Below are 144,179 nucleotides of genomic sequence, written 5' to 3' on the forward strand. Positions count from 1 at the left end.
TCCTGCGTCCTTCCTTCATAGGAATTTGCCAACTAGGTGTTAAGGTAATAAAAAGAATCTCCACATTTCCAAGATTAGCCTTTTGTGGAGCTGCTCCACTTCAAGGCAGTCTAATTAACACCTACTCTTCACCTTCACCCACGCGTTCCTCAGTCTCAACATGGTTAATCACTAGCAGGAGGTCACAGAGCAGATCCAGGCCTCCCAATCCGTAATCCCAATTTAAACTTCTGAATATCTCTTTGCGACAGGAGATTTAAAGTATAAAGACTTTATTTGTAGTTTTAGAAAAATATATAGCTCTGCAAATTCATGCTCCCCGCCCCCATCCTTCTAGGTTCCAACACAATAAAAAGATACTTCTAATTAAATCTTTATCTAATGTTTTTGTTAATTTATGTAGCATGTATTTATGCGATAGGAGAGCTGCTCTTTTATGGAGTATAAATACGTATTATCTTTTCCCCTACACGTCTTTATTTTAAAGGTCTTTAAAAAATAAAATATCACAGACTTGGCAATGCTATTCACACAAAACAATCAACTGGGGAAATTTTTAAAATACTGACACTTGAGACAGACCTCAGACCAATTAAGTCAGAATCTCTTGGGGTGGTCCCCAGGCACTGGAGGGTTTCTGAGGTTCTCCAGATGATGCTAACGAACAGCCTGAGGGAAGTAGGATGGAAAAGACAGGACTAGTTCTCTCCCCTTTTGTTTATTATACCGCTCCCCACGGATTAATCTCTGAGTCCCAACTCCAGCCAAGGCACTGGTTGGGATTTTATTTTTTTTATTTTTTATTTTTTTTATAAATTTATTTATTTATTTTATTGGCTGTGTTGGGTCTTCGTTGCTGCACACGGGCTTTCTCTAGTTGCAGAGAGTGGGGGCTGCTCTTCCTTGTGGTGCGCGGGCTTCTCATTGCAGTGGCCTCTCGTTGCAGAGCACGGGCTCCAGGCGTGTGGGCTTCAGTAGTTGCGGCACATGGGCTCAGTAGTTGTGGCTCACGGGCTCTAGAGCACAGGCTCAATAGTTGTGGTGCACAGGCTTAGTTGCTCCGCCGCATGTGGTATCTTCCTGGGGCAGGGATCGAACCCGTGTCCCCTGCATTGGCAGGCGGATTCTTACCCACTGCGCCACCTAGGAAGTCCTGGTTGGGATTTTAGAACAGCCACACTATCTTTTTCCAGGAAGGAGCCTGGTGAGTTTGCACTGACTTTCCAGGCACAGCCCGGCAGCACTTCCTATGACGCAACTGTTCCTTTCGACCCTCCTGATGACGTGGCCCGGTCCTGTGTCCCCGCTGCACGGGGCTCCTCTTTTAAACTTGTGCGAAGAATGCTCCCATCCTGTGGTCATGATAGACATTGTTCTGTCTGCTAGCCCGCCAGGTCCTGGCTTCCGCGACAGGGCAAGAACCACCTGGGAATCTCATCAACATGCGGGGGCAGGGCCCTAATATTCTGCATTTCTAATAGTCTAATGATGCTGATGCTCCGTCAACCACACGTAGGAAGCAAGGACATGGATGGTCTCTTCCATCACTATCGTCTAAGGAAGAACACATTTCTGTTGTTTCAAGGCCTTTTTTCTTTTGTGGGACATAGTTTGTTTGCTATTTCTGGGGTATGTGATGTTGAGTCTTCGGGTAGAAATGTATCCCACAATTAAAGCATTGCTGCTATGGAAAAGCACAATGCATTTTATGAAAATCCACTTTTATATTCAGTTCACAGGAAGCACTATGGTGAAAAGAAAGAGCATTTCTGTATAAATTAACTGATAGCTGCAATTTGGAGCAGTATATGCTAAGTATCAAATGAGGGGGTCGACCCAAGTTGGTAAATACACATCCACCACAAATAGGTCCCACTACCTCACCTCTGGAGCCCTTGGCAGATATCAACAACCATTCACAACATTCTTTCTCTTTGGGCACGTATTTAGCCTTAGAATCCAACACAGCAACCTAACCCGATACCCAATATTTGCATCCCTGACATGGTTATGTTGAGAGTTTAGAGCAAGAAACAATCAACTCCAAGAGGAGCATTTCCCAAAGGGAGTGGATTTTGATTCAGCCAGGCCAGACAATTCAACAGCATCTCTTTGTGACACCAAACTGACAGTGGTAATAAACTAGTATGTTTAAATGGTCACACACTTAAGATAACATTATATATTCATTTTATCTGTAATTACATGATTATAGTTTGTGTTTTATCAATACTGCTCATGAAGTCCTTGATTTTCATCTTCCTGATTTGCTATCAATAATAACCAGACAGGAGTTCCCTGGTGGTGCAGCGGTTGAGACTCCAAGCTCCCAGTGCTGGGGGCTTGGGTTTGGTCCCTGGTCGGGGAGCTGGATCCTGCATGCTGCAACTGGGAGCTCACATGCCGCAAATAAGGAGCCTGCCTCCTGCAACTAGCAAGCAGTGCACCTAATTAATCAATTAATTAACTAATTTAAAATAACAATAGCCAGACAACAGCAATAATTTCAAATGGTACTCAAAAATAGCTTTGCTAGAAAACCCATATATGACATTTAGGGTGATTAGCAGCTCTGACTGCTGACTTAAAGAATTGGATCTGGAATCCAATGCCACTTTTGTTTCACACTCTATTTGCTACCATGCAAAGAATATGGTCTCTCCCTGATTAGGTTTCCTGTTCCCTTGTCAATTTTTTTTAAGCTTTTTATTGGAATATAATTGCTTTACACTTTTGTACCAGCTTTTGAGGTACACCAAAGTGAGTCAGCTGTATTTATACATATATCCCCATATCCCCTCCCTCCCGTGGCTCCCTCCTTCCCTCCTTGTCCTGGCCCTCTAAGGCATCACCCATCATCGAGTTGATCTCCCTGTGTTATACAGCAACTTCCCACCAGCTATCTATTTTACAGTTGGTAGTGTATATATGTCTATGCTACTCTCTCACTTCGTCCCAGCTTCCCCTTCGCCACCCACCCCCCCAACCCCGTGCAATTTATTTTTAAATATGTATATATTGATTGATTGATTGATTGGCTGTGTTGTGTCTTCGTTGTTGTGCTCGGGCTTTCTCTAGTTGCGGCGAGTGGGGGGCTACTCTTCGTTGTGGTGCGCAGCTTTTCAATGTGGTGGCTTCTCTTTTGCAGAGCATGGGCTCTAGGCGTGCAGGCTTCAGTAGTTGTGGCACATTGGTTCAGTAGTTGTGGCTCTCGGGTTCTAGAGCTCAGGCTCAGTAGTTGTGGCGCAGGGGCTTAGTTGCTCCACGGCACGTGGGATCTTCCCGGCCCAGGGATCGAACCCTGTGAATCTGCGTTCGCAGGTGGATTCTAAACCACTGCGCAACCAGGGAAGCCCTTCCTTGTCAATTGGCAAATATCTGGAGAGTGTGTGGCTTAAATCAGAACTTCCAAAATGTTTGGATTTTATGAACTGGTAATATTTTCCAAAAAATGTTTTGGAGACTAATATAAGATTGTTTAATTTGCTAAGCAAAGATATAAAAACAATGACCATCCACTAACACTATTGTTTTATTTTTTAAAAGCACATATTAGTACCAAAAAATAAAGTTGGAAGGAACAAATCTCAGATTAAAAAGCAGTTTTTTCAGGTGAATAAATTTAGCTTTAGAGAAAAAAATCACTACATTATCCTCCTCATTTCACATGGTCTGATAATAGACAACAGACCACATACTGTCCTTTGGGTCCTCAGGCCTTAAGTAACTGGAACTCTGGGCAGCAGGTAATGTTTTCCTCACCAGCGTCTGGAACTAGGGTCTTTCGTTGCTCAGGGAATGAACTGGATCTTTTTGAACCAGGCTTGAAAATCAGTACCTGCTGAAACCAGCCCTGCGCATATCACGTGTGTGCTCTGTGTGGGGACACCCAGCTGTCCCTGGAAGGCCAGCTCCTGTATCCATCTGTCCCATGTCAGCTTCTTTCCCTCATCTGCTTGTCCATGTTGACAGGTTCTATCACGTCTAAGTATGGCAATCCTCTCTCCTATCGATTGAGGAAGTGCCAGGTTATGGACAAAATGAGGTTTTCCTTTCTTCATTTATTCCAGAATGTGAATCTCTGATTTCTATCAAGTTGCCACAGACTGTTTTATTGTGTGTATTGCATTTATGAGCCCATTTATGAGGCAGCCCACACAGTGTAAGTACTTATAAGAGGAACAGGTTTCCAAGTCTCTGTCAGGTTTTAATTCTGCCATTACTTTTAAGAAGTTATATTGGCTTTGAAGAGAAGGTGAAGCAATTATGTTTTCTCCCAGTCTTAAACTGGCCTCAGTGGCCGTAAAGATGAAATCAAAGAAAAGATTTGGGGAATTAGAGATATGTTAACTTTTGAAATCTTTGCTAGCAGGCAAGCTGTGAACACAGTGGCAGGGTCCTTCCTGATGAGTCCCAACCATGGGATGATTCACATGCAGGCAAACTCAATGCCACAGAAACCAGAATTCAAGCAAGGGAGATGCAGGCATCAGGCCAAGATTGTAACTTCACGGTTGGAAATATGATCACTGAAATCAAGAGTAGGGTTTAGAAATAGCACAGGCTGCAGGCTATTTGAGTCTGGTGATCATGCCAAAATTAGGAACACAACACATCAGAATTGGATCATTATTTGAGGATCAGGAACATAAAAGGCTGTAGGTAGATGGATGCTAAGTGAAGCCACTTGATTCAGGCTTTCTGGGAAAGAAGGCCTAAGAGACCTTCAATAGATCTTTTGGAAATCTGCTCCTCTGTTGGCTTTAGCCTAACAAAATAACTCTCATTTGCTCAGTCTATTCATTGCCTGTCTGTGGGAACCACCCTGAAAGAATGATGAAAGCCTCTGAGGCTAATTCTACACACCAAACTGGTTCAACCATATTGACTGAAGCAATACTTCAAACAAGTCTGTAAATTAAGCCATTGTGTTGTTGATAGATATAGCCCAAACCTGCACTTCGTGTTTAAACTCTCTCAGTAGTAAAATGACTGATGTGTGCAGCAGTATAGTAGACTTGTTCCTGTTACCTCTGGTTTTCTTTATTTTTCATGTTATTTTTAAAAATTTTTATTTTATATTGTACCGTAGTTGATTAACAATGTTGTGTTAGTTTCAGGTGTACAAGAAAGTGATTCAGTTATACATATACATTCAAATTCAAATTTCAAATTCTTTTCCCATTTAGCTTATTACAGAATATTGAGCAGCGTTCCCTGTGCTATACAGTAGGTCCTTGTTGATTATCTATTTTAAATATAGCAGTATGTACAGGTCAATCCCAAACTCCCAATCTGTCCCTCCACCCACCATACCCCCTCCCCCGTAACCATAAGTTCATTCTCTAAGTCTGTGAGCCTGTCTTTGTTTTGCAAAGAAGTTCACTTGTATCATGTTTTTTAGCTTCTGCATATAAGCGATATCATATATTTGTCTTTGTCTCACTTCACTTAGTATGATCATCTCTAGGTCTATCCATGTTGCTGCAAATGGTATTATTTTACTCTTTTCAATGGCTGAGTAATATTGCATTGTATTGTATATATGTACCACATCTTCTTTATCCATTCATCTGTCGATGGACATTTAGCTTGCTTCCATGTCCTGGCTATTGTAAACAGCGCTGCAATGAACACTGGGGTGCATGTATCCTTTCGAACCATGTTTTTCTCCAGGTATATGCCCAGGAGTGGGATTCCTCAGTCATATGGTAACTCTATTTTTAGTTTCTTAAGGACCCTCCATATTGTTCTTCATAGTGGCTGCACCAGTTTACATTCCCACCAACAGTGTAGGAGGGTTCCCTTTTCTCCACACCCTCTCTGAAGCCCAAGAGCAGAGAACAGTGTTAAGAGCCCACATTATCTATACATTTGCTCAGGGGTCATTCAAAAGGCTAAACCAGAAACAACCCCCAAAATAAAAAGAGGCAAGGTGATGAATCCTGACAAGATTATCATTGGCACAGGGGGTGGGGACAGGAATTGTTCAGAGAGAGTAATTATTTGTCGAAAAGTTTTAAAAGGGAATGGTAACAAAAAGACAAAAGATAAATGCTGGTGTGGATGTACAGAAAAGAGAATAGTTGTGCACTGTTAGTGGGATTGTAAATTGGTACAGCCACCATGGAAAACAGTGTGGAGGTTCCTCAAAAAATCATAAATAGAACTACTGTATGATCCAGCAATTCCACTTCTGGGAATATATCCACAGGAAATGAAAGCACTAACTGGAAAAAATATCTGCATCCCCATGTTCATAGAAGCATTATTTGCAATAGCCAAGACATGGAAGCAACCTAAGTGTGCATCAATGGATGAATGGATAAAGAAGTTGTGAGATATATATATATATAATATATATTATATTATTCACCCATACAAAAACACGAGGAAATCCTACCATTTGTGACAGCATGGATGGACCTTGAAGGCATTATTCTAAGTGAAATAAGTAAGACAAAGAAGGAATAAGATCTCACTTATATGTGGAATCTAATAAAAAACAAACAAACAAACAAACACACCAAACTCATTGAAAAAGAGATCAGATTTGTGGTTACCAGAGGCAGAGGGGAGGGCGAGGGGGAATTGAAGGAAGTTGGTCAAAAGATACAAACTTCCAGTTATAAATAAGTAAGAGGGATATGGTGTACAACATGATAACTATAGTTAATACTGTTACGTGATATATAGGACAGTTAAGAGAGTAGATCCTAAGAGTTCTCATCTCAAGCAGTTTTTTTTTGCCTTTTATTTTTTGTCGTATCTATAAGAGATGATGGATGTTAGTTAAACCCAGTATGGTAATTATTTCACAATATTTGTAAATCAAACGATCATGCCATACACCTTAAACTTAAACAGTGATGTATGTCAATTATTTCTCAGTAAAATTGTGGGGAAAAGGGAAATAATGATTGAGATACAGAGCATCAATTCCAGTCTCCTCAGACTCTTGGTAGGATTTACCACCTTAATACTTTATGGGTGAATTTACATCCTGGCTAAGATATCTCCACATGGATACTCCGTTGCCTCCTGAATATCAACGTCCATAAAACTGAACGTCTCTTATCCACAACCATGGTCCTGTTCTCTCTACATCCTACATCTAGATTCTGGCGTGATTACGAAGATTCAGTGCAATGACCTATTTGCATGCAGCATCTAGAACAGTGTCAGGCACAGCGCTCAGTCACTGGCATTACCAAGTCTCTGGTCATCCACCTAGGAACCCAGTAGCATCAATCAACCACTGCCTTTCCTTCGTTTCCCACATGTAATCAGTCCCCATATTCTGCCAATTGTATAGTCAATCATTCCTAATTGATCTCCCCGCCTCTAATCCCTCTTCTCTTCATTAGATTAGATTATAAGGTTTTATACCTCTCTGTATCCCACGTACTAGTACAAAGTAATTTATTCTGCTCAGAGCTTTCAGCTATCAAATAGCCATTTCCTCCAAAGCCTCAGAAAGAGAATGTATACACACAAAATATGTCTCCTCTAGATGACAGAAATTTTAAATGTAATGGGAAATCTCAACAAATAAATATCTGAGGTACGTTTAGCTTCAAACACTTACAAGGCTCCAAAGCTATCCCAGCTGTGGTACCACCTGTTTCTAGATCATGCCCCCTCATTTTGGCAAGGAGCACCCAACTGGAAAAAATCTTCCCCAGCACACCCCTGTCCTGCTGGGCCACCGATTGGATTAAAACTATGGTTCTTGCCCAGGCAGCTTCCAGGACAAACCCCACTTCACTCTAGCTAATTCGTTCACAGCTACAAACCCAATCTGCCGAGACCAGCTCAGCGACTCGAGGTGAGTGACAGGTGCTGCAAGCTTAAAGAAAACACAGACACAGATTTAGGAGAAAGATGGGACCGAGGGACTCAAGACCTCTAGGATCAAGAGCCTTGCTGATTGATCCCACGTTGCTTTTATTGAGTTCTTGGCATAGCCTAAGGGTCTAACACTCCCAGTTTAGTCCCACAAACAAGGTTATCTTTGAAATAAACAAACAAAGGCCTCACTTGACTGGGGCAATGATCTTTGTTTGCCTCCTGGGTCCGATTGGAGCAGGGTGTGGATCTGAGCTGGGTGTGGATTTGAGCTGGGCGTGGAGAGCAAAGCAGCCCTGGGGGCAGGAGACCTCTCTCAGAAGGATTAAGGGTCTGTGCCCCACCCCTGCTGGCCCCTCTGCGACTGTGCCTGTCTTAGGTTGTTCCTCCCCTGAGGAATCTAACCCGTCTCTGGCTAACCAGCCATCCTCCAGGGCCAAACAGGGTGATATGAGGTGTGCAAGTGAGAAAGGGGCTGCGCCCCCAGAGAGGGTCAATATTCTGTTTTCATGGTAGCCTATGCCCCCATGGTCTCCACGCCCAGCACCCTTAGTTCCTCCACTGCTCAAGCAGGACATTCTGCATCCAGTCACTCAGCCCACATACTTTAATTACTTTTAGTAACATTTACAAGGTTTCAGAAAGACTTCTGAATGTCTTCCCACACCAATCCCCATGGCAATGTTCTCTGATTTTAGAGGAGCCCCAGGTCATGCACCTAAACTAAGTATGTGAATTTTCCACTCATTCTGATTATTATAAATTCTCTTCTCAAGAGAGACTATGTTAGAGTTAGCCCTCAATTCAAATCCTGGTTCCACATTAGTAACTGCGTGACCCTGCCATCTCGGATTTCTCATCTGCAGAATGAGAAAAAAATTTACTTAATAGTGTGGTTGAGATGAGTCACTAAGATAATGTATTTGTATATAGCAGCTAGTATGGCACCTGGCACAATGAAGTTACTTAGTAAATATGTTTATCTTCTTTATTAATATTTATTTTTGGCTCTCTCATCTTGTGCCTTGAATTATTTTGATGATCTTGGAAAAAAGCCTGGAGTCCTGCCAGCCATGACTTTAACTTGTACTGAGCACTGTCATAAAGTTTCTTTGTTTTATACCTTGGCCCATAATTCTTATAAATGGGTAGGACCAAGGTATTCAGTTGGGTAGATTTCTCAAGTTTCTGGGTGGGACTCAATTCAAGAAAAGAGTGAATGCTCAAAGCCTTTAGCCTCTTGTTTCTGTGAATAAGAGTCTTGTTACCACTGGAAGTTTTTGTTAACATGTAATGCCAAACAGGAAATTCTTCCTTTGAATATATCATTAACTCATAATATATCATTAACTCATAGTATATCACAACTTAAATATATCATTAACCTCATAGCACTTCTAGGTGCTATGAGGATACAAATTATGTGCAAGTCATGGCCTCTGCTCTCAAAATACGTGAAATAATTCTAGAACAATGAAGGAATATATAAGATATAGCTAAACTGTGTGTTTCAGAGTCTTGTTGCTTAGAAAAGTTCAGAAGAGACAAGGAAAGTTTCCCTAATGATAGGGGAAAGTTTCACTTTAGGGAAAAAAAAAGACTTCTGATTCGAGAATGTCCACGATGAATGTAAAATCAAACACTAAATTCACTGTATTTATTTCAAGTTGGATAGTTTCATTTTTCTTCTCAAGAACCCCACCCTCAGCCTTGCACACTGGACAAGAGCCCATCTCTGCAGTTCACCTGCATGCCACCATCCTCATACACATTTTCGTTCCCCACCTTTACCTGCGCTCCACCTTCTTTTCTTCTCAATTTTCTCCTGTGTCCTATTCCTTATAAACAAGCTCTATGTTAGAAATTCGATCATGCCAAGGAATAGAATGACAAATTATTGATGTGTTAGCACCAGATGGCATCTTAGACATCATAGATTACCCTCTCCTTCATCTGCTGCAGCTGAGGACTTTCCATCTTCTACTATCGTTCAGTTATTCACTATTTCACTTCAAAAATATCTAAGCCACCTTATCATACATAAAGTTCCCAGTAACTGTATTTACTGCTAAATCTCCCTTATCCTTAAGAATCTTATCCCCTGCCTCTTCTCTACGTAATCAGTTTAGACAAAACTGTCTTTTGTAATCCTAGCCTCTTCATTCTTAGCCCGTGTTCCTCTTCAGTAACCACCCCCATCCTAGTTCCTCAAAAATTTCTCATTTCCCTTATCAATGGTTATCATTAGAGTCTTCAGTCACCCTGAGGTTTAATGGCCCATAACAGTACAATGGTTCTCATTCATGAGGTAGTTACACTTTAATTGGGGTCAAAGTCTCATATTACAAATAAGGGTCTAGCCTATTTTGGACATTAGGAGGATTTGGGGAGCTGCAAGACTTTGGTAGGGACCTGAAGAGGCATTTTATAGTTAACACCTGTTTTACCTACCTTCAAGTAATATACATAATATCCTTCAATAAAAGCTATTGTTGAATATTGACCTTACAGGGTAAAATGAAAAGGAATCCCCTACATTCAAAAGTGTTCCAGCTAAAACTGTATTGCCTCCCAGTTCCAAAGCCACAGTTTGTTGTCTGCTCTAAAAAAAAATGGAGCTGGAATGTGGATACATTTCTTCTTTACAATGAGCACGATGTCAAGCTTTGTCAATAGAGAGAGCTGGAGAGACACTGCAAGAGAAACAGGGCTTCTACTGGTTCTGGTATTTTTCCATTTTCTTCTTGCTCCTATCTCATGGCAGCAAGCTTCATGTTCAGGGTTCATCCAGTGGCACTCACCCCCACCAGGTTTCTGTGGCACATGTGCAGACAGCTTCTCATCAAGTTTTTGTGGCAGCTTGATTGACAGCTTCCCAGTGAGTCTCACAGGTATCACAGAAGCCAGTTTCCCAGCCATGGCCCACCTGCACTTTGGAGGAGTGGTTCCTGCTTGTCCAGTATCTATTGATCAGTCCTAATCTGGGCAAATGGATTGCAAAATTCTCTGCAGTCCAGGGGTCTACAGCCACACCTTTTCCAACGAGGCCTTAATCTCAGCCTTGGGGAAGAGGGACATTTTCCACATTTGTTCCCTTCTTGGGTACCTTCCCTGAGCCTTAGGGTCTTCTTTTTATCTTTACCCTTTATAGATCACTATCTGTTACAGTTAATAATACTTTATATAAAACTTTCCCTGTTTAAATTACTCTGTGATGTCTGTTTCCTGATTGGCTTCTCACTGATATAAAAGGGGGAAAGAAAGATCTTCGTTCCTGAGGGATAAACCTTCAAAGCATTTGTTTAATAACCCAAAGAATGCAAAGAACCAGAGAGATATTCTGACTTTCTGCCAGAGTAATCTATTGCAAATATACCCAATATCTTGATTAAAATAAATGATATATTTCAAAAAAGGCAGTGAACATTCAAATCTTAGAGAAAAAAAAAGATTCTCATATTAAACCTGCAATAAAATAAAGCAAAATAAACAAACAAAATGAAAAATTCAAATGTAAATACACAAGGGCCTTAATCAATTGTCAAGTTTCAGTATTGCTATGCCCAAATGATTGTCTTCTGTATATAGTTTAAAAAATTATCTGGGGGGAGGGGGACTTCCCTGGTGGCTCAGTGGTTAAGAAACCATCTGCCAGTGCAGCAGACATGGGATTGATCCTTTCTCCAGGAAGATCCCACATGCTGCGGAGCAAATAAGCCTATGTGCCACAACTACTGAGCCTGTGCTCTAGAGCCTGTGAGCCACACCTATTGAGCCCACATGCCACAACTATTGAAGCTCGCATGCCTAGAGCCCATACTCCACAGCAAGAGAAGCCACTGCAATGAGAACCCCACACACCACAATGAAGAGTAGCCCGCACTCACCGCAACTAGAGAAAGCCCATGCACAGCAACAAGGACCCAATGCAGCCAATAAATAAATAAATAAATTTATAAAAATTATCTGGGGGATCAGGGAAGAGGAAGCCTGACTAATTGGACTTTTACATTTGTTTTCTGCAAAAATATTAGCACAAAATATGCTACAAATGGGACCTGCTGGAAGTATAAGGTCTGCAGTCATGATACTTTGCATATGGTGTTCAGAGTTTCACTCTTTGACTCATAGAGAATGAGAATCATAATACCTGTCTCATGGAGTTATTATAAAGATCAGTACCTAGGACAGTGCTTGCCACATAGCAACTTCTCCAAAAGTCTATTTTTTGTGGTTATTGCTGTTATTTGTGACTTCTTTTTTACTATATTGAATATTATAGCAAGAAGATTTCAGTTGCTAGTAACAGAAAATCCAACTCAAATTAGCTTAAACAATAAAAAAAAAGTGCTTTAGGGACTACATAATTGGAAAGTCAAGAGGTGAAGGGAAAGTGAGCTCTGTATTCCAAAGCAGAGTCCTGGAATTCACTCAGATTAGTTTGGCTTGGGTCACATGCTCACCCCAATAGCAAAGTTTAGAGAAATGTAATGTGCTGACTGGCTTAAGCCAATCCTAGCTAACCTGTGAAACAGGGGATGGAGTTTTCCCAAACTACACATGGGGGATAAGGAAAAAGCAATATGGATGTTGCACAGAGAATTTTAAAAGATCTTGCTTAACTAATTTAATTTCCCTCTGTCTAGTGTTCCTGTAAAGCTCGTATAAATTCACATTGTGATTTTATAGAGACAGTGAATACAAATATAACAAAGAATAAACAACCACAGAAATCTCACATAGTCTCATCATGTGCTCAGTGTTTTAAGTGCTTCAGATACACTCATTCATTCAATCCTCAAAACTATGCTAAGATTTAGACAAGGAGCTATCCGATAATGGAGTTAGGATTTAGAAACTAGACAATAAAGCTCCAGCAACTGTGTGCCTAACTCTTCTGCTAGACCGTCTCTCAACAAAGTGGTAATTTTTAATTCCTCTAGTGTGCTACAGAAACGTTGTGGGGCTTGCTTCTGTGGTGCCCTCTGCCCAGAGCTGATCATCACAGAGCAATTGATGAATGAAAGACTAATGAGTAAATGAATGACACGAGGAGATGTTCTAGAAAGATTTTTTTCCCATTCAAACAATATTTTAAAACCTGAAACCCAATGACAAGAGACAAAGCATATGGGGCATTCACCAATAGAGTAATCTGAAGTTCTCCGGTCACATTCCACTCAACTTCCACACCTTAAAAGCATCCTCAAATTGTAAAGCCAGAGATGATCAAGTACTTTGGATCTAGGACCTCTAATTCCAAAGACTGGAAAGCTGTCAGCACCATCAATCAGCTGCTTGATATTGAGAAAATCGATGAGTCTCGTCTCAGTTTCTTCCCCTTTGAAGTCAAGGAATACAACAAGTTTATCTAAAGAACAGCATGTACACACACACACACACACACACACACACACAGTTACTCTTACACTTCTAGCACTAGCTCAATTTACCCCCCTCAAACAATAGCTTGTGATTTTGCTTGGAACCCATGTTTATTGAATCTTTCCTCATGGCTCTGGCATCCCTCCAAATATGACCAAATTAAAAAGGAACTTAACTGGTAAACCAAAGAATAAATAACACACAAGAAATCTTGAAATCTCTCTGCAAGATTCAGCTAGTTAATCCTCCCAACATCCCTCTGGAGTCAAGCTAAATTGTTTTCAAAGGTCAGAACTTTGAAAGCTTGACTTATTTTATTAAAGCCCTGGAAAAACCCAGAGTCAATGAGTTATCCTTCCTGTCTCTACCTCTTTTCTCTTCCCCTCTCACTGCCATTGTGTCTTAGAGGTTATAGATGGGCTAACATGTTTTTTATCTCCTCATTTATATAGAATTACAAGTTGGAACTATGAATGCTGCTAAGGTTAGAAACTATATCAGGACTAAATTACTGTACTGTGTGCTCGCATAGAAAATTATTGATGACCTTAAGCACCTCACAGCAATTTCAATTTCATAAATTTATAAACCCAAAATAAATATGTTTCAGGTAATGCAAAATTGTTTTCCATCATTTATAAGTTCTGGACCTTTGTGAAGCATCCAAGTAATTTCTGTTTTCTCTATTCCAATATCTAAACCACTTTCTGGGTTTCTCAGCTTAGAAGGAAAGTGCCTATGAGACATTCTTTTGGTTGGTGATTCTCATTAACCTCAGACAAGAGAAATCCCAGTACATAGATCAAAGTGAAAGGGCCATTTGGCAATAAACTAAATGTATTGCTACCTTGGCCACTAAAAGAGAATGTAGAATGTATAATGCCTGGAACAAACCTTTCTATGGTGAGGTACCTTCATCCCCTGATGAAATTCTGTCAACTTACAGAGATTTTTATGGAGACTTAGATAGTTCACCTTGTATCCTATAGAAAGTATCATGGATTTTTTTTATGAGACTTACTAAGCAATCCATAACAGATTAAAAAGGAAAAATATTGAAGGCTAAGTAAATCTGCAGAAACAAAATGTGCACTGTCATCTTCCTTAACTAATGGCATTGAATCTACTCCAAGGCTGCCCCTTTTTTCTATATTGACACTTGAGAAAAGGCAGCAAGTCTAACACCTCCTCCACTTCTGCACGTGAGCCCTACTTCTGCCCCACCCTCCTTTTCCTTTCCCATCCTCTTGCTGTCTCCAATTATACCATTCTTATATGCCCATCCTAAGACCAAACTGGTAGATGTTGGGTAAGGATTGGAGGTGGCATATGCTCAGTTCATTAACTTCTTGGCAGGCCAGAAGCTTTCACAATTGGACATAAGAAGGAATAAAAAATGATAGAGAAAACATCTAAATTTCTTTTCACTGCCTCTAAAATATCACACTCTCAGTGAATGAAGGAATCTGTATTCGATAAAGTACACTATAATGGACATCTCAGCTGCACTATAGTGAAGTTAAGAGAACAGACTTTGGAGACAGATGTCTGGGTTTCCACTTACTAGCTACATGCACCTGGATAGATTAGTTAACTTTCTTTATGCCTCAGTTTTTGTATCTATAAAAGAGCACCTTCCTCATAGGGTACTTCAAAGGATTAAATGAGGTGACACACGTAAAGCACTTAGAATTGTGCCAGGACCACAGGAAATGCTATATAGGTATTAGTCATTATTATCTCATCTGAGAGTTTAATAACTTTTCAATATTCACAAGCAGCAGTCATTTATCTTATGCTTGATTTTCCCCAGAACATGAAACTCATTTATCTCCCAAGGTAACTTACTATCGTTCTTACTATTGTAATGTTGATCTTTCTACAGTAAACCACAAATTGTTTTCCTTTTAGCTCCTACTTACTGGTCTGAGGTCTACCTTGGAGCTCTATAGAAGAATTTAATTGATATATAAATACTGTTATTTCCTTCTCATTTTCTTTAAGTTAAACATCTTCCAATCCTGCAATCATACATATGTAATATGGATGAGTATTTTTAATAACTAGTTTGTCTACGGTCTTTTTAAAGTGTGGTACTTGGAAAGGTGCATCTGAAAGCAGAGCTAGTGCTTCCCTCATTCTAGAGGGAATTCAAAGGTTCCATTCATTTTGGAATTTTTGTAGCATCCCTGTATTACCATCTTAGGTGAAACTCTCAAGCCATTTTTGCATGACTGCTACAAATTGCATCTCATCATCCCTTTCTGGCCTTATGCAATTTTCTCCTGTTTTTTGTTTGTTTTTAGGATGATGGATGGTTATAGGGTGATGAAGGCTATAAGTGAGAGTAGTAACTAGACAACTTTATAATTACTCCTGTTACATTTCATGTGGCATCAGCCTACAACATGAGTTTCTCAAGATATTTTCAGATTTTAGTTTCATCAACCTTCATTTCATCATACATTACGAAGGTCCTCTTTCTTTTGACAGACAAAAATATGCAGCCATCATAAAATGAGGATAACAGAGAACTGGGGAAGCCAGAGTCCTATTTTTATTCCTAGTCTCAAAAATAACAGGCCTAACATACTTCTTAACTGCTCAGGCTATCTATGTACCTCGCAGCTTTGTTTTGTCATAATAGTTACCCAAAACACTAAAATATCTATCATCAAGACTGTAAATAATCCTCTAGAATGTTAAAATCCAAATTAAGATTTTAAACAATTTTTATTTATAAAGCTATGGAAATGAGCAAAAAGCCACAAGTTTAGCCTACAAGAAATCAGAGTGAATTTACTGAGAATATGCAAAAAGGTACAAAAGTGATTTTTAACCCTTGATCTTTTGCTTCCTCAGTTCCTGGATGTCTAGGCATCTCCTCACGAGTCGCTCTAGCTCTGAGAACTGCCTCTCTGCCCACACAGCACCTCGTTCGTATCTCTGCTCTCATCTTTCGCAATGGGCGGAGGAAAATGTTGTTTGCCTGTCTGTCTCTTCCTTAAGATCACGAGCTCCTCAAAGGCAAGAAAAAGCATTTTAATAATTCCTACACCCAGCACAGAACCTAACACATAATAGATAATACATGTTCATTGAACAAGCACGCTAACTACATGTCCCTACTGATACGAGGTCAATCATTAATGTAGGTTACAGCTTAAGTAGAAGAATTGTAAGAAGTGAGGACACTTCCCCTTTCCTATCTCCTCCCTACTTCCACCAAATCCCTTTCTCCTGTTCAGTATGACCAGAAATTCAATTAAATAAGGACACTTTGGGACTTCCTAGGTGGCGCAATGGTTAAGAATCTGCCTGCCAATGTTCGATTCCTGCTCCAGGAAGATCCCACATGCTGCAGAGCAACTAAGCTGGTGCACTACAACTATTGAGCCTGTGCTCTAGAACCAGTGAGCCACAACTATTGAGCCCATGTGCTGCAACTACTGAAGCCTGCATACCTAGAGCCCATGCTCCGCAATAAGAGAAGCCACCACAATGAGGAGGCTGCACACCACAATGAAGAGTAGCCCCCACTCGCTGCAGCTAGAGAAAGCCTGTGTGGAGCAACCAAGACCCAAAGTAGCTAATAAATAAATAAATAAATAAATTTTATAAATAAATAAATAAATACCCTTTAATTCTCCAAGTCTCTAAGAAAATGTAAGTATTCCCACTGGAGCCATACTTTGGCATAAATCTAAGTTAAGTTGCAAAGTAGTGATACCAACTACTCCCCCCAGTGCAGTTTATAGAGAGTGAGGTGGTAGTGAAAGAAGAATATCCATCTTCCCTGAAAATCCCAGCCCTGCTGTTGTCATGGGACAATGAAATCCCAGAGCATCAGCCCAGCAAGCAGAGGCTAGAAAATTCTGCTCCTCCCACAAATACCATGCATGGGACATGGATTTATACTGCAGGTGTCCCTGTAATAGTCTGAACAGAGTTTCCCAATTAAACACCTACCCCATGCAGCCCAGCTGCCTAACTAACTTCTTGGCCAGAGTTACAGGCACCTGGGTCCCCTCCTGAAGGAGGAAGCCTGTCTCTGAATCCCAGTCAGCAATGAAGAAGTTTCGTGCCCTTCACCGTCTCCAGGGAAGACTCTGCTTTCCAGGAATTCTTCTTTGGGAGGCCTTTCCCCCAGACCTGCCTAGAGAAGCTTGTTGCCCCATGGTGGTGATCTCTTCATTCTTTGATTAGCAAACGCTTGGCCATTTACCTCTGCCTGAGTGGGAACCTGACACATGCCTCCCATCCTCTAATTTGGGTTTGGAGCTCCCCACCCCATGAATCTTCTCCTGTCTTAAGTATTCTGTCCTAACCCTTGCCAACCTCACCTCTCGGTACCAATTTGCCCCTTCCTCCCCTGCAGGAATCTCTGCATTTCCATCTGCTCCGGTCACATGGTTTATGACTCTGAGAGGAAAAAAGGAGGGGGAGGGAATAGGAAAAGGAACCACTAGAGACAACAAAGATAAAACTTCCATCTGCCTCACGTGTTTTGCCGAGAGCCAGAACCAGTCTGTGGCACAGGTTCTAAATTCCACGCACGCAGCCAAAATTTCTGCCAAAAGCGTTTCTAACTGTAGCTTCTCTGTCTTGGCCTCAAGACCTTCTTACAAACAGTGCCCCACCAGGCTGAGACCAATTACCCAGTTTTCCTGGGGCTTGGGCTTATGCCAAGCTCACATGCCAAAGTAAATAGAAGAGGGAAGGGGCACAAAATGAAGAGATCAAAGGGGTATTTCCCAGTTAAGAATCAGCACTGCTTTAAAAATAAAGTAAAAAATAAAAATTTTTAAAAAAACGTTTTTAAAATCCAATTTAAAAATGTAAATTCTTGACAAAAAAAGTTTTCCTTACACCAGTGGTTATCTCACTTTTTTGTTTTGTTTTGCTGTATTTACAGTATTAGATAGGTTTTATTTTCCCATCACACACAAAAAAGTTTAATGTTTGATATCAGTAAACTAATTATAAAATGTAAAGTGCTAGAGGAAATTAATACTTCATTATATGTTAGAATAGTAAATGGAATGTTTTTAATCATAAGCTTAAGATTAATTCAGAATTATTTCCTTTTTATAGAATAATTTCTTTAGGAGTAGAAATATCTCGGGCTTATTTAACATCTAACTTAAGAAAGGGTGGTCTTTTAAAGTGGAAAAGAAACTAGATCAAGAATCCAAAGTCCTAAATTCTAGTTCTCTTACTGACTGTGAAGCTTTGGGTAAGGTCTCAGACTCCTCATCTGCAAAATGCAGGAGTCAAACAAGGAGACTTCCCAATCCCTACAGTCCCTTTCCTGTTCAATAACTTGCTACACTGAGAAAACTACACTCAAATTCAAAAGAGAGATTTTAATCTGAGTGCTGCCTCTAACTGTCTTGGTGACTTTGAGCTTTTACCCTCTTCTGTTTCCTCATCTGTAATAAAAAGGAAATGGAGCAGATGGTGTCTAAGGACATTTCCAGCTCTAAAACTTTATAACAAAGAAAAATGTCTGGGGTGTATATGCCACCTTCTATTTGCATGTAGAACTTGATGTTTTGCTCCAAGTAGCCTGAGAAGAATATATGCGTTTCTAAAGCTCCTCCCCAGTGGCACACAGGTTTATCCACACGAAGAGCAAATCTTGGTTCTAGGGAGAAAAGCTCTTAAGAGCCTTCTTTGCTTCACCTCTCTTCTAAGTACATGAGGTCAGGCTCTGGAATCCAGCATAAACTTTATTATTACTAGGCTTCATCCTAGTAACCTCTGTCGGCCATATAGTAAAGAAAACTATACTCGAATCTAGTCTTCACCTGCTGTTTATAAATATACTGCTTAGGTCCAAACGTCACTTCTTAAAACTTAAAAAAGCCACTTATCAAATAAGCATACTTTAAAAAAATTTTTCACATGAAAATGTGCTTAATCCAAATGTATTTTGGGGTTTACAATTTCTGGATTTTTGTTAATATGTCCTAGCTCTTCAAGTAAAGTATCTCTTCTTCAAAAGGAAGTCAAAGCTACAGTCACGGTGGTTTACAGAACATTTTCTGGTAGTCTTTGCTTCATTTCAATATCTTGCCACGATTGGCTGTTGATAGTTACAAAAAAGGAAGTCTTCAAGTCAGGGGATTTCTCAGTGGAAGTTCCCAGTTTAACACAAGGGAGATGTCAGGACGGTTTGGGCGGCTCTGCTAGAACCTGCAGATAAAACTTCCAGACTCTGTAACTGCCTACTTCTTCAAAGAGCAACAAAGAGCAGTAGTCTATGAAGGAAGCCTTATAATCTGGAGAAGAGGTAATCAAAACTTTAGTAGTTCCTACGGATTCTCAGACTAGCAAGGTGGCCTGGATGTCTTAACCTGAAGTGTTGCAGATTTGCTCTACAAGTGCTTCTGTTAAGTGAGTAATTTATGACATGATTCAATAATGCCTTTTATTCATTGCCATAGTTGGAAATTTGGCCTTTTAAAAATGGGGTCCCTAGCCAAGACTAACGGAAAAATTTTAAAACTGTGACCTTTTTGCGTTCTTCTCAACTTTTAAGATAGAATTTATGTCTCTATTTGAAATGATTTTTTTAAGTTTTTATCTGGAATATAGCCTTTTCCAAAGAATGGTTTTATAACATAAGACTTAAAAGATATGTATTTGGCATAAATTAAGTTGCACACACCTTACTAGGTTGAAAAGTAAGTACTGTATATATTCATACTTTTTTGGTTAAATTTTTAAAGGTCAGTTCTGGCCTGATCCAGTGTGTTCATTCAAAGAGTAATTCACATTTACTATTTTTCCATCTTCTAAGAAACATACATTTATGAATATTTCTTTACAGTAAAGTATTAACCTTATAGAAAACTTTGCATTTCCTATCTTTGAACATTTAAATTTACACAATAATAGCAATCCCGTCTTATTCTATTACTAATCAGCCTTTATTCTCACAAAAAGTGAATATTAAAAATTGTGTGGTATGTTCTTAAAGATTAGCTTCAAGGGTCATCACTATTGTTATATTCATAGCTGCCATTTATTGAGTGTCTGCTAGAGGGAAATGGTCACAGGATCTTCCAGCTAGTAAGTGGTAGAGCCAGGGCTTAACCATGAATCCACATCAGTTCTTTTTCCGTGGCTCTCTGTTCCCACTGCCCTGCCTTCTTACAATATTGAAAAAGTATTTTGAGATCTCTTATCCAAACTGCAAACAGATGGGGGGACAAAGGATGATACTTGGCCAAGGTCACAGAGAAGTCAAATCATTCATAGAAGCTTAGAATTCATTCCTAGGTCTTCCTTGCCCTCACTTGCCCTCCCCCATCCCCCCACTCCCCCCACCCCTGCCCCAGTCTCCTCACTCCCTTCAGGACTCACTTCCACCTGGGCACAGGTGCACACATTAGTCTGCTTCCATGCAGGAGGAGGACCCTGGGGCTGTATACCAGGTCTAACCTGACCGAAGTTCCTGCTAGCAGCCAGCTAGGCCCTAAAGCAATGTCCAATTATTTTCTCTTAAACACTTGTGACAATGAAAGAGATGGCCAAATGGAAGATTTAAAATAAATCTGTTAAATTCCTCCCCAAAAGTGTTGGTTGGAATTTCATAAAACTTATGCACTGATTTGAAGAAGATAATCATCCTTACAAGAGAGAACCTTCCTGTCTGCAAATATTCTTTCTCTCCGTGTATTAAGGCCTCAGGAAACATAGGTTGTTTGTTTATTATAAAATGTATTCCAATATATTTTATCTTCTTCATGTGTGTAATAGGGATGCTTTCTTAATAGGGACGTTCTCTCTAGTATATTTTCTAACTAATTACTGCTGACATTTAGGAAAGGTCTTGATATCTTAATTTTATCTTGCGTCCAGTCATTGTATTGATATTTTATTTATTCTAAATTATTTTAGGTAATTCACATGCAATATCTAGATAGGAAAAATATAATTTTGTCTTCCTTTATTCTTCTGGTGGTGACATTGGCCAGAACTTCTAGACCAGTGTTTAATAACAGAGGAGATAGCAGCCAACCTCATCATGTTCTGAACTCAGTGGGAATTTCCCTAGTGGTTAACATTAAGAATGACGTAGGCTGTTGGTTTGAGATAAACACGTTAATCATAAAAACCAAATAACTACCAAATATGCTTCTAACCCTAGTTTGCTAAAAGTGTATCAAGACTTCATGTTAAATTATATTCATCGCCTTTTTGATATCATTAGAGACAACTGTATGGTTTTTCTACGGATACTTTAAACTATACAGTGCCCTGTTATACAATACAGTAATTACATTTTTTAAAATTACATATTATTAAAAATCATCCCTCAGCGATAAAAGTAGATTTATAATTATAAAGTATATATTGCTATTGCTCTGGTTAAGATAATAAATTGGCTGATCAAAAGAAACCAAACCCAACCTACACATTTCCTCAATTTCTCTTCAATCACATGCTTCAACGCCTCTCCTCTTTTATTTTGGCTTCACAATTCAGTTCACAACTCAAATGAACAGAAAAGAATGAAAACAATGTGGCATAGCCAAGGAACCCTATCAAGGCAGAGCAACCAATACTCAAACAAAGCAGCTGTTCCTAACCATTGTGCAGAAAACTTTCTCCCTAATTTAACACTGCTAGCTGCAGGCCACAATTCAGTTACAACCAACAGTGGTGTGCAAAATGTGTGTCCAAATTGATTTATCTTATACCAATTTATATTAAGAAAATACATACTGAGAAATAAATGTCTGTAATTTATTGAGAATTTTTGCATTCCTATTCATAAGTGAAATTAATCTGTATTTTTATTTTCTGATAAAAATACCAAAATTTCCACGTTCTTAAAAAGTTTCATGGGACTTATTGGCTCCTTGAAATGTTTAAAGAACAAATCTTAGCACTCTTGGTCCTTGGCACCCACTTCCGGAAGTAATTCTTTAAAAGATTTTCAATGTGTTCTATTATTATTGATCTATTCAGGTTCTATGGCATTTTTCACACAGTTTGGGATATTTGTGTTGTTTGTAAATAAAATTGTATCAAATTTTTCAAATGTATTAGTACACATGGTATTGTACTTTTTACCATTTCCATAACTATATGGATAATGCTTTTCATTACTAATTTTGACCATTTATATTTTCTCTTTTTTTCTGGTTGGACATGTCAAAGGTTTAATCTCTTGGATGTATCACTTTTTTTTTTTTAAGTCTTTATTGAATTTATTACAATATTGCTTCTGTTTTATGTTTGTGGTTTTTTGGCCATGAAGCATGTGGGATCTTAGCTCCCTGGCTAGGGATCAAACCTGCACCCCCTGCATTGCTGGAAGACAAAGTTTTAACCACTGGACCGCCAGCCAGGGAAGTCCCTCACCATGGCTTTTTTTTTTTAGTATTTATTTGGCTGTACCAGGTCTTAGTTGCAGTTTGCAGTCTCCTTAGTTGTGGCATGCATATGGGATCTAGTTCCCTGACCAGGGATCGAACTGGGGCCCCTGCATTGGGAGCGAGAAGTCTTAACCACTGCACCACCAGGGAAGTCCCTGGATGTATCACTTTTATGATTAGCTCTTTCTTAAGTAATTAGTTTTTGCTTTTATCTTTATTACTGTTTTCTACTGCCTTTCCTTCTTTTTAGACTATTTTACTTTTCCTTTCCTCAGTTTTAGAGTTGGATGCTTAGTTCATTTATTTCTATTCTTTCTTATTTTGTAATGAAGTATTTAAGGCTAGAAATTTTCTGAGTACCATTTTAACTGTTCTTACAAGTTTGATATGTCACTTTCACATTATTATTTTATTTATTTATTTTTTTTAATTTTACTGTCTGTGTTGAGTCTTTTTTGCTGTGCGTGGGCTTTGTTTTTAGTTGCGGTGAGTGAGGGCTACTCTTCATTGCAGTGCGCGGGCTCCTCATTGTGGTGGCTTCTCTTGTTGCAGAGCATGGGCTCTAGGCACATGAGCTTCAGTAGTTGCAGCACATGGGCTCAATAGTTGTGGCCCACGGGCTTAGTTGCTCCGTGGCATGTGGGATCTTCCTGGAGCAGGGCTCGAATCTGTGTCCCCTGCATTGGCAGGCGGATTCTCAACTGCTGCGCCACCTAGGAAGCCCCCTATTTTATGTTTTTTTAATTGTAGTTTTATTTCCTCTCTGATCTAAGAGTTATTTAGGACAATACAGGGTGGAGTTGTTTGTTTGTTTGTTTTTAGCTAATAGACTTTATTTTTTAGAAGTTTTCAATTTAGAGGAAAAATGGGTAGACACTACGGAGTGTTCCCATGTACCACCCTGCCTCTCCCTCCACCACCCCTGTTCCCCAACACACATAGTTTCCCTTGTTATTAACATATTAGTGTATGGTACATTTGTGACAATTAAGCAACAGTATTGATACATTTTTTATTAACAGTTTATAGTTTATTCAAATTTCCTTATATTTTCCTTTTTAAAAAATTGAGGTAAAATTCACACAACGAAATTAAACATTATGAAGTGAACAATTCAGTGGTATTTAGTCCACTCACAATGTTGTGCAACCATCACTTCTGTCTAGTTTCAAAACATTTTTATCACCCCAAAAGGAAATCTTGTACCCATTAAGCAGTCACTCTGCATTTCCTGTTCTCCTCAATCCCTGGCAACCACCAATTTGTGCTCTGTCTATATAAATATACCTATTCTGGATATTTCATGTAAGTGAAATCATGTAATGTGACTTTTCTGTTTGCTTTTTTCACTTAGCATAGTATCTTCACGATACATCCATGTTGTAGCACCTATCAGTACTTCATTCCTTTTATAGCCAAATAATATTCTGTTGTCTGTGTATACACCATTTGTTTATCCATTCATCTATTGATGGACAGGATAGTTGGACTGTTTTCATTTTTTGGCTATTGTAAACAATGCTGCTATGACCATGCATTTACATTGTTTGAGTACCTATTTTCAATTCTTTTAAGTACACACCTTGCAGTGGAATTGTGGGGTCATATTGTGGGCTAATTCTATGTTTAAATTTTAAGTAACTGCCAAATTATTTCCCACAATGACTGAACCATTTTATACTTCCACCAGCAATGTATAAAAGTTCCAATTTCTCCATATTCTTGTCAACACTTTTAATTTTCTGTTTTTTAAGTTATTATTATAGTCATCCTAATGGATGTAACATGATACCTCACGGTGGTTTTGATTTGCAGTACCCTAATGACTAATGACGCTCAGTATCCTTTCATGTGTTTGTTGGCCATTTGTATAGTCTTCTCGGAAAAATGTCTTCAAGTCCTTTACCCATTGTTTTAATTGAGTTATCTTTCTGTTGTTAGGCTAATATATAAAAAGTTCTTTATATATGCTGGATACAAGACTCATGAAAGATATGATTTGCAAACATTTTCTCTCATTCTACAGATTGCATTTTGATAATGTCTTTCAACACATAAAAGTTTATTTTTAAAATTTTTTATAAAGTCCAACTTAATTTTTACTTGACTTTATTTTTTTTGTATATGACTTTGGTATCATACCTTAGAATCCATTGCCAAATTCAAGGTCACGATGATTTACCTCTTATCTAAAAGTTTTATAGTTTTAGCTCTTATATTTAGATTACTTTTCCACTTTGAGTTAATTTTTGTATATAGTGTGAGATAGGGGTCCTGTTTTGTTATTTTGAATTATGGATATCGGTTGCTCCAACATCATTTGTTGAAAACACTATACTTTCTCCATTAAATGGTCCTTGTACCCTGCTCAAAATCAATTGGCCATAGATGTAAGCGTTTATTTCTAGACTCTCAATTCTATTCCTGTGGTCTATATGTCTATGTTTATGTTCTTATCACATTGTTTTGATTACTATAGCTTTGTAGTGAGTTTTGAAATTGGGAAGTGTGAGTGCTCCAACTCTGTTTTAATTTTTTCAATATTCTTTGGCTATTCAGGGCTCCTTGCAATTCTATATGAAATCAAGGATTGGCTTTTTCATTTCTGAAAAAATGCCATTGGAATTTTGATACAAATTACATTAAATCTGTAGATCATTTGGGGAGTACTGCCATTTTAACAATTTTTTACTCTTCCAACCCATGAACACAGAATGTCTTTCCATTTGTTTAGGTCTTTTTAAATTTCTTTCAGCAGTGTTTTGCAGTTTTCAGTGTACAAGTCTTTCACCTCTTTGGTTAAATTTATTCCTAGATATTTCTTTTTTCGGATGCTATTATAAATTGTTATAAATTAAATTGTTTCCTTAATTTTTTTTTGAATTGTTCATTGGTGGTATATTGAAACACAGCTGATTTTTGAGTGTTGATCTTGTATCCTGCAACTTTGCTAAATTCATTTATTTGTTCTAGTAGCTTTCTTGTGGATTCTTTGGGATTTTCTGCATGTAAGACAATGTCATTTGCAGATACAGTTTTACTTCTTTCTTTTTAATTTAGATGACTTTTCTTGTTCTTGTTTAGTTGCTCTGGCTAGAACTACCATGACAATGTTGAATAGCAGTAGTGAAAGAAACCACACTTGTCTTGTTCTTGATCTTAGGGGGAAATCTTTCAGTTTTTCACCATTGAGTATGATGTTAGCTGTGGGTTTTTCATAAATTCTCTTTATCATATTGAGGAAGTTTCCTTATATTCCTAGTGTTTTGTCTTTTTTTTTTTTTTTTATCATGAGAAGGTGTTGGATTTTGTTAAATACCTTTTCTGCATCAATGGAGATGATCACATGGAGGTGTTTTTCCTTTATTCTATAATGTGGTGTATTACATTGAATGATTTTTCTTATGTTTAAGCACCCTTGCATTCCAGGGATAAATCACACTTGGTCATGATGTATAATCCTCTTAATATGCTATTTAATTCAGTTTGTAATTATTTTGTGGAGAATTATTGCATCTTCATCCATAAAGAACATTGGTTTTTAGTTTTCTATTCTTGTAGTATCTTTGTCTGGCTTTGATATCACAGTAATGCTGGCCTCATAGAATGAGTTAGAAAGTATTTCCTCCTCCTCTATTTTTTTAAGAGTTTGAGAAGGATTGGTGTTCATTCTTCTCTAAGTGTTTGGTAGAATTCACCAGTGAAGCCATCTGATCCTGAACTTCTCTTTGTTGGAAGTTTTTGATTACTGATTCAATATCTTTGTTATATATCTATTCAGATTTTTTATTTCTTTTATATTCAGTTTTGATATTTTATGTTTCTAGGAATTTCTACATTTCACCTAGATCAGTGGTCCCCAACCTTTTTGGGCACCAGGGACCAGTTTCATGGAACACAATTTTTCCACAGACGGGGCAGGGCAAGGGGTGGAGGATGGTTCAGGCAGTAATGCGAGCGATGGGGAGCAATGGGGAGTGATGAAGAGAGGTAGATGAAGCTTCCCTTGTTCACCTACCGCTCACCTCCTGCTGTGCAGCCCGTGTTCCTAACAGGCCGCAGACTGGTAATGGTCGATGGCCCAGGGATTGAGGACACATGATCTAGATTATCTAATATGTTGGCATACAATTATTCACACTATTCTCTTATTATCCTTGTTATTTCTATTTGGTGTGGTAATGTCGCCATTTTCATTTCTGATTTGAGTTGTTATTCTTTGCCCTTCTTATAAGTCTATCTAAAGTTTTGTCAATGTCATTAAACTTTTCAAAGAACTGACTTTGACTTCACTGATGTTATTGTTTTTCTATTCTTTATTTCATTCATCTTTGCTTCAATATTTATTATTTCCTTCTTTTTGTTAGTTTTGGATTTAGTTTGCTCTTTTTTTCTACTTCCTTGGTCTGTAAAGTTAGGTTATTGATTTAAGATCTTTCTTCTTTTTTAATATAGACATTTACTTCTATTAATTTCCCTCTGAGCACTGCTTTCACTACATCCTATAAGTTTTGGTATGGTTTAATTTTTTTTCATTCATCTCTAAGTCTAATTTCCCATGTGATTTCCTCTCTAACTTATTGGTTGTTTGAGAATGTATTGTTTGACTTCCATATATTTGTGGATTTTCCATTTTTCCTTCTGTTATTGATTTCTAGCTTCATTCCATTTGGTTGGAGAAGATACTTTGCATAATTTCAACCTTTTTAAATATATTGAGAATTTTTTGTAGCCCAGCATTTAATCTATCCTGGAGAAGGTTCTATATCCACTTGAGAAGAATGTGTATTTTGCTGCTGTTGGGTGTAGAGTTTTCTCTCTCTCTCTCTCCATATATATATCTTCACATATCCTTAGATACAGAGTATCAAATCTGTCCACTCCTACTGGGATCCCCCTTTGTACACTCCAAACCAGAGCTCCAAAATATCAATAGATAATAAAAAGAAGTGGTAATGGGGGGCAATGGGGCAACAAGATGTAAAATCATACTTGTAGGTAACACACAGTAGTGGGTTTCTGTCCAATTCACTAGTAAGTGATGAGACAGATAGCTTTCTTACTACCTTCAGGGTCACAGATTTGCTCACCTTCAAACAACAAAGTTCATGTCCATTTCCGCCCTACAATTCTTGCAAATGGTGGGAAATCTTGTCAAATTCTGTCAGTTCAATGCTTGTCAGCAGGGTTATAGCTACTCGGGAAGGCTCAGGCCCAAGGTAGCAAGGCTTGGCAAGTGAGCACCTATTTTCAACTGAATGGTCTGTACGAGACACAATCTCTCAGCCCTATGCTCTGGGTCTGGTCATCAATCCTGCCTTTTGAGGCTATTATGAGTTTTCATATTTTTCTGATTTTTCATTAGGCATTTAATTCAGAGTGTCTGAGACAAGAACAGCTAGTCCAGATGTCATCCTAAATGAGAAGTCAACCAAATTCTATTAATAGTGATATTTCACATCAAAGATTTGACTGAGATCACTGATGCATACCTGACATTCCAAGTTGTAGTAAGTGTTTATACTGGCAGTTTTCCTTGTTTCTAGATTTATGTTCAGAACTCTCAATAAGATATTAAGCAGTTTTGAAAATAGGTCCTGAAATAGTTTTAATAAGCCGGCAGTTCTCATTTTCTTTTTCTTTCCCTTCTTTTTTTTTTTTTTTTTTTTGGCTGCATTGGATCTTTGTTGCTGTGTGCAGGCTTTTCGTGTCGTGGAGAGCAGGAGCTACTCTTCATTTTGGTACACAGGCTTCTCAATGAGGTGGCTTTAGCAGTTGTGGCACATGGGCTTGGTTGCTCCACTTGATGTGTGGGATCTTCCAGGACTAGGGATTGAACCAGTGTCCCCAGCACTGGCAGACAGATTCTTAACTACTGTGCCACCAGGGAAGTCCCTGTGGTTCTCATTTTCATCCCACCCTACCCTCCAGTACTGATTGCTAACCTGAGGTATATAATAACAAAAGGAAAATTAGAGTGAAATTATGTCATTTTTAAAGAATTATTCCTCAAATGAATATCTCAACTCAGTTCCTAACCTTAATAAAACATACCGTATGTCAGTTCTAAAAAATTTATCATAATTTTAAAAAAGGAAAACATTTGACACCATTTTAGCACAGAACTCATCCATTTATCCCAGTATTTATGCATGTTTCAGACATTGGAGAAGTATACAGCCACTTCTCTTCATGATTACAACATCATGGGAGTGGAAAGAGATAAAAATATATAGTTAAGAAATGTGTATGTTTAATTTTTTCTTTCCTTATTTAAAGTGTTTAGCACTTTCTTATTTCAAAATGCTCATGAATTCAGTTTTAGATTCTGAATGTGTTATTAAATTCTACTATTTAAATTAGAAATAGTCAAAGTAGCTCCTTCAATTTGCTCAAAAGCAGTGCTGGATAAGTTAGACTTCATTAAAATTAATTTTTTCTTTTCTGCAAAAGACACTGTAAAGAGAAAGAAAAGACAAGCCACAGACTGGGAGAAAATATTTTCAAAAGATACATCTGATAAAGGACTGTTACATAAAATACACAAAGAACTCTTAAAATTCAACAATAAGGGAAAAAAACCCAATTTTAAAATGGGCCAAGGACCTTAACAGATAATTCACAAAAGAAGATCTACAGATGGCAAATAACCATGTGAAAAGATGCTCCACGTTATATGTCATCGGGGAAATAAAAATTAAAACACAATGAGATACCACTACACTCCTATTAGCGTGGCCAAAATCCAGAATACTGACAACACCAAATGTTGGTGAGGATGTGGAGCCAAAGCAACTCTCATTCATTGCTGGTGGGAATGCAAAATGGTACAGCCACTTTGGAATACACTTCGGCAGCTTGTTACAAATCTAAACATACTCTTGCTCTACAACCCAACAATCATGCTCCTTGGTATTTACCCAAAGTAGCTGAAAGCATGTGCACACAAAAACCAGAGCACTAATATTTATAGCAGCTTTATTCATAATTGCCAAAAGCTGGAAGCAACCAAGATGTCCTTCACTAGGTGAATGGATAAATTGTGGTACATCCAGACAATGGAATATTATTCAGTGCTCAAAAGAAATGATCTATCAAGCCATGAAAAGACATGGAGGAAACTCAAGTGCATATTACTAAGTGAAAGAAGCCAATCTGAAAAGGCTACATACTGTACGGTTCCAACAACATGACATTCTGGAAAAGGCAAAACTATGGAGACAGTAAAAAGATCAGTGGTTGTCAGAGATTAGGGGGAGGGAGAGATGAACAGGTGGAGCATAGAGAATTTTTAGGACAATGAAATTATTCTAGTATAGTATGATACTATAATGATGGATACATGTCATTATGCGTCTGTCCACACCCATCAAATATATAACACCAAGAGTAAACACTGATGTAAACTATGGACTTTGGATGTTAATGATATGTCAATGTAGGTACTTCAATTATGACAAATGTGTCACCCTGGTGGGAAACGTTGATGATGAAAGAGTCTTATGCACGTTTCAGGGTAGGGAGTATGTGGTAAATATCTGTATCTTTCTCTGAAATTTACTGTGAATGTAAAATTACTCTTTAAAAAACTTTTTTTTTGGCTGCATTGGGTCTTCGTCGCTGTGCGTGGACTTTCTCTAGTTGTGGTGAGCAGGGGCTACTCTTCGTTTCGGTGAACGGGCTTCTCATTGCGGTGGCTTCTCTTGTTGCGGAGCATGGGCTCTAGGCACTTGGGCTTTAGTAGCTGCAGCATGCAGGCTCAGTAGTTGTGGCTCTTGGGCTCTAGAGCACAGGCTCAGTAGTTGTTGTACATGGGCTTAGTTGCTCCACGATATGTGGGATCTTCCCAGCCCAGGGATCGAACCCCTGTCCCTTGCATTGGCAGGCAGATTCTTAACCACTGTGTCACCGGGAAAGTCCAAACGCTTAAAAATTATTATTATTATTTTTTTAAAGTGCTGTACTCTCATGTTTAACTCAATTACTTATTACGAGAAAACTATTCAACTGGTCACAATGCTATCTATACACGTTTCTGTTTTTTAAAAAGAAAATATTTTTTAAATTATGTTTTGGGGGCTTCCTAGGGGGCGCAGTGGTTAAGAATCCGCCTGCCAATGCAGAGGTCACGGGTTCGATCCCAGCTCCAGGAAGATCCCACATGCCGCGGAGCAACTAAGCCCGTGTGCCACAAAAAAAAAAAAAAAAAAAAAAAAAAAAATTATGTTTTGGCTTTGACTTTAAAAAATAAGCCCAATATTCAAGATAACTAAGAAGAATACACTGCAATTTGGCAAGTTTTTAAATCCTTGGACTTACTGGCCTAAGGAAAGAAGTATAAATGTCCATGATTCAGAAGAGTAGGAAGAAATTGAGGAAATCAGAACCTGATCCTTCTGCTCTAAGAGAGAAAAGATACTGTCCTAGGAAAAGCAAGATCCTAGACTCCCCGGGGGAGATAGCAGCTTCTAAGTTATGTGGGTCAATACGACTAGGGGGGAAACAAAATGAGCTCAAGACTCCAGAGCTAACCTTGAAATTTTCAGGATGAAGAATGAATCTTGGATGGATTGAAGACCTGTCCAGGTATGGCTGGGCCAAGATCACTAGGACAGGAGTGTTCTCAACTTTGGAAATTTCTTCAAGTCTACAGATATAAAGCTACGTTCTAGAGCAGGCTCTGCCTGACAGCAATATATGGCATTCATGGCCATTTTAATCTTGGCTATGAAATTGCTGTTTCAACACCCTTCGTATGCTTGTGCTTGGTGATAAAGTTTTTTCGAAACAGCATTAACCCTTGTCAGATATATGCAAAAATAGTGAGAGCTTTTAAAATACTGTTTAATTAAATAAATAGTACATCATCGCCATACAAGCTTCTGAAAGTGCAACATGCATTCAGCCAGATACAGTTATGCTCCAGTCCATGTGGAGAGTCCCAGCCTTCAGTGCTCTCAGGAAGCTTCCACATGTGCTATGGTTTTGACTGTTCTTTTCCTGAAAGGAGTCCTAGGGATGACTTTGCTGGTGGGAAGGAGCCAGCATGACATGAGTGACTCCAGACGACACCTTTCATTTGCAGAGCATTCTGAACTTTACCACGACTTTTGCTTACATTATCGATTGATCCTGCAACCATCCATTCCAGTGAAATAGGTAATCATTGTCCTTGTTTGTCAGATTTTAGAAAATTAATGTTCATTAGATTAAGCAACTTGCCTGAGGTAGTAGGTATTCAAGCTAAAACTTTGCTTGAGGTATCTGTCCAAAATTTCTATCTTGGAGAGTATTCAAGCATGGCTAGGAAATGGAATAACGGGGAATCTTATAAGTCGTGGGAAATTCTCTAATACATATCTACTTGCATGTAGTAATCAATCAGCTTTAGCAAGTACTTCTAATGAAAGGTGTTACTAGCTGGGGAAAAACCAAATGGGGCGTGTGTGTGTGTGTGTGTGTGTGTGTGTGTGTGTGTGTGTGGTGTGTGTGTAGTTTTTCTCAGAATGTGGAGCTTAATCACCTTAATCACATTCACATGAGGATCTGTTGAAAACTGCGGATTCCTGGGCTTCACCCCAGCCGCTCTGAATCCCAACAAGCCTCTCAGGTGATTCTTGCGTGATTCTCAGGTGATGCTCATCTCACATAGTGGGTGATGCTAGACCCTGTTATTTGTCGTCTGGCAAAAAGCTAGCCAAGACCCTCAGGTGACCTTTAAATTTGGCATTATAAGCCTTTCCTTGGCTGTGGTTTTCCCTGCGAGGTGGGGCGGGGCTGCGCTGGGCGGGGCTGCGCTGGGCGGGGCTGCCCTGGGCGGGGCTTGGGTGAGCTGGGTGAGAGAGGGCGGGGCGGGGCGGGGCGGGAGTGGGCGAGGCGAGGCGGGGCGGGACGGGAGGGGCCCGGCCTGGCCTGGCGAGGGGGAGGGTGAAAGGTTAACGGCTCCGCGCGCAGGCGCTGCCCTCTGACCTGGAACGGAAAACAACTTCCGGTTGGAGTCGCTCGGCCGGGCGCCGGCGACCCGAGGCGTGGGAGACCGGCGCGGAAACCCTGAACTGTGAGTAAGAAACTTCGTGGGCGAGTCGATATGTCCGAGTCCGTCGGGCACGGCGGCGGAGAACTTGTGTGTGTGAGCGAGAGGGATACGCTGGCCGTGTGGGCGCCGCAGGGAGAGAAGCCGAGGAGCTGCAGAGACAACCAGCTCTCAGAGTGGGGAGGGACTCTGTGCGAGAGAACCCACCTGGGTGCCCATCCCGGAGCGAACCCGGGAGGGGCTTTCCGGGCCCGCGACGTCAGCGCAGCAACGACGGCCCCCGCTGCGACGGCTGCCGGGGAGGGATCCTGTCGACTCCGCGTCGGCTGCTCTCGGCGACTTGACTTTTTGGCCGGCCGCCCGGGGAGGCGGGGCCTGCGATGTCGGGGTGAACAGTGGACCCGCCTGGAGGTCCCCGCCTCCCTTGAGGACGGGGGCTGCCTTCCAGAAGCTAGTACTACCGTTGTTACTCTTTCGAAAACTTCCTAGGTTCTTTGTTTTTTTTTTTTTTTTTCCCCCAAGGTTATTGCACAGTTCCGCGCTCAGCTTTCCTGTGGGGTGTCATCATAGCCTTGTCAATGAGAAGTTGGGTAACTTCCCCGAGGGTCACGGAGAGAATGGATGGCTGAGGCGGAGAGAGCAGAAGCAAACCCTGCCCCCAGTGGGAACCGGGCGTTAGGTGGAATCCCCCGCACGGCGTAAGCTGACTAGCGACGGCTTTGTCGCGAAGTGAAGAAAGAAGGGGGAAGATGCTCAAACCAAAGAGTCTTTGTGTCTCTCGTGCTGTGACAGGCAGAAGTAGAACAGCCTTTGCTATGTGAAGTGTCATTTATCTCATAGGTTCTTTCGACAAGTTGTATCTTAAGAGAGAAACGGTAGTAAAGGAAGTGAAGTGACTTGAAAGTGAAGGAAAATGATGTGATGTCATGTGATTCCCTGCCGCGGTTGGAATACGCATTTCAAACGAGAGGTAGCAGAGAAGCAAGCTCTGTATTCTGCGGAAAAATTATTTTGCCCCTCTCACTGGGGAAGGGAGAACCCTAAAATGATAGTCATGTATGAAGCAGAAAATGAAACTGCTTCACAGCCCTCTCCCCAACCACAGGTCCTCCAACGCCTTCCACCTCTCTTATGAGTGTACGTAAACATGTTATTTCGCTTTCTTATGAAAATGAGATTATATATACATACAGCTCTGTTATATGGTTTTTCAGATAAAAAATATATGGTGGAAGTCTTACCACATGTAGCTCTACTTTATCTTAATGTCAGCATGGTATTCCTTTGCCTGGATGCACCGTATGTAGTTAACCATCTCATAATATGGCCTGTCTATATGTTTTGCCCTTGTTCTTCAAAATTATTTATCTATTTCATTAGGGTAGAAATATATTAATCCTTTGTGAATTATATGGCAAATATTTTTAAGAACTATCAGTCTTTGGTTTAAAATGTCCAGGTTTTGTATCGCTTAAGAAGACGATCCTCACTCAGAAATTATTAAAATATTTTCCTGTATTGTCTATTAAAGTTTTGTATGATTTTATAGTTTTGTGTGCTTTATATTAAAATGCATTAAAATTATTTTTGAACATTGTATAAAATAGGGATTTAGCCATTTTTCCTGAAATCAAATCATTTGCTGAAATCAATTTTTTCCCAACTAACTAGAAATACTACCTTAATATACTTAATTTCCACGTGTACATGAGTCTTTTTTTGGATTCTTCTGTTGCTGTGTTCTATTTGCCTCTTCCTATCCAAATACCAATCTCTTTGGGCACTTTTTAGTAATTCATAAAGCAAGTCCCTCTTCATTTTCCTTTTTAAAAATATCTTCGGTGATCGCATTCTCTCTCAGGTAAATTTTAAAGTAAACTATTTATGTTTCATTAAAACATAATTCTTTGGGGGGGTTTCAGCTACCACTAATATTTTGTGATTAGTATGTAGATAATTTATATATCTGGCCAACTTTCTAAACTTATTAGTTTTAATAAATTGTTTCTCTTGAATTTTCTAGGAAAAGAGTCATCAAAGTATAATCTTATCCCCTCCTTTATACTTCTTTCTTTTTTTGATTTAATGTCTAGCTTCTCCAGAACAGTGATATATAACAGTGAATCTGGCCATCCTCATCATATTTCTTAGTTTGTGGATGTTTTTACTGTGTCATCGTTAAATATGAATTTTACAATAAATTTCATATAACTTTATTTATCAAGGAAGTGTCTTTAATGTTTCTTGCTACTGGGATTATTTTGCAGGGAATGGATTGTGTCTAAAGTTGGGTTTGCTTTTGTTTTTTTGGTCTGTTTGCATTGGCTAGCACTTGGAGAACAGTTTTAAATAATAGATGTTGAGTGTTCATTTGGTGTATATATTTCTTATTGTTAAGGTAGTGTCTTTTCATTACTACTTAACTAAACATTTTTACCAGGAGTGGAAGTTGAGTTTTGTCATATGGCATTTTGGCATCTATCATGGCCTATCATGTGCTTTCTTTCCTTGACCTATTAGAATGGCAGATTGTTTTATTAGATTTCTAGGGTTTTCGTTGTTTTGTTTGTTTTCATTTTTATCGGAGTATAGTTGTTTTACAATGTTGTGTTAGTTTCAGGTGTACAGCAGAATGAATCAGTTATACATATATGTATATCCACTCTTTTTCTTTTCTTTTTTTTTTTAAGATTCTTTTCCCATATAGGCCATTGAAGAGTATTGAGTAGAGTTCCCTGTGCTATACAGCAGGTTCTTATTGGTTATCTGTTTTATGTATAGTAGTGTGTATATGTCAATCCCAGTCTCCCAGTTTATCCTTCCCCACTTACCCACTAGTAACCATAAGTTTGTTTTCTACATCTGTGACTCTACTTCTGTTTTGTAAATAAGTTCATTTGTACCCTTGATTTCTAGTTTTTGAACCAAGCTTGCACTTGCTCATTGTGTAATATTCAAGCATATAGCTTTCTTTTCGGTAACATTTTTATTTAAAATCAGTAATTGAGTTTCATCTGTAGTTATCTTTTTTCTGTGTTATCTTTGCCAGTGTTTGGTATCAAGGCTATGCTGATTTTCTAAAAAGAATTGAGAAGAGTTCCTTCTTTCTCTGCTTTGAGGTAGTCTAAATATAGCTCAAGAACTCTCTATTTGAAGGTCTGAAAAAATTCACTCACAAAACCATCTGAGAGTACAGTGGACCCTTGAATAACACTTGGGGGTTCAGGGTGCCGAGCATCCTAGCAGTTGAAAATCTGCATGTAATTTGTAGTTGGCCCTCTGTGTCTGAGGTTCTGCATCCTCAGATTCAACCAACTGCAGAGAGTGTAGTACTGTAGTATGTATTTAGTGGGAAAAAAATTCGCCTTTAAGTGTATCCATGCGGTTAAAACCCATGTTGTTCAAGGGTCAACGTTGTTCTTAAAACAGCAATAATATTCAGCAAAAAGGTCCAGAACTTTAAAAAACAAACAAAAACTCTTTAGAGTAAATTCTTATAAAAGAAAGGGTGTAGAACACCAATAATATCAAAAATGAAGAATTGCTGTACTGATCCTGCTCATTTTTATCCCCCAGCTTTTTTTTTTCTCCCCCCTGATAAGGGCTCTAGGTAGACTGAGGCTGATAATAAAGTGTTTTACTGTTTTTTCTCTACTCTACTCCAGTTTTTAAAGGAAAGAGTGTTTCTTCTTCATGGGCAAGTTCTTCTATGCCCTGAGAGAAACCCAGAGTGAAACTCAACTGAGAAAGCATCAGTTTCACTTTGTTGTCATCAGCTTCCCAATTTTGCCAGGAAATTTCTTGCTTTAGAGGTAGTAACCAAGCTGACATTCTACTCTAGGCAAATCCCATAGGGGAGTTTCAAAATGAGTGGTTGAGAAAATATGCAAGCTCAGCATGCTTTTACTTATTTAATATGAAGTGAAAATCAGTAGCACAGTCTAGGTATATACACGGCCCATGCACACATATAAGAATAGGGCTGGCTTCTAAGGAACACAGACCATCAAAACCAAACCCCACCGTTTTACTCAGCTAACAGTTTACTGTTAATATGTGGATAGTAGTGTATTATGTAATCTTTGGTGGAGTTATTAACTTTCATAAATGATTATGTCAAATACTTTTTGATTACTTTCAAGGTTCTTTAGATAATGTAACTTAGCAATATACATTTGTGAACTGTGGAGGAGACGTCAAGAGACTCATGTTAATTACAGAGGAATGCAGGCATTATGTCAGTGCTTGGATGTTTGAGTATCTTAATTTATCATCTGTTAATCTAGAACAAATAATTATTGGCATAATTTGGGGGCGTGCCCTAATAAAGATTTTGCATGTTTTTTAAAAGTATACCTATTATCTGCAAGGGAATGGTAACAAATAGCCTGTTGATGTACAGGCTATCTATTCTAACTACAGTTGATTCTTGAACAACACAGGGGTTAAGCATGCCAACCCTCTGCTCAGTTGAAAATCTGTGTATAATTTACAGTCAGCCCTCTGTATCCAGGGTTCCTCCATATCTGTGGTTCCACCATATCGGCAGTTCCACATCCAGGGATTCAACCAACCACAAATTATATAGTACTGTAGTATTTACTCTGGAAAATATCCGTAGATAAGTGGACCTGTGCGATTCAAATCTGTGTTGTTCAAGAGCCAGCCGTATTCTTACGCTTTAGCTGATTAGCAGATCCTACTATTTATCCTTTTGTTTTCTAACACCTTTCTAAGCATGACTATTACTGTTCAGTTTCAACTTGGTTGTGTTTAATTATGTCAAGCCAAGTTTTAGTTTCTATTTTCTATAGGATTTATGTTGTGGCTGCCACTCCTCCCATGCTGACTCTTATGCTTGCTGCTATGGTTTTCAATCATGGGTAGAGGGAAAGAGGAGACTATTACAAGAATAGGTAACAAAGTTTCTTTTTGGTCCAGGACCAAGATTCTGAATCATTTTCAGAAAAGGATAGGAGAGAATATGAATTGAACTCCCTTGTGCCTGGGTGGCTAATTAGTGTACAGAGTCTTTTGAACTAGGTGCAATGTTTGACAACTGTTCAAAAAAGTTGAAGAGGATCATTTTTATCCCCCACCTTTTTTTTTTATACCAGAGCCTTTGCAACTGAAAACAAGCCTTTGGGACCTATGTAATGCATGTTATATTGGGTTGGCCAAAATGTGCCTTTGGTTTTTAAGTTAAAATAAAAGACACATTTTTCATTTTCACCAAGAACTTTATTGAACAAGATATTCACCCCTTTGTTCCACTACCTTCTGCCATTTTTCAGGCAACTTCATAATTCCATCTTGCCAAAACTTTTTACCTTTTTGAAAGAATTCTCCCAGATGCCTTTTGCAGTCTTCCAGGGACTTGAATTTTTTTCCATTAAGAGAATTTTGTAAAGACCGAAATAAATGAAAATCCAAAGGTGCAATATCTGGTGCATACAACAGATGAAGCAGAACTTCCCAGCCAAGCTGTAACAGTTTTTACCTGGTCAGCAAAGAAACATGCAGTCTTGCATTATCCTGATGGAAGATTACGTGTTTTCTGTTGACTAATTCTGGATGCTTTTCGTCGAGTGCTGCTTTCATTTGGTCTAATTGGGAGCAGTACTTGTTGGAATTAATCGTTTGGTTTTTTGGAAGGAGCTCATAATAAAGAACTCCCTTCCAATCACGCCATATACACAACATCACCTTCTTTGGATGAAGGACCAGCCTTTGGTGTGGGTGGTGGTGGTTCATTTCGCTTGCCCCACCATATCTTCTGTTCCACCTTGTTGTGCAGTATCCACTTTTCATTGCCCATCACAATTTGTTTTAAAAACGGAATGTTTTCATTATGTTTAAGTAGAGAATCCCATGTGGAAATACGGTCAAGAAGGTTTTTTTCACTTGACTTATGTGGAACCCAAACATCAAAGCGATTAACATAACGAAGCTGGTACAAATGATTTTCATCGCTTGATTTGGATATTTTGAGTATGTCTGCTATCTCCCAAATGTTATAACGTTGATTGTTCTAAGTTAATGCCTTGATTTGATCACCGTCAAAGTCAAGTGGTCTACTCAATCATGGAGCATCATCCAGTGAGAAATTTCCAGCATGAAACTTCACAAACCACTTTTGACATGTTCAATCAGTCACAGCACCTTCTCCATACATTGCACAAATCTCTGTGTGTTTCAGTTGCTTTTTTACCTTTTTTGAACTAATAAAGCATAATATGCCGAAAATGTTGCTTTTTTCCTTCCATCTTCAATATTAAAATGGCTACACAAAAAAATCACCAGTTTTGGTCTTTTTTTTTTTTAAATGAATGCTGATATGACAGCTGCCACATACAATCTAACAAAATTGTTTCGAATGAAATTAAAGACAACTAAGTTCTACTAGAGCCATCTCATGGGAAAAAACGAATGAACCTTTTGGCCAACCCAATAGTTTTTTAATCCCTAGTCTATAAAAACATTTTTTTAATTGTGGTAAAACACATAATGTGAAATTTACCACCTTAGCCATTGTTGTATTGAACAAGCAAGAAAAACATTCCTTAAGAGACTTACCTTTTTTTAAGAAAAAAGTTCGGTAAGTAAATAATAATGATAATTGTCTCATGGGGGAAATGTGCTGAACAGTAACTTGAGTTTTCTTCCTTTTACCCTCAGAGAGATACTCTCTATGATGGTAATTATCATTACTAAATTATGAGAGTAAACATTGTGAGCACCAGTGATCTGTAATAGCTTTCACTTACCACCAGTACTTTTTCTTTGCAAAAAAGAGGGGTCTATTGAAAATAGGTCATTAACAGTGAAAACAGTGTGTCTTTCAAGTCATTGCAGTAAGGAATTATTGGAAATTGAGTGGACTAAGAAAAATGAGTTCTATTTTGATGGTTACTTAGTCAGTTGAAGTTATAAGAATCCTTGAGATATTTGCAGTAGAATGAGGTATGGAGAATTGTTCTCCTGAACAGCAGAATAAACACAATCAGGTAATTTTGCTGTGGAGAATGACTTACTCTAAGGACAGAAATCAGGGACTCAAGTCCTTTCCAGATAATCTACTATTTTAAATTGCTTGAAGAAAATCAACTATTCTTGTGGGATAAGTGGTTTTACCATTTATAGTTAATAAATATGTGGCTTTTACTATAATGCAATTTCATGGCTTTATATATTTGCTATCCCTAAACTAGAAATGCCTTTCCCTTGATATTGGTTTTTCAGTCTTTTAAAATCCATATTTCCTTTTATAAATATTAAAAAAAGTCCTAAGAGATATTAATATGTGCCCTTCCTTCCCACAAAGTCCTCTCTTACACCTCCTCATATTGAATATAAACTTTCTCTTGCAGTTTTCCCCATCCAAGAATATTCTGTAGAGCCTTACTTTATATGATTTATGAAAACAGATTTTTAGTATTAAATAGCCATTTTAAGCTGATAACTCCGCCTCCCCCATCTCCAGATTCTAACATGGCCCCTACTCAGAAGAGAGGATACCCCTTACATGGGCTGAGCAAGCTAACTGAGCAATGCAGTGTTTATGTTTACCTCAGATGGATAGAACATCACGTGCCTAATTTCCTTTTTGATGTTATTCTATTTAGTTTTGCACTTCAGCCCATAGAATTTGATAGACAATTTGAGGGAAGGAGGTACTGCTGGAGATAAAAAAGGAAATGAGGCAAAGCTGATGGGTGTGGTCTTTGGCTGTAAAGTCCACTTTTAAATCTTAGAAGATAGCACACAAGGTTTCCCCAAGTTCTAACAGCCAGCAAAATGGAGAACCTGGTCTGGGGAGCTTCTGGTTTGATCAGTGGGATTGTTTTACCTTGTTTATCCTCATGCATTTAGCCAACCAGCTTATGAAAAAAAAAATGCAAAATCCAACTTCTGATCTTGCTGGATGTTTGATATTTAAGTTTCTATTATTTCAGCTGCCTGATTGGGACACAGTAACAGTGTAGTGCAGTATGCTATGGGTATATCCATAACCGAAGTTTACAACCTGGAAAGTGAAAATAGAAATGCAAGCTGTCATTTTGGGGAAATTGGCTGCTTATGTTATGGAACTCTTAAAAATGGGAAATGATCGTAAGTAAATGTCAGGAGTGACAGTTCTCTTCCATTTCTTTTCTTCGAGTAAGGAAAACACACATACTTTTTAGTATCTTTAAAGGTTTACCTTAACCATCTAAGACAGAGGATGTTCTTTTATTTATGTACATATACTACATTATTGACTTCTTTTCTACTTTTTGCTTCTGTTGCTTTTTGTGAGTGAAGAGGCAAACATAGAGCTAAGACATAGAAAAGACAGGATGTCTCTCTCACTTATTCAACTCTTCGTTTGCTAAGATGGCAATTTTTCTGAGATAGAATGTGAACTCTTATTATTATTCGTACCCCAGGGGGTTGGGAAAAGCAGGTGACTTTCTTTTCTAGGGCAGAGTGGAAGAGGTAACACTTACTCTAGGTGATTCTTCCCCCATCCTGAAGCTGCTTTAGGTTTTTGTTTTTGTTTTTTTGGAATATAATTGCATTACACTCTTGTACCAGTTTTTGAGGTACACCACGTTCAATCATCTGTTTTTATACACATATCCCCGTATTCCCTCCCTCCCTCGACTCCCCCCTACCCTCCCCGTCCCAGTCCTCTAAGGCATCATCCATCCTCGAGTTGAACTCCCTTTGTTATACAGCAACTTCCCATTGGCTATCTATTTTACGGTTGGTAGTATATATATGTCTATGCTACTCTCTCACTTTGTCTCAGCTTCCCCTTCACCCCCCACCCCCCCAAACCTCAAGTTCTCCAGTCCATTCTCTGCATCTGTGTCCTTGTTCTTGTCTTGTCACTGAGTTCATCAGTACCATTTTTAGATTCAGTATATATGCGTTAGCATACAATATTTGTCTTTCTCTTTCTGACTTACTTCACTCTGTATGACAGACTCTAGGTCTATCCACCTCATTACATATAGCTCCATCTCATTCCTTTTTAGAGCTGAGTAATATTCCATTGTATATATATGCCACATCTTTATCCATTCATTTGCTGATGGGCATTTAGGTTGCTTCCATGTCCTGGCTATTGTAAATAGTGCTGCAATAAACATTATGGTACATATTTCTTTTTGGATTATGGTTTTCTCTGGGTATGTGCCCAGTAGTAGGATTACTGGATCATATGGTAGTTCTGTTTGTAGTTTTTTTAAGGAACCTCCAAACTGTTTTCCATAGTGGCTGTACCAACTTACATACCCAGCAACAGTGCAGGAGAGTTCCCTTTTCTCCACACCCTCTCCAACATTTGTTGTTTCCAGATTTTGTGATGATGGCCATTCTGATCGGTGTGAGGTGATACCTCATTGTGGCTTTGACTTGCATTTCTCTTATGATTAGTGACGTTGAACATATTTTCATGTGTTTGTTGGCCATCTGTATGTCTTCTTTGGAGAATTGTCTATTTAGGTCTTCTGCCCATTTGTGGATTGGGTTATTTGCTTTTTTGGTATTAAGCTGCATGAGCTGCTTGTGTATTTTGGAGGTTAATCCTTTGTCCATTGTTTCATTGGCAACTATTTTTTCCCATTCTGAGGGTTGTCTTCTTGTTTATGGTTTCTTTTACTGTGCAAAAGCTTTTAAGTTTCATGAGGTCCCATTTGTTTATTCTTGATTTTATTTCCGTGATTCTAGGAGGTGGGTCAAAAAGGATCTTGCTTTGATGTATGTCATAGAGTGTTCTGCCTTTGTTTTCCTCTAGGAGTTTTATAGTGTCTGGCCTTCCATTTAGGTCTTTAATCCATTTTGAATTTATTTTTGTGTATGGTGTTAGGAAGTATTCTAATTTCATTCTTTTACATGTAGCTGACCAATTTTCCCAGCACCACTTATTGAAGAGGCTGTCTTTTTTTGATTGTATATTCGTGCCTCCTTTGTCAAAGATAAGGTGCCTATATGTGTATGGGCTTACCTCTGGGTTCTCCATTCTATTCCATTGATCTTCTTTTCTGTTTTTGGCCAATACCATATTGTCTTGATCTCTATGGCCTTGTAGTATAGTTTTAAGTCAGGAAGCCTGATTCCACCAACTCCATTTTTCCTTCTCAAGATTGCTTTGGCTATTCGGGGTCTTTTGCGTTCCATACAAATCATAAGATTTCTTGCTCTAGTTCTGTGAAAAATGCCATTGGTAATTTGATCAGGATTGCATTGAATCTGTAAATTGCTTTGGGTAGTACAGTCATTTTCACTATGTTGATTCTTCCAATCCAGGAACATGGTATGTCCCTCCATCTGTTTGTGTCGTCTTTGATTTCTTTCATCCTGCTTTAGGTTTAAACTGGTCTCTTACCACAAGTGTGAACCCTAGTAAAACACTTACGCAGAAGCAGAGGTGTCTCAGAAGTGAGGGAAACCCAGCAGAGGACCCTTTCCTGCACTAAATCACTCACACATCTCTATTTGCCCACAAAAAGTAGACCTTGTTAAAGATTTATAAATCATTGTAGGGGTGGAGGTGGTGGAAATCTACCTTTAAGCCTGTGATTCTTTTCAAACTTGAAATCCCAATGTATATAACTAACCACAGTTGAGGTGCTCTGGTTGAACTGGGCAATTGGTGGTAGAACATTGTTTGGCTCACATACCCACAGCCTCAGTGGAGCTCCAGAAGTACCACTACTTTCCTTGATTGTTACTTTTTATTCAGCATTGGTTAGATATCATTTGGCATCATAATGCTGATTGTCAAAGACAACAGGCTTAAGATATTTTTATCTGTAAACTAAGGAAAAAAATGTTTGTTTAAAAAGGAGGAGGAGGAGTTAGAGTACCACTTCAGAAAATTTAACATCCAGATGGTAGGAGTCCCAGGAGAGGACACAGAAGGAATGAAATTGCCCAAAAAGCAATTCAGGAAAATTTGCAAGTACTGAAGGATGAACTTCCAGGTAAATTAAGTACAAGATCAGGAATCAAAATGGCTCTGGACTTCAACAAAGACAAAAGAGAGCATAGCAAAACTTAAAAAATTCTGAGGAAAAATTACTTCCAACTAGAACTCTTAACCTGGCAAACTATCAGTTAAATCTGAGGGTAAAGATATTTTCAGTTTTGCAAGGTCTCAAAAAATTTACTTTGTAGACACTTTATCAGGAAGCTGCTGGAGGGTTTACTCCACCAAGTTGGGGAGTAAAACAAGAAGGTTGAAGATTTGGGATACTGAAAATGAGGGATTCAACTAGAGAGCGAGATGGATGAAGGGAATCATCAAATTCAAATTGAAAGAAGGTCTCAAGATGAAGGGGCTTTCCTATAGGCATAGAAGTCAACAAGTCTAGACTTGAGCAAGTCAGAAAGCTCAAGGAGAGATTCTTCTAAGATGAAATTGATAGAATAATTGAAGTGTTTGAATGGATTGAGGAATTTTATTAGTGAGAATAAGAAATAAAACAAGAAGTTTTTTAGGAGAAATGCTTTTCAGTAAAGGAAAAGGAACCGTGGTATATTATGTGGCTCAGCAGAGAATAGCATTACACAGTCATAAGACAGTAAAAGAGGAACACAAATCCAACCAAAAGTAGGGTATAAGTATATTAGGAGAATGGGGAGGATATAAAGGGAGGGGAGATTTTAAAGAGAGCTGAGTCCTTATTTTGCATAGTGGGAAGACAAGTAAAACTGAAAAATCAGTAGTGGCAGTATTAGCATGTTATTCAGAGATACAGAGATAAATACCAAAAAGAATCAACCAAAAGAGCTGAAAATTGTTGCCAAGGTGAAGCAGGAAATGGGGAGGGAGGAGAGGAGAGTAAGGGACTACTGTTTTCCTTAAACCTTATAAAGTTATTTTACTCGTTAAAATATAGATGTGTTATGCTTTGATTAAAAATAATATGAAAACTAAAAGACCTTGGATGTTGGCTAATTCGTTGACCTGAAGCAACTTATTTAACCTTTTGAAATTCAGTTTCCTTATCTGGAAAGAGAAGATTAAAATAAGATTGTTTATGTAAAGCAGCTGGCAGGTAATTTTAACTCAGTAGGTGTCAGTCTCTGCCCCATCCCTAATGTTCCCCAGGAGGAAACAGGAAAGCACCACCATTGTTGGGGTGCTGACCATTCAAATATAAGACTAAGTGTCCTTCTGGTCCATAGCTGTGTGCCTATTCACATTGAAGGCATGTCATTGGAATCTATGCCCTTTCTAAACTGCCTGAAGATGGTTAAAGAATTTAAATAGAATTGAGATGATTTGGAGTATTGGAAGGGGGAGACTCAAGTTATATAAGGACTGCTTGGTGGGAGAAGAGCTGTGGTCACACTCAGATTTCTCTTTCAACATGAACTTCAGTGTAAATGCCATTAATGGTATTTCTTCCCTTAATAGAGAAAACACTTGTCACATAGACTGATACATTGTGGAAATTTCATGGAACCAAGATCAACAAGAGTGCTATTGCTCTGGACCATCTGCCAAAGTATCAAAATACATCTTTTTAAAAAAATTTTTAGAACATCTACCTTAGCAACTGCTATTTTTATTTCTAAATTGTATACACTTCTTCTGGAACAATTCAAAAAGCAGATCACTGTGGAACAAAAGGACGCTTTACGAAAGCCTGTTTCCCTGCCTTGGTGCATATTTGTGGATTGTTTGACAGAGCAGTGCTTTCCCCATTAATGACTTGACCCCCTATGGCAGTGATTCTAAATCTCTCACTCTTGCTTCTCCCTCTTCCTCCCCTCACCCCCCTCCCCCTGTCACCAGAAAAAATTATGATCCAAGTTGTTTTGGATAGGGTTTGCTGATCTATTTTTTTAAACTGCCCTGGATTATTCTAGTGTGCTGAGAGCTTGGGAACCCATGTCCTACAGCATGCTGTACCCCAGACATTCTAAACTGGGGCAGGTGAGGAAACTGAGGTCCACAGAAAGCTTCCAGCTTCTTCACTCTCACCCATCAACAAGCATGTCTAGACTAGGCATGTATTCTGCACTCCAGCTCTGATTTTATCTTTGGTTGACTAGGCTTTTTTATTTTGATTCTTTAATTTGTATTAAGAAAGAAATTAATGCTTTTACACAAAATGTGGTCTCAGTGAAAAATAAGATTTGGAATCTTTATTTTATAGTATCTTTTAATTTTTTCCAGATGCAAAAGGAAATGAAACAGTGAATCAAAAATTTTGATGAACTCTTGCTTCTCAACAGTAGGATAGCGTAGCAACTGTTGGGTCTTATTAGATCTGAATATTCACATTTGAGAACAACTAGAATGGCCCTGAAAAGAGTGGAAGTTTGGGTAATTTGGCACAGAGACAGATTTGAGAAGTTGATTTGTCAATCTACCCAGGGATTTTTGGTCCTGTCTTCAGGAGTATTCAACACAAGGGGTAAGAAAGTGTGTTGCATGGTATAAAAATATTGTATCTGGTTTTAAACTTTTATCATATTATACATTTAAAGTCACACCCTAAGCATCTTGGGAATGACTGGAAATGGAGATCTGGAAATCTCTGAAACCTCATTTATTTTCTCAGTGGAGTTCTCTCAGTTACTTCTAATAAAACAAGTTGTGACTTGCAAACATTTGCCCAACAGCCTCTAGGTATCCTCAGGGAAATTAAAAGCAGGAGTATGAAGAGCTGTAGAGCTCTGTGCTGGTGATTAAGAGCACAGAGAACAGTTTATAATTATGTAGGCTTTTGCCTGTTCGCATTTATCATTGGTAATATTCTCAAGACAAACTGACTGCTCAGCAATTTAAACTGCAGTGTAAGAGAAAATAGGCCTTTTTGTGAAAAGGTCTTCTGTCTCCTGAAGTTTCATTCTCTTTTCATAGAAGAGCTCTCTCCTTTCAGTGGTTATGATACAGTAGATGACTCAGAGATGCTGGAGGGGCCTCTAATCTGTTAACTCGTGAGATTTTAACTACTTCTTTTTCAAAAACAACTTTGCCCTTTATGAGTCTGGTGCAGCCTGTGGCATTTCTTATACCGTTGTCTTCTAGTTGGGGGGACCTTTTTTTAAGATTACTGAAAATATTTTTTCAAACTTTTTTAGTTAAAACCAGAAGATAGGTACAAACTGTCCTACTCTTGTGAAAGATCATTAATAATACTGTTTCCTTACCATAAATTTGGTAGAGTAGAAGAGAGAGACAAGAAAAATCACACATTCAAACACTGTACCAGAAAGTTATTTTTCTTGGTATTTAACAGTGTATAAGGGGTTAACAGAACAGAGTGTTAGATAACATTCCTACCTGTTTGGCTAATAGTCTCTTCATGTAAGATAATAGACTTGTAGTAAAATGCCTTACTATTTTATGCACGTCCTAGTTTTCCTTCTGACATTGTCCAGTGGGCCTATCCTCTTTTTTGGTTTATATTTGGGAGAAAAAAAGTGTGTATCTTGTGACACAAAGTGGTGCAGTAACGAATATTGCTTCTTTCTCTCTCCACTGTTTTCTTTTTTTAAATGTAGGGGTTTTGTTTGTTTGTTTTTTGGTAAAAAGATTTTGGCTTGGTTGACTGTCAGCCAGTATCAGAGGACATTAAAAACCCAGACTTTAAGAATATAAGCAGGAGGGAAGGCATACTTAGCCATCATTTCTTCCTTTAGATTTCATTATCACTCAGTTGGTACATTTTTCCTGACTGTTGTTAATTATGTCTCTGTTAGCACTTTTGTCCAAAACTGAATTCAGCATCCTCTCCTCTCCCCCTCAGTTTTTCTTCCTGTGTCTCTGTGACTGGCTGTCATCACTGTTTGCCTAGTTTTTGAAAAATACGGCTGGTAAACCATCTTTAACAAAATAACCTAGTTACTTTGCTTATTAAAGTACAGATTCTGGGATTCCATCCCAGGCCAACTGATTCAGAATTGCTGGGCCCTGAATGCTTCCTTCTTGTCTGTTGTACAGATCCAGTTGGCCAATAAATCCTGTTGATTCTGCCTTTAAAATGTCTCTTGAATCCATTCATCTTTTGTTTCCCCTACTCTACTTTAAGCCCTCATCTTTCACCCAGAATACAGCAATAGTTTCCTATGGATATCCTCACTTTGTCTCCTTCATTAGTTTATATTCCCTGCTGGTATCCAGTTTATCTTTCTAAAATACATCCATCTCCTACTTGACAGTCCTCCATTAGTCCTTAATGTCAACAGGTTGAAGTCTCAGTTTCTTAGAGTGACATTCAAGGTCTGCTACAATCTGGCCGTATCTAAATCTGCTGTGTATAGTTTATGTAGTTAGTGTGCTCTGTAACTCTAGGGTGCTTCTTTCCAATTATGGTCTACATGAATGGTACCCATAGGGTTTTTTCAGTGTAGCACAATCATACATGGTGGCCCTGACTATCCTGTCTTAGCACCCTGACCTCTCCATCCTCTCTGTAGACACACTTTACTTGCATAAATACAAGACTCACCACCAGTCCCTAAATGCACTATACTAGTGATTTCTCAGAGCCCCTGTTCTGAGTGAATGTTCTTTCCCCTCTCATTCTCTACTTGTTGAAATCCTTCTCATATTTCAGGGCCCAGTATCAGATCCTCTGTGAAGCTTTTCACAGTTCCTCTTGTTTTAATTGTTCCTTCTATTGAGCCTTTTTCCTGCTTAGACTTTTTATTTAACAGTTCTTTTCTTCTTTTGAGGTAAAACTTAAATACAATGAAATGCACAAATCTTGAGTGAACCTTTGCTTGAATTCCTACAAATGCTTCTACCTTTGTTTCCCAGACACCTATCAAGATATGCTTATATCTTTTTACACATTTATAATTGACCTGCTAATATGGTTAATCATTTCCATGTGTTTCTGCCTTACTAAACTATACCCTCTAATCAGAGAAAAAGCAAAGACTGAGTTTGTCTCTTTCCCATGGAAAAAGGAGAACCTACTGTGTGTTCAGCACTGAACCAGTTGTTGACTTAAAAAAAAAAAGCACAGCGTGAGAGTTGCCAGTTGAGTTTATTTGGGGCAAAATGAGGACCGCAGCCCAGGAGACGGCATCCCAGATACCCCTGAGAAACTGTTCCAAAGAGGCGGGGGGAAGATTAGTATATGTGTATTCTTGGTGAAGGAGGAGAACATGGAATCAAATACATTTTTTTTGTAGGGGGTTTCTGCTAGTCACGAGGAGCAGACCTCACCATGTAGGGATTTAGTGCTCTTCTAGATATGAGGAGATGCAAGGGTGGGGCTCCTAAAATCAGCTCTGAAAATATCTAACTATCTGAAGACCTGTCGCGCCCATTTTCCAAAGCACAGAGTGCCTCATTCCTGGTCTCCACCTTGAATTCCCTTCAGGGGATGTTGACAAACAGCAGCTGCAGCAGCACGTGTGATTTAATCCTTGTGATAGAGGTAGATGGCAAGTGCCCATGGCAAATGCCAACTTGTAGTTGATACAGTCTTGAATATTGTACCAGTTACGATACAGTTCAGCTCCTCTCTTAAGAGACCACCAAAGACAGTGGCTTAAACAAACAAGACAGATATTTCTCTCACGTGTTACAATTCAAAGTATAAGATGTTGAGAGCTGGTTGGGCAGTTCCACAATGTCAAGGACCTACGCATCTTCATTCCTGTTGTTCCACATCCCCTTATTGTTCTGCCGTCCTGGAAGTGTTGCCCTCACCACAGTGTTTCGGGTGACTCACCACAATATTCCATCCAACTGGGAAGGGGAAAAAGAAGAGAGCTTGTCTTGGAAGTTATACTCACTTGCTGATGAACAGAACATAGTCCCATGACCACATCAGCTAGAAATCAGGAATACTAGAAGAGGAGAGAATGGATATTGAGGAACAATTAACAGATATGCTTCATATATTATCTCAATCTTCACAATAAACCTACTAACTATAAGAAAACTAGTATTCAGAGAAGCTGAGTAAATGGCTAGAAAACTGCGAATCTGAGATCTGAATTCAAAGCCTGTACTTTTTTTCATTCTACCTAGTAAAGTGTTAGGAGGGCCTATATGCTTGTCATTAAATATTCATTAATTTTCACAGTGTTACGTATTTTTCATATCACATATTTTCACAGTATCATATCGTCTCTTCTAGGACATCCTATATAACTTTATTCCATATTTCTCACTATCTTTAAATGAATTGCCATATCAACTGGTTTGTAACTTTTAAATCTATGATATCATTTATAAGGAAGAATAAATCACTATACTTGCCAAGCAAAAGCTTCTGTACTCTATATTTGTTTAGAAATGCTATCTTATCATAAAGTTGGAGGAGATTATATCTTGTAACCCCTTTATTTTAAAAGCAAGGAGAATCAAGGTCCAGAGGAGATATAGGACTTGTCCTTTATTTCATTACCACCCTTGCTGCTCTTCAAGCATCATGGAACAAGCACTAGCCTAATTAATCATTTCTATAAGTAACCATCATTGTTATACTTCAGAATTGTCTCAGGTTTGCAGAGTTGTCCTGATCTAGAAATTCAAACTGAACAATGCATAATAAGTGTATATAATCCTGGCCTGTTTTAGTGAAGGCTGGATATTATCTAGCACTAAAAACATCTTCATAGTTATCAGGAACCTGTTGTAGAAAGAATGACTGCTATTTGGTAGTCAAATAGAGGAATGGGTGAAGTCATGTCTACCCATAATTCAAAACCCAACTCCAATGCCATCTATCTCTCAAAGCCTTTCCTAAACCTTGTAAATAGATGTGAGCACTTCTCTTTCCAAACTCTAACCTTTAGATGTCTCCAGGTACTCATATATATTCTTTAAGCTACAGCTAATGGTGCCTTCATCGAGGTAGGTTTCATGTCTCTTTTGTTCTCACTACATCAGTGGTGCTCAGCCCAGGCTTTGTCTTTTGTTGGCACTCAGTAAGTGTTGTATTGAATGAAGTATCCATTATGGCATCCTGGGAGAATACTTTGCAGCTGGCTTTAATAAACAATCCTTGAAAAAAGAATTTCAAAGATTTAGTCCTAGTCACTTGCTTATAGCTTTGTAGCTGTATGCAGGTCATTTAACTCCTCTGAGCTTATCAGTCAAATTGGAATATGAGGAATAGGAAATGAAAAACTGGTGAAAAAACTTTGTAAAAGGAACACAGTAAGGTGACACTATCCCTAAAGCCCTTTGCCTCACATGTATGAAGCAAACCAGTACTTTAGTTTTTCTAATTTAGTTGAATAGTAATGGTATATATTTTATTAAAATCAAAGTTTGGCCCTAGTAGTTGGCACACCTTTGTTAGAGCTGGAACTTTACCAAGGCGAAAGAAAATTATCGCCCTTATGCAGGCTGACTCTCCTACCCTAGGACAGTTTCATTATGAACCAAGGATCAATGAAAGAGGAAGCAGCTTGGTGCCCAGGGATTTTCTTATTGCTTCTTCCTGGGCAAGCACATGCTGGACCTGGGAGGCAGAACAGAAACTTGCTACCCTCCATCTTCCATCTTACAGGAACCACATAAAGGAAAAAAGGAACTACTGTCAGAGGTGGGTGTGGCAGGACTATCCTGGCTTCAGAAAGTTTACCTTGGGGGTGGGATGCTTTGAGCTTTGCTCACGCAGCTACTATCTTGGGCATCAGGGAATTAATCTTTTCCTTGTGTGGTATAAGGAAACCAGCAAACCAAACCCAGAAATAAATTACCACGGAAGGCTTTCCTTAAAATACATTTGAAAGAGTGAAGCCATAACTCGAAGATTGTTTCCAAGACAGAGGTGGTTCTAGCTTGGACCTCCTGGGTTTGGGGGATGAGATTGGCCATTAGATTTGAGTTTGAGCATGTTTATTATGTAAATAAAGCCATTTTTCTGGAACCTGGCAAGTTTTGCAGAAGGCATACCAAAATCTAATTGAAATGTGACTGCCTCTTAAATAGTGAAATTAATTTTACACTTAACAAATGCTTTAAAAAATACAGAAACAAGTGTCTTTAAAGTTCAGGGTGTTAATATTTGAAAGCTGTCCAATTTAATTAGCTGAGTCCTAGAGACTGTTTCCTTTTCCTCTAATCAGTGTCACTGATTGAACACCCAATTCTTTTCCTGGTTGTGAGATAGGAATTAAATGTATCGTTTATTTAGTTGTATTGACCTGAATCATATCTCCCCAGCATACATTCTTATTTCAGGAAATAGGATGCATCCATGTGGAATTTACTCAGTAGCTCTTCCTAGTGACATTTGTGTGATCTAATTCAAGGGCCTGAAATGAAGGCTCCACATGATTTACTTGCATATGATGCAGCTATTTTTAGTACTGTATTTACATTTTTAAAAACAAGAATGCACCTTCTTGATGGAACAGACATGCATTTTTAGATTCACAGACTCAAGAACTGTTAGAGCAATGAAGTTTCTTAGAAATCAAATCCAAACATCTTTTTTTGTTTTGAAGAGATAGAAAGTTGAGTCCAAAAAAATGTATGGTCCCTGAACTAGGGTCAGTGATAGAACAAAACAAGAAACTAAATGGGTTCCCAATTCAAGCCTCTTGTTTTTCCCTGATTTTAAAATATAGGTGTGGTCAGAACTAGAACAAGAAATTTTACGATTTGTATGGAAACGCAAAAGACCCCGAATAGCCAAAGCAATCTTGAGAAGGAAAGAAGGAGTTGGTGGAATCAGGCTTCCTGACTTCAGGCTATACTACAAGGCTACAGTGATCCAGACAGTATGGTACTGGCACAAAAACAGAAATATAGATCAATGGAACAGGATAGAAAGCCCAGAGATAAACTAAGGTCAACTCATCTATGACACAGGAGGCAAGGATATACAATGGAGAAAAGGCAGCCTCTTCAATAAGTGGTGCTGGGAAAATTGGTCAGCTACATGTAAAAGAATGAAATTAGAACACTCTTTGGTACCATACACGAAAATAAACTCCAAATGGAATAAAGACCTAAATATAAGACCAGACACTATAAAACTCCTAGAGGAAAACATAGGAAGAACACTCTTTGACGTACATAACAGCAAGATCTTTTTTGATCCACCCCCTAGAGTAATGGAAATAAAAACAAGTGGGACCTAATGAAACTTCAGAGCTTCTGCACAGCAAAGGAAACTATAAGCAAGACGAAAAAACAACCCTCAGAATGGGAGAAAATATTTGCAAACGAATCAACAAAGGATTAATCTCCAAAATATATAAACAGTTCATCCAGCTCAATATCAGAAAAACAACCCAATCAAAAAATGGGCAGAAGACCTAAATAGACATTTCTCCAAAGAAGACATACAGATGGCCAAGAGGCACATGAAAAGCTGCTCAACATCACTATTAGAGAAATGCAAGTCAAAACTACAATGAGGTATCACCTCACACCTGTTAGAATGGGCATCATCAGAAAATCTACAAACAGTAAATGCTGGAGAGGGTGTGGAGAAAAGGGAACTCTCTTGCAATGTTGGTGGGAATGTAAATTCATACAGCCACTATGGAAAGCAGTATGGATGTTCCTGGCAAAACTAAAAACAGAACTACCATATGACCCAGCAATCCCACTCCTGGGCATATACCCAGAGAACACCATAATTCAAAAAGACACATGCACTCCAGTGTTCATTGCATCGCTATTTACAATAGCCAGGACATGGAAGCAACCTAAATGTTCATCAGTAGATGAATGGATAAGGAAGATGTGGTACATATATACAATGGAATATTACTCAGCTGTAAAAAGCTGTGAAGCTGTGACATTTGTAGAGACATGGATGGACCTAGAGACTGTCAAACAGGGTGAAGTGAGTCAGAAAGAGAAAAACAAATGTATATTAACACATATGTGGAATATAGAAAAATGGTACAAATCAACCAGTTTGCAAGGCAGAAATAGAGACCCAGATGTAGAGAACAAACATATGGACACCAAATGGGGAAAGCAGGGAGGGTTGGGGGGGGAATGAATTGGGAGATTGGGATACCAAATTGTACACTCTAAATATATGCAGTTTATTGTGTGTTAACTATCTCAATAAAAGTTCTTAAAAAAAAATTCAGGGCCTGTAACTGCTGCCTAAGCACATTACAGCTGGGAAAACCTGTTTGAGAAGATAATTTGCTTTATACTTTAACTGGCATACAGTTCAATGCAGGTGTTGCTTAATAAGCAAGTTCCAAGGTGAAAGAAGACAGGTAAATTCTAAAGAACATTCTGGACGCTGCCGTTCAGTGAATTTTCCAGGTAATATGGTGGAATTAGACTTTTTTTTAGAAGTAATAGAATGACCATTCTGAATATCTTTTTCCAGAATCTTCAAAACTTTATCTTGAATACAAGCAAAACTAAAGTGTTTTTGACTCAAGATACCTATGGTTACTATTAGTATGACTATTCTTAGGTGGCTTTAAAGTTGAGCTTAGAATTGCCAAGCTTTTTTCTTTTAATAACTAGTCATGTGAGTTGTTAAACATAGTTTCAGGGAATCAGACTTTAGGCTTGTAAGTGGTTTGTCTGACTGTCTTGTTAGAGAAAATCTGTAATGAACAGAAAAGATACAGGAAACTGTTCTAAAAGTAGAATTTTTAAGAAGAAATTTTATTGTATCAAGTGATTTGCTGCTGAGTTTCTTCCAAGTTCCTTGTCAGGAAATAAACTGCTTGCATTATATTTTAATGAAAAAAAAATAGGTGTGGTTTACATTGACAATTTGTTACAACATCTGCAGCTTATTAAGACAGTGATAGACAACCTAGCCACTTAGCTACTTAAATCGTCTAATATCTGCATAAGCATATTACAGTATACTATAGCTCCTGTAGCTGCCTACCCTTATTTTTCTTTTCTTGCTTATATACTTATTGTTAATCTCGTGTGTATGTTTAAGCCACCCTAAATCCTTTTTTGAATGATAGTAGTATCTAAATAAATATCCAAAGCACTGCTTTGTGTTAATGCTAATTACTCATGCTTCCACAGTGTCTGTGGTATGTCAGAGATCCTGGCAATGTAAATTAACCTAACAGTATTTCATCTTTTCCATTTATCAGAGGTAGCAGTAAAAACAAACTTCCTATGTGGAAAGCCAAAAAAATATATATCATTCTTTCATTGCTTCACAAGGTAAAGACCCTGTGATCCCCATAATAAAATCCTTGAGATTGTTTTTATCAAGCCTAGAAAATGACTTAGGAGTGTATTTAGTATCTGAAAATGAAAGATTGGCTGATAAGATTGAACTATTACCTAGGTATTTAAAAGGGCATTGAGATTCATGGTCAACTGATTTTCAACAAGGGTGCCATGGGCATTCAATGGGAAAAGAATAGCCTTTTCAACAAATGATGCCAAGACAACTGGCCAGCCACATGTAGAGGAATGAATCTGGAGCCTTACCTCATAGCATATTGTGCAAATTAACTCAATATGGATCAAAGATCTAAATGTAAAAGCTAAAATTATAAAATTTCTAAAAGGAAATACAGGTGAAAATCCACATGATCTTGAATTAGGGACTGGTTTCTTAGCTATGATATGAAAAGCACAAGAACAAAAGAGAAACATAAATTGGACTTCATCAAAATTTAAAACTTTGTCAAAGGACACTATAACAGAAATGAAAAGATAATCTACATGTTAGGATAAAATATTACAAATTATGTATATATGTATATACATATATATATTTGCAAAAACATTCCTCCAAAGAAGATATACAAATGACCAATAATCCCTAAACATCAAAACTGTAATGAGGTACTGCTTCATATCCACTAGGATCCTAGCATACAATTTTAAAATGGACAATAATTATTGGTGAACATGTGGAGAAATTGGAACCCTTGTACATTGCTAGTGGAAATATAAAATGGTACAAAGTCTTCTGTGGAAATGTCTGGAACTTCTGTGGCAGTTGCTCAAAAAGTTAAACATAATTGTCATCTGACCCAGCAATTCTACTCCCAGGTATATATCTAAGAGAATTGAAAATGTATGTTCACACAAATATGTATACACAAATTGTAGCTTTATTCAAAATAACCAAAAAGTAGGAACAACCCAAATGTCCATTAACTGAGGAATGGATAAACAAAATGTAGTATATCTGTAAAATAAAATATTATTCCGACATAAAAAGCAATGAAGTACTATTACATGCTACAACATACATAAAGGTTGGAAATTTTATGCTATATGAAAAAAAGCCAGACACAAATGCCATGTGTTTTATGACTCCAAACGTCCAAAGTAGGCAAATCCGTAGAGTCAGAAAGCAGATTAGTGGTAGTCAGGGGTATAGAGGGGAGATGGGAATTGTGACTAACTGCTGATAGGTACAGGGTTTCTTTCTGAGGTGATGAAAATGTTCTGTGATTAGATATTGGTGACGGTTGCACAATATTGCAAATGAACTGAAAACCACGCAAGTGTATACTTTAAAATGGTGAATTTGTTATAGGAATTATATCTTAATGTAAAATACTGAAGGTTTTTTAAAGCATGTATAACCCAAAGATAAAATAAAGATGTTATGAAAGATTAGAGACTGATATTATGAAGGATTTTCAATCATAAGGGAGAGAAATAATTTGGTACCCCTAAAAACTCTGTGACTGACAGAGGACTTCGTCATTCAGAGAATTAAGAGAAAGGCTCTGTGGTGTGGTTTTTACAGCTTTACAAGAAGAATCAGAGTCATTAGATGACCCTCTGCTTAGAGTCAGGGAATGTCCTTAGAAATGTTATGCAAGTTGAGGTGATAAAACTAAATTACCTCCAGTGAGTAAGTCACCTGTGGTTCAGAAATAGCAGAGAAGTTGGAAAACTAATAGAGAATAGGGGTAGGACTGATGGGATGTGATTTTTCTTTTTGAATGTACAATCCTACGGCAGCTCTTCCTAGATTTTTGTGCTAAAATAAGAGCATTTTCACACATTTTAATTGCTCTGCGATAACAACAGTGTGAACTCCATCCACAAACATTTATTATCTACTTAATTTTGCTCTAATTTCAGTGTAGCAAGCATTCACCTTGTAAGTGGGAGTAACTGTCTGTTTAGTGAAAAGAAATCCCTTCTCACAGTGTTAATCCTGTTGTGCATTTCTGTAATAAAGATTAATAACAAATGGCCTTTTATATTTTTCCAGTTTTAGCCTGCATTTATAGAATATCATTTGCAACGTAGCATCTTTATGAACTAGAACCCTTAAACATGAGTAAAGAAAATTGTAGAAGTTAAGGTTTCACAATATTTCTGATCGGGATTTTAGATGAGATTTTGCCTTTATAAAACTTTATAGTAAAATAATAAATAAATAAAATTAAAAAAAAACTTTATAGTACTTGGTGCTATAATGTTGATGATAAACCATGTAGAACTGTCTTTAGGTACATTTTTAAGTGAGATTTATATAGTTCAATAGCTACCTAAATTGTTCAATTATTTTCCAGACCTGTCATTTTCTTCATCTTCTATAGTGATGCTACAGGACGGAGAGGAATGGATAAGAACATTGGCGAGCAACTCAATAAAGCTTATGAAGCCTTTCGACAGGCATGCATGGATAGAGATTCTGCAGTAAAAGAACTACAGCTAAAGGTGTGTGGTTTTGGTTTTGAAAGTTATTTATCCTGGTAAATGGAATTTGAATCTTTTGCAGTAGAAAATACTATTGTTAGAAAGTGCCTTGAAGAACTAAAACACAGTAATAATGAATGAAGTTTGAGGTTTTTATTTGCTATCTTTTTTGAAAACATTGTGACCTATGGGAGGAATTCATTTTAAGGTGATTGTATTGAGGAATAATAAGGTTATCTTCCATAAATAATTTTTAAATAAAATGACAAACTGAAAGTCAGAAGTATCACTATCTCAGATAGTTTTATTTTTTATTTTTCATTTTTTATATTGTTACTTGGCCGACAAGAGGACTATACAAATGGTAAAATATCCTGAAACTAAATTTGTTATTAATTTATAAGTCTTCTTTTCTTTAAATGTAACAATTAAAAATAAACTGTTCCAGTGAAATCTTTAATGATTTACCAGAAGTTTCAGCTTTTTAAAATTACTCCTATACATACAAAATTTCTGTTTAGTGCTTTCAGTTTCAAAAGAAAGTAAATTGGAAGAAAGTTATATCCAGGCAAATTACTTGGTCTGATAGTTCCCAGGCACACGTCTGTTATTGGTCTGTGATAAAGTTTTCACCGATCTACAGCAAAATGAGAATAATGTTATGAACTTCTTACAATGCTAAATTTATTCCATCTAAAATTCTGTCCTTTATTCTGATACTGTTTCCATGTTTCTTTACTGTCAGAATAAAGAGCAAAATTTTATTAACATACGTATTTGTCAAATGATGATCATAGTTTTTTGTTTGCTTGTTTAATATCATTACTTAGTGTTTTGGGGGTTCCCAGTACCACCCACAGATTCTGTGATTCTCTAGAAGGACTCACAGGACTTAATATACTGTCATACTCAGAGCTAAAGTTTATTACAGAGACATAGTAAAGATACACAGCCAGATCATTAATGGAAAAAGATATCAGGTGGAGTCTAGAGGAATCCATGTGCAGGTTTCCTACGCTCTTTCCCTTCTGTGAAGTGTCACACATCGTGCAACCTCTCTCCAGCTTCAAAAATTCACTCAACACACATGTAGTGCTTTGGCACGGGGAACTCCATTTGAGACTAAAGAGCTTGGGGTTTTCTTGAGAGCTGATTCCATAGGCACCCTCTGTCAACCAAAATTTCAGATTCTCAGAAGGAAAGTAGTTATTTACCATAAATCTCATAGCACAGTCTAAGTAGGCTGGCACAGCACTTAGAATCTTGTCACTTAAGAAATGTTTTCAAAAATCAAGTTCCCAGATGCCAGTCAAGGGCCAGCCTTGCAAGTAGGCCTTTCTGAAGATAAACAGCCTAAGGCCTGTTATGTTAAATTATTCCTGCACAGGCAGTTGAAAGTGGAGGATCTTATGTTGGTTCCCTCAGTTGAAAAAAAAAAATTACTAGCCTGTGAATTCTGAAGCTTAAGAAGTATGCTAGCCATGCAGTTCTCAGTTTCTTTCATAAATGTAGGAACTACACAATTCCCTTCCTCTTTTTCATTTGATACATCTACTATAAAACTAGCTATTATACATACTTCATTGCATTCCTCAGAAATTATCATTATTCTTTGTGATTCTCGGGTTGATTTACAAAAGAATACTCCCAGCTATATAGATAAACTTAATGGGCTAGAGGTCTTCATTAGGGGTGCATAAGAGAAACAGAGATAAGATAATGACAGGCACTTTCTCAATTATTGAAATGAAGTTTGGATTTCTTTTCCTTTTCAGTTCATGTATAAGGCATAATCACTTTTTTAAAAACAAAGCAAAAACAGTAGGAAAGTTAAGAAACACAGAATTAGGGAGAAGGAGTACTGAGATATTCTTGGGTTAAGGCAGAAACAGGAATTTCTTATCTCCTTCTCTTTCTGCACTGGCCAGTGGTAAGCAACTGAAAACTTTTATGATTTAATCTCTTATCTGCCATGGAAGAAACCTTCACTCACAGCAGCAGTTGTCCTAAAGAGGGGAAAGGGAATTTTTTTTATATGTCTCAAGAACAGGGGAAGAAAAAATGTATACTATACATTCTTATATGTTAAATTCTAAATATTCTGACTTATTTAAGAAACATTATTGAGTATCTGCTGTGTACTGGGCCCTTAATGATGTTCTGAGAATACTGAAATAAAACATATTTATGTCCTCAAGGAACTTTCAATAAGTAAAAAAGGAAGATCCAGTTATTATCATAGTGTACTAAGTGCTGCAGTAGAGATCTATGCAGGCTAATAGGTGAACACAGAGAAGAAGCACCTAACTCAGTCTGGGAGGATCAGAGCCCAACCCTTGAGCTAAAATTAGGAGGAGTTAAGTAAATTAGGGAAGATGAATCCTGCAAGCAGGGAGAGAATTGTATATAATAAAATCTCTGAAGTGAGGGAGTGCATGGTATGTTCTGTGTACCATAAGGTGATCCTGTGGCTCCAGAAGGAACTATAGGGCATTATAGAAAAAGAAGCTATGAAGGTAGATTAGGGCCCTATCATGATGATTATGACTAAGTAGTTTGTACTACATTCTTATTCATTCAGATTTATTGAAGGATTTAATATATGCTTTAGAAAAGTCTTCGTGACAGTGGGAGAGAGGATAAATAGGATAGAGAATAGTGTGGAATTCACTCAACAGCCATATATCGATGCTAAGCAATGGTCTAAGATCCCAGAGTATATAAATAAGTGGCAACCATCAAGTTGCACTTTAATATATATATAAATATATAATTATATATATCTATTAATATACATATATATGTACATATATTATACTTCAATTTACAAAAGAAAGAATGAATGGCAGTCATTTCAAGCAATCAAAATGAGGACTTAAATTAAGCATTGGGGATAAATTGGGGAAGAGATCTAAGATTTATTTAGGAGATGGAATGTAAAGCAGGTGGCACCTGAATGTAGGTCACTTCTGAAGGTGCTGGTGTAGATTCTAGGCTGATACCCAGATATCTGGAAGAGAAGACTGGAAGGTGGTGCTGATGACTGAAACCAAGAATGGAGAAGAAGGTTCAGATATAGGGGATGAGGAAATAAGATGTCTAATTAGATTTTAGTTGTTAGGTTTGGTTACCTGTGGGACATGCAGGTGAAAATGTCCAATGGATGGTTGCAAATATGGACCTAAAAGCCTAGGTAGGTAGAATTCTGAATTGGAGATTATAGATATAGATTATAGAACAACAGATTTCATTATAGCCTTGAATGTGTATAACATTTCTGAGTTATAGTGTATAGGGTGAAGAAATATTTGAAGGACAGGAGGGTAAGAGGAAGAAGACAAAGACAACCAGTTGGTCACTGGCGATTCAGAAATAGATTAAGGAATTTACTATGAACAAGAGGAGAAATACCCTTTCCTCTGAGAATTGGAGGGAACAAGCGAAAGAAATAGCTGCAAATGAAAATAAGTTTGCAGATAAGAGGTGGAGGTGGCAGGAAGTTAAAAGGGTTATCATGAACCACTTATATCTGGAATACAAAAAAAGTCAAACCTGTGAAAAACAGAGAGTAAAATGTTAGTTACTAGGGAATTGGAGTGGGACAGATAAGATTGATGGTGTTTAAATTTGTAACGAGTAGTGAGTAGGCCATAGAGATCTAATGCACAGTATAAAGAATATAGATAATAATATTATACTATAATTACTTAATGTGATAAATATGGCTACAACAGCAAACCTGTTACAGTATATAAATGTATCAAAGCAGCACACTGTGCACCTTAAACTTACATAATGTTGCATGTCAAATTTATTCAATTTAAAAAATCAAACAAAAATAGGATTTCATATGAGAGTCCATTTTTTTCCTGTGAAATACGAGATAACATCATCTACTGAGTGGAATGATTTTAGGATATTTTGAAAGTGCTAATAAAAAATTGAAAGCTTCAGTTAAGAAACAAAAGAAGGAAAATGTTGCCTTCCAGCCTTTACCATGAATTTTTGGTGGTGTTAATCCATGTTTGTTGGTTATTTTTCCAACAGCTTTCTTGATACAGAAGTGGAACAGGTGAATGACCACATCCAGGATTAAGAGAATGTAGAGTTAAGAGAAGAAGAATTTCTGGTTAGGTGGCTAGAAAGTGCATACTAAAGCAGTTGAAATTATTTGCTTTGAGATATAAGCTAAAATCAAAGAAGCTAATCTTGGAGGAGTCTAATAGACTAAGAACGAAAAGAGGGTTTATGGCTGAAGTGTTCATGAAGTGAGAGAACAGATACCGAGGGAGTAGAAGAATGTGAGAGTTCAAAGGACAGGTTATTGTCAATGATTAAATATTGATGTTTAGGATCTTCTGTCTTCATAATGAGTCATGAAAGTGGGTAGCTGGAATGAGATTGAGGAATTCAAGAAACTCTAAGACTAGAGCAATTCTCCTAGAATGGTGGTAAGTTTAGGAGCATTTAGAGAGACTGTTGTGAATGGAAGAGCAAAAATTCTTGAATGTGAGGAAATGACTAGTATCTTGGAAGGTAACTGTTTTGAGGAGAGATTGGTATTAATTGAATGCGTTGTGAATGGCCTTTTGCTTAAGTTTAAAGGAATAATGACCCAGAAGTGGCAATAATGAAGCAAGACCATACTTACTTTTTGTTCTCCCACATCTAACTCCATCACCCAACTGCTGTGGTTTGATATGACACTAGACAGCTTCATATGAGGGGGTTACAGAGGCATCTGTATCCTCAGGAGACAACATAATTACTCCCATTTTAATGTGAGATGCCAGGTTTGCTGAAATTCAGATTTATTGGCTATTACATTCTCTGTAGTATAATGAAATAAGAGTTTTGACATTTGATCTCATTCATTATATTTTTTTAAATTACTAACTTGTCCTTATCTATCTACTCCCAGAAATGAGGTTGAACTTTGAAAGGTTCACTTAAGCTAGGTATTCCCCATTTAGAATCTTTAGTAATAAGATGACATATACAAGTTTTCAAACTTCTAGTAGGAAGATAAGAACAAATACCATTTCTACCACTCCCAAGATTTTCTGCCTGGATTAATGGAAGATTGATGATGCAACCACAGAAACAGAGAATGCTGATTTTGGTAAAGGAAGTTATTATTTGATTTGATCTGGATATTTTGAATTCAAGTATTAGAAAATCACTGGGGAAGATTATCAGCAGGCTATTGAAGTGTGGCTTTTTGAGGTAAAGTACCAGTTGGACATACAAATTTGGAAGTCATCTTTGTACAGATGATACTTGCAGTGATAGGAGAAGGAGGTGCTAAGGGGAAAGAGAATAGAGCAAGAGAAGAAGAGAAGCAAGAGGACCACCTTGGAGAAGTTGCCTGGCCTTCTGAAAAGGCTCAAAGGGTTGTACTGTGAGTGAGTCTGGCTGCTCTTCCTAATATTAAGCTTAAATAATTGGTCTATTGAGTGACATCAGCAAGATGGCTAACTGGGAAGTTCCAGGCCATTGTTTTTCCACAAAAACATCAAATAAACAACTACAGACTGAGATAACGTTTTTAGGAGCTCCAGAAATTAGTCAGTGATCTGCAGCAACCAAGCAAACACCTAGTCAAGAAAAGCCTACGTTGAAAACAGAGGAAATTTCATGGCATACTATTCACGCTTGACCCACCTCCTCCCCAGTATGGCATGGTACAGTTGGAAGGAAGCAGCCCAGTTCCTGGTTCCCTCAGGAAGGAAGAAAGGAAGAAGCAGAGCGGAACGTGTTTGAAACATCCTGGCCAGTCTGTGGACTACCCAAGGGACGATTTTCTGTCTCACCTGACTTGAAGCTCAGAGTTGGGAATGGCAGCATAATTTGGGTCTCAGGCTGGAAGCTGTGGAAGGCAGTGGTGGGCATTATAGCCCATGGAAACTGCCGGGAGGGGACTGCAGTGGACATGTGGCACAAGAGACTGTGGGAAGAGGAATATAATGGAACGTCTGAGGCCCTGATAAGACACTTCCAAACAGCCAGGGAAAATCAGAGGAAAAAAAAATCAAACACAGAGGCCTAAACAGGATACACAACTAGAAGATACTGAGAAAATCTTAAATCTTTTCCCTGGACTAATCTGAAGGCTAGAGGACCTACTAATTAGTGAAGATCTTCCATACCGGGCTGCAGACTGGGAGAGGTGGCTGTTTGTTCAAATGCCCAGTTTTCAACAATTGCAAGGCATACAAAGAAATGAGAGTGTGGCCGTTTCAAAAGAAAAAAATAAACTTCCAGAAACAGCCCCTGAAGAAACACAAGTATCAGACTTAATAGACAAAGACTTTAAAATAACAGTTGTAAATATACTCAAAGATCTGAAGGAAGACAGAATCAAAGAACTAAAGGAAATCAGGAAGGCAATAATATGAACAAAATGAGAAAATCAGCATTTTACTAGAGGGGCTCAAGAATACACTTGAACAGGCAGAGGAAAAAATCGGTGAACTTAAAGACAGGTCATTTGAAAGAATGGAGTCTGAGGTACAAAAAGGAAAAAGAGTAAAGAAAAGTCAGCAGAGCCTAGGGGACTTACAGAACACTGTCAAGTGCAGCAATATATGTATTATGGGAGAAGGAGAAGAGAGAAATTCTTTTTTTTTTAAATAAATTTATTTATTTATTGGCTGCATTGGGACTTTGTTGCTGCACATGGGCTTTCTCTAGTTGCAGTGAGTGGGGGCTACTCTTCATTGTGGTGCACGGGCTCCTCATTGTGATGGCTTCTCTTGTTGTGGAGCATGGGCCCTAGGCACATGGGCTTCAGTAGTTGTGGCACATGAGCTCAATAGTTGTGGCTCACGGGCTCTAGAGCACAGGCTCAGTAGTTGTGGCGCAAGGGCTTAGTTGCTCTGCAGCACATGGGATCTTCCTGGAGCAGGGATCGAATCTGTGTCCCCTGCAACGGCAGGTGGATTCTTAACCACTGCGCCACCAGGGAAGTCCTGAGAGAAATTCTTTTGAAGAAATAGATTATTTGAACAAAAAATAAAAACTTCTCAAATTGGAGGAACAATATGGATGTACAGATCTGAGAAGCTCAGCAAACTTCATGTAGGATAAATCCAAAGAGCCCTACATCAAGACATTATAATCAAACTTTTGAACGACAAAGATAGAATCTGGAAAAAAGCAGACGGAAAGTGACTCATCATGTACAAGGGAGCCTCAGTAAGGCTGTCAGTGGATTTCTTAGCAAAAACCTTGCAGACCAGAAGGCATTGGGATGATATATTTGAAGTATTGAAGAAAAAAGAACCTGTTAACCAAAAATTTTATATCTGGCAAAACTATCCTTCAAAAATGAGAGAGAAATTAAAATATTCCCAGACAAACAAAAGTGGAAGGAGTTCATTACCCCTAGACCTGACCTATAAGAAGTGCTAAGGAATGTCCAGGTTGAAGTGCAAGGGTGCTATAGAGTAACCTGAAGCCAAGTGAGTATATAAAGTCCTCTGGGAAAGGTAAATATATAAAGAAACGTAAAAATCAGTATTATTGTAATTTTGGTTTGTTACTCTGCTTTTTATTTTCTACAAGATTTAAAAGAAAAATATGTAAAAAATAATTTTAAGTCTATTAATGGGTACACTAGAAGATGTAATTTGTGACATCAATAACAAAGTGAGGAGCAGAGTTATAAGGGAATAGGTTTTTGTATGCAATTAAAGTTAAGTTGGTATAGATTTGAGATAGATTGTCATAACTTTAGGATGCTATATGTAATCTCAATGATAACCACAAAGAAAATATAGAATATGCACAAAAGGAGAGGAGAAGGGAATCAAAATGTGTCACTACAAAAAATCAGCTAAATACAGAGGAGGGCAGTAGTGGAAGAAATGAGGAACAAACTGCTATGAGACATACATAAAATAAAGAACGAAATGACAAAAGTAAGTACTTCCTTATGGGTAATTAAGTGTAAGTGGGTCACACCCTAATCAAAAGACATAGATTTGCATAATGGATAAAAAAAAATAGGATCCCACTATGTGCTATCTATAAGACTCACTTTAGATTTAAAAGCATGCATACATGGAAAATGAAAGGATGGTAGAAGATTCCATGCAAATAGTAACCAAAAGACAGCAAGTGTGGCTGTACTAATAGCAGACAAAGTAGATTTTATGTCAAAAATTGTTACAAAAGAAAGGATCCATAATGATAAAAGGATCGAGGCATCAAGAAGATTTATAACATTTCTAAACATATATGCACTGAGTAGCAAACATTTATAGTATTTAAAGGAAGAAATAGATAGCTCTACAATAACAGTAGGAGACAAATATCTCACTTTCAACACTTACATTAATGGATAGAACAACCAGACAGAGAAGATCAATAAGGAAATAGAAGACATATGCAGACTATTCCATCCAACAGTAGCAGAATTCACATTTCTCAAGTTAACATGGAGCATTCTCTAAGACAGACCATATTTTAGGCCGTTAAAAATGACCCAGTAGGGCTTCCCTGGTGGTTCAGTGGCTAAGAATCCGCCTACCAATGGAGGGGACGCAGATGCGAGCCCTGGTCTGGGAAGATCCCACATGTCGTGGAGCTACTAAGCCTGTGCACCACAACTACTGAAGCCTGCACGCCTAGAGCCCGTGCTCTGCAACAAGAGAAGCCACTGCAATAAGAAACCAGTGCGCTGCAACAAAGAGTAGCCCCCCTCAACTAGAGAAAGCCCGCACAGCAACGAAGACCCAGTGCAGCCAATAAATAAAGAAACAAATTTATTTTTTAAAATGACTCAATTTAAAAAGATTGAAATCATGCAAAGTATCTTCTAATCACAATGGAATGAAACTAGAAATCAATAGCAGAAGGAAAACTAGGAAATTCACAAATGTGTGGAAGTTAAATACCTTACTCTTAAATAACTGATGGGTCAAAGAAAAAATCATAAGGGAAATTAGAAAATATCTTGGAGACAAATGAAAATGAAACCACAACATACCAAAACTTATGGGATGCAGTGAAAGCAGTGCTGAAAGGGAGAAGAAAGATCTCAAATCAATAACCTAACTTTATGCCTTAAGAAACTAAAAAAAGAACAAAGTAAACCCAAAGCTAGCAAAAAGAAGGAAATAGTAAAGATTAGAGCAATGATAAAATAGAGACTAGAAACTAACAAAAGCAGTGAAACCAAGAATTGGTTCTTCTAAGAGATCAACAAAATTGACAAATCTTTAGCCAAATTGAATAAGAAAAAGGAAGACTCAAATAACTAAAATCAGAAATGAAAGAGGGGAACAATACAATTTTATAGAAATAAAAAGAATTATAAAAGTACTGTGAGTAATTGTACACCAACAAATTGGATAACACAGATAAAACGGACAAATTCCTAGAAACACAACCTGCCAAGACTGAAACACTGAGAAATAGAAAATCTGAATAGATCTATACTTAGTAAAGAGGTTGAAACAGTAACCAAAAAGTTTGCAACAAAGAACACCCAGGATTTAATGGCTTCGCTGGTGATTTCTACTAAACATTCAAAGAAGAATTGACACCAATCCTCACATTCTTCAAAAAAATTGATCGAGATGGAACACTTCATAATTCAATTGTGTGAGGCCAGCATTACCCTAATTCCAAAGCCAGACAAAGGCATTATGAGAAAACTACAGGCTGGTATCTCTTATGAATATTGATACAAAAATCCTCAACAAAATACTAGCAAACGAAATTCAACAACATTTTAAAAGGATTATACACCTTGACCAAGTGGGATTTATTCCTGCAATGCAAGGATGGTCAAATCAATCAATGTAATCAAAATCTGTCAATGTAGTACACCACTTTAACAGAATGAAGAGGGAGACAAAAACCACACAGTCATCTCAGTTGATGCAGAAGAATTGATAAAATTCAACACCTTTTTTTAATAAAAACGCTCAACAAACTTGGACTAGAAAGAAACTATTGCAACATAATAAAGGCCATATATGAAAAACCCATAGCTAACATAATACCCCATGGTGAAAGACTGAAAGCTTTTTCTCTGAGATCAAGAACAAAACAAGCATGTCCACTTTCACTGCTTCTATTCAACATAGCACTGTAAGTCCTACCCAAAGCAATTAGGCAAGAAAAACTATCCAAATTGAAAAGGGAGAAGAAAAATTATCTCTGTTTGCAGATTACTTGATCCTATGTGTAGAAAACCCTAAAGATTCCATCAAATAAACCATTAGAACTAATGAAGAAATTCAGCAAAGTTGTAGGATACAAAGTCAACACACAAAAATCAGTTGCTATACACTAACATTAAACAAACTGAAAAGGAAATTTAAAAAATTTCAATTTACGATAGTATCAAAATGAATAATGAATAATATACTTAGGAATAAACTTAACAAAGTAGGCAACAGACTTATACACTGAACACTACAAAACTTTGCTGAAAGCAATTAAAAGAAGAGGGAGTTCCCTGGTGCCCTAGTGGTTAGGATTCCAGGCTTTCACTGCCATGGTCTGGGTTCAGTCCCTGTTCAGGGAACTGAGATCCCGCAAGCCACGTGACACAGCTGGAAAAAAAAAAAGAAAGAAATTTAAAAAAGAAAGCAGCATATGAAGGAAAGTCTGTGTGCATAGGTTGGACCCTTACCATTCACCGTATACAAATTAACTTAAACCTGATCAAAGACCTAAATGTAAGAGCTACTATAAAACTCTTAGAAGAAATCATAGGGGGAAAGCTTCATGACATTGGGTTTGGAAATGACTTCTTAGAAATGGCATTAAAAGCACAGACAACAAAAGAAAAATTAGATAAGTTGGACTTCATCAAAATTAAAACTTTTGTGCATCAAAGGCCACTATCAACAGAGTGAAAGGCAACCCAAGGAATGGGGGAAGATAATTACAAATCATATATCTGTTAAAGGATTGACATTTAGAGTATATAAAGAACTCCTGTGCTCAACAACAGAAAACTACCTGATTAAAAAATAGGCAGAGGACTTGAATAGACACTCTCCAGAAAAGTTACACAAATGACCAAAAAGCACATAAAAAGACGCTCGACATTGTTAGGGAAATGCAAGTTAAAACCACAGTAAGACACCATTTCGTACCCATTGGGATGGCTATTATAAAACAAGGTTTTTTTTTAATTAAATTTTAAAAAAGCAGAAGTTGCAGGGCAGGAATAAAGACTCAAATGTAGAGAACGGACTGGTGGACAAGGCGGGAAGAGGAGGCTGGGATGTAGTGAGAGAGTAGCATTGACATATATACACTACCAAATGTAAACTAGGTGGCTAGTAGGAAGCTGCTGCATAGCACAGGGATGTGAGCTTGGTGCTTTGATGACCTAGAGGAGTGGGATAGGGAGGGTGGGAGCGAGGCTTAAGAGGGAGTGGATATAGGGATATATGTATACATATAGCTGATTTACTTTGTTGTACAGCAGAAACTAACACAACATTCATTGTAAAGCAATTATATTCCAATAAAAATGTATTTAAAAAAAAGAAAGTATTGGTGAAGATGTGGAGAAATTAGGACTCTTGTACATTGCTGATGGGAATGTAAAATGGTGTATTCACTGTGGAAAATAAATGATGTTTCTTCAGAACAAAACATAGAATTACCATATAATCTAGCAATTCCACTTCTGTGTATACACCCACATGAACTGAAAGCAAGGATTCAGAGAGAGATTTGTATACCCATGTTCATAGCAGCCTTAATTTACAATGACCAGAAGGTGGAAACAACCCAGGTGCCCTTCAGTGGATAAATGGGTGAACAAAATGTGGTATATACATACAATGGATAGAATAGTTAGATTCAGAGAGACAGAAAGTAGTAGGGTCATTCCTAGAGGCTCGGGGAAGGGAGAGGGGAGTTAGTGTTTAAAAGGACACAGTTTCAGTTAGAGAAGATGAAAAAGTTCTGGGGATGGATGGTGGTGATGGTTGCACAACAGTGTGAGTGTACTTAATGCCACAGAACTGTACACTTAAAAATGGTCAAAATGGCAAATTTTATGTTTCGTATATTTTACCACAACTTTTTAAAAATCTATTACCAAAAAACAAAAATCAGTGTAGCCTAGATTCTCCTACTATCTATGTTGTATTGCTGTTAACCTGTCATTCATCAGTTTGTACAGACTCACCTGCCTTTTATCACTTAGCTGTCCATACTCCAAGCCAGTTCTTCTCACAGTGTTTCTTCTAGTTTACTGCAGTTTAAGACTCAGAAGCGCCTCTTTGAAAACTCAGTGTGCTACGTCTGTTTAAGAACATTCTGTCAAGCAAAGACATCTTAGTATTCCAAATCAATAAAGGAGACAAAGACAAATAAGGCAGGTAAGTGATTTTCTTTTTAATATTATTGACCAAAATTACAAAAGCAGCACAAGCTTATTGAAAATAATGCAAATAATCCAAGATATACAGAATATAAAGTGATGGTCCTCTCCCTCACTTCCCAGAGGTGACCATTGTTGGTAATATATGTATATCATTCTAGAATGTGTGATTGAACTACTTCATTCCATTTATTAACTGATCATATCTCTTGTACTACCTCTTCCATAAAACACTATTTTTCTTTAACATTTCAGATACCATATTTGATTTTTCTCATTCCTTTTTGGGTTGCATTTCCTCATTCTTCTCTGTAGGTTTATTTCCTACTATCAGGCCACTAAATATTAGACTTATTCAGGGCCTTCTTTGCATCTTACTTTATATTCTTGTATGAACTAGTTCATTTCCTGTGGCTTCAGATATCTATAACAGTGACTCCTAAATTTATCTCCCTGCTCCAGATTTACCCTCTGAGCTCTATACCCATATATCTCATTGTCACTTGGAAGGCACATTAAACTGAATGTCAGACCTGAACTTATATATCCACTATTTTTTCCCACCTATGCCATATCAAAAGAGTAATGAGTTTTATAAGCTACTGTGTGGAATAATACTGCCTTTTATTTATCCTAAATTACCTCACTTACATTTCAAAGCATGATCCTTCATACTGCTACTAATGTCCTACTATTGATCATCAAATATATTTACTTTCCCTGGCCCCTAAGATACCAAATTTTCCATTGTTACACCTAGGCACTCCTACCGCCATGACATTAAATTGTTTGTCTTAGAACCTCTAGTCTTTAAGAAAACATAACTATTTTTAGCTTTTCCTTATAGTATAGCCTTTAATCTTAACCATACTAAAATATCAAGTAATCCCAGATAATACTGAACCAATTGCATCCTCTTCCCTTCTTCAATCCTTAAGTTCATATGACTTCAAAAAGCAGAAAGGAGAATTAACTTTTCAGGGATGAGTATGTTTTACAAGTGTGACACGCTTTATATGTAAGTACTCCCAGCCCTACAAAGTTGGCATTGTTAGTCCCATTTTCAAATGAAGAAACTGAGATTCAGAAATAAGTTAATTTTTCAACATAAGTGGCAGAATCTGTACTGAAACCAAGTTTATCTGACTCAAAGTCCATATTCATCATACTAACCTAGTTAAATCACAGCCCATTCCAGGTTTTCAAATTGTCTTCTTCCCATTGCTATAGATAACCCAATATAGTCTTCTCTTTCCTTGGATGAATCCTTACTTTGTGATTTACACATCTCTTACCAAGAGAGGGTAGAGTATAAAGTTTGCCATTAATGTTTCTTTTATTCACCACAGATAGTTTATGATGTGCCAGGCACCTAATAAATGCTAGGGATTCAAAAATACGTAAAACATAAAACGTGCACGTAAAGGATTCACAGTCTGTTATGGCTTATTCTGTTTCTTGCTTTGCATAAGCACTCATGTATACCCTGACTAAAAGGTCTTCTGACTGTTGCAGAGTAGAAGAATATTTTGATCACATTAGCGCCTGACATAGACAACTTTTAATGTCCTTAAAAAATACGGGAAAAGATTATTATATAGGGCAGTGGTAGAGTTGGCTTAGCCCCTGAATTTTGCAGCGATAGAATAAGCTATTGTTACAAAGAGATCAGGAAATACCATGCTTAAATAAGATGGAAGTTTATTTCTCTCTCATGTAACAGTCCAGAAGCAAGTAGCCAGGGCTAGTAGGGCAGCTTGGCCATCCCTAAATTACAGTTTCTCTCTCTGGAATCACAGTGGCTGCTACACTTGTTATCATTTCTCTGCCAGTGAGGAGAGAGAGAAGTGGGGAAGAGCAGACAACTTGCTTTTAATGATGTAGTCCAGAATTTGGACAGGTCACTTCTGTTCATACCCTGTTAGCCAGGACTTAGTTACATAGTCACACCTAGTAGTGGGGAAGGCCAGTGAATATATTCTCTAGCTGGATGATCATGAAGTCCACTTAAAAGTGTGTTAGTAAAAGAAAGAATGAGAATGTATAGGTGGTAATAATTAGCAGTCTTTGCCATATCTTGTGACTGACTAGTTAAGTTGCCTGGAGAGTTTCAACTATCACAAGATTCCATAGTGTGGAATTAAATATTTAATCAGTTTTATTACACCAAGATGTTTGTCACTCATTTCTGCCACTGTCCTGTAGGAGAAACCAAATATATTTTTTAACGACTTAAGTACCCTCTATTGTTTCTTTGACCAAGAGAAGAATCAGTAATAAAATAATAAGAACATCTGAAAATTTAAAAACTGATTGCCAGTTTGTAAGTCACATTACCATATTCATAAATGATTGTTACAGAAAACTTACTACAGTTGACCTGCTTGTCCCAAGATCCTTTGTATTATGTAATCAGAAAATATCTCCTTGTTGAGAAATATGGAGTAAAATGTATTTGTCTCTTCTTGCCTAGTTCTTGATTAAAAGAGAAAAATCTACAATAACTTGTATAGAAAGGAAGAAATTTTAATGCTAAAATAGTTCAGATGCTGTGCTATAAACTGCTTTTTCTTTGTACTGATAAGAAAGGTAAAAAATATAGAATATTTAAAATCATCCCATGTGCTTAGCAAAGAGCCTTTTTGATTAACCAGTGGGTATAAGGTGAAGACCTCAAATAAGACTAAGTTTATGCTGTCTTTTTATCATAAATTACAGATCTAAACATTTTTCTGACAATACACGTAAAACCATAAGGATTGTGTTGTCAGATTGCCTTATTCTAGAGCTAGTTTTGACCCAGGTGAAATGTAAACTCTCCCAAGGCTTAGGTTACCTCTAAAAGCTTGTAAAACATGTTTTAAAGGATTGCCTGAAGGCATAAAATGCCTTTATTTTAGGTACTACTCTATTTTTAAATGCCCTTACTTTCAGTTAAGATGTAAATGGCTTCATTATTGTTTACTACTCTTCCTTTTTTCCTTTCTTTGCTCCTCAAAACATTTATCTTGGTGTACAGTGACGGTGGGAATAAAGTAGTTCTCTCTGGTTTTTTTTTCTACTAAAGCTACTGGTATTAGAATAAAAGTGCTTCTGGCTGTTTCTGACCGAAGCCTTATTTCTTCTATTGTACATTGTCAGTACTTTGCTATAAACTCATTTTCCACCTGTTAGAATTTAAAATGTTTGTATCCTTTGTTCCAGGTCTTTATTTTCGGAAATATGTCCTGTCAGAACTTTTAGGCAGGTATGCTAGGATATATGTTCAAGAAGATTCATTAATAATTAAGAATATTTAAATTACAATATCCATTCAAAAATATCTGGAGCACCTACTCAGTGTATTGTATCAGGAACTGCTCTAAGTTACTTGGGTCTACAGTGAGCAGCAAAAATGCTCCCTACTTCATGAAATAGTGGCACAGTCTAGTTAAGCAGAGGCTAGTCACACAATCTCGTAAAGTCTCAAACTCTGATAAGTATTAGGAAGAAAAGTAAACTTCTTTCAAAAACGCCTGTTAGGGACTTGACCTAATTTAGAGAAAATAATTTTTATGAAGTGATTGTGAAAGGGCAAGGCTGGGAGGCTTTCCAGGTACAAGACCCATTGGTCTAAAGAACTGAAAGTATATGGGAAATAATGCGATGAGAAGAGTCAGGGGCAAGACTTTGTAGAATCTTAGAGGCCATGTTGAAGGTTTTTGGTTCTTTATTCTATAAACAATAGGAAGCCATTTAAGGTTTTTGGCGGGGAGGTGGGGAGGAAAGAGTGGGTATTATGATTAGATTGACATTTTGCAAAGAACACTGGCTACAGTGTAGAGAGTGGACTGGCTGATAGCTTTAAGAAGAGCAGTTAGGCTATTGCGGTAGTTCATTAGTGTTATGGTGGCTTGAACTGCTATGTCTACATTGGAAATGAAAAAGTGGATAGATTTGAGAGTATTTGAGATTAAAATTGACGCTTGGTGGTGGATTGGCAATAGAACAAGTAAATGTCATGGACGGTTATAGCTTTCTGGATAGATAGCGGTGCCATATACTGAGAGAAGGAATACTAGAAAAGGACCGATGGAGGGGGAGGGGGATGGGGGGGGGGTTGAGGGGTATGTTAGTTGGAGGGAGGAGATCAGTTTTAAATAAGTAAAATTTGAAATGCTTTTTCAGTAACACTTGGCCACATAGATATAGAGTTCAAAGGAGAGTTCTGCTAGAAGGAGAATTGGAAAGTCTGGCAGATAACCAACCACTGGCAATGAGATTGCCTGAGGGGAGAGTGTATAGCAAAAAGAGGACCTTGGTAGAGCTAGATATACTCACAGGAGTCTAGCCATGGTGGTTATTTAGGGGCTTGGGCATTGTGGTCAGGCCAACAAGGATTCAAATCCCAGCTCTACTACCTACTGAGAAACCTTAAGCAGGTATTTTGTAACTCTTTATGCCTCAGTTTTCTCCTATATAAAATGTGGGAAATAATCTCAGAAGGTTAGTTTAAGGATTGAGATAGAAAAATAAAGTGCTATGATTCTGGTGAAATGATCCTATGATGATAATGTTTTGGTGAAAAATTTGGTGGCAGAACAGTTTACAGTTTTTAAAAAGATACATACACAGGTACATAGAAGTTCTGCAAGGGCAAATACCAAAGTGTCAGTAGTTATTACCACTGAGGAGGAATGGAAGGCAAAGTAAAGGAAGAGACAGTCACTTTTTACTTTGTACCTATCTGGGGTTTTCTTGTGGTGGTGATGGTGGACATTTTGTTGTTTTTTGCATTGTTTTCAACAAATGTGCTACTTTTGTAATTTTTAATTTTTAACAACCATTGTGTTTCTTAATCATTTTTGAGTCTATTTTGTCCATTTGTAAACTTTTTTTTGTTTTTTTTGTTGTTTTTTTTTTTGCTTGACAGAATGTTTTTGATTTGATGGAGATACCACACTGATTTCTCGGAGAGAAACTTCTGAGTCCTAGATAACAGTGAACTAGAAGGACTGAGAAAACTCGCTTAGAGCATGGGGTGGTTGTGTGGTAAGTCCGGTGACAAATCGCCTAGGTACAGTGATAGTCAGAGCTTTAGTTAATGGACATATGCACTACATGCTATGGTAATAGATATTATATAGGAACCTTGTTCATTATTACAAGAAAGGAACTAACACTTGCACAGAACTTATTATGTGCCATATATTTTACACATGCCATCTCTTTCAGTCCTTCAAGTAAATATTATTTTCATTTCAAAGGGAAAGAAACCAAGGCCCAAAGAAGCTGAGTAAATTAATCATGACCAAAACATAATATTGTAAAATAAAAATAGTTTGTCATAGTTTACCGTTTGGCATGCAAGTTGGCAGGAAATTGGTGATATCACTTAATAGTAGATAATCAGATTGATAATCTGATCTGTCAAATTGCAGATCTCCTAGATAAGTCTTGGTATCAGAAGGGTGGGAGAGGGCAGGGTTTATAACTCCCTAGTTATAGGAGAATACAGCAGAGAATGGTTTAGGAATGAGCTGTATAAATCTGAGTTGCTAATCCTATACGGTCTCTCTTTTTTTTTTTTTTTAACCTAAAATTGAAGTTGATGTTTTTAGTTTATCAAAGTTTCAAGATAAGACAATTAGTTTTTGTCTAAAGTGTTATTTTGGGAATACTTAATATTTAATTATCTTCCTTCATGAACTGTGGAGCTCCCTGTTGAGAGCTTTTGTGGTAGTCAAGCAAATCTTTCAATAAAGCTTTTGTTCTCTTGGTTAATCTTGGAACAGTTTGAAAGGTTTTTAAACCAAGGCTTTTTCTTTTAATCCATTAAATATTTACTAAATTTTTGTTCTTTTTATACTTGGAGGGAAAGAATGGTATTTCTCACAATATTGGGATTAATTCTTGAGGATGAGAAGAGATAATGTTTGACCTCTTTACAGAATTATGGACACTTGAACTTCTTTCCCATTTAGGAAAGAAGTGCTTTGGAAAATACGAAAAATGAGAATTTTCAGTATAAGCAATAGAAAAAAATTCAGTTGTATAGAACTCTGTTTTAATATTTATGAAACCCATGAAAACTTGAGCAGCTGTATGTCCATAGTTATAGAGAATATGCTGCCTTAGTTTTGAAGATGGATTGAAATTTTGCCTGGATAAAGGGATATCTCTTAAGATAAGCTTTTTGCTTTATTTATGATAGTCAAGAGTGTGTATGGACAACAATTTTTAGTAAATTCAGGATGTGTACTGTATTTGATCACCATTGTTTTAAGTTTTGCTTTTGAACACTGAAAAAGAAAAGTGTACATTCTGGCACAAGTACCTAAATACCTGTTTACCTCTTTAGATGCTGGTAGACCACTTGTTTTGCTAGTCTTTAGAATTGGAAGGAGTGTCAAATACACAGAAGCCAGAGTCATCTTGGCCAGATGGTGTTTGATACAGATGGATGGTTAGTTGTCATGCAGATCTCCTAGTTGGTAACTTGTTGCTGCCATCTGACTCAAAGAATCATTCACACACACTGGCTGTCAAAAGCATCTTCTCTTCTGTCTGTTTTAGCTGTCATGTCTGTGCTCTGTACAGAAGTGTTGACAAGACATTGCTGTTGTACATTTTCAATGTGGTTGTTAGTGATTTTTCTGTTCTGTGGGGTCTTTGGTAGTGCTGGAATGTACTTGCTTTGTAATTGTACTGTTTTTTAAAAAAACACTGTGACGGTGCAACAATTATCTGACCTTTTAAAAGGGCTTTTCAGATAATAAGTTTGTTAACATCTGTTCAATGAAGAAAAGCATTTAATAAAAAGAAAAATAAAAAACTTCTTGTTCCTGTTTCCAAACATAACAAGGAGACTGAATTCTGCTGGTTATTTCCCAATTTGATACAATATCCTCTCCTGGACTTTCCCTCTCATAGCCTTGTGGGCAAAACCTTTATACTATTTTCTAAATATGTATTTTCTCTTCTCAGATTAGTGCCTTTTTTTTTCTGACAGTATAAGCTTCCCCTTTTTTCCAAAATAAGAAAAAAAAAATCTTCAGACATTGCCTTTTTTTTTTTTTCCATCCTTCTTCTGAGACTTAATTTCCTTTTGTCTTATTTACCTACTGACCTACTGTCTCTATTTTTCCTGTTTTCCTTACAGAAATGTAAGGAAAACCATAACTTCATTCCTTCAGGTCACGTCTGAAGGCATATATATTTCTCTTATATTTCCTTTACAACTTAGTGTATTCAACTAATATTTATTGAGCATCTCAATATGTGCCAGGTACTTGCCTGTACTCTGGAGATATCAGGAGAAAATAGTCTCTGCCCTTGAGGAGGTCATAGTATAAAGGGAAATCATACATACAAACATTTAGGCTAGACTACTATAATTGGTGTAATATAAGTATGTGGAAAGAACAGTAAAAGAACTTGGATCATTGCTTTTCTCTTTCCCCTGCTATTCTTCCAGAGTATTGGTTTTTAAACTATTACAGAATTTGCTTAAGTTTATAAAGTACTGTGTTAAGTGGTTTAAGAAATAGTTCAAAACTTCAACTTGAAATTATTGTTGATGTATAGATTTTTTTCCAGCTAATGGAAACATTTTCAGGATTATTTCTTTTATTATAATGTTATACGCAGATTGCTAAAGTATGTTTTTAAGCCAGAAACTAGAAGATGAAAATTACCTGGCAGAGGCTGAGTTGGTTCCAAAAGAAAATACAGTCATTCATTTTTTTCGTTAGGATTCGGAAGAAATATATAGTACGTGGAGAATGGACTGAGGCTTGAATCACCTATACATTTATTCTGGGCCTGTCTCTAAGTTACTAAGTTTTTTGTACTGATTACTTAATGCTGGATAGTAGAATATATATACATCAAAAAATAGTGAAAGGATGGGTAATTTTTGATTGATGTTTATGAAAAGCTTTGAGTTTTTTAGAGAAAGTTCTAAATACATAGAAGTAGATAGAACAGACTGTAATATCAGTGTGTTTGCTGATTCCTCAGACCTGGTGGCTCTGTGTAGCCAGGTAAATTTAAAGTATTACAGTATTCGCATTAGAGGTTTAAACCCTTCTTACAGTCAGCCTACCCACTCTTTCTAGGGGCTTGGATGTGAATTTATGTAGGAATAAAAAGTCTTATCATGAGAAGCCTGGCCCTAGACTGGAATCTGTTATCCAAGGTTCTGTTCTCAGACTCCTAGTCATAGGACCTCTGGTTCAGACAGACTCAAAAGATTCATTCTTTTATTCATAATAATAAAATTAACTTGGATTTTCTTTTAATTGGATTCTTTATTTCTTTTCTTTTCTTTTTTTTTCTTTTTTTTCCAGTAAGCATGTACTGAATACCTCCTATGTATAAGTTACTTTGCAGAGTTCTGTGGGAATATCAAGTTATATGAAATTACCCTCAGGCAACTTGCAAAGACAACACACCACTTGGGTCACTTATCCGCTTTGTCAGTTACTCATGTTTGAAGTGTAATACTTACAAAATTTCACCTTTTATTTGGGAAAATGTGGTATTTTGCTTTCGTTATAATTAAGCTAATTTATTTTGGGAATCTAGGAGCAGCTGTGTAATTTATGAAGAACTTTAGGTTTATAGATCTCTGAAAATAATAGAGCTTCACTAATTTTGAACTTTATCCAAAATTAAATATTTAGTATTTATTGAAGGACAGTCCAAGATTATTAGAACCCCATTTCATGTTTCAAGGAATTTACAGTTTTACAATTTAGTCATTTACATGTTCTTCTAGTGATAATAATTGGTAAAGAATTATCTGTTATTTTTTAGTCATACATTTTTCAGACTTTGTGCTAATTTGATAATTATAATGGAACATTTTCAAATTTCAGGTTTGCAACATTTGTATTCTCTAATGCAAACTCATGTCTTCTTTCATGGCTTAATTCTCATAGCTGTTGTAATAAAATAGTAAGGTGAATGTATTAAAAATATAAGGGAAATTGTGGTATTTAAGATATCCACCAGAGATTAACCATGTGCTCTCTTGACTTCTTAAAACTTAATCTTAGAAGTTTCTGATCAATATAAATTTTACAGCTTGTACATGTCCCTTTGATTTTCATAGTGTTGTAGCTATTGCTACTTCCTTTGTTTTTGTACACTAAAAATAAATTCGAAAGTGTGTTTATTTAAAAGACATGAAATCCTAACTTTTTAAAATTAGTGGGTATTTTTATAGAATAACTTTAATACAGCATCCATTTTGTCATTAGTGCTTTTTTATTACTTTTTTTTTTTTTTTTTTTTTTTGGCACACGGGCTTAGTTGGATTTTCCTGGAGCTGGGATCGAACCCGTGACCTCTGCATTGGCAGGCAGATTCTTAACCACTGCGCCACCTAGGAAGCCTGCTTTTTTATTACAAAGGGTTAAATTCTAAATTATAATTTTTATTCAAGAAACTATACATTGAACTCTTAACTGAAATTTCTTTAAGATGATTTTTAAGATTTTACAGTGTTTAAAGCACTTATGTTTGTAATGATTATAAATGCATCATTGGATACTATTTTTAGCTCATAAATCAATATTCCAGTACCTGGGAGATGGTAACATGGGTAACTCATATCTGTATGTAATTATTAATGAACAGTGAATGTACACACGTGTCTGTCAGTGCACGCCGGGCTAACTGGTTTTTATGTCAGCAGACTGAGAGCTATGAGCAGAGAATACGTGAGCAACAGGAGCAGCTGTCGCTTCAACAAACGCTTATTGACAAGCTAAAGTCACAGTTACTTCTTGTGAATTCCAGTCGAGGTATGTTCATGTTAAAATTGTGTGTATTTCTTAAACCTCTTGGAGAAAAGAAAGATGGAAGTTAAGCTTTTCTATTTTATTTCTCCATTGTTTCTCAGTCATTCTGATATTTTAATAACCATGGTGCAGTTATGTTTATTTAAGAAATGAACACTTGCAGGAAGTGGGAAAGTGGACACTCACATATACTATCTGGTGGAACTCTTAAGTTGATAAACCTTCCCAGGAGACAATTTGTCAATAAATAACAAAAGCTTTTAAAATGTGCGTTTTAAACCAAAAATTCAAGTCCTAAGAATATAGCATAAGAAGATATTTAAGTACTCAAGGTATATATGCAAGAATGCTCATCACAGTATAATTTCTAATAAAGGAAAACTAGGAATAAAGAAATGTTCAACAGTTAAATTACAGTCATTCGTGTAGCAAACAGCTATGTAGCCAGAAACAGTGATGATGATACGTGTTCACTTACAAGCGTGAGACATATTCATTGGTATATAGCAAAATGAGCAAAGCAAGATAAAAAATGTGTAATTTTAATGATGCAAACAAAAGATTCTTGTGTGAATTTATATGTATTTGAAAAGAGAAATTCTGATAAAATATAAACCAAAATGTTAACAGGAATAATTCATGGATGATAAAAACTGTGGGTAGCTTTTATTTCTTTATTCTTTTTAGCATGTCTGCATTTTCTAATTTTTTTATAATAAGCGTAGAGTATTATGCAAATAATTATCATAAGCAAAACGTGCATACCTGAAAATATGGCTGAAATAAAAGTTTAATTGCTATCACTGATAATAAGATACAGAGAGCATACTTCTAGTTTTCTGAATTCTACATATTTTATATACTACTGATATTGGGAGAGTAGGGGTTTGTTTAGTGGGAATGAAAATTTAAAAATATGAATCAAATATGCCAGAATCTAAATGGGCAAATCTAAATTGTTAGAATAACTATTATCTAAAGAATTTTTAAAACACGTAGTTTAAAATCTCTACTCTTTAAAATTAGGGATTTGGGTTTGGATTCTTTTTACTTTTCCAGGTGGTACCAAAAACAAGGATTTCCCACTTATGTCCAAGAGGTTTTTGTCTTGCAGATAACAGTTATGGCTATGTTCCCCTGCTTGAAGACAGTGAAACGAGGAAGAATAATTTGACTCTTGATCAGCCACATGATAAAGTAAAATCAGGAATGCCAAGAGAGAAAGAATCAAAGGTAGACTGCGCTGCCAATTTATTCCCTAAAGGAAATAAATGAGAAATCAGACTTCCTGAATTTAGTCAGTATTCTATCACAGTTGGGATGGGCAGGAACGGTGGAGAAGGTGGACAAGATTCTTTTCAACCCTAACACTGCTATAGCAAGAAGTTAAATTTAAATGCTGATACATAACATATCTTCCTCATTTGATTTTCCTGAAGTGGATCCACCACTGGAATTCTAAACAGAGGTTCTTTATATACAAATAAGTAACTTACATGTTCTTAAATATATTTGAAGCACTATTTCCAAGTAGAATAAAGGCTGGTATTCTCTTTTCTACATCACAGGTATTTACCAAAGAAATAAAAGATTTAACAAAGAAAGTAAGATAGTAAGACACAGATGATTCTGGGCTAGAAAATAGCATTCTATTTTTTTTCATTTGCCTGTGCTTAGTTAAAAAACAAAATCCACCTAACCAGCTTAAGCAAACGTCTTCATTGAAGCAATGTAAAAAGGAATATTGCATATATGCAGAGAGATATGTACAAGGATGTTCATGGCACATTGGTTAGAAACAACCTAAACATCCATCAGTAGCAGAATGGTACATCTTTACAATTAAACATTTAAGAAAAATTAAATTAAATATGTATTAAAATACCTAGATTTCAAAAGCAATGTTGAGTAAAAAATGGAAATTACAAAATGATAAGATGGGAATAATTTATTTAGATTAGAAAAGTTCTAAAGCAAATGTGGCAGAATCTTCATGCTTGTTAAATCATTGGTCGAGATATAGATGTGTATTATATTGTTCTCCATGCTTTTTTAGATCATTGGGATTTTGTTTAAAAATGAATTTTTTTAATGAGATGAGTTGGGTTTTGGTGAGATGAAGCAGTTTTTGAGTAAAGTAATATCTCCTAACAAATGAGGACTCTTAACATCCACAAGACAGTTAAGTCAAGAGTGCTATATTTATTTGTTTATTTCCCTCTAAATCAGGTAGGAGATTTTAACTTTGTGTGTCAAGGTTATTCAGTTACTAATCCCATAACCAAGACTACCTTAACTTGTATTTATTTAACATCAAATCTGAGAAATCCAGTTTGACAGTTCCCTATAAATAAAAATTTTAAAATGAAAGATTCCCGACAGTATCTTCCAGTTCATATTTTATTCAGAATCATTATTGGTTTTTTATTTGAATCATTCAGCTCTCTTCACCCCTAGTCCCATTTCCATTTATTTAAAACTGCTAGTTAACACAAGAAACCTTGGCACTGGAATATGTTTAGGTTTATTTTGTGAAAGACAAAATTCAGAAACAGTAATTCTGACTTTTAGAATACAGCTTTGTGATAGAGCCTATTATAGTGTGGGTTGGCCAAAAAGTTCGTTCGGGTTTTTCTGTAAGATATTGCAAAAAACCCAAACAAACTTTTTCGCCAACCCAGTACATTTTAAAATCATCGAACTATTGTAAAATGCTGACTTATAAATTTAGTGCTTAAGTAAATAATATTTGCAGACCATTTTCCTGTTTTAGGGACTTCTAAATGTCATGATTTATCATTAATTTTTAGTCAAAATTCTTATATTCCAATTATAACATTTCTTTGAAGATAATAAAATATCTCTAGTTCAAAATACGTAGAAGATATTTTTGAAAATAGCAGCCATGATTATAACAAAAAGGATAATGTTGAAGGCTCTAAGATATGTTAATAATTCAGTTTATTTTGAATTTGGATAATTTGTCATTATAAAAGTTTTAGAGTTTGTCAGTTAGTGTTCAAAGGGAAGCTTCAACAGATTTCGTTTTTAAATTACATTTGTTTTAATTTTGTAAGATGTCTATGCCTCAAATATATATATATCAACAACTGGGCTGAAATTAAGTGTAAGTAACAGAAATCATGTCAAAGGTAGCTTATTTCCAAAAAAATAATTTTGCATCAATTATAACTTTTTCTGTGGACAGACAATAAGAGGAAAAAATATAAAGCTCCAAGTAAGAAATAAATCTAACTTCAGTGAGTTCTCTTAATTATCTTTACCAATAGGGGAAAGATTTATTTGACAGCTGCATATTTAATACTTTGAATAACTCATCAATTCAGTCTTCTTGTACTATAATAAAAATTAACAGTTTTATATTTCAGTTTTCTCATCTTCCTTTATATATCTAGAGCCAAAGTGCTAATGAGCACTAAACATATAAAGGATTAAAGAGAAGAAATATATTCTAAAAGAATGGATAAATTGGATGTATTGAATATTTAAGAGCTGGCTATATATGCATTGTAAAAAATTAGGCCTAATTTAGAAAAAGACTGACCAACTGAAGTTAAAATCTTTTCCATTGGCACGTATGTTGACATATGCTTATTGAGTTATAATTGAATACACTTTTAGCTAATACAAGTGAAATTCTTTCCTAGAGAACTTTGAATGGTGTGGATATATTAAGGTTTTTCCAAAATGAAAAAATTCCATATTGGCTGCTTGCAGTTTTGTAAAAGTGTGCATGTATATACAAGACAAAACCTAGAAGGTAGTATGCAGAAATGGCTAAGATAATGGTACAATTTTTTTTTGTTTTCAGTGTGCTTTTATATTATTAGCCTTCTCAAAACTAATTGATTTTATTTTTTTTAACTGAAGTATAGTTAATTTACAGTGTTGTGTTAATTTCTGCTGTACAGCAAAGTGACTCAGTTATATATACATATACATTGTTTTCCTTTATGGTTTATCATAATGAATATAGTTCTATGTGTCATATAAAACTAACTGATTTTAGAAATTACATTCCCAATCAGTTGGCCTAGCCTCTCTAGTGAATTAGTAACTTAATAGAAATGTTTTGAACCAGTAACAGAAGGAAGCTACTGCTAACCATTCACAGTCCTTTCTTCCTTCTATTTGATGGGTAGTTTGAGGACTGTTTATGTTGTTTAGGAATTGGTTAGGATATTTGAAAAGGGAAAGACCCCTAGACATTGTGGCAAATGGCATCTATGGCTGCCTTGGAAAATGAGACACAAAATGGAGGGAAAAGGAATGTATTGAGGGAAAAGAGGCCCTTTTAGAAAATCATATTTGAGAAACGTGAAATTTATAGTTAATTTTCTGTTCACGGTAATCCTACACAACGAGCATGCAAGAGTCCTCTGGTTTCTAAAAGGACATAAAAAAATCAAGATAGCAGAATCTGTGTCGTTGGATGATCCTTAGTATCCTGCTTATAGTTTAAAGACATTAGAGAAGTACTCAGTTTAACTGAGTTTAACTCAGGAAAACCTGGGTTTCACCTCTTGTACACCACAGTAGTTTGTACAATATTTCTTGCTGAGAGGATTCATCATACTCATCATATAACACAGCACTCCTAACTTACCCCAGTACTTAGCAACAGCTACTTATTAATCGCTTTCTGTGGGTCAGAAATTCAGGAGTGATTTGCTGGGTGGTTCTGGTTCAGGATCTCATGTGATTGAAGTCAGAATGTGGGCAAGGGCTTCCCGTCATCTAAAGGTTTAACTGTGGTTAGAGGATTCACTTCCAAGACGGCTCACTCCGTGATGGCTGTTGGCAGGAGACCTTTGCCATATGGGCCTCTTAGCACAATGTGCCAGGTATCTTCAGAGTAAGAAAGAAAGAGATCCAAGAGAGCAAGGAGGAAGCCACAGTGCTTTCTACGGTCTAGTTTCTAAAATCACACCTTTGCCTCCATGTTATGCTGTTCATTAGAAACAAGCCACTAAGTGCTCCAGAGATAAGAAAATTAGTTATTTCTCTTGAAAACAAGACTATTAAAGATTCTGTAGACATACTGTATTTAAAAGCATTATAGGGGGACTTCCCTGGTGGTCCAGTGGTTGAGACTCCGCACTCCCAATGCAGGGGGCCCAGGTTCAACCCCTGGTCAGGGAACTAGATCCTGCATGCCGTAACTAAGAGCCCTGTGCCGCTACTAAAAGAGCCTACATGCCACAGCGAAGATCCCACATGCCACAACTAAGACCTGGTGCAGCCTAAATAAATAAATAAGTAAATAAATAAATAAATATTTTTTAAAATAAAAAGAAAAGCATCACAGGGGTTGTAAATTGTGGTGTACAGAAGAGGGTACCAAAAGATTGAGGGGGAGGTGGGAGTGGCATAGTACATCTTTTACCTTATGGTGAATATTAATGAAAGGTAAAGGAAGCTGGCAGAATTTAATGATGAATTTGACTTCCTCGATCCTGTTATCATTATTCATCTCAGAGGAGAGAAATATCATAGCTTATTATCTTGAGAATAATTTCAAAAATTCTATTGTAAATATAGACTTTCCAGAGGGGATTAGCTGAGCAGTGCTTTAGAGAACCAAGAAACTGTTGCATGTTATTACTTTAAAAATTAAAAATTGTAAGAAATCAAATAACACAAAAATGCACACACTTATTCTTAGCAAAGACTACCATCTTGTTTGCGGGACACCACTGTCAGACATAGTAACATATGTAATGATAGCAGTTATTGTTTAACAAATTTTGTATTTTAATGTAAATACAAATTGGCATTGTTTAATTTACGTTTTTTAAAAAACTGAGATTGTAACATACTAGGTATCTTTTTTTTTTTTTTTTTTTTGGCAGCACCATGTGGCTTGTGGGATCTTAATTTTCTGATCAGGAATCAAACTTGGATCAAACTTGGGCCACCTGCAGTGGAAGCGAAGAGTCCTAAGGACTGGACCACCAGGGAATTCCCCTGAGTCATTTTTATAGTCTTGGAAATGAGATTTATTTTTATAATTCGGTTCTGGGAACCACTTTAATTGCCAGACTAAATGCTACCCTAGGTGTGTAGGGTTTGACAAAAAATTTTGTCTTTTTTCTTTTTTTTCTGTGGAAGTTACAAAAATCTAGAGTGTTTTGACACAGGAAAATAGAGAGAAAGCAATACTGTAAAATACATTAAAGAATTTAGTGATATTCGTAAATTTTCTTTACTCATTCATTCAGTAACTCTAAACTGCCCTCTGACTTAAAGTCCTGATTTAATAACCAAAATAGACAGTATTGACTGTTGTAAAGTTATTTCAAATTGTAGGATCCAAGATATGAAGTAAATATTTTATGAGTTTATTTGAACTTTTAACTATTTACAGACCATGCGTTCATGTGTATAAAGAGCTGTTTTTATGCTCTTTTTCTGATTTTCTATATATAATTCTTTATACATCATTTTCATCCAAATTATATGCTTTAAACAAAAGTTTAAAAATACAAAGAATGCAGTTGTTACTGAAAGATGCCAGTTAAACAGTTGGCAAATTTCTAATGTAGCTATTGTGATTAGATCAGCAGATATATGGTAGCTTTGAGGAGCAGGAAAGATTTTGTAGGTTTAGAATAGTAGAACAGTGATAGAGCTGTGAAGCTGCCATAAGTGCTAACATTAAGGAAATAAGATGTGCTGTACCTGGCAATTAAAGTAAATGTGGAAGCTCTGACATATTTGAAGAAAGCTGATGTCTAAAAATTCACTTGTTAATCACTTAGACAAGAAGTATTTATTGAACTCCTATTTTCCCAGTCTTGCTAGTCCTTGATAGGAATACAAAAAAAAAAAAAAAACAACAAAAAAAACGAGTAAGCTCTTTCCTCTTTAAGGAGCTACAGTCAGGTTGGAGAACAAAAATTTGGAGAACCAAAGCAATTAGCAAGCAAATTATAAGACAATGTGAAGTCCTCATTACATGACAGAATTAAATCCTAATTATTTTATGGTACAGATAAAACATATAGGACCTAAACTTAAAAATAAAAATTCCCGGTGAGCTAAAGGTAGGCTTGATCAGGCCTTAACATTTAGTTTAAATAGGGAAAAGAAAACAAATTCTTAACTTGCTTATATCTTGCACATGTTGGTAGTATGTGCATAGATATGTAAACTTAAATTTTGTGCAGTATTTTAATAGAAAAAGAATAATTTCTAGGCAAGAACCCGTATTATTCCAGGCTACTTTGGAGAACATTAAATAAACTGAAAGCTAAAACTGAGAGTTTTGAAAGAGCAGTTTCATTTACTATAACCTTTTTTAAATGACATAATCATGACTTCAGAGGAGAGAGTGCTCCTTTTTGTTTCTTTATAATTTATTTTTGTTTTTTTATTCTGTGGACAGTTCTTCAGTGAGAGGCATTTACCCATGGTGTGTTCTTCCAGTGATTATACATGACAGTTTTGGTAGGCACTGTATGAACTTTAACCTGTTCTGCTGTCTGGCCTTCTGTAGCTTATAAAATCCTACCCTCACAAGTCTAGGTCTTGGATGACATCTCCATCCTTGAACTGTTCATATCTCATATACTCTGAACTTCAGGTGCACTACCCACTTAGGGATCTGCATCTGAGTTTCAGGCCCCCGTAGCTTTTCTCAACATTCTAGATACTTTCTCTATTGCAAGTCTCTTAAACTATATTTATTTGTAGGTTAGGTTTATTGTCAGGTATCTGGTTTTATATACATTGTAAATGCTTTAAAATAGAGTGTCATATACAGGTATATGATAAATATGTTTCTATTATTTGAACAAAAGTTAGAAATTAGACCATTAGTCAAGATATGTAACTATCGAGTGATTTCTATGGCAAAATAAAACATGGTTTACATTATCAAAACACAGTACCTTTCCTGAGAGAGGAACTTTAAAAAAATATGCCTGCTTGTGTTCTCACCTTTGTATTACTCACATTTGTAGAGAAACAAAAACAACAACAAAAACGTTTATCCCTGTATTCCTTTAAGGCTTCATTCTTTCTTTTCATCCTCTTTTATTATATAGAAATGCACACTATACGATGGCACGAGACAGCCTGTCCTGGGGACTACAGAGGATTGGAGAAAATGTGTGTGTGTGTGTAGCAGCTTGCTTTCTCAGTCAGAGCAAATGTCCCATTCCCCCTAGTTTTGTTTTTAGAGATTGGATCAAATATACCTTCTTTTTATATGCAACACTTCTATATTGCTTTTCTTCAGAGATTAGTCTTTGTCTATAAACTCTCTGGTAGAATAATAATTAGAAGAAAAAAAGTTATTCAACAAGTTTATTCATTAAAGTTCATAGTTTTTCCCAGTGTCATAATAAATATATCACAAACTCTAAGAAAAAAAATTGATATCCAAATCATTTTAATACTTACATTGAAACTTCTGTTATAGAAATTGTTTCTAAATCTGAATTGTTAATTCATCCTAATCCTTTCCTGTTCTGAGTCTCTGGGGGTTTTTTGTTTTTTTTATCGAAGTATTGTTGATTTACAGTATTGTGTTAGTTTCTGGTGCTTAGTAAGGTGATTCAGTTATATGTATATATCCATATCCTTTTTCATATTCTTTTCCATTATGGTTTATTACAGGACATTGAATATACTTCCCTTTGCTATACAGTAGGACTTTGTTGTTTATCTAGTTTATATATAGTAGCTTGTATCTCTTAATCCCAGATACCTAATTTATCCCTCTCCTCTTTGGTAACCATAAGTTTGTTTTCTATGTCTGTGAGTCTGTTTCATAAATAAGTTCATTTGTGTCATATTTTAGATTCCACATACAGATGATGTATGGTATTTGTCTTTCTCTTTCTGACTTCAGAAAGTATGATAATCTCTAGGTCCATCCATGTTGCTGCAAATGACATTATTTCATTCTTTTCTGTGGTTGAGTAGTATTCCATTGTGTATATATACCACATTTTATTTGTCCATTCATGTGTCAGTGGACATTTAGGTTGCTTCCATGTCTTGGCTATTGTAAGTAGTGCTGCTGTAAACATAGGAGTGCATATATCTTTTCAAATTAGAGTTTTCTCCAGATATATGCCCAGGAGTGGGATTGCTGGATCATGTGGCAATCTCTGTTTTTAGCTTTTTAAGGAACCTCCATACTGTTTTCCATAGTGGCTGCACCAATTTACTTTCCCACCAACAGTGTAGAAGGGTTCCATTTTCTCCACACCCTTTCCAGCGTTTGTTATTTGTAGACTTTTTAATGATGGCCATCTGATCATTATGAGGTGGTACCTCATGGTAGTTTTGATTTGCATTTCTCTAGTAATTAGCAATGTTGAGCATCTTTTCATATGCCTGTTGGCCATCTTATGTCTTTTTGGTGAAATGTCTGTTTAGGTCTTCTGCCCGTATTTTGATTGGGTTTTTTTGTTTTTTTTTTTCTTTTTCTGTTAATGAGTTGTATGAGCTGTGTGTATATTTTGGAAATTAAGCCCTTGTTGGTCACATCATTTGCAAAGATTTTCTTACAGTCTGTAGGTTTTCTTTTCGTTTTGTTTATGCTTTCCTTTGCTCTGCAAAAGCTTGTAAGTTTGATTAGGCCCCATTTGTTTGTTTTTTCCTCTTATTTGTATTTCCTTGGGAGACTGACCTAAGAAAACATTAGTATGATTTATGTTGGAGTATATTTTACCAATGTTCTCTTCTAGAAGTTTTATGGTGTCATGTTTTATATTTAAGTTTTTAAGCCTTTTTGAGTTTATTTTTGTGTATGGTATGAGGGTGTGTTCTCAATTCACTGATTTCGATCTAGCTTCCCCAACACCACTCGCTGAAGAAACTTTTTCTCCATTGTATATTCTTGCCTTCTTTGTCAAAGATTGACTGTAAGTGTGTGACTTTATTTCTGGGCTCTCTGTTCTGTTCCATTGATCCATATGTCTGTTTTTGTGCCAATACCATGCTGTTTTAATTACTGTAGCTTTGTAGTGTTGTCTGAAGTCTGGGCGGGTTATACCTCCAGCTTTGTTCTTTTTCCTCAGGATTACTTTAGCAATTCTGCATCTTTTGTGTTTCCATATAAATTTTAAGATTATTTGTTCTAATTCTGTGGAAAATGTCATGGGTAATTTGATAGCGATCACATTAAATCTATAGATTGCTTTGAGTAGTATGTCCATTTTAACAATATTAATTCTTCCAATCCAAGAGCATGGAATATCCTTCCATTTCCTTGAATCATCTACAGTTTCCTTTGTCAGTGTTTTGTAGTTCTCAGCGTATAAGTCTTACACCTCCTTGGTCAGGTTTATTTCTAAGTGTTTTATTTATTTTTTGATGCAATTGTTCTTTTACTTTCCATTTCTGATACTTCATTGTTAGTATAAAGAAATGCAACAGATTTCTGTATGTTAATCTTGGTGAGTCTCTGTTTTTTAGTTTAATATGTAATTTTAGTTTTTGCTTTGTTGTTATACTGGAAATAATTTTTAAGGGGAGAAGAAAATGAGAAGTGGCATATCACTTTTTAATTCCTCTTCCCTGGCTTCTAAGCAGATTTAAATATCTCTAATGTGGCTTTTCTCCCCTTATTTCCTCTTTTTGTACCCTTTCTCACATTTCCCATTTTTCTTTTTTCTACTCTTCTCCAGAGCCTACAAAACAGAGTTACTGTATTCTATTCTTCCCTGATTTATCTTGACTGAGGCAGGAAAGGGTGTTTTTTCAACCTCAGTAGGTTGGTGCTAGCCCTCCAAAACAATCTAGTTTCTCTTATTAATATATTATAATCTGTCATGCTAAAAGTTCTCAAAATCTGTTTTAAAGATGTTTGTTTTTTCGGACTTCCCTGGCAGTCCAGTGTTTAAGACTCCACACTTCCAGTGCGGGGGGCGTGGGTTTGATCCCTGGTCAGAGAACTAAGATCCCACATGCCACGTGGTGCAGCCAAAAAAAAAAAAGACATTTGTTTTTTAAAGTTAGAAATGTTTTTTGCATTTGCTTTGTTGTGAAGTATTGTGGTGGGTGGTTTGGGTGGGGGGGGGTTGTGGGGGGGTTTGTTCTTGGTTTTGGTTGAATTACATGAAGAAAATTCAGCCTCACACAGATGTGTAGTTGGGAAAGGGAAGAGTATTTTAATAATCTTTTTTTAGAAATTGTAGCTATTCTTCTTTGATACTACACCAAAACTTGGTAAGTGGTAATTTCTTAATGTTGGCTGCAGTATGAAAGCTGAAACCAGTGAACTTCTGTTACATTAAAAGCCATTGGTCTGTCTTGTACTTTGTGTCTTTTACTTATGTATGATTTTGTAGCATCATGAATTGGTCATTTGGAAAATACTGGTTCAGTGAACTATGCAGAACTTCCAAATATTTACTTATCTCATGATATAATATTTTAACTCACATTTAACATCATCACTGATCTCATCAGAAAAGTGTTTTTATTGGGCAGCTGTCAAGCTTACTGTAACAGGTACAAGTTTTCCAAAACTTTCACTTGAAAACTTAAATTTTTTCACAAACAACAAATCTCGTCAGTTGTTTTCCTTAAAGTGGGAAGCTAGCTTCATTTGCTTTTGAGAAAATGTGTGTGAACAACCATAGCTTGCATGGTGGTCATTCTTTCAAGTGAAAGTGGCATTCCTTTAAAAAAGTGACTGGTTCAGCTTGCAGCTTGACACTTGCACAAATGCTTTTCCCAAGACAACCTTGTACTTCAGTATGAAATAGAGGTCCTTTGTGTATATTTCCCATTTTGTCACACAGAATACTAAAAAATGTTAGCTTGGGATCAAAATTCAGTAAAATTAATAGTTTTTACTGTGTCATCAAGGACATTCCTAGGTGAAACTGGCTTCTGTTTTGACCAAGTATATGGCATTGAAGAATACACTGAATACAGTTTGGTAACATGGCCTTGGTCATACTCATACACCAGGTCAGCACAGTGGAAAAAAAAAAAAAGGCAAATAATATCTAGTACTATTGCGACAGTTGACCCCATGAGTTTCAGGGTCTGGGGTTTGATTTTACCGTACCTACAAGCTAATAAGTTACAACTTCATGGATGCTAAAAGAAGACATGAGACTCCTAGATCAGAGAAAAAGAGGTCTTTGTTATTCATAGAACAGCAAGCAGCTGGAGCATTATATTGCACTGGTCTTGTGGTGGTGGACACGAGGTAGACCCAGATGGATGCCTGCGCATGCCATGGATTGCATTGCTCTGTTAAAAGATGGTGTGGTGCCTGACATAATTCTTGAACTATTCCACAGAACCGTAGACATGTGAAATGCTGCATAGTATGTATTCTTTGTGGTAATTTTTAAAGGCACAAGAATGTATTATAGGATCCAAAGTCAACAGTAAGAAAACTACTTAGCAGTAATTCCCTGATGGTCCAGTGGTTAGGACTCCACACTTTCACTGCTGAGGGCCCAGGTTCAATCCTGGTCAGGGAACTAGGATCCTGCAAGCCACACAGCATGGCAGAAGGAAGGAAGGAAGGGAACTACTTAGCTTCAATTTACCACAGGGTCTCTGGCTAGTACTTTTCCCAATGTAGTATTTTAATCACTCTTATTGAATTTGTAGTCCCCTTTAAGATATTGCTATAATTTGATGGGGGAGAGATGGGGAGGGCACACCTAATTTATCATTTGCACCTAATATGTTGTGCTCTTTTAATGCCTTTGTTGCTTGCTTAAGGCACTCTTGCCATGTTATGAAAACTGACGTTTTCCCTGAAAGATTTTTTTTCTTTGCCGATTAGACATCTTTCCATACACTTGATACTTTGCTCTAAGATAGATAGGTGATAGGTTGATCGATCGATTGATCTATCCTGGAACCCTAATAGAACTATCATAAAGTAGTTCTCAGGCTAAGTCATTAAATTGTGATTTTTTTTTTCTTCTCTGGTAAGTTCCTTTTGGAAAAGCAAATAATTCCGACATAGGTATCTTGTTTTCTCTCCCCTGTTGTGTTTATCAATAGTGGTATGATTTTCATATTCCATATTGGATGGGTTTACCCACTGTTATTTCTACCTCTTATTGCCTTTAATTTAACATTAAGGCAGCATGTTTCCCTCTACATTTCATTCAGAAAATGCTGCAGGGGGTCACTGACTTGTCCAGATTCCCTTAAAGTGTCATCTAGAATGTATTCCTGCTAGATGGCCAGTAGCCACAGTAAGTCTTGCTTTCCTTCTTGCTGCTGCTGATGGAACATTCTCTCTTCTTCCTTTTTTCCCATGGTGCAACCACAGAATCCCTGTTCTTGTCCCCAGCGCTTGTTTCTCATCTTGTCCTGAGGACAGAGTGAAAACTTCTTAATAAAGCTGAATCTAAAATTCTCCCTTCTACTTTTTTGATAAATGTCCATTTCTCTTTTACATGAAGGAGATAATAGATCTTTATAGTTAGTTGTTTTTACTAAGTTTTTTCTTGGCAAAATAAAAAGCTGGTAGGCCTTTATCAGACCCCTAGTTTTGTTTTGAATTTTACTATTCCAGGAAAACTTAATCTCAGTTTCTTTAAGGTTTTATTGTTCCCTAAGGTTTTTTGATGCTAAGGAGAATGGCCTTGCATTAACAAAGGAAAATGAAGATTAGAAGTATGAACCAGATTTAAGGTAAAAGTGATTTATGTTACATTTCAAAATGTGGAGCTCTACAGTAGACAAAGGAACAAGTGAAAATATAATTGGATTGAAAGAGAATTGAGAGTGGCTATCAAGAGAGAGGGTGGGCCTGAAGATACAGACTTTAGGAAATGAATACTCAATGGACTTAACATGAGAATAAACAATATAAAAGGTGTATAATGAGGGAAGAACAGTGTGCCAATGTCTGAACCTTAGAGAATGCCCACATTTTTAGTCCAAGAAGAATGGGGACCAATGAAAACACCAAAACTTAAAAAGAAAACCTAAATATACTGGTAGCCAAAAAGGTATCAAGAAGGAGGAGCCGCTCGCTAGTGTGAAATACTCCCGAATGAGCGTTAAGCCAAAGGAGAGCTTTAGGAAAAGTCATTGGTTTAGTGGTTAAGACATCTCTAGAAAACCATGGTGAATCCTCAGAAGAATGGAGGTGTTAAAAAAGAAAAAAACTGAGTTTGGGAGTTCAGCTTCTGTTACAGAAGAATGAGTACCAAACAAACCAGTCCTCTACAAATAGCAGTAATGACTCTACAACATTTAAAAAAACAACTACCTGAGGACCTTGGATATGAACTTTGCATATTTTGGAGAGGAATCAAAATGTGGAGCATGTAATTGACTCAGAGTAAATTCCCAGTTTTTTGTGGTTTTGTCCTGAGGGTGGCCACGGTTTCAGTGGCCGAAATTCCAATTGAAAGCCCACCACCATTCTGGCTGGAAGAACCAGAAAGGAATGAGCCCAGAATAACCACAGTCACCAGAGAGGGAAAGGAGCCCCATAGAGGAGCGAGCCAGAGAAAGTGAACCCAAAGTTCTGTGCTTAAACTCAGCCCAAGTCTCTGGCTCTCCCCAAAACCAAGGATGTGTGGGCAAACTGAAAGCAATTTGCAGCTAAAGCATAAAGGAATGAACTGAGATCCGATCTGCTGCTCTTCAGAGGAGTGACAGTTTGGAGTCTGAGTCTAACCAACTTAATCGACTGCAAAAATAAAAACATCAACCCCTTTGGCACCATCTAACAGAAATCTCCCCAACATAATATTCACAGTATTCAGGGTACAGTCCAAAATTACTCAACATATGGCGAGTCAGGGAAATATGACCCAGTTTCAAGGGAACAGATACCAACCCTGACATTGATGCAGATATTGTGATTATCAGGCAAGGATTTTAAATCAGCTACTATACCTATGCCCAGTCGCCTATTAGGGGGTAGTTAGGGAGACAGGAAGCAAATTAAGGTTTTGAGAGGATGGAATTAACAGTAAGGTACTCCCATTGTCATGTTTTGTCAAATGGTTAACTTTTAATGACAAGTTTGAGAAATACTTAAACTATGTAATTTTGGTTAAGAAACTATTGCCAAATTGCCTCTGTTAACAAGTGAACTGGTTTAGCAGAACTTGAGTAAATCTATCTAGGGTGACTTTGGGGTTTAAATTTCTTCTTGGACTTTCTTGAGCACAAAAAAGGCCATACCAAAGGTTTTTTCCCCAGGCAATATTTAAACATCAAAACTTGGCTTATAACTATGCCTCACTGAGAAATACATTTGTTGTATGACAGACAGGTTTTAGAATCTTAAAATTAGTTTGCATTGGTGCAATGTGTAAATGTTACCCTTCTATATATCTTCCTCACCATGCTGGATAACCTTACTACTTCACTTCTCTAGCAGTTGGGACCTATAAAGTGAATGGTTAAGAGCCTGGAGCAGTAAGGCTTGGCTTCCAGTTGTAGCTACTCCACCTACTAGACTGTAGACAAATTATTTGACCTCTCCAAAGCCTTAGTAACTATAGCCAACTTTAAAATCAAAGTATTTAATTCACAAGATTATGTGGATTAAGTTAAATAATTAATGTATGCAAATTGCTTAAATAATAGCTATTTTTATGAAGATATTTAAATTAATGTTCAGAGAAGGGATGAGGGGAAGTACGGGAAACCTTACTTTTTAAAATTAGTCAAGTTGTTTTTCTATTTTCCATAAAAAGGCATTCCCACAATTAGATATTTCTTCCTATTGAGAAAATTAATTCAGAAAGATAACTTTTTTTGATGTTTTATTGTAACATTGAATTGTTAGAAGTTTTGAGGGATTTACATTAAACCAAAACCCTGTAAAGAACTTGGAAGTAATTGGGATATTTAATTTCATTTTTATATTGTTTATTTTCTTGCCACTTCCTTCAGAACTCTGGGATGGATCCCATTTTGCCCTGGACTTGTTCCCACACTGGCAGTGGATTTGCCTAGCACACTGCATCATGCAGAACAGACAAGGCTCTTAGGATTTGTGTTCCTCTTGCTTTCCTAGATTTTCAGTAATATTATTGAGGGTGAGAGAACCATAGATTTCACATTGCCATAAGTTCTTATAAAAACAATTTCCGTGTATTTTTTTAAAATTACCTTTTGTCCTCAAACTTTTCTTTTAATATGCTTTTATAATTATCAAATCTCTTGTAACTTTTGTCTGTTCCTGTTTTCTACCTTAAGCTCTTCGCTTCCTCAGCCCCTTTCTCACTTTTTCAGCCATATTCAGTGCTTGACTTCACTATAACATTTTTGTCTCAGTATATCTAAAACTGGTAAATTCAACCTCAGTTTCTCTTTTTACATTTCATTCTTAGTTTCAAAAATCTAAGTAAGTGAATCCTTATTTTCAGCTTCTTTTTCCACTGCTCATTTTTTTCTATAGTAAATTTTAAGTTAATATTTATAATTATTCCACAGTTTATTCCCTGTACTAATCCATCCCATCTCACCTTGGCTTACTTCTTGGTTGACATTGTTCCAAGTAAGAACATAGCTCTCTTTTCTGTTTTAAAGCATAATCTCAGAAATAAAATCAAATATTGACTACAGTCAGTTGCCTGTACCACCTGAAAATATTCCTTTTGCATGAAAGGATCTCAAATAAATTCTAGAATCTTTGATATGAACCCTGGAAAAAAGTGATAGTCATTGCTATGGTTCAAATATGTATCATTGAAGACTCTATTCAGTATTAGCCTTTTAAAGTTTAGATTCCTTCCATATGAGAGAATATGCCTATAGGTATTAATGAGTTTGAACTGAATTATTTTCAAAAGTTCCTAATTCAATTTAATTTTGCTGGCTTTAGTTGCTTAAAATTTTTAAGAAAAAACATGGTTCTGATTAAAATTTTTTATTGTATTTCTTCTTCTCCCCTAGCTTTTTTGGAGATATAAATTGACAAATTATTTGACCGCAGTCAATCTAATTAACATATCCATCACTTCAAATGGTTTTTTTTCTTTTTTATTGTGGTGAAAATATTTAAGATTTATACTCTCAGCGCATTTCAAGTGTACAATATAGTAGTATTAACTGTAGTTACCATGCTATGCATTAGATCTCCAGAATTTATCCATCTTGCATGACTGAAACTTTGTATTCAACATCTCCCCACTTCCCCCACCCCCCAAATTCTGGCAACCACCGTTCTACTCTGCTTCTATGAGTTTGACTTTTTTAGATGCCACATGTAAGTGAGATCATGCTATATTTGTTTTTCTGTGCCTGCCTTATCTTATTTCACGTAACATAATGTCCTACAGGTTCATCTATATTGTCTCGAAAGATAGGATTTCCATCCTTTTTAAAGCTGATGTGTTTGGCCTTAAAATGTTTGTGTGTATATACACACACAATATTCTATTGTATATATACCACGATTTCTTTATCCACTCATCCATCATCAGTTGACACTTAGACTGAATTCATATCTCGGCTATTATGAATCATTTCTGTATTTTTCACGTTGATTTATAAAAAGAACAAAATACTTTCACTTTTAGTACCAAATATTAAAAAGGCATTGGGGGAGATATACATTTCTTTCTTTGAAATGTTGATATCTAATAGATCTTGGATTCCAACACAAAAACATTTCCCATTGTTGCATTAAGAATAAGGAGGTTTTGGACTAATGAAATATTAGCCACTTTTGGTTTTTTCTCCTTCGAAAATATCATTGCATATGCAACTAGGTCTTGAACAGAACATTTTTTTATATATAATACACATCTATGAGAAGTTTAAATTGATTTACACTAAAACAAATTCTCCCAATTTACATAAGAGGAAATTTAAGGAATCGTTTCACAACGTCTTCCAACTGTTTCAAGTGGGTTTATCTTAATGATTTAGTTGAATGACTTATCCAGCGCCATGCTGGAAGTGTAAATGAAAAGTACGACGTGTAAAACTCTTATTTCAGTATTCATTCCACAAGTTCGCCATTTCCAAACTAGTACTTGGAACAGTTTATAATGTTAAGTATTTTAAGTTTTAGTACCTCAAAATAAACCCATTTGTTGAATGATTTAATGTTAAAATCTCCTAAAATATAATGTTCAGAGTTCTTTTGCTTTCTTATTTGAAGTTGTAATAACTTCAACTTCCTGCAGTGCGGGGTCCACCTGGATACTATTTCAAAATAGAAAAATATGAGTTCTCTCTTTTAATGTTTACTTACTCTCTGGGATGCTCAACAAACTGAGTAGTCTTCATTAGATAAGTTAATTTAGCATTTAAAAGGAAGTCTGAGTTTCTGGGGAAGGGGTTGGAGTTGCTATTAGCTATACTAATCCTAAATCCTTTGAAAAAATAAATGATCTTTTTCAGAAAGTTGTGTTCAGTTGCAACAACGGAAAATAACATTAACATTGTATACCCATTCTAGATAAACCCTAAACCCTACCTCAAAATGTCAGAGAACTGCTTTGCCTTTTCTTTTTTTGAACTAACATGTTAAGGTCTCTTTTAAAATTTTTTCTTGGGATGTGAGGATGTAAAACTTTCATTTGAAGTATATCAATAGATTTATATCATGCAAATGATAGAAGGTGCAGTGTGTTGCTTAATACAATCAGTAATACTTTTCTTCAATAATAATAACAAAAATAATAGTAAGCAGAGCTGTTCCTAACGCCAAAGAAGCTTCAAGTCCTTAGTTTAGATACTTAACAGAAATTCCTCAGTAAGTCAATCCTCCTTTTATCCCCTGCCAATACAACCAAGGAATCTTTTCCAGGTAAATTCACCCACACCAGTTATCAAATCTAAACATCACAGAAGTAAGTCAACACCAGTTATTTGGCACGCCAAACAAAAATTTATCATTCTTTTCCTACCTTCACCTCTTCTACCTGCCCCTCGCCTGTCTACCGCCCCTTAGTTTTTAGGCTTCTTTAACTTCAGAAGCAATAATTCCTACTTTATGTCAAAATCGGTACTTTGAAAACTGGAATAGTCTTCGTTACTTGTTTTCTGTAACTATATTCATTTTCAGACTAAAATTACAGAAACACTTCTTTTTGGTTCTTTCTAGCTCCTAAGAGAATTTTTTTTTTCATGTTGAGAATTTCAAATAATAATTTTTAAAAGGAGATTATTCTATTAATTTTTTCACTTGTTTTATTTAATAAGTTGTCAAATGTGTCTAATCTCTTAATATTACCTCTTCTCTGATTTTGTTGCTATAGATTTAATATAATATAATCTTTTAAGAGTTTCTTTTTATACTTGTGTCCTGAATGATCAGTTAGCTTTAAAATGTTACCTTTTCTCATAGTCCACACTGAAATCCATTAAGGGTTCTGATTGCTCATAACACTAAAGAAAAACCTTGTCTACCACTTTTAAAAACAAACTGTGAATGTGAAAATGTCTTTTGATATGACTGCTTTATAAAGCTCAGTAAGGCAGTTTTAATCCAGAAGAAGACATGGCCTAAATGTTTGTCAGGCAAAAAGTATGCAGCAGCAAATGATCTTTATTTTACCTCAGTCTGATGACATAATATATAAAATCACAAATTGTTTGGGTTGCTAAGATTATATTTTACTAACTACTGTAAAGTAATACACTATTTTAGAAATGTTAAGCAAACACTAGTATTTAGAAAAAGCTGAAAAAGTAGAGCAGTAAACTGAAGAAATTGGAGAAGATACTGATTTTAAGAGGAACAAACTGGAATCAGGTTTTTCCCCTAAAGAACAAATAAGACTTAAGAAATTGAAAGAACCTTTTGAAAAGCAAGATCGTAGGGGAGATGTACTCAAATGATAAGAAACAGCAGAGTAAAATTATTCATTTTAGCAGTGGCTACAATGACCTTAATTGAATAAAATCTAAAAAGTCACGTAATGTAAAACACTGGTTTGAATTTGAATTTGAACTTAAATAAGACCCTATACAGTTTTAGCCGAATTATATATGATTGAATAATATTAGGACTTCTTCAGATGTTTGAATTTATCAATTTGTAGTTTTAAAAGGTACACAAAGTTCTCTAGGTATGATTGAAGATTTTTTAAAACTGAACTATATAGTAGATTATAGCATGTTCTTTAATGTTGACTTTTGTGTCGTGATGAATGTAATACCAGTGGAAGCCACAGGGTGGTGGCAAGAACTTGTGTTAAAGGAGCTTAAATACATAATTGCACTATCTTTAAAATGCTTGTTAAATGCTAAGGAGCTGTCGCTTGGTTTTCTTTATTCCTCTAATACAGCTGCATTTCTCAGCAAAGAATCTATAACAGAATACAAAGACATTGATTTAAATGTATAGACCAATAATGGAAAAGAAGTAAACTCATGCAAATTTTTTTCCCTATAGTTTCTAGTCATGTCAGTTGCTTGGTGATCAGAGTAGCAATTTCATCAAGATGTGAATTTGAGGAAACTTCTTGGATTATCAATGCTGGAAACAGTAAATTGAAGAAGTTACCAGAAATACTTTGTCTTCATCTTATTTTTGTGCTTGCATTTTCCTTTTTCCCTGAATGTTCTCATTTTAAAAAAATCTATTGTAGTATATATATATATATATATATATATATATATATATATGTGCTAACTAAACATTTTTCAATGAGGAAGATAAATTTTCTATTGTGTTTTCTGTTAACCCATTCTCATTTGAGTTTAGAAGTAATTTAAAGTGGTAATCATTTTATATCTTTAAGGTAAGAAGACAAGAGGTTTCTTCTCCAAGAAAAGAAACTTCACCAAGGAGTCTTGGCATTTCTTTATGCCATGAAAGGTAGTTCTATATCCTTTTTTGCCAACCCTACAAATTATAAATATCGAAATATATTTTTATTTACATATTTTAAATTTTTAGCAATTGTAAGAAAAAGCAGCCTTTTAAAACTAGAAGAGACCAACTCAAGACTCCTCCATGTTAAAATGACCTAAATAAGTCATATAGTTAATAGCAGAGATGGGTCTAAAAACTGAATTCTCTGAAGTTCTCCTGTTTCAGTAGAACAAGTATTATGGCCACATTGTTTTATATGGATAAATCTTAGTGTTAACCTTATCAAAGTGAGAAATACTTAATTTTTTCTATTTAAGATGTTCACAGAGGACAAAAAGTCAGTGCATTGAAATTTCTAATGTAAGAATGAGACAGCCAGTATAAGTGTGATATATGAATAAGTAGATATGTTAGTCTTTGCTACATTGATGTATTAGAACTTTAATTTATCACTTACTTTGTGCCTGGCTCTCCAAATATTAAAGTTGTTTTAGGAAACATTTTCTAGGAATTTAAAATGATTTTTTTTTTAACTTTAACCTTTCAGTAATTATTTTGTAGTATATTAAAAGGTGTTTTGTAAATTCAGTCATGATTTTTAAAATTTAAAGATACAGCCTTACATTTTAAAATGTTGATTTATTTTTAGAGGTTATATAGAGAAGACTTTCTGGGATCTGAAAGAAGAATTTCATAGAATATGCATGCTAGCCAAAGCACAAAAAGACCACTTAAGTAAACTTAATGTACCAGCTACTGCAACTGGTAAGGTTTGATTTAATGTACAGTAATATTAATTTTATTGGTTGAAATTGATTTACTTTTGATTGTGAAAATATTTCTAAGTGCTTATTAAGTGCTAAGGATCTGTAACTTGGGCCTCTCACCACTTATAATGGGGTAAGTACTGTTTAAATTCTGTAATGTATTATATTATATAATTATTGGCATTTTCCCTCTATTTTGTATGGCACTATATAGATTGAATTGAATGACATAATTACTGATCATCTTAATGAGAAGTCCCACCTTGGAAAAATAAATATAGGATATATCTCTCAAAGTCTTCAGTTGCTATTTGGGGGTCTTATTAAACATTAATTGATATATTAGTAAGCAACTTTGAAGCTACACTATCATATATGAGCTAAGTAAGATTATAATATTGGGTTTGTTTTTAACTTCTGCCTGAAAATTAATTGGACACCATGGATAGATTCTTGTAACTTGGTTGAAGAAATAAACATTTCACATTTCATGAGGCCAGTCCTATTGGAGGTGCAAAGTACAAATTTAGTATAAAATATAGCTTAAAAGGAATATCTGTTTTACAGATATATTGCAGTGTGTTTTTTAAAAGTTCCACCCTTCCCTGAAACCTCAGACCGGCTTCCTGGTATTTGCTTCAGTAGTTCAATATGAATAGCAAAATACCAAGGATTGAATTTGGCTACCAAGCACGTCTGTAAACAAAAGTAAGGTAAACTGATCATTTATAATGATAAATTCTCCTTTACCCTTGTGATTTGAGATATTCTGCATACAATTCCCAAGAGATGTGATTTACAGTTTTCACTCTGAAAGATGTTACAGCAGTATGCTGACTAACACCCCTTTAATTAAAGATCACTCTCTGTTTCTTACAGCTCTTATAGCTAGGCTATTTAAAAAATCATTTTATAGTGCAAATTCACTTTTTGCTTACTACTACCATTTTATTTTCAGAAAAGGTACACGATGTGCTGTTGGAGAAGCAAAACAATCTTTGTAGACAAACATGATTTGCTTCTTCCCCTCCCTTCCCTTTACTTCCCCAAAAAGAACTCTAATTTTTTTCACCTTAATTTTTGTCATTTTCATAAGAAATTGATCTTCTTTGCAGACTAAAGACACTAGGTACTTCTAAAGTAAAAGAGTTATCTTTATTTAAAATCTACTAGCCATAGGGATGTAGTACCTAGAACTCATCGTGATTTTTTGAACATCAGCATCTTATCAAAACATTGTAATGGTGACATATTCATTGTTACACAGAGAACCTACCCCATTATCAATGGCTTAATACTTTGACCATTTTTAAATTGCACAGGTCTAAATCTGAGTTTGTATCTGTCAACTAGAGTACTGAGTGTTTACCTTCAATTTCTTTTCCACTAAAACTGCTTCCTAACATTATTCTCATGTTTTATATTAACTGTGTGACAAATAATAAATACAGCATTATTCTTGAAATGTCTTAGTTCTTTTGTGCTACAGACTCCAGGGAAGTTTTGCTGGCTCCAAACAAACCACAATATCAAATACTATGCTTCTGACAGTAGTAGATCAGAGGGGAAAGAAAGAAAAAGAAATATTTTGGGAAAAGATGCCTATTCAGGTTTTTTAAGGGTGAACATGACATTGAATATAAATATAAAGGAACTATTTTAAATGTGATTTGCATAATACAGCTGGAAAGAGTATTTTTAACATTATTGTCCTCTGTGTTATTTTTTGTTAAAATTTGATTTTTACTTTCAGTAAACAGATATAATTCATAAACTGCTGAGTTAATAGAATTGTACATTTTCTTTTCATTTTTGTTCTTCTTATCCACATATGACAATAGCCTTGAAAAAGGGTATCAGTCAAATGCATGTTTAAGCAATTGTGGCTTCGTAAAAAGTACTCTTTGGTCCCTGAAGTAGGGTCATATTTTGGTGGAGATCAGGAGACAAGGATATAGGACTAGAGGTTAAGACAACTCTCAGATCTTTTTCTTTTGTCAATATACAAGGTAATTAAACTGAGAAGTAGTCCAAATAGACAGCCTGTACTTAAAATTTAGAAATCTAAAAATGTGCCTCATTTTACTTTTTTTCCTTGCAGGAGAACAAAATAGACAATTAGCTCACCTGATCATGTTTCTTAGTATAGTGTCGGAATGACAAGTGCTTTCATGCACCTGGTTTGAGTTTTAAGTTTTCTAAGCTTAGATTTCTAAGGTAACCTTAGAAATCTTAGGTTTAAAAAAAAATTTTTTTTTTGTGAATAGTAACTCTCATTGCTTGAGCAGATTAATTCAGGAGGTTAATGTGCTAAGGTATGCCAGCTAGCTTTACTGAAAGAAAATACATGCTTTATTTGGATTTTCCATGTTTTGTTCACAAAGGGGGTAGATCTACTACTAGAAAAGAAATTCAAAGCATATTTCTGTCATTTTGGAGACTCTGTAATGTAGAAACCAGCATGTTCAATTTATCATAATGGTTCAGAGCACAGGCTCTAGAGTTAGGCTTGCCTGGGTTCCAGTTACAGGTCTACCACTCATTCAATAGCCGTGTGGCGTTGGAATTAGCCCCGGAATTAGTGCACATGCAGTGGTTATAAGTGTGTGGCTCACCGGAGTGCTGTTGGTGTTAATCATGGCCATTAGCAGCAGCAGCAGATTCTTGCGCAGTCACCCCGTTCTCCTGTTGAAGATAAGCGTTTTCTCCTCAGGTTTAGAGTTTGGTTACCTCGCAGTTGGTTTTCCTGATTTGTTATTTGCAGTTGGTAAATGTAATCTACAAAGAAAGTACTGTTTCCTAGAATTTCCTGCCACTCTTAAGTCTACTACCAGGAAAAAGGACTACTTGAGAGTTCATGGACTTTAAGAACCTCAGAGGACAAAGAAATCCTGCTAAACAATTGAGCGTGGTCTTAATTACAGTACCACTCCTAGTTTACAGACAGATGATCTAGTTAATGTACGTTATTATACTAGAAGGCATATATTGAGGGCATACTGTGTGCAGGCACTGGGCAGGGTACTGGAGATAAGTGGGAAACAAAACATAGTTTAGGACTTCAAGACATCTACTTTAATGGGAGAAAGAGGTATATTTACAAATACAATGCAGAGTGTTGAGTCCTCAGGGCACCCAAGAGTCATGACTTAAACCAGCCTTGGGAAGCCAGAGAGAGCCATCCAGAGAAATGAATGCCTAATCCAAGAAATGAAGGACAAATAAGAGTCAGGCAAAGAGTAATGGAAGGGGGCAGTTCAGGCAGTCCGCACAGCATGTGCAAAGGCCCAAAGACAAGAGAGCATGGCTGTTCGGATAACTGTACCAAAGTTCATTATAGCTGGAGTAAGGAGTGGAACAGATGTGGTGAAGGATGACAGCATGGAGAGGTGACAAAGGGCCAGTCATGCACAGTTGTATGCAAGTTTTAGGACTGAAGGTCTTGGAGAGCCATGAGAAGGTTTTATTAAGAAGGGAACATGACCAGATTTGTATTTGAGAAAAACTAAGGGAGGGCTGGGGAAAGCAGTGTAGACAATAGGGTGGATATGAGAAAAATTTAGAGGCAAGGAAGCAGTTCAAAGGCTGCTGTAGTCCAGTGAGAGAAGATGGTACATACTAAGGAGAAGCAGTGATATATAACAGGGTGAACCAAGAAGCTGTTGGCATTGTACTACAATCATGTCCAAACAGAAAACATCTTGTGTTGGAATGTGCTGTGGCAAAAGAGAGAAAGGTGTCATGAGACTGCAAAGACCAAAGGAAGGGAAAAGAACTGACATTTGTTAAGTAGCTACTAATCTGGACAAACACTGTGCACAGAGCTCTGTATACCCTGTGTGCTTAAATAAGCATCATTGGTTAATGTATAACTTCACTGATGACTACTTTTTTAAAGTGCTAATTAAAAAAAAATTTTTTTTTTACAATTTGTCCATTTAATAATAATACACACATTACCAACCTCCAGCCTCATTGTCTTCTTGAAGTAACATTGTAGAGCATAATCTAGCCTCAGTATCATCAACACGGAGAGTGCTTTGATCGTTATTTTTCTTTTTTTTGCACTGAAAAATGTAGCCCTTGTTGGCCCTACACTGGATTGTAGTGTTTCCTGAGTTCTTATATCTGCTTTTTTGTTTGTCTTGTCTCCTCTCATGCTTTCAGCTCTTACCGATACCTATGTCTGCTTTCAGCAGCTCGTATCCATGCCTTGTAGTTTGCTGCTTCTAACCAGCCGTGAACTAGGGAGACATCATCCAGCTTGTTAGGATAAATCTAAAATGAGATTAAGAGCAAAATTCATCTGTGGGCCTTGTGGCTCTTAGCCTTACTCCTCAGAATCACTGTTTACTTGCTTTCTAGCTTTTGCCTATGGCCGAGACGGCTGAATTTGTTGGATAAGTGGCTTCCAGGTAAATGTGCTACAGAGGTCCTGATATCTACCTGATATCTACCTGTTATCTACAGAGGCCTTTTTAAAATAAGATGAGAAAATCATATATTCACATAGAGTTTTCTGAACATGCATCCTAAAATTTCATCCTCCTTTTGCCTCCAGTCTTCTCTCCCCAACACCCACCACGACCACTCCCTTACGTAGAGTATTAAGAGTAGACAATGGCTAAGCTGATTGGTTGTGTACTTTGTCACACAGAGATATTAGGGGGAATAAATGACCTAATTCATATAGATTCTTAACCTGTGTAATATATATACGCCTGGTAAGGATTTTGCCTTTTAATAACTTATTTGTCTAAGCAAGCTCACAGTTGCAGCTTCCATTAGTGACAAAATGTTTAAATGTATACACTACAAGCAAGTGCTTTTTAAGTATAGAGCAGTATAACTGTGAACAAGACGCAAGGCTTACAGCACAAGACCTAGGAAAAGACAAAGTAGTTAAACTGTGACTAATAAGCTACATTCCCTTTCACCCACTGGAGACTGCTAATATTTCTGTGTAAAATGGTAGCAAATGTAAAACATCCCAGTTGTCTTCAGTTGCTGTAAAAGCCAATAAAAAATAATAGTAATACTCATCTATCCAAAGCTAATTGAACATTCAGATTTTTAAGAATGATTGAAATGCAACTGTGTTCCTTTTGTTTTTTTTTTTTCCCTGCAGAGACACAGTGCTCTGTGCCTATACAGTGTACGGATAAAACAGATAAACAAGAAGTGCTGTTTAAGCCTCAGGCAAAAGATGATATAAATAGAGGTGCACCGTGCATCACATCTGTCACACCAAGAGGATTGGGCCGAGATGAGGAAGACACCTCTTTTGAATCACTTTCTAAATTCAATGTCAAGTTTCCACCTACGGACAGTGACTCTACTTTCTTACATAGCACTCCGGAAAGACCCAGCGTCCTTGGTCCTGCCACATCTGAGGCTGTGTGCCAGGATAAATTTAACATGGAGCCCAGAGACAACCCAGGAAACTTTGTCAAAACAGAAGAAACTTTATTTGAAATACAGGGAATTGACCCCATAGCTTCAGCTATACAAAACCTTAAAACGACTGACAAAACAAAATCCTCAAATCTTGTAAATACTTGTATCAGGACAACTCTGGATAGAGCTCTGTGTTTGCCACCTGGAGACCATAATGCATTATATGTAAATACATTCCCACTTCAGGACCCATCTGATGTACCTTTTCCTTCACTCGATTCCCCAGGAAAAGCTATCCGAGGACCACAGCAGGTAACTGTTTTGCATTAACAAATACATTACGTGTGAACACATTTTGCCATGCATGCAGATAGGCATCTCTTTCAGGTTATCAGACTTTTTTTAAAAACTAATGACTTGCCAAAGTAAGCTTTCGATAAAAAAAATCCAAACCCTGTAATAAATGACATGAATTGTAAAAGATGAATGTGGTGAAGCTCTATTATAAAGTACCTTAAAATTTATAGCGCATTTAAAAATACATGTAAACCCTGCCCATATCTAGCGTGTGTCACTTTCTTACTTAGTCCCTTATTCAAAGCTTCTTACTCAGTACCATTCCTATAATAGGATTCTTTATTAAATCTCCTTGTGAAGCAGATGGCACTTTTTTGTCAAAAAGTTTGTGTATATCATATTTATCTTTACAAGAATGCTTGATTTTTTAATAAGTAAATAATCACATTGTTTCTATTTCTGAAAATAAGTGAATTCTCAGATAATACTTCTGTTACATTCTCAGTTATACAGTATGTAGATCTGTAGGGTTTGGTTTTGGTTTTGGTTTCTAATCTGGCACTGAACATTCAGCCTAATATATTTTTTAAATAGTCTCTACATATGTATGATTTTAATCAAATACTTTAATGTTTCTAAAGCTTGCAGACTACTTACAGCCCCCCACCCCCACCCCAATCCAGTCCTACCCTCCCTTTTATTAAGGTTCTATTACAACATGATTCTTTAAGTTTAAAAAAAAATGGTTTTTAATACCTGAAAGCAGATGAAAAGTATATAATTGTTACAATAAACAGAAGCTCGTAAAAAATGCAGATTGGTACAGGTGTCTAATATAACTTGCAGACATTCATATGATTTCTCTTTGCCTTGAGATATTTAATTTACCGAAAACCAAAAAACACCAACAATTTGATTAATACCCTTTGGCTTTATAAGTGTTTTTATAGGTTATAGACTTTTAAGTCAGAATACAAAGAAGGCAGTAGTCAAGCTGTGGTATATTTTAGTGGTGGAGAAAACTAGGCATTTCTGACAATAAGTGTTAATTATAAACTCACTTATATTCTACATTGTACCTTATTTCACATCATAGTCACAGTTATAGTTACTACTTAATGAAACAAATTAAACAATTTCATTTATTCCAAGTAGAATTCCTGTGGAGCTGTGAAGTACATCAGTTCTAATGCTTGTTACTTTTTTCTCCATTATATCTCTTGCTTGTTCTTTTACTAGTCTGTGCATTCATGTTTCAGTAGATGGCACCCTGCATTGTGCATTTGCTTTCTATGCTACAGCAAGGGAAACAGCTGGTATGTGATTACAACTTGATGGAAAAGTATTCAGCTTTAAAAATGCAGGAGAATTGGTGTTGAGCTGTCACAAGACATGGGGCATAAGGTTAGATAATTGATATTTTGGGAGAAAAGGCAAAGAAATTCGTTTGTTTTGAAGGCCATGTTACAGTTTAGGATTCAAAGGATATTTCTTAAAATGGGTTTTTTTGAAACATTTTGTTGTTTTATTTGTTTTAATAAAGCTACTGTGAGAAATACAGAATTCTTGAGTTGTCGATAATAACAAAGGGAAGTGAAATTTTGGTTGTATATTTCAAATTTTTACTTTTATATCAATCATTACTACTTAACCTTTTTTTATACATTCAGCTATCATAATAAAGTCTAAAATATATCTGCTTATTTTTGTTCTATGTGATTTTCTTGTCTTCCTACTTTTGCTGAGTCAGTGATGGGGTCCCAACTGAATTTTATGAAAAGATCAAATCTGAACAAATAGCTCCTAATAGAGAAGGATTAGTATGGACTTTGAAAATAAATTGGCCGTAGAAGATTGGCTTATCAAATTTAGAAGCTAAATTTCTTCTGAGTCTATTACTCTTTTATAGATCTTAATTAAAAGTATCTTTTTAACATAATAATCTTATATTTATATCCTTATCAGTTTCCCATTAGAGTAGTACATATTAATGAATTGTACTTTTTGTTTAAACTGTCAACAGAAAAATTTAAATCTAGTTAACTGTTACATAGACTTACATACTGCTTTTCTTTTATCATGGAAGAAAGGAAATTATTTTACCCGAAATTTCAATTATGTATTTTAAATATTACTGTTTTTTGTAATAAAATTGCCGCTTCTCACAAAAGGATTTGAGTGAGTGTTATTATAAGCCCTCTGTACTGATATTTGAGTATATCTTGGTGCTTAGACAGACTTTGTATATTGACACCAACTGTACACAGCTGTCCAGTAAAATGTTTATAAGAAGACAGTGATGTCGTGAAACCCAAATGCTTCAATTAGTAATATACTGTTTACATAATGATTGGTTAACTCGGATGAAAGAGATTGGCTAAGGGAATGAAAACTCACACTATGTCAGGAATTGGACTGGGTTGTTATTTTAAAAGCATATTAGTGATATGAGTACAAAGGAGTCTCTTTATGTTGGCTTTTTGAGGTGATTTTCCTCAAAGTGCCAGAATTTAGATATGTCAAGATAAGAAAGCAAATTTTAGAAATAATTTCGTTTACAGCATTTCAGGAAAATAAGATATTCCAGTCGAAAAACATTTATTGAGCACCTATTCTTGAACTAAATGCTTTTTCTTGCCCTTCTAGATTTGTTTTTGAATAATAAATACAGTAAAGGGTATGAGTGTGCTGCTTATAATAATGGAGGTAGTTCTGTTGAATTATGCTTTTCCATAATTCTTTAATTGGGCAACTGTTGCCAGGCTTCACTTTAGCCACAAGAAAGGGTAAGAGGGCAGAGTATGCGCTGTATAACAGGAACAAAATAAGAAGTCAAAAGAATGCATCCGATGTTGGATTTTGTTGAATGATTAAATATTTGAGGTTTCAAAAAACAACTGATGAATAGAATTTGTTTCCTACTTTAAAAAAAATTATTTTCAAAAATTAGAACACATTTCTATATGGTGTGTTCATTGTGTATTTGCTTATAAATAGTGAAATTTAAATTGCTTTTGATCAACTGCATGCACACACATCACGCTGTGTGCTGTGTGTTAATAAAGGTCCTATAACTTAGTTTCCCATATAAAATAGAAAAGATAGAATATAATTTTTTTAGTCTCAATTATTTGACTATTGCTCCAAAACTGTTAGCATTGTGTTAACGGGTATTAAAACATGCTGGTGTTAAAGCTGAAAGGTGTTTTAATGTGTGGAGATAAGGTGCATGAATGTGTATTTTAAGTGATCCTTAAAGTTATGCCCTTTATGAAAAAGAGAATTGAGTCATATCCTTAGGCTAATTCTGTGGAAAGGTAATTTGCTTTCATATTAGGGAATTTCATATATATGCACATAACCCATTCAAAAAATTTGAATTTGAAATTCAGTGCAAGTTGATTTTAAACACAAATAACAGAAGATGTTTTTATTTGTTTCCTGCAGCCCATTTGGAAGCCCTTTCCTAATCAAGACAGTGACTTATCGGTACTAAGTGGCACAGGCTCAGAACTGCATATACCTCGAGTATGTGAATTCTGTCAAGCAGTTTTCCCACCATCCATTACATCCAGGGGGGATTTCCTCCGGCATCTTAATTCACACTTTAATGGGGAGACTTAAGACGCATTTGAAAACAGACATATCAAGTTGTACGTGATGATTTTGGGTTTGTTATATTCTGTACTTGATTGCAAATTTAGCTCAAGATCATTTATTGAAAAATCCACCTATCTGAATTTTTTTCTAAACTTATATTGTAACTTTCTTTTATTACCTTTTAAAAGATCATTCTGTGTGAAACTGTAATTCATTATATTCATGTTTACAGTGTTTATTACCAGAACTCAAAATTATGTTTGTGGCTTATGGAACTGTAAGACAATAATTTATATTTTTTTCAAATGTCTAAGCCTATTGCTTGGATTTCTAGTTAGATGTATTGAATTTGGTGATGTCAAATGTTTATAGGGTTTTTTTCATGTGTTTTCATTTTAAAATTTAGATTATTTATGCTATGGGTGTTCTTTTTGAATAAACCTATAATAGAGAACAGCAGGCAAGATAAACATCTGAGTAAAGACATTTGTTGGTCAGTGATAAAATAAGTGGTGGGATTATTTAAAGACTTTAGTTGTTTTGTTTTTTTAATAATGGACAAGATTTTAATTTTTACTATATGTATAGCTACATGATGAAATTAAATATTAAAAGAGTTACTTATGTTGTACTAATTAATGTGTTCTTTGTTCCTAAATAAGTAAATAAATCACATTTGGGGGAAATTCATAAAATTCATGTTTCTTTGTGGTAATCTGATAGACGGGTGATAACAGATCTGGTGACGTTTTATTATAACTAGTAGATCACTTTGAATTTTTAAATTATTTTTCAAACTAAACTTGCTAAAGAAACACATTTGTCTTTAATGGGAGCAAATCTAAAACCCTGTAAGGATTATCCATATTTATTAATTTATATTAGAAATGTTCACATTCTTGTTGAGAAATGTGTTAATTCATAGTTAGCAGCCTGATTGATGACCAGACGAGGATATTTAAGAGAGAGCATACCAAATTCAGAAGGCTGCAGAATTTTGTTTAAAATGAGGCCTCCCTTTCATTTTTCTCCCCTATGATTCTTGTGTTTTAGGTTTCTCTTCCCTCTCCCCACTCCCACCTTCAATTTTTTAAAATGTTTGAGGCATGGCTTCTGTTTTATGAAGTAAACACTGATTTGCAACTCTCAAAACAGAAATTTAAGCCTTCTTGGGAGCAAGTGTTTTAGAAAGCTGGAGGGTTTCAGATAGGGATTGGAACGATTTGTTCAGATTTCACCTGTGCCACGGTGAAAAGCCTTAACTTGTGGAAGAATGAGAGTGGTGCCTCGACTTCTCAAGGTGCCAAGCACATCACATTGACATCTTCCTCGCCAAGGTGACATAGCGATTATTAGGCATTCACTGTGAAGTGTTCTGAGGCATGTTCTTTCTTTCATTGCCACTGGGGCTGAATGGAAAAGCCTAGACAATTCTCCAAGTCTCTTCCCTTCCCCCCTACCTCCCGCCCGCCCAGCCTCCCCTCTCACTTACTCCTCCCACACACGCAAAATTAAAAATAAAAACTTCCCAGCGTGTTCCAGCCAGAATATACCACTGTACCTATCTCATGAAAGGGGACTCTCTGCTTCTCGTTTTCTAGGTGAGGAAGAGTTCCTCTGACACAGTTGACATCTACTAGCCTGCTGACAACCAAAGGAAACTATGGCCCAGAAAGTGACTCAAAGTGTATCACTATCTCCTCTTCTCCAGTCCCCCCTTTCTCCACCGCCACCACTTTTAGCAAGCGGGGGGAACTCTTGTTTTCTATTGGGTTCCAGTGCTACCCCAAGTTCCAACTTCCGAGGGACAGAGGCCCTCTCGGGCCAAGGGACAGGCATCCTGGAGAACAGGCTCCGGGCCCGCACTGCAGAGGTGGCGCTGGCTGCAGCTCGAAAAGTGGAGTGGGCACCGGCCGGGTCTCCCCTCTGGCTCTTAATCCTGAGTCGTGTAGGGGCTGCATCTTGGCATCTGCTACGCGTGGCCGGGTAAGAACAGCTCCCAGGTAAAAAAGCTTCACACGCGAAACGCTGAGTCTGAAAAAACCACCCCCGCCGAGGCGAGGCAGTTGTGAGCGGGATGCCTGAGAAGTGGGAGGTGAATGTCCTCGGGAGGGCCCCCCCGGTGCAGCTTTCCCCGGAGGCTGAGGCTGCTGCCAGCGGGGACATCTGCTTTCTTACACTCCAGCCTGGCTCACCCCGCCCCCTCAGCCCCGGGTTGCGTGGTTATTTTACCAACACGGGGGGAGGGAGAGCTCGAGGAGGTAGAAAAGGGGTGGATGGAAGCTCGCGAGATGTTCTTCCCACTCCCCCCGGTCCCCTCCTTTTTTCTTCACATCTTTTAACCTTCAAGGTAAAGACTTTATAAATATGAAATGATAAGCGTGTCCGCTGGCTCCCAGGCCCGCCTTCTGCTCGCGGGGCTCTCGGGTGCGGTGCCTCCGCCCTCCTCTCCAGCCTCCCCGGAGGCGGCCCGGGTTTCGGCGGTTCCGCCAGGCGCAGGGGCCGGCCGGGTGCGCTCAGCCTGTGGCGCCCGCTCTCCCGGGCTGCTGCCTCGACAGCTGCTTGTAGCTACAGTAATTAGACTGTCAGTGCTTGTTAGAGGAGAGAGGGGGAAACACGCTTCTGACAGCAGATTCCGAGACTCCCCAGTTTGTTAATTTCTAAGAGATCTTTAAAGCATCAATTGAGGTCTCCCTGACTCTCCCCTCCCATACCTCTCCTCTCCCCAACTCCTCCCTTCCCAAAAAATATCTTCAGGGGAAGAGAATTCTCTCCGCATGGAAGCAGTGTTTCCCGCAAAACTGCAAGCCGGCTCTCGACTCACGCACACGCACACTGTTTCATATGTACATCTATGTGCACACACGTATACGCGGAGGGTTAACTCGGCGGAGGCCTCGTCCAAATAGGAACCGGGATTGCCTTTAAAATAATAAATAAATAAATAATAAATAAATAAATAAATAATAAACAAACTAGGAAGGAAGGGGGGGGGGGAAGCAGAAGTCGGGAAGAAAAGAGAAAAGCAGCAGGCTGATTACGAGGTGTCAAAACTGCCAGGAGCAAGAAGGTGATAGCAATCAGGGGTGAGAAGAGTGCGGCATTCGTGCGGGGCAACTAATTATCCGTCTCATTTGAGAAGAGCAGCATTTGAGGCAGCAGCGTTCGCCTGCTGAACGGTGACAGATTGGCGCGGAGGAGAGGGGAGGTGTTAAAACAATGGAGCCGGGCGCGCGAGCGCTGCTGCATGCTAATCAGCCCTCCCTCCGCCTGCCTGCCGCGCTCCCTCCTTCCTCCCGGCCTCCCTCCTCCGCGCTCCCCCTCCCGCCTGCGGCGCTCCCTCCTTTCCAGCGGGCCCGCCGCCGCCCGCTTCCCGCTCCCTCGATTTCCCGCGCGGCCTTCCCGCCGCTGGCAAGGGGAGCCCGGGCCGGGCCACCGCGTCCCCCCGTGGCCCGGGAGCCCCCGCTAAGCCCGCCGCGGGCGCCTTCCAGGGCCCGGGCCGCACGCGAGTGGCCCGCGAGCGCCGCCCCCCGGGGTGCGCCGAGGACCGGCCCGCTCCCCGCGCGCCTCCCGAGGAGTGGGTCGTGGAGGAGAGGCTGGGGCGGGGGGGCTGCATTCTCGCGCCCCCCGCTTTCTGCTGGTGAATTGAGCGCGGCGGGCGGCTAGTGGGAAGCCAAGCGAAGTCAGGAAGGGCGAGGGGCAGCCAGGCGTGGGGAGAGATGGGGGCCGAGAAGGCGGAGAAGGTCCCCCGGACCGACAGCAGGCCCCCCGACGTGGCCCCAGAGCCGCCGCAGCCCCGGTCAACCCCCAGCACAGTCTCCCGGGTCGAGCCCCGCAGACCCCAGCAACCTCGCCTCGCCTGCCAGGGCAGAACTAGACGTACACGGTTTAATAAGCAGCGAGAGGAAGACAAAGGGCCTGAGCCTTAGTCGTACTTCCAAGCCTTGACCTCCTGACCCGAAGACTAGACTGAGGGGCTTCCGGACCCCTAGAGATACACCATTCAACTGTCGCGGGGGAAAGAAAGCCTTTAAGAAACCGGCCACCCACCTCTGCCCTCCGACGCGATGACCAGAGGCGGAGGGGGCCTGGGCACGTGCCTGGGAGAACGTGGTCAAAACCGCTGGGCCCTGGCTGCCCCAGGACAGGTACTCCACCAGAACCTTGCGTCTCTGCTGGAAGAGATCTCCTTATACCTGTTGACAGGCCCGGGACCTGAGTTTCTACCTACTTTTTGAATTTAAAAGCTGATCGTTGAGCTTAAAGCTTTTGCTTAAAATACACTTTTGTTCGTATGTTTTTACTATTGCAGATTTACATAAACTACCCTTAGAGATTAAAAAGCATTGAAACATTGACGTTCTTATGACTTAAGGAGGTTATGTGAAACACAGCTGCAGAGAACTGGTAGGAATTTAGACTGAAGGAGAATGCAGTTCCTTCTAACATGTTCTGTACTATTTAGCTAACCAGGTGTCTAAATTAACATAATAAAACTTTCTTCCCTCAAGCCATAGATGGAAAAGGAAAGCAGTTGAAAGTAATCCAGGCAGTATAATTTTTGTTCTGCTGACCTTTCCCACTGCATAACTTGACACACACAGTTGTTTGTTGAAAAAATCAATATAAAATGTGCAAGTTTGATAAAGCTGTCATATATATACAAGTGTTTCATTTATATTACTCTCTCTACCCTTGTCTGTTTGTATTGTTTCATAATAAAAGTACAACACAAAGAATAAAATGACATGAGTAAATTTTGGTATTTTGCATCTTCTTCCCTGATCTAGTCCTATGAAAAACTACGCAAATACACAGAGTGAAGAATTTTTCCTTATAGAATATGCCCAGGCGTACCAATACGATAGCTGAATGCGAAATCATTAGGATCTACTGAAATCATACACAATGTTTAAAAGTTTTAAGATTGAAAATTCTTAAAAGAGGTGTATAAAGAATGTGTGTAAATAAATGTTAATTCTTTTTGGTTTCCGCCCTTTGGTAAACTACTAAGCAGGCCTCTCAGCCCTTAGTACATCACAGACTTTTTAGTGCTAGAGTATTATCTGGCATTTGGAAAATTCCCTGGCATCTGAATCTGTTAAAATAGCAACCTATCTAAGAGAAAAAAAAATTAACTTTACGTATCTTAATGTAAACTTGGAGAGTCAGATGCTCCAACGACATCAAAATTAAGCAATTTATTAACTATTCATCAGCCTTTTCTTCATTAACCAATTCTGTGTAAGCAAAGTGTCTCTCTCTGATGCGGTAAACCTATAGAGTTCAAATAAATTTAGTTCAATTCCACGTTGTGTTATGTGTTTCTAATATATAATCAAATTCTTTATCTTCCAACAACTTGATTGTTATGGATTTAGTGTAATTTCTTCTCGGTCTATAGACTTCACAAATTTGCATGATCATTTCAATGGTATATTTACAGATAAGTTTTTATTTGCACATAAGGACAAAAAGGTGAAGTGAAATTTGGTCCCAGTGGAAACCTGTTAGGTTCCCTGAACATATGGCTCATTGGGCTGTTACTTCCTTTTTGAGATCATTTTCCAAGATTTTTTAATATATACATCAATTTGACACCAGTTATAAAGAAAATATATTGGCTTTCAAGATGCCTCCACCTGGAGCATATCTCTCAGTAACAAACCATGTAGTCAGGTATACCTCTGAATGTACAGGTGTCCAGTCTCAAGAACAGGGCATCATTTGACACTAGTCAGAACTGACGGTTGATTTTACGCTGTCTTTGAAATTAGGTAGTTCTTTGGATTCTTAGAATGCCACAATGACTTGATTAATACAGTTTAGGGGTGACTATTTTAAAACTCTTTTTACAGAAGCCTGTGCATTTGGAATCCACAGTATTACAATGATTTCTCTCAGTAAATACAAGTGATAAGTCTCATTTATTGAAAGTGTGTGGTGCCAGCTTAAGACTTAAGGGGAAAATCACAGCACTTTGAAAAAGATGTAAATGTTCAATTGGTTAAAAAAAAGGGGGGAAAACTGTGCTAAAACATGTGCCTATTTCCATTATGCTTAATTTACTATTCAAAACAAGTTTTTCCTAATAAGCTCTATTGTTTCTTTCTGTTTTGTAAAATTTCATATGTGTGAGACAAAAACCAGATTCAGAATGTGAATGAAGTCTGTTTAGTGAAAGCTTGTTGGAACTTACAGTTCAAGGAGGGCCTCAAATTAAAAGACACATCACCTTATGACACTGATAGGATATAAGGAAGCGAGTCTCTTAGGTCATGCCTAGAACCAGTCACAATTAGATTGCAACTTCCTCGAGCCTCAGAGTGAACTCATACACTTAAAATGCAGCAAACACTAGAATATTCGTGGTGATGAGATGCTGTGGATATTTACTAAATAACTTTAGCTTTTGCTTTATTAAAGTTCTCTTCTTTCTGAGATCAGGATTCCCAAATAGGAGTGACGTATAAGTTCTCAAACATGTTACCCCTTGTCCTGTCTGTACAGGGTTGTTTGTCTTTAAGTCACTCACACTTCTCCAGAGTACCTGCACCTGATTACGGAAGCCCTTGATGTTGGACTGGTTTCCCCTCACTTGAATATCTCCTTGGGATCTGGAATGCCTGGATAACCTGGAGTGTGCCCATGCTTCCTTTGTTGTTTAGGGCTATCTCATGAATAAATTTTAAAAATATCTTGCCTATATCCTTTGGAAACAGTGTACAAAAGATGAGTTATTGCTTATTAATTCAAGGAATAATTGTTTTAGAAGTAACAAAATCTTAAAGATTGACGAATTCAACTTTCTTTTTGTGTGGACCAAAAAAAAAAAAGAACCACAAAACGAAAAAAAAACTGTCTAAAAAGAATGAATGAGTCCTTCAAACCCACTCAAAAAGCTAGAACCCAACTCATGCTCTCCTGCCTTTCAATTCACTATTTTGCCCATAATAATCCCTCACCTCAAAAAACATAGACTTTTTCACTGGCTTGGTACTTGTCTTCATAGGAAGCTTAAATCACCTTATATCTGGAATCTTTTGTGCACAAAGAGACTAATAATTATACTAAACCGCAGAGACAGTAGGGAGCCTGACATTCCCTGACCATGGGATGGGATGTACTATCGGGGGATTATCAATTATCACCACCCTAACACAGGGCCCCAGAACGTCTCTGCTGGGAAAAGAAGCATCTTAGCGAACTGAGTGTTGAGATTCCTCATGCCAGCTCCAATGAGCGAACAGCAAGTGTTGGAATGCATTTTGTAGCATGAGACACAATGTGAGGTAGGAGAGAAGGTAAAAGGGATTTGTATCTCTAAAGCATGGGATTAAACCTCACCATGACATCCAAACCACAATGCTAACCGTTTAATAGTCCAAATTCTAAATCAAAGGTTATAGTTTGTATGAAGAAGGAAAAAAAAAAGTAAACCAGTATGAACTGGAAGTGAGCCTCTGTAGTTTCTAAAACTAGTAATCTGGAACCAAAACATTCTCTAAACCAAAGACTTCATTTGGTTCAAGAGCTGGCCTTCGCCTCGAAGGACCTGAGGCTCACGAGGAGGTCTCAGCTTTACACTGTCATCCCTAGAGTGTTGGTGAATCAACTCTGAAAACAGCTCTCATTAGACAAATAGTTTCTCCATTTGCAGTTGTTAAATAGCACTAATTGCCAGTAAGAACGGGGCATCCTGTGTGGGTCTATTCATACAACTTCAAGCAATTGGCTTAAAAGGGAGGCAAGCTCGCTAGGAATCCAAAGTATCAGTAAGGGTGATAAAGCTTCCTTGAAAAAGCTCTCTCTAACCAGGACTGAGGAAGAAATGCAAGCAGCAGGCTTCCTCTGCTAAGCAGCTTTGTGACACACTCACACACACCACTCTCTCACACACACGCTCACTCACTCTAATATCCTGAGGTTTTACCACTGGCATTTTGGAAGTCTTTTCCTTCAGAATCTACAAGGCAAGGCCTGGATGAGATCTATTTGTAGGTTAGAATACTTGATAAATTTCAAAGCAGATTTTGCTCTACCCACCCATCTTTAAAGTTGTCAAGTCCCAACTTAGTTTCTTTCAAAATACAATTAATACCAAGAAGTAATGTGGCTTTACAGTAAGAGTTAGAGAAAAATACATGACCCCAATATGGGAGTACACTTGTAAGTGACACTCCCCTTCCAGACGGTGCTATGGGACCCTGGACTGGCCTGGAAAGGAGCCAGTCGCAGGGAAGGAACACTGGTCCATTGTCTAGTCAAGAGTCTCTGCCACGTCCTCCAAAACATAAGGGCATTTCTAAATGTTTCAATCATTTCTTACTCATCCACCCTACAACGTGCTTGGGAAAGTGTGTTGTGGGGGTAACTCATTTCCTTTCGAAGGCAAAGCCCCATTAAAAATATCCCAAATATCCTGATTAATTTACATCAGAGAATGCGGCTTGCTTTTCGTACAGTTTTCCTCAATAACGTATTTTTTAGGATTGCCAGGTTTAGCAAATAAAAACACAGGATGCCCAGTTAGATTTGAATTTTTGATGAACAACAAATAATTTTTTTGACGGTAAGTATGCCCTATGCAATATTTGGCATCCCTATTTTTAATATGTTGTTGACTAAAAAGATGTGAAGTCAAGTCTTAACAGATTTTTCCTCTAGTTTTTTGCTCTTTGTGGATTTGTTGGGGGTGGGGGTGGGGAGGGGATTGGGTGTAGAGCAAATACCCCTTTTGTGCCTGGGATTTTCTTTCTTCCTTTCGAAATCGGCAGGGAACGTCTCTGTGCCTCTTACACATCTCTCAGCCTATGCGCTACACACCACTTTCCTCGCTTTTGACTATACGTTTTGTGTTGTACTGAAACGTGCGGGTGTTTATCTAGTCTCCTCCAGGAGAACGTGAGCTTTTCAAAGGGAGAGACAGCCCATCACCTGGCTTCCTCCCTTCCCCAGAGTTCCGTGGCGTCCGGCTAGCCTCGCCTTCCAGGCTGCCCAGGTGGGCGCGGAGGCGCCGCGGGAGTTCTTCGCGCCCACCCAGTCTGACCCAGGCGCCCAGGGAAACCGAGACACGGGAGCCGGGCCCCTGCAGGCGTCGGGAAGCGGAGGGAGAGGCACCCGCCGCGCTCGGTCCTTGCAGCCCCGCGCTGGGAAGGGGCGAGGGCCCGAGCAGGCCGCGCCTGAGGCCGGGCCTGGAGGCCTTGTCCCGCCTGCCCGGCGGCCGGCCGGCCGCCCCGCCCGGGCCCGCGAGGCCGGCCGCCGGCGCGCTGGGGCCCGGGGCCCCCGGAGGCGGCGGGCGGCGCGCGCACCCACGGCCCGGGGCGCCCGGGGGCCGGGGAGGCCGGAACCCTCGGCCTCGGGCCCTTCGCGGCCCGGCCGGCGGCTCGACGCCTCGCTGCAGCCGGGCGAGCCTTCCCCTCATTTGTTGCATTGTTTGCATTAATATGAATATCTTGTTCTGTTTGTTTTGTCTCCTGGGAGCCAATAAAGCTGTGAGTTTTTTCTTTACACCAAATGCAGCTCTACGGGCGATCAATCAATGGGTAGTCTTCGGATAATCTGTGAGAGTGAGAAAGCTAATAAAGCTAGCGACTAAAAAAGGAAAACAAAATCTATTTTTCTCTTAGGTTCACTACGTCAGGATGAGTGTGTTCCACTTCTGCTGCTTGAGGTGGGTTTAACTCTTTTTTTTTTTTTTTTTTTTGGTTTTGTTTGTTTGCTTTTAACAAATGGAGTTAAATGTCAAGTTGGGAGGGGAAGAAATTTGAGGGGAGAGTGAGAAGAAGTAAGGATGTTTGGGGGCTTCTTACGTTTTCTGGTGATTGGGCGGTTCGTGCAAGAGGAGGGGAGAAAGGTACTTGCTGACATCCCAGGAAATGCGAGAGATGCACTTTGCCTCTAATACGACGCACTTTGGCAAAGAGGTCTTTCCTCAGTTTTCCAAGCAGCCATGGGATGTAAGTTAATAAAGAAGTTAACTAAGTAATGATAATAAACCAAGTTATTTTAGTCTCCCCTGCCCCCACCCCTGGTTTGCTTCTGCAAGACACTAAACTCCCCAAACGCACTTTGGGAGGGCCCCTCAGCTACCCTGAGCGATGCAAGGAGGACGAGAAAGACTTGCCTCGGCTGCTGCAGGCTTCCCACAGCACAATGCAACCTAAATCATTTATAAACAGATCAAAATAACAATCTGAATTATCTAACATTAACAGCTGAACTGAAGAGCCCAAGATTATGTGATGAATTGTTAAATTGCAGTAGCATTGTTTTGGATTGCTAATTAAAAAAAAATAAGCAAACCCCATGACTCTAGATATGACAACTGAAAATACCCACAAATTATTTAATAAATGAAGCGTCTAACAACTTTAACACTTCCTGGTCGCCTTGTTAATAAATGTAATTTGAGGTAGATTTTTAAAATCTTCAATCTAAACAGTGAATTCATTACGCGCCATTCAGATCTCTGGATGCCTATGGACTTCTTGGAATTAGGTGTTAAATAGACAAAAGTGAACCAAACTGCCTTTAAAAGCACAGCATGACCATGTAATTCTTTTTCCAGTTTGTGGTAAAAAATGATGAAACTTCTTTCCAAGTAGCTATCACCCAGATTTAGTGTGAAAAGTAGTGTAATTGTAATTCACGCCATCAGGGTCTATCGCTGATAGACGATCAGCTGTTCTGTAGTGGGGAGAGGCTTTCTTTTCAAATAGGAAAGCTGCCAAGTGCTCTGCGATACCTCCAGCAAGCTTATCGGATTGAGTTCAGAGCCAAAACAGCAGCTGCACACATATGCAAATTGGCAATTAATAGTATAACATTCTGCAAAAAAAAAAAAATGTTTAAAAAAATTTTTAAGAAAATAGAAAGAAGCTACCTGAACATTAACCTTAACTGTAACTGGGACTTCTAGGATGAATGACTAAGGATTAATTACCCTCCAGAGAGGACTTGCTCTTTATTACCTTCTCTCCTACAGATCAAGTCTTTGTTGTCTTGCTGAGTTTTGTCTGTTTTATGGAACACAACAATAGATTCTAAAGGAATAAGTTTAAAAATAACTAAAACCTCTTATATTTTGATTCCAGAAAAGGGTGGAAATTAAGCCCTTTCCACTGATCATTCTTTCTCTGCACAGAGAACACAAAGCAAGAGCTTTAGCATCCTCGTAAAAAAGACATTTTGTTCTGGATGTCATCATCTCTTTCCACTACAGCTTGCAATAGGAAAAAGCTTCACATCCTGGGGGTTGCTGCCTGTCTGTGTCTTGATTTCTGTCTGTCTCTTCCTCCCATTGACAGAAAGGCCGTTTGTGGGCTTCACACAGCAGTTTGCAGAAATCCAGCAAGATTTATGGTATATGTTGCCCAGCATGGATAAACACAACACTCTCAAATGTTTAAAGAAAAAAAAAAAAATCAAGAATTTGTTAAATTTCTTAACATCCCCCCCACCCCACCCCAATTCTCACACACAAGTACACTGTTTCCCCTGATACAGTCATACAATAGTTGTGGCTGGGATTAGGTTGACAACCTAAACCCCAGGAAGGGCCTGGCATTTTCACAGCAGGTTTTCCCAATGCTTTGAGTCTTCCTCTCTCTCTAGCACGGGGGTGGGGTGATTAGCAAATGTTTCACATAATCTGTGAATTCTTAATAGTCATATTTCCATGGTTGAAGATCTGCCTATTTCTGGGATGTGGCAGGTTTCAGAAACGTTGGTATTGGGCGTTTTACAGATATTTCCAAGTTCCAGGAGCTTGAAATTTGGGTCAGGATCCTGATTCCCCTCAGTGTATAAGGGTGAAGTAGGTTTTATTTTGCTTTATTTTCTGGATGTTTCGGGGTAAGATTGTATCAGTCCTGGCTGTAACATGTACCATAAATGCAGAATTGGGACCATTATTTCTGCCTTTTTCTCCTTTTATTACCTATGCTTCTGGCATTAGTACTTTCAGTTTTATTGCAAATCAAATGTGCCTTTAACTTAAAACATTCTTTTTCTTACACCCTAGGAATACTTCTTTTATAATCTGAGACAAGTTTTGGATTATTAACATTCCAGTTAAAAGGGTACTGTACATTTTCATTGCCAATATGGGCTTTGAAGTTGGAATATCAAATTTTTAATAGGAACTTCACTCATGTAGAATTTAAATGTGTTTGCTTATATTACTTGGAAAAAAAATTTAGATAACTGTCAATTAAACAGCCAGTCCCCTTTGGGGTATAGAAAATTTTTAGCCCTTATTAAGAAGCACAAAAATCTTTTCCTCTGGGTCAGTAGGATTATGATTTATGATTAACAAAACTTTTCTAAATATTTATGGTTAACAGAACTTTTGGGTCCAATTCCAAAAAAAGTATCCTATGTTCTGAAGATTATAAGGTATAGGAGAAAACTGATCAAGGCTAAAGTTTATTCTTAAGGATTATTTTTCTTGACCTGTGATTCAGTTAGAATGCATTGTTAGACTTTTCAGTTTTCTTATGACTCAGTGAAAACTGATTTAAAATGATACATAGCAAGTCAATTGAAAAGTTGCTTTTGAATAAAACAGAACAATGGGAATGCCAACTTTCCTTCTCTATAACTTCATTAACATGATTGTATAGACATTTGCATGTAAAATGTAGTTAACAAAAATTACACAGAAGTAAATTTAGTCCTTCAGTGCCTACCTCTATGGTAAAATCAGACCATTTGGCATAGTTTGAAGTCTTCCAAGAAGCCTGGTTTCCACCTGGAAAATAAATTACTAAATTTGAATGTGTTACTTATACTATGATGAGTTGTCTATCTGTTACATTTTATTTTAGTACATATACTAGAAATTGTACTTAGAGTTTTCTAAAATTGTCATCTGTTAAGGTAGAAAATTATAATAATATAATTATACCCAGAAAAAGTGTTCTGACTTTAGATTATTTTGGTACTGTTACAAATATGATGCATTTTTAAAGATTCAGAATGTTTGTCACAAATTCATATGCTTCATTGTCAAATTTTGAGATTAATTTAGATTAGCTATAACTGTTTTAACCAAAGTTTATTTTCTTTGCACTTATTGATACATAGATTATGCTTATATATGGGCTTCAATGTAACACATATACACTATGGCAATATCTAGCTGTACTCACTTTGCTCCATCTTTAAATGAAACTTCATCTCAAAATTTTCGGAGTTTGATAAATATAAAATATTTGTCAAATCGTATTTGCCATTTGAGATACCCTACTATTTTAAATCATAAACAATTTGCATTGTAAGAGCTATTTTGATTAATCAAAATTCTACTTTTTATGACGCAGAGCATCGTGAGATGATTGGTGAGATGTCACGTACAGTGAGGACAGCACTCAATTAACTTCTCCAGATAGAAAGTCTGTTTTCTGAGGCTGCAGGTATGCAGAGTGGGAGGAGATGAAGATGTGGGACCATGGCTCAGTAAAAACTCTTTACAACAGCCAGTGACAAGGGGAAATCATGTCTCATTAAAATGTGTCTGTAGATTTCTCTTCATCTTAAAGGAAAGTGTATTCACCTCCGAAAGAAAGCAATATTTCTTTCTGAAGTGTACATTTCCTAAGTTGAGGTAAATAACCAGAACGGATGTGGTTGTGGAACTCTACATTCTCAAGCCCAGAAACTTGATAATTCACTACACTGTAGCCAAATATGTTTAATTGCTATACCACCTTCATGATAATTATAATTTTTATGTTTGACTTCTTTTTAACTTGAAAGCGCCTTGTGGATCCAGGTAAATATATAACAGATACCACTTTCATGGGAGTGAAAAGAAGAAAAACTTGATTCATATTTAAAGGTGCTATATTTGAGCGCTATGATGTTAAAATATTTTATCTTAGCACAAGATATTTGTTTTGAAGAATTTATCTGGAGGATTCTATATAGTAAACTGAATGAGGAGCCTTTCCTTAAGGTGATAAAAGGATAATATTTTTAGAAAATCATGCCCTCTAGGAAATCTACTTGGCCATTGAATTAATAGTCTAGGAAATGATGGTGATAGAGTAATAGCAATTTCTGTGCTAACTTCACATACATTCCCTCATTCAATCGTAGTAACCACCTTATGAGACCAGCTTTGTTATTTTACTTATGAGGAAAATGAGGTTAAGTTTAAATCAAATTGCTAATGGTGGACCAGCCCTTATGGCCATGGAGCCCTAAAGTCTGCACTCTTATCATGTAAGGCACTTGCATTCTCGTGTCTGAACGATAGAGGCATGGAGGTCAGAAAACCGTCTCTCCTCTCTTAAAATTTCCATTTTCCTTTCCTAAATCAAAGAGAGTCAATGAAGTAGTTCGAGAATTTCGCAGTGTAGTCAAGGTCCATTTGATTGGGAAGTCTTTATATGACTAGGAACAGGATTGCTTTGGCACATGCATAAAGACTCAGGCGATCTACACACCCATCCTCAAATTTAGCAATTCGAAGCAGTTAGCTACACGGACAGTTTTGTATGCATTGCTAAATGCAGACACAAAAACTGCATTTGCAAAAAGAGGAAACCCAGTTAAACTAGGTTGCAAATTTGGCCCTAATTTAGCGTAGCATTTGTGATACATATAGGTTAGAGTGACATTTATATAATGGTGTGAAATATGAGAAAGTTCCAATGCTAGACACAAAGACTTTTTAAAATTGCTTTTGCCTACTTTGGTTAGTTTAAGAAACAGGAGGAAGAATTTGGTTTTTCAAGTGATGGGAAGCCTTTAAGGATGTTGGAACACTGTTCGGTCCCCTGGGGTTCTGCCTGCTGTACAATTTTAAATGTCTTTTAGCTAAAAAATTGGCCAACAAGGGAAACATAGAGATGAAATCTCTTCTCCCTTATCTGGGAAGTGAAAAGCTATAGGTGGCTAACATAATCCAATTGTGATAGTCAAATAAATGGTCAGCTTTGGCGGTCAGATGCCGCAATCATTCCTCCTAGTTAATATTTCTGTTTAACTAGAGTAACTACCTGTATATCAGAATTTACTTTGGAGGTTTTGTCCTTATGCTTGGTTGTAGACTTAGGTTTCAGCTTAAGAAATATGGCTAGAAATGAGACTAAATATTCACAATGTTTTACATAAATGCTGCAGTCATGGTACCTGAAACTATTTCTGTTTCTCCGGTACAGACCACTGGAGGGCAGTGTTTTCTCCTTTGGGACCAACACCAGGTTTCAGATGGAGACTGCATCGATGTGTTTAAAAGGCCCGGGGTTATAGAAAATGAGTTGCACTTCTCATTCAGACAGTGTTTGGAATTTACCCCTTCCTGTTTACCTGTCATTCAGGTTGTTGCTTATCATACTGACAGCCAAATTAGACATAACTAAAAAACAGATCCTAAAACAAGATCATGTACGATAGTTGCTATTTGGGAATCTTTTAATATTTTATATTAATTTGGCACTTGAGGATTGTGCAAAGTTTATTTTATTAATATAAATAGAAAATGAAAGGGTATATGAGCAAGAATGGGTCGTTTTAACTAGCTGCTTTTGTACTTCATAATTTCAATATTTCATTAAGTTTACATTAATTTTATTTTCAGTATAATATATGTACTCATATTTGTCATGAAATCATAACAGCATTTTCTAGAAAGAACAAATGAAGACTTTTCCTAGAAGTTATTTGCCATATTTTATGGTATGACTTGCTGTCTAGGGATAGTATATGGAAAAATATTTAGAAATTTTTTATTTAAAAAATGATCTGTTGCTGAGTGTCAGGTTATAAAATTATACTTATGTTCCCACTAGTTAAAAAATGAAGCTGAATTACATAATATAATTTGAGGGAGAGCCATTTAATCTTTATTTAAAGACATACAATGCTAATTGAATTCTTTTAATTATACTGATTTGTTTCATTTTTAAAAATGAAAATATATTTTAGCTTTGTGGAAAAAGATTGCTATTTTTTACAAAATCAACATATAATTTTATTATAATGTTATTTGATTTATCTTTTTTCAATAAAATGCCTAGAAGTTGGCCTCAGATCATACCTAAACAACACAAAGCAACCCAAAGCCACCAGTCACTTGAGGAAAAACATAAATTTCAATGTCTACATCTTAAATAATTGTTTAACATATTCTATTTTTGTAACATTATTTCTGATTATAAACTAATAAGTGTTTATTTTGACAATTATGGAAATAATATAACAAAATAAAATCACCCATAACCTAGCCAGTTAGAGAGAGAACCACTCTAATTTTTTAGAGTATACCTTTACAGTATATTTTCCTATGTGCTAATATATATTAAAAATTACTAGGATACATGAGCTACACTTTTCATTTAAAATGTTTCACAAATAATTCCCCGTGTCATTGAATAGCTGTCAACAGAGTTATTTTGAATGCCTATATAGTACACCATACTTTATCTAACAAGTGTTCGAACACTGTACTTGGTGGTTTCTAATTTTCCTGAGTTATAAACAATGCTATGATGAACATCTCTGTAGACAATATTTGCATACATCCATAATTATTCCTCCAGATAAATATCCAAAAGAAGAATTTCAGAGTCAAAAAGTTGTGTGTTTTTTTTTTTTTACAAGTTCTGATACTTAAGGGCAAAGTGTCTTCCAAAATGAAAATGTATGAGAATGTCCACTTATCCATACCTTCACCAGCACTAAATGTTATCAGGTTTTTAATCTTCTTTAATTTGATGTTTAAAAAAATTTTGTTCTTTTAGTTTTTGTTACTTCGGTTACTTGAAAAATTTAACATATTTCTTATGTTTCTTTGCCATTTGTATTGTTTCCTTATGGCTTGCTTTTTCCTATATATATCTCATTGTTTTTTCTCTTTGGGATGTTTGTATTTTTAAATTAATTTATGATAGTTTTCACATAATAAGGATACTGATCCTGTGCCATACATTTTACAAGTATTTTTTCCAAGCTAATCTCATTTTATTGTTTTATTTTTTTAAATTTACCATAGCGGGTGTGTGTATTGTTTGATGGTTTTATCTGAGGGACCACATTGTCCTATGGATGTATTTAATAGTTTCTTTCTTTCCCTTTCTTTTTCTTTCTTTCTTTCATTCTTTTCTTTTCTTTTCATCCTTTCTTCCTTTCTTCCTTTCTTTTGGCTGCACCGCCCCGGGTTGTGGGATCTTAGTTCCTCCGCCAGGGATCGAACCTGTGCCCGCGGTACTGAAAGCATGGAGTCTTAATCACTGGACTGCCAGGGAATTCCCACAATATTTTAATTATACATTTTTACATCTGGTATTGCAGGTCCCTCTTAAGTAGTATTTTTTTTCTGAAAGTTTTCTTGGTTATTCTTGCCTATTTATTCTTTAAATCCTTCAGAACTACTTTATTAAGTTAAAAAATTCACTTGAGAACATGTGCTTTCCTATGGAAAAATGCCCAAGATATATTAAGTGAAAAAAGCAAGTTGTAGAACAGTGTATATAATATTATCCCTCCTAGAATAAAAAAAAGTCAGAAAGAGCATAGAAGTGTGTGTGTATGCCCATTGTGTTTGTAAGTACATGTTTTATAGATACATACAAAATTTGTGAAAGGATAGACAAAAAATTTGTTAACAGTGATTACCTTTGGGGAATGGAATGGACACTGTGGGAAAGAGGAACTTTTGTTTTTTATTATAGTCTTTTTAAAGCAGTTTGGATTTAAAAATTTACCTGAAATTCTAAACAGAACTACAGTAAATTTATAAATGAAGTGTGACATCCTTATATTGTCATTGTCCCATATAAGAACACTTTTCAAAAAATTTTACGTTTCTCAGTAAAAGTTTTGTAATTTTCTCCAGATGGGTATCACAGAAGCTCTGTAGTTTATTAGTTTGTCCCTAGGTTTTACATATCTATGTAAATTTGTAACTATAGATTGATATACAGAAATATAAAGATATATTTCATAAATATATATATTGCATAATTGCCATTGTTTGTAAAGTTAATCTGTCTCATTGAAGACTATTTTCTAATGTTTTTTTCTATAAATAATTGAAAGAAATGGTTGATCTTTAATTTTCTTGACTTTAAAAATAATCCTAAAGTAACCGGTCAGTTCAAGTTCAGGCTAAAATTATTCGTTTAGGTAGAAATACTCTAATTTTATTTAATATAATTCTTTTCATTTATACGAGTTTTTGAGTAATATAAACATGGCTTAAGAAAATAGCAATTATGAGGCGTCCTCTAAAATATGACTGCAGAATATAATACCTGTCATTTTCTGAAAAGAAATGCAAAAGAGTAATGAACAAAAATAATTATTAGTATAGATAGAATTTCTATGAATAATTTATGAGAACCTAGACAAGGAAGAAACAATAGATATGACCTATTTTGAGTCCTGTAGACTTCTTGCCATACTTGTAGTAGAAGATACTGCTATTTTCCTTATTTTTCTTTTCAAAAGGGAAGTATTTTATTCCTGTTTTTCCTGACTATAAATATATAATATTCTCATTAAAAAAGCATTCAAATATTATAGAAAAAATCCTTTCTTTTTTGAAGACCAACCATAACCCTATCATCCAGAAAAAAAACTACTGTTAATGTTTTACCTATTCTTTAAGAATTAATTCTATTCATATATATTTCATATATTTATAAATGAGACCACACTGTACCTACTGTTTTATAGCCTCCTTTTTTCCTTTAATCTATAATCACTGCTGTCTTTTAATATCCATAAATGCAGATCTTCCTAATTCTTAGTGGTTACCATTGAAATGTATATTTTATTTCACAATGTTCTGTAATTTATTTGAACAATCATCCATTGATCAACATTTAGTTTTCAATATTTTACAACGAATATTCTAAAACATCTTTCTTACATTTTACACATTATTTCCTTTAAGAAATGGAAATGTTAGATCAACGAGTCTGCATAACTTTAAGACTTTTGATACATACTGCCTCTCTCTCCTCTAAAAACTCATATAGTGATTTTACTCTTAAGCCTTCCCAGTACTGAGTGTTAATATTATTTTAAGAATCTTTTATAACCTGATTGGTGGGAAATGGTGTTTCATTGTTCTTTTAATTTCCAGAATTTGATTAGCAATGAGGTTTATCATGTACTCATATGTTTATGGTCTATTTCATCATGTTCTCAATGTTTTATTGTCTACTGTTGTTTCTATATTTATGAATTAACTATTCTGTCTGATTCCTTTTTCTTCTGAAGTATATATCTTATTGTTTTTAACTTGTAAGTGGTTCCTTAAAGATTGAAAATGTGAATCTTTTGTTTGTGATATGTATTTCTTTCAGTATGTCTTTAGTCTTTTTGCCTTGTTTGTGTCATTTTTGCCATACAAAGCTTTTTATTATAATCAATTTACAAGATATCACTGAATTCAATGTCTTTGGTATCACTATTAGAAAGACATTTTCTATAACAACATTAGTAAGAAAAAATTCCTGTTTTACTCTAACTATATGTTTTCATATTTTACACTTATATCTTTAACCCAAAATTCATCATAAATACTTAAGGAGAAGTAAACACATTTGATCTTATTCAAAGATTTAAAACTATCACAGATGCTTACTAAAAGAAGACCTAACAGCTGTGTTTTTTTTTATTTCAGCCATGCCACGTGGCTTGTGGGATCTTAGTTCCCTGACCAGGGACTGAACCTGGGCCCTCACCAGTGAGAGTGTGGAGTCCTAACCAATGGACTACCAGGAAATTCCCTGGACTTTCTTTTTTAAGATGTAAGTAGAGATCTAACCATATTTTTTTTCCAAATAGTTAATGTCTCCACACCAATTTTAAGCAACCTACATTTTCTCCACTAAGTTCTTGGATATATTGTAATCTAGGTCCAGATTTTATCTTCTGTTTCATTCATCTGTATTAGCATGATCTGTAGTAGTGAGATTCTGAGAATATTATTCAGGTTTTGCTGCAATAGTGCTGTGTAACAAACACTCCCCCAAATCTCTATGGCTTACAACAACAAACATGTATTCCTCTCTTGTGGGTATCTGGGTCAACTGTGACATTACAGTATTCTGCTGGACACAAATGGCCTTGCCCTGGGCTCCAGGTCAGGTTTATGACTCTTTCATGTGCCTCTCTTTTCAGGCTGAAGTAACAACAGCTCCCTAGAACATATTCTTCTCATAAGTGGCAGGAGTTCAAGAAGGCTGGTGAAAACTTAGCCACACTTCTTAAATCTCAACTCAGCACATTCTCTTTTCCATCCATACTCCATTGGTCTGAGAAAAATACCCTGGTCAAGCCCTAAGTGAATAGAAAAGGAAAGTGTGTTTGCTTTCAAAGGTCAAGGACTTGGAGAAAATGAAAACTTGTAAATAAATGATACTATCTACCACATTGGATTAGATATATTTTTTAAGTCTCTGGTTCCTCACTATTAAAATGTGATTATTGTGAAGATTCAATGATACAGATGATAAATGTCAAACACATTACCTGGCATCTGGTAATTCAAAAAATGTATATCTGCTTCCTCACAGTACACTTGCTATAGCTTTGCAAGATACTTTAATATGTGGAAAAGCATAATAGCTCCTACCTCATCACTCTTTCTTTTACAGGATTTTTTTTTTTTTTTTTACTATTCTGTACCATTTTTTTCCAGATGAATAAACAGACTTTTGATTCCATCACATATGTTCATCTCATTAACAACTGAGGAAAATATCCTCTCAATCATACTACTTTTAGAATGATGAGTGAGTAGTTTCAAGGACTTACCAACAGAGGGTTGAGGGGTGATTCTTAGGACCCATAATAACCAACGTATTTTCTGTTTATTCTAAAAAGTCAAAACTAGACTGCACAAATTTTCAAATGACATTAGGTTAATTGAGGTGGTTAGTATCCTGAAAAAATAAAGTTCAATTTAGGATAATGATTGCATAAAAAATGATGCTCAGAAGAAGCAAATGCTCATAAATGCCCAGTGCAGTATAGGATTATACAACAGTGTCTAGGAAAAAAGGACAGAAGAAAAAAACTTTAAGGTTAATTGACAAAGTACAAATAATCAAAAATGTGGGAGAATGCAAACATAATTTTTATGATTTCCTAAATAATCTTAAATGGTCAAGGGACAGTTTCTCCTCTTGTCTAGTATTAGCTATACTTTTGGTTGAAAATTACTTCCTGTTTTGGATCACATTTTTAAAGGATGTGGAGAAATTGATGAGAGTTGAAAGAACACACACGCACACAAAAACATAGCTAAAGATCTAATTCAGGTCCTTGAGGAAAGTTAAGGAATTGCCATTAGTCAGTCTTAAAAAGTTGAAGTGTGACCTGCTTGGTTTTCAATTGTAAGATTTATTTTCAGAGAAAAGATGTTGAACAGGGGTTTTTCATGTCTAGATAAGAAAAAGATGTTTATTAAAACAGACAGTTTTATGTGACTTTTATAAGGAAGTATTGTTTGTTAGGTCAAGGAAATACTGCAGATAAATAAGAAAGATTTTTAAATTTCTGTTTCTGGAAAGACAAATATTCTGTTTTATTAGTAAAAGAATAAGCAATTATCAATCTGGTTAAACTGTCATTTGAAGGTCAGTGACTGACCAAATGAACCCTTCTAGCACTGTGAGCCTATGAATTTATCTCAAGTTGCCTAACACTTTAATCTGTATTATTCATTAATGAAATAATGCAAATATTTACTGTATGCTTTCATCATAGCAATATACTGGCACATTTATGTATATTTTGAACATAAAACAAAATAGCACAGTTGTCTAATTTACTCTTATTTCCTCTTAATAAATACCAATGAATATATTAGAAATACATCAGTTATGCTACGTGGATCATTTTGGGCTATTATTTACAAGCATCCAATAAAATGTTGCTAAAACTATACCCATTAATTCTTGATTATAACATAGAAATTCGGGGTTTTACATGTACTTTTAAGCATTACTCCGAGGCTTAATTTTAGAGCCATGTATTCAAAGTTGTCCTCGAAAGACCCCAGTTTTGAAAATACAGTGCCCTCTTAAATGTTATTCGCTAGTTCTGAAAAACTGAATTTGAAAGGGGGCATCTCCAAAGCATTTAAAAAGGGGTCTGTAAAACCCAAGAAATTCTCAGTGAGAGGGCAATTGGGAGGAGCTGAGACATCCTTTGCTTTCAGTCTTATCAGGCACTGACTGTTTCGTGTGTGTGTGTGTGTGTGTGTGTGTGTGTGTCTCAAATATATATATGTGTATATATATATATGTTGAGAATTTTTAAGAAAGAATAAATATCACTTCTCAAAAATATCAACAAAACACAAACCTGTCAATTACTTTAGATCCAGTCATAGGAAATGTGTTTCAGTAGAAAGCAAGAATGAAGTAAAGTGGTTTTGTTTTTATTTAATCATCTGCCAGTGATTCTGAGAAATGTGTATATGTACAAGGAAAGCACATTAGTTTATTCCCAAATCTTAGCTCAATGGTGTAAACTTTATGTAGGACAGCAGTGTATTTGCATATTATAAATGGGTCAACCAATCTTGTTCAATTTTTAAAAAATATTATTTCCAAACTACTCATATTATTTGCCATGATTTTATTTTGGCCCAAGTGAAGGCCTGTTCTCACTTTTCACTGCTTTACGCATCTCTATCTGATTAAACAACTTTCACTCCTTGAAGGCCTTCCAATGGGTTCCATGTTTTTATCCACTGTATTTTTCCAACGATTGATAACTTCGTATTTGCATAGGTAATAGGCTGTCAAAATATGTTGATGTCCATGTTAGTTTTGAATATCCCTTTAAGTTTTCTTTGCATTTGATCTAGAGAGATCAACCGATTTGGAGGATAGTATGTTCAAAAGTGATAGCCTTGTTCTCTTGGTCATAGAATTGCCAATGTAGGCATAAATGCATAAGTTGGAAATAATGTAGGATGCCAACTTCAATTTGAAAAATCAATTTAGTTTTATATTATTTTCTATTTTATTCAAACATTCATTCCTTTTTTTTGTAAGACAAAGGGAAAATTGCTTCATAGGACTCCACTGTCAGAACTGACTGTGATCTTCAGGGTGAAGATGTTTATTCTGCCTTGTAACTTTCTGTCCCACCACTGACCTGCACCTGAGATGTGGCAGCACACAATACCTATTTGTTGCTTGGATGAACTAATGATGTAATATAATGGTCAAAATTGGCCCTCCGGTTCTTTGAACTTCTACATAACTTTGTTGTTTTTAAAGCTACAGTTTAAAAATACTTAGCTGGCATTTTCATTCTTTATGGTCAACAATTTGGCAGTGTTTATTAAAATTTAATACACGTGCATTTGATCCAGCATTTCTAGTTCTTTGAACCTATCCTATAAAATACTCAAACATACCTACAAAGATAAGTAGACACGGCCACTAGCTGCATCATTGTTTTCAATAGAAAATACTTGAAAGAATCTGAAAGTTCATTATTGGCAGGTTAAATAAATTGCGCTATATCTGTACTTTGGAACACTACACCACAGCTTTAAAATAAGAGTATATCTATATATAAGTATACACTAAACTCTACAAGATGTATTGTTGAGAGTTAAAAAACCAAACAAGTAAAATTCTCCAAACAATTTATGTGATGCAAATGCATAAGAATATGTTCTGAGTGACAGACACCACACTTTTAATCTTATTTCCCTCTGGGATAGGGAGGTATAGTGATAATAAAATGATATGTTTTAAAGGTTCTGAGAAGTGCTCTTGCTTTTTACTCTAATGTATTGGTATATTGTTTTAATTTTTAACAAGCATGCACTTGTGTATTCAATTATTAAATAAAACCTGTGATTTTTTTAAACAATACTTTTTTATACGGAGAAACTTTTCCTTGGTAAACAATGGTTACAGTATAATGTAAAATATTTATAATTATTCTCTATATCTCTGTCTTTTCTGCCATTCCTCTCTTCACACATCCCACCCATTACAAGGCTACAAACAGTAAACAAAGAAAAATCTCTTAAAAAATAAAAAAGGGAAATAAAAAATAAAGATATGCCTAGAAAATGCCGTGTACAGATTATGCCCCTCTCTTTGCTTAGAGGCAAAATAACAAATTTCTATTTAACCCAATGGGTACTATTCATACATGTGGTATTGAGACCAGCATAGAACCTGGAGTGTTGGTCCTGCCTGATAAACTTCTAGGGATGTGCAGCTGATTACGTCTACTAAGACTTAAAGATAGAATAGTTCTTAAATAGTTCTTTGAATGAGTAAATACATCCCATGTTAGAATTTTATCTGATTGTCTTATACTGCTTAATATCTGACTAGATTAATATTTTTCTTTAAGTCTTTCTTACATTGTTTGAGTCCCACTAGTATTAATATTTATTAATGTATATTCTGTTGTGATATATTATTTCCTATTTATTTGCCTACCTCATACATGACTTTATTGCTGAGACTGTCTTGTCCATGCCTTTGTAATTCAAATACAAATACAAAAGCATTATTCACATCTTGTCATTTCTTTTTTTTTTTTAAGTTCATTTATTTATTTATATATTTATTGGCTGCATTGGGTCTTTGTTGCTGTGCATGGGCGTTCTCTAGTTGCAGTGACTGGGGGCTACTCTTCATCATTGTGGTGCTAGCGCTTCTCATTGCATTGGCTTCTCTTGTTGTGGAGCACGGGTTTAGGCACGTGGGCTTCAGTAGTCATGGCACACGGGCTCAGTAGTTGTGGCTCACAGGCTCTAGAGAGCAGGCTCAGTAATTGTGGTGCACGGGAGTAGTTGCTCTGTGGCATGTAGGATCTTCCTGGACCAGGGCTTGAACCCGTGTCCCCTGCATTGGCAGGCAGATTCTTAACCACTGAGCCACCAGGGAAGTCCCTCTTGTCATTTCTTATTCTCTACTTTTACATATGCTTGGATACAATCTACTCTTTTTTTATAAAATTATTTTCCTGTTTCTATACTATCATATGAGAAATATTTTAAACAATGAATAAGGAAGAGAAATTCTGACATGTAATGAGAAACTGCCTTCCAAAGAGCGTGAATTTTTTAAATGTTATAAATGCTTAAACTTATGCTTGCTCTATGTAAACTCTCACTTAGATTTCAGCTACAGGTTTTGATCTCCACTTTTTTTTCAAAACTTCTGACATCTAAACCAAGTCTTTTGTTATTTTCTCTGAAGCCTAACTTAATCTGAACAGATTTCTTTCTTAAAAAGAGGAAATTTTTTTTATGATTGAGGCCTGAGGTTGTCACATTCAATGATATATCAAGCCGACTTCTAACATAAGATTATTAAGAAGAAAATTTAGGCATCACCTGTCCCCTTAGCTGCTACAGAATGTGATCTAGTCAGCAGAAAAACTACTAGCCAAATAATAATTTCATAAAACTTATCACTTTTCAAATTAAAAGGCATTAAGCTAATAAGATGATACAAAATCTAATGATGGTTACCCTCTTCTACTCTAACTATTCGAATTAAGAAATAGCCACCCATTTTATTGAGAAGAATTTTAACTAAATAAGTAGAAAATAAGCTACTTTCATACATTTTTCTATTAAAATTATCCAAGGAAGAAAATGGCCTGTAAAACTCTTAAAGCAGGAAAATACAGCAAAAAAATAGTGTGGCTTTTTGTTTGTTCTTCATCATTCATATTATTTTCTTTAATCTTTAAATCTACTTCTCTCTCCTCCTAAAAGAGTTGTATGTCAGGACTTCTCTGGCACTCCCACAAGCCGAGCAGCATGGCCAAAACAAAAAAATAAGTTGTATGTTACAATCAATGGAAAATGAAGACATTGCTGTAGACCGAGTAATAAGAGATATGTTAATGATGTGTAAAAATATGGAAAATCCTACTGAGATCTTTATAGTCCTTCAGGACGTTGGCTTCTCCTTACATTCTATTTTCTCACCTCCCTCTACCTCCATTTTTAATCAGTACTATCATCATTACTGACCGAGGCCAGCAGAATAAATGATGCTGTGGGAACTACAACTTTCATTTAAATATAGTTCAAATTTTAAAACAGTTGATGGTGTAATAGGATAGACAAGATAAGCCCAAAATGAATTCACTTAAGCTAATGTGGATTATTTAGTTATTCTAGTTATTTTTATAGGTTTGCTTATTACATAAATATTTAAATACATTCATTACACATATTATTACACATGAACACATGCACATGAAAGGGAGGAAGTGGTCAATTGTTCGATATTAATCAGAAATGGCTTTTAAGAGAAGGGAAATCCACATATCTCAACATGTGGTTGACTGATCATTTCACGCTTATAGAAGTGTTAAGTTTATAATGGACCAAAGGACTACCTGAAAAAAAAGTTCGGGATCTTAGTTCCCCTACCAGGGATCAACCCAAGCCCCCTCCAATGGAAGCACAGAATCTTAATCACTGGACCTCCAGGGAAGTCCAAATCTGAACTTTTTACTTCTAGAAATTGCAGTCTTGTTACAGGAATGATTATTCTCTATGGAATAACTAAAAATGTATATAGAGAGAAAATTATTATTATATACAATTATTATCATTGACCTGTTCGCCTTAAGATGAAAAACTTCCCTTCTTTGAGCTTTGTTTCTAAAGAACTGGAAATAACTTCGCATATAAAGAGGAAAATTTTCTTTCTGTTTTTCATTTCTTTACACAGAACAACAAACATGCACAACAAACAAACACAGTGTGACAACTGAATTCTACTTTAGGACTATTTTTCATACAAATCTAAATAATACACATTGAAAGAAATGTCTGTTATCAAAAGGAATGGAAATTTTAAATTATTTTACTAGAAATAATTGGTTAGTCCTCATGTAACCTTCACTCAAAAGAGCCAAGAGCAAAATAAATGCATCCCACTTACTGAAACCACTATTTATCTTTCTAACATTGATGATTTTAGTAATTTTGTACTTTAAAAAAACTTAACAAAGGATTATATTTCCCTGTACCTGTATGAAGAAATTAATGAGACTATAAAAAGAATTTTATCTATTTATTAGCTAGCCTATGTTTCTGTAGAAATTGAGCTCCAACAGATCTGCTCTTAATGATCTTTTTCTTGTCCTCGTTGGGGTGAGTTGGGATACCCTTCTCATATCTTTTGTACTGAGGATACTCCTGTAGTACATCAAAATCCAAATAATCTTGAAGATCCCATCTAGCATAACTTTGGTTAAGGATATATTATCTACCTGTAACTAAACTGCAAAAAATAAATTTTTGTTCAACTGCAACGTGGGCAAAGCGCTGTCTCAAACTTGGTCCGTTTTTCTATAGGGTGCACTGAACAATGAAACTACCTTTTTTTTTTCTTTCAATTGTCTTGGTTAAAGAAACTTTTCATAGTAAAACAAGCCACCTCAGTGGTTTTCTTTGGAGACAGGAAGTCCTACAGAAACGCTGGATTACTTTACTCAGCACTTTTTGCCGTTACCAACACACGGTTATGTTCTGAACTAGATAGTTACATGCCTTTCATGGTCTAATTTTCCAGGGTCTGAGGAATGGAGCTTCCACTACTTCCCTGGGAAGACAGTTCTCCAGCCTAGTCCCCCTAATTATTTCAAGGTAGGTCTTCATTTCTTTAAAAAAGCTGAGTTATTCACGTTGGAAAAGCAGCTACTGCGTAAGCAGCCTGACTTAAACTGACAAAAGCAAGGAAATTCTGGATCCATCATTCACCTTCCGCCCCTTGACCTCGCAAGCCGCCATATTAGCGCGATCACACCAAAATACCAGCTTGTGTTTACAGTTTCAGTCCTCCTGATGGCGGACGGGCGCGTGTACACGAGCACTCGCTCTGTGTGCACTGAATAGGATCACGATCCGGAGAGCTGAAAACGTAAACACAAGCTGGTATTATGGTGTGACTGGCGGTTTGTGGTTCTTTGTTTGAATACTTTAAAAATGGGCACCCTGGCAAGAACAAAAGAGGCAGAAAGCAGAACTGCTCGGAAATGGCTTCTCTCGTCTTTGTCCCTCCTCAGGTACACCCCAAATAACGTATCCGCTTGACGGGGTCCCCCGCAACCATTTGTTTTTGCCTAGTTGGCTACACTTCAACGCAACAGTTTTGTTTTCAAAGACAGGGCGTTCATTCTTTGCCTCTCGTAATGTTAAATTCTGAGTATTTGCAAGCACTGTACTTCTCTAGTCATTATTTGTGTCAAAATCGTCCACGTGGCATTCATTGCAATATTTGATGTGTTTAAGCAAGAACCTAAATGCCTTCTGTGGCCTTGCTTTAATACCTGCAAATCAGCAATGGTTCTTTTACCTCAAATGAGGAATGGCATCAACATAGCCCTCTCAGGCAACATATCTACCTACTGTTCTTGCTTATGCTATTTTAGTCATTGATTTTGAAGTGCAGAAGTTGACTTTAAGAGAAATGTAAAGGGTTAAAAAAACCCAAAATCATAACTTTATTTTAGCGGAACGTATACTTGCTTTGATGGACCTTTAGTTTTCTCTGCAGTCTTTGTCATTTCTCCATTTTTACCCTGAATATGTTCAGTCATTGGCTGTCCACTGTGAACTTCGATTCTGAAATAGATTTACATGTAGGATGAAGAGATGATCATATCATTTTAGGGAGAAAATTAAGATATAAAGAAGGAAGGCTGAAAAAAAGCTCATTTCCTGGAAAATGTCAAGGTAGCTCATAATATGCTTGGTAAACTACATTATCTTGTTCTTTAAAAAACAACATTTTCTCTTTGGAATTAGGTAGACCATCACTACCAAAAGTCGGTAAGCAAAGGAATAGTGGGTAGTATGGCAGGTCCCTTCTCTTAAATAAAAATTACAAAATTTGATTTTACACCTATTGAGGCAGCCATTCGCCACTGTAAACTTATTTCTGACAGCTGTTTCTTTTGGAATCTAATAAGTAATTGAAAAACAAGAGTGATTTTCTCAATATAATCGAAAGGCAGTTAATGTAAAGACATAACCACAAACAACTCATGGTTGTAGACAGTTTTGATGTAGACGGCAGTACTTAATAAAGGAATAAGAGGGATCCTAGCCTGGGATTTTTAATGAAATGCCACTCAAATGGAAGCAAGTGATTTCAGAAGTGTTGTCAGTCACTTTAGACTGAAATAACAAGAATCAGCTTTTAAGATATCAAATAATTTGCACTCAAATGCTGTACTACAGCACCTCGCCTTTGAATAGGCCAACAATTTGCCTTGTTTGTTTAAAACCTATTGTACTTGATCACTTCACAAAACTGCACAACTTGACTGACCTTTGCCATCTTGCATCTTTCTTATCTTTCTCCGTGTGAGAACGCTCACCAAGAAGCTTGCAAGCATTTCACAAATTATAATAAAGGAACCACCTACATGTACATCAATACTGACAGATCTGGATCATCTTATTTTCACCTGATGTATGTTCAGGCTCAATTGAAAACTAAATTATAGAATGAATAAATATACTGGAAGAGTGAGTTTGGCCTTATCCTACACACGTTTTGAGAACAGCTGTATGAAGCTATTTTGGAGGTTCAATATCTATGGTAATATGTTCAGATATACAATAATGTACAAAGAATTGGTATTTTCACAGATTTTTATCCCCCATGTCATATAATTTCGTATCTTGTGTGCTGTATTTCATATTCTGGAGGAAAAACGGTCTGTGCTACAGGATTTCAGAGCTTTAAACTTTAGCTTTTAGTTTTAGAGATTTTAAAAAAATTCTATTTCGAATATTTGATCATAATTTTACAAAAAGTTCAAAACATCTGTGAGCCTGTAAACATTCTTATTACTCCTCATAATTTATGTTGGCCCATCTACTTGCTAATGCCATCACTTTCCTTAGCTACCTCATGCTGCTAATGTCTGTTGATAACAAGTACAGACAAACACAGCCTTTAGGTTAGGAGGCCTTTGGCAAATTTATCTTGTGGAAACCAGCTAAGAAAGGTAAGATGGGGGTCAGAAGAGCTGCCACAAAAGGTCCAGTTCTGCATCTGTAGCAACAGGGGTTAAAAAAAAAAAAAGGTTGGACAGATAGAGACGGATGGTGGTGATGATTGTTCAACAACTTGAATGTAGTTAATGCTACTGAACTGTACACTTAAAAATGGCTAGAATGGTGAATTTTATGTTATGTGTATTTTACCACAATAAAAAAAAAAGGTTTAAATTGACTCTACTGAGAAATTAGGGACTGACTCTAAGAACCTACTTGCCCAACAAAAAAGCAATTTTACTACAGAAAAGATATAAACATACAAAAGCAGGAAAACCAAACTTTCTTTCCCATTCATTGGAGCAAACACTTAAGAATTCTTTGCCATTGGAGTCTATTCAAACACAAATTATCATGTAAAATAGTCAAAAGATAATATTAAAGTAAGACAAAGTTTATCAAATATTCTTTAGTCCCTGCTTTACATATTTTTTGCAACTGACCATCTTTTTTTTTTCCAGGTTATTTTTTTAAAGCCCATGCACCTGAGCATATCACTTATCTGTATGACTATTTATAAAAATGAAACGAATGAAGTTAAAAGAAGTGAAAAACAACACTGCCTTAAATACTAATGAATTTAAAGTAGTTGAAATTTTCGAAAGTAAACTCTAAGTCATACTGTAGGGCCTACTTTCCTAACTTTTAATAGCTTTCTAAAAAAATTCAAACCTTGAAGTGCATGCAATTAGAAACATGCAACAGTGAGGCTAGGCTTAGTCACAGTACTATTTCAATGCAAACTGCTTCTATTTTTGGTGTCCTACAGAGAAATAGAATTAGAATGTTCTAACCTCTGCTCATTCTGTAGGTGAGAGTATAAAGCTGACTGCTTAAAAAATCGGGGTGACGGGAGTCCTTTCTAGCCAATTCTTTCTCACGTTTTATGTATTAGGTGATTATTTTACTATATGTGGACGATAAGAACAAACAATTTTGTATACATAATCAGCTCTAAACTCTCCTGGACAGATTGCCATGAATATGGCCTATCTATGAGCATCAGAACATGGTTTATGCCTCGTATTTGCATTATCCTGCTGTTTCTTTGCCCTGTTGTATGGTTTCTAAGGCTAAAACAGAGCAGTGTTACATAAATTTATAGAATCTTAGGATTGGATGAATTTTAAATGCATTCAGTTCAAGCAACTATCTGATGCCTTAATCTCTTCAAGTACTTACACAACTTTAGCATTAATAATTCTAGTGATGGTAATGCTTACGTCTGCTGGAGCATATATAATTGAGAACAGGGAAACTAAGAAGTCAGGAGTAAATTACAATTTCTGCATCTGTAAAAGATATATACAATTGAGGATTAAATGAAATAACCTATATGATCAGGCCAACAGAGCTAGAAATATAATACATACTAAAAAATAGTTATATTTAAATTTATTTATATCACACTCACTATTCTTTATGTGTTAATGTCATGTAATTTTGAGGTGGGGGGTACCTGGTTGTCTGTTATTATGTTAAGGTTAAGGTCACTGAAGTGTCATTAGACTAATACTATGATATAGAACCAGGTCACAATTTTTTTAACATGAAAAAAGCAAAGATATTTCTATTATACACTAGATTCTTGTGGTGTTACAGTGATGGCTGTGTCATGATATATTTACATAAATATTTACCTGTTCATTTAATTTAGCTTCCCACTCATTCACTAATGCTAAAATCTCATCACAAGCTTTAAAAATCACCAGAAATTATATAATAGCCTCAATAATCCTTGTCTTCACAAATACAAGGTTGCTTTTTTTGCTTCATTCACATCTTGATTGACTAGATATTGAGGAGGTCAAAAACCTACTAACTTCTACATCTAAAATATCTCACGTGTCTTAATTTTATTAATGTATTAATTTATTCAGATGTTTAAAAAACACACAAAACTACCCTCGATAAAATCGCATTCAACTATTATAGTCTCTGAGTTATGTTTTTAAATGTTCCTAAAAATTTCTAGTTCTATGATTATGATTATTATTAAAGCATTCTAAATATAAGCAGTTTTGTTGAAGATAAATTAATTCAAATTATGAATATGTAACCTAAAATTTCTTAAAGTAATTAGCAGCTCTGGTTTACCTGAAAGATGTAGTTATCAGGAGCATGTAGTTTAATATCAGCACGTCTCTAATATTGATGTTATTTAAAGCCATACATTAAGAGTCATGAGCATCTGTAGTGACAGAAGAAGCATGCAACAAAGTACTGAAAAACTGGAATAGAATTAATTGGTTTTGGTCTACCCACTTCAAATTAGAAAATAGCAACAGAAAAAAAATTAAACACTAAATGTATTCGTTAGGCAGGATCAGCAATCATGCTGCCCACATATGATCTGCAATTAATTTGTAAATAAGAAGATTCATCACCTGGAGGATAATACACTCTAGTTTTATGGCCCAAAAGACTAGACAAGTAAAAACCACTAATGAATGTACTGTATAAATACTGGGGCAAAGATGTACATTGGTTGAGCAAGTGAGGATAACAAGGAGACTTTGTTTTGTTATTAAAATAGACCGAAAGATACATAACACATATCTGGAGATTTTTCTGAAGTGTTAACACTACTCAAAACAGGGTCACTTAAAAGACATGGAAAAGTGCTACTACAAGGTAAGAAGGGCAAAAGTTGATTTTTAGAATGAGCTTTTTTTTTTAAAGTAAAGATCTGTGTGTGTTTTTTTTTAAAAACCCTGAGATCATTGCCTTAATTTTAATTAATTTCTCATAACTGTATATTAGAAAGTCTTGCTAATAAATAATCACCTGAAGAGATTTAAGTTTAGATCTCACTTTAGATTTTAGTTTAGATTTAGTTTAGATCTTCAGATGTGACTTGGACTATGAAGAGATGTCTTCAAACATTGTTTATTGAGAAAATAAGTATTAAATGGAATTTCCAGTATTGCCCTACTTTGGAAGAGGCTTTGATGTGAAAACTAATTTCCTTCCTGTAAGTTACAGTTATATAATATGCCTTAATTTCAAACCTAAAATAAAACACTCAACTTTACATCCATTCAAATGAGAATTTCCTCTTTAGTGCCAGCTGAGAACTCTGAGAGACACGAGAAGTAAAAGAATCAGTTGGGATGTTTATTTAAAATACAGAGTCCTGGTCTCCACCTCATACCAACTGAAATACAATCTCCAGAAGTGGGGTCTTGGAATCTGTGTACAATTGTGGTAAAATCTCTAGTCAATTCTGATGCATACTAAAGTTTAAGAATGACTTTATTCAGACATATGGACACCAAGTGGGGAAAGCGGGGAGGGTTGGGGGGGAATGAATTGGGAGATTGGGATACCAAATTGTACACTCTAAATACATGCAATTTATTGTATGTTAACTGTATCTCGATAAAAGTTCTTTTTTTTAAAATAAATGTATTATTTATTTATTTATTTATTTATTTTATTGGCTGTGTTGGGTCTTCATTGCTGCACACGGGCTTTTTCTAGTTGCTGCGAGTGGGGGCTACTCTTTATTGTGGTGTGTGGGCTTCTCATTGCGGTGGCCTCTCTTGTTGCAGAGCATGGGCTCTAGGCACATGGGCTTCAGTAGTTGTGGCACATGGGCTCAATAGTTGTGGCTCACGGGCTCTAGAGCGAGGCTCCATAGTTGTGGCACACGGGCTTAGTTGCTCTGTGGCATGTGGTACCTTCCTGGGGCAGGGATTGAACCCGCGTCCCCTGCATTGGCAGGCGGATTCTTACCCACTGCGCCACCTAGGAAGTCCCTCGATAAAAGTTCTTTAAAAAAAAGAATAACTTTATTGTTAGTAAATATTTATTATCATCAAATATTTCCTTTTCATAAAATTATTTTTTCAATAGACATATGAAAATACTTTTCCAAAGTGTAGAAAATAGACCTGAAATTGCTTTTATGAAATAAGTTCTCAGATCTGGAGTCACATTAATGGG

The 144,179-nt window shown here is 36.7% G+C and overlaps 1 protein-coding gene across 11 annotated transcripts; it reads left to right on the top strand.

The window, feature by feature from the left end:
* Positions 1-32,535: 32,535 nt before the first annotated feature.
* On the top strand, positions 32,536-110,863 carry TANK (TRAF family member associated NFKB activator). 11 transcript variants are annotated; one of them, XM_057743824.1, is made up of 8 exons: positions 32,536-32,682; positions 57,088-57,235; positions 79,255-79,366; positions 80,478-80,596; positions 100,051-100,127; positions 100,774-100,889; positions 106,020-106,600; positions 110,033-110,863. In XM_057743824.1, the coding sequence occupies exons 2-8, from the start codon at positions 57,137-57,139 to the stop codon at positions 110,207-110,209; spliced, it is 1,281 nt and encodes a 426-aa protein (XP_057599807.1). In that variant the 5' UTR covers positions 32,536-32,682; positions 57,088-57,136; the 3' UTR covers positions 110,210-110,863. The 11 variants fall into 11 exon arrangements, 10 of the variants coding, with proteins under 10 accessions (XP_057599807.1, XP_057599809.1, XP_057599814.1 ...); XM_057743826.1 differs by having other exon boundaries at positions 32,539-32,682; positions 57,115-57,235; XM_057743831.1 differs by having other exon boundaries at positions 32,540-32,682; positions 57,115-57,235; positions 79,258-79,366.
* Positions 110,864-144,179: the final 33,316 nt, after the last annotated feature.

Source organism: Hippopotamus amphibius, chromosome 8, assembly GCF_030028045.1.
Source record: "Hippopotamus amphibius kiboko isolate mHipAmp2 chromosome 8, mHipAmp2.hap2, whole genome shotgun sequence".
In the NCBI taxonomy this organism is placed as follows: Eukaryota; Metazoa; Chordata; class Mammalia; order Artiodactyla; family Hippopotamidae; genus Hippopotamus; species Hippopotamus amphibius.

Excerpts from the sequence above, each read along its gene's own strand:
- TANK (XM_057743824.1), top strand. The coding sequence starts at position 57,137 with ATGGATAAGAACATTGGCGAGCAACTCAATAAAGCTTATGAAGCCTTT. Across the intron at positions 80,597-100,050 it reads CAAGAGAGAAAGAATCAAAG|GTAAGAAGACAAGAGGTTTC; the intron begins GTAGACTGCGCT and ends TATATCTTTAAG. Across the intron at positions 100,128-100,773 it reads ATTTCTTTATGCCATGAAAG|AGGTTATATAGAGAAGACTT; the intron begins GTAGTTCTATAT and ends ATTTATTTTTAG.